The sequence below is a fragment of the Carettochelys insculpta genome, chromosome 6 (assembly GCF_033958435.1).
Source record: "Carettochelys insculpta isolate YL-2023 chromosome 6, ASM3395843v1, whole genome shotgun sequence".
NCBI lineage: Eukaryota > Metazoa > Chordata > Testudines > Carettochelyidae > Carettochelys > Carettochelys insculpta.
The window spans coordinates 31,535,331-31,679,509 of record NC_134142.1 but is presented as its reverse complement, the minus strand read 5'-3'; the positions used below and the strand labels follow the sequence as shown (position 1 = coordinate 31,679,509).

General features: G+C 43.6%; 2 protein-coding genes across 7 annotated transcripts; both read right to left on the bottom strand.

The window, feature by feature from the left end:
• Positions 1–11,084: 11,084 nt before the first annotated feature.
• On the bottom strand, positions 11,085–60,437 carry TC2N (tandem C2 domains, nuclear). Of its 2 annotated transcripts, none has more exons than XM_074996610.1 (12): positions 60,219–60,437; positions 40,979–41,092; positions 40,125–40,349; positions 36,132–36,299; positions 30,473–30,564; positions 29,803–29,878; positions 27,403–27,503; positions 25,764–25,880; positions 22,946–23,137; positions 21,236–21,350; positions 19,836–20,035; positions 11,085–14,220 (listed from the first exon to the last, which is right to left on the bottom strand). In XM_074996610.1, exons 2-12 carry the CDS (start codon positions 41,043–41,045, stop codon positions 14,110–14,112), a joined length of 1,464 nt encoding a protein of 487 aa, XP_074852711.1. In that variant the 5' UTR covers positions 41,046–41,092; positions 60,219–60,437; the 3' UTR covers positions 11,085–14,109. The 2 variants fall into 2 exon arrangements, with proteins under 2 accessions (XP_074852711.1, XP_074852710.1); XM_074996609.1 differs by lacking the exon at positions 60,219–60,437 and adding an exon at positions 59,578–59,751.
• Positions 60,438–82,796: 22,359 nt separating this feature from the next.
• Positions 82,797–143,951, bottom strand: FBLN5 (fibulin 5). 5 transcript variants are annotated; one of them, XM_074996614.1, is made up of 12 exons: positions 143,284–143,950; positions 142,685–142,853; positions 140,240–140,294; positions 136,753–136,804; positions 135,416–135,646; positions 102,562–102,684; positions 97,855–97,971; positions 96,359–96,478; positions 91,812–91,934; positions 87,568–87,694; positions 86,142–86,337; positions 82,797–83,077 (listed from the first exon to the last, which is right to left on the bottom strand). In XM_074996614.1, exons 5-12 carry the CDS (start codon positions 135,600–135,602, stop codon positions 82,916–82,918), a joined length of 1,155 nt encoding a protein of 384 aa, XP_074852715.1. In that variant the 5' UTR covers positions 135,603–135,646; positions 136,753–136,804; positions 140,240–140,294; positions 142,685–142,853; positions 143,284–143,950; the 3' UTR covers positions 82,797–82,915. The 5 variants fall into 5 exon arrangements, with proteins under 5 accessions (XP_074852715.1, XP_074852712.1, XP_074852713.1 ...); XM_074996611.1 differs by lacking the exon at positions 142,685–142,853; XM_074996612.1 differs by lacking the exon at positions 142,685–142,853 and having other exon boundaries at positions 136,753–136,801.
• Between the last annotated feature and the right edge of the window lie 228 nt (positions 143,952–144,179).

Below are 144,179 nucleotides of genomic sequence, written 5' to 3'. Positions count from 1 at the left end.
CACAAACTAGATCTATCCCTACAGCAGATCTACCTCGTGTGCAGAACGAAGTGGGGGACTATGGAAAAAGTTAATATGTGAGCACGTAACCAAATAAAATATAACAGACATGGGCAATCTCAATTCTTGTATTTGCTAATTTTTGAGTGCCTCACTTTTCAATCTTAATATTCCTTTAGCATAGTTTTCTGTGAAATATTCTCAATTTTTATAAAAGCCAACTGAAAAATACAAGAATTCCAGCATGTGACGTCTTATTGACACTTACATATGTCATCAGCAGGGTTTGAATCCTTCGATCCAAGGCCCAGCCCACTGCTTGAGATTTTGACCTAATGTAGACTTGAGCTAAGGGAGAAAATGACAGAAATAGTATGAACCAGCACTAGAGGGGGATGGGACACACACTTTGCCACAGAGGCAACTAGCGTAGGGCTTCCAGAGGGGAAGGGGAAGACCTTGCGCCCATGCTCTACCCCTTCCTCACCCACCCCCTGCCCTCTCCCAGCTCCGCCCTGACTTGCCTCTTCTTATGGAAGCACCATGACAGTTCCTCAAATTGTTGGGCAGGGGATGGTGTGGGCCAATGCTGGGGGTCCATGTGTCCTGCTGTGCACTCCCCACCCCTCACAGGTTGCCTATGGTTTGCCACTAGATTTCACAGATATTTGCATACAGCTGAGGAATAGAGTGTCTCAGGTGACTTGGGTTCCTCCTTAGACTCCACTGGGGAGTGTGCTCTAGTTAAACACAGATCTTTTTGCCCATTTCTTCCATTTCTGACCCTTCTTATTGGATCCTTTCCGATTTATCCCTGGCATAGGCCCGTCTTCTCCCTCCACCAGCTTCCTGTCCCAGTTGACCCAATTCTTCTCCTCCAGTCTCATCTTCCTTTTCAAATCCCAGTTTTTTGCCTAGTCAGTTCCATTTCTCAGCAGCTGCTTGTCAGAGCCATCCATTCTCCTCTTCTTTCCTGCACTAGTTCCTGATCCCTGACCAGCCAGGTCTAATTTCCTCCCTCCAAGTGTCAGTCAGTTTCACTCCCTAAGATTGCCAACCCTTCCAGATTGTCTTGGAGATGCCAAGAATTAAAGATGAATCTTTAATTGCAGATTAGGTCAAATTATGAACCTCCAGGAATGCATCCAACCCAATTCTTTACCCCATCTCTCCCTCTCCTTCTCCTTCCAGCCCCAGTCTAAGGCTACTTTTCCAAATCAAATTCTTTCCCTCTCTTTTGTTCTGGCTTTTGGCCTCTCTGTATTGGAATCTGATGTCTTCCCCCTCCATACAGTCTGGGAGCCAGCAGGGATGGCAGATCATCAAGAGTTCAAGGCCAACAGGCTCCTTATTCTCAGTTCCAGTTGCATAGCTTGAAGCACCAATTAGAGGGCAAGTCCTGCTTTGCCTTTGAGGCCCTGATCTGGAGCATACTGAGTTGCTAATGTGTTGTCTGGTCAGCAGAAGGGGTGGAGTATGGCCAGAGATGCTTGGCTTTGGAGGTGTTAAAAGGTAAGAAGCGGCCAGGCATGTTCAGTTTGTAATTTTGCAAAAGCTTATAGCTTGTCCAGATTGGGACAGATTTTTGTGAGGATGACAAAAGGCACATCCAGGATACAAGGGTCCCTCCTCCCCCCTACGGATTTTCAAGTTCTTGCTCTAAAGCAGAGAGCCCTGTAGCATTTTAAATAGTCTCTTTTTATTGTAACATGAATAAAACCAGTTCTTTTTTGGTGCCGGTACTTGCCAGTAATGAGTACTGGCACCTCAGCAGCCCAGCCATGGGATTGGCTGGGAGTTGGGGGCAGGGAGCTGGCTGAGTATTGGTACCTCCTCTTCTTCTCCACCCTCCCCCCAACCCCAGAAAAGGCTCTGAATAAAACAAATGTATTTTTTCTGGGAACTTAGTCTTCAAACCATCTTATCTGTTTGCCTGAATTCTTCCAAAATAAATTCAGCCTGAGGCAAACACCCAGCGAAAAAAATGATAGACCAGCTCATAAAAATTTATCAAAGTTATAAGCAGCTGAGAACAGACTCTAATAATGGGAAGTGTGAGGCAACCTTAATAACAGGGAATGCTGCCAGAGCCACCTATAACTTCAATTAAAATATATATAAAGCTTCATAACAGAGAATTCTAAAGTCTCTGACATGTGGAATATACCACAGATACACGTGTATGTGTGTGTAAAAACAGAAGCAATAGGCCAAATCAGTCGTCTTTGGTGCATGTTTAACCATTGTATGAGGGGACAATGGTTTCACTAATTCACACCTATATTTTCTCATCTTAAAATTTTCATTTTTGTGACAAATCTGTCTGTTTTTAAAAACAATTGCCATACAAACTTACATCTTTCAACCAGGACACTCTTCCTCGAATTCTGCAATGCTGAACATACTGACAATTCTCAATTCATAATCACTAAATAGTGAAGGGAGTACTTGTTCACTGAAGGATCCTACCAACTCCCAACAATACCCTAACTTCTAAACCAGCTATTTCCAAAAGCAGCTTTAGTTAAATTAATGTTTTGTTAAATCCCTTTCCTTTTTTGTCACCACCTAAACTTTATATAAAATAATTCCCAGCCCTTGACGAGATGGAGAATACATATAGAAGTAATCTTTTAAAATCTGTATTAAGTGCTTAGCTTTACATAGTGTTTTTCATCTTACAATTTTAAAAACATACTATGTACAAACATACAAAAACTGAAATTTGCTCATTATGGCAAAGTCAGTTATACTTCAATAAAGTTAGTTAAGAGACACCAATGTAACCAAGCGCAGATTTGATCCATTCATATTTTTAACCCAAATCAATACAAGAATGCAAAGTCAAAGGACTCTGAACTGTTAGAAATCTTTTTTTAACCAAAATCTCTTGTGACTACTCAGTATTCGTTTTTACCAAGTCTCAGCTGTTGCCACACCGCATAATCTTGCATTGGTAAATCACAACCAAAGCTCCTTACAACATTTTACTTCAAGACAGGGACATGTAGGAATAACTTTGAGAACTAACGAAGCACATCCACTCCTGGGAATCACAGTTGTTTAGCAGCTCTGGACAACGTTACATAGTAGTCTAAGATGGGAAATGAAAATTGCACTACCAAAAATGAAACAGCAGAAAAAATTTACAAGGGCAAAATATAATTTATTAGTTGGAATTTGTCCAGAGCAGAGTTTAAAGCAGTTTGATAAGTGCTGAATGTCTGCTAAGAGGACCTTTTCATTCACTGTTCATAAGAAAAAGATGAGTTCTTATTTAGCATAGTTACTGATGATAAAAAAGAGTCATGTGATATTTATGGCTGATTTCATATGTTTAAGATGATAAGAGTTCCAATTGCATAGTACATCTGTGACAGGTTCCGGGATTATTAAGGAGGCAGGGTTTGAATGATGTTGCAGTTAACATTTGGCGTCACCCTCTCATTGGTTAAATCCTTTCACACCCTTCTTAAACAAAGAGCTGGCACTAGACTATATTGCATAACTAGCTGAAACTATGTATTTATCAGAAAGCTTCATGTGCCAGCAGGAAGGACTGTAAAGGCTAAGGGTTTCCGTATGTCAGGAAGGTGCAAGCATCATCATTGAGTCAGCAGACAGACACTTTAGGCCTAGCCCTTCTGCCTTCAACTTGGGGTCGTGAAGGATGGCTCCGAGAGGAGTCAAGGAAGGTTTTGCCTGAATAAAGCCCACAATGGAAAGGTATATATAAAAACAGACTTTCAGGCTACACCAGCAATTTTAAAATTCAAGAACACCTTAAGGTGAGACTGAAAGAGGAAATAATTAATGCATAATAACTATTCGGCCTTAAAATCTAAAGTGGCTCAATACTGTGCCAAGGGACTGCCAGAGTTGTCCACTCCATGTTACCAAGTACATGTTTCAACACAAGCTATTGTTGTGAAATTCAGTTAAGTAAAATGTTACTATTGATATTAAGACTTGCATTTAAAAAAACAAACCCAAAACTTAAATTTCAGATCATATATCACCTAAGAATAACACTTTGAACTTCAATAAGGCAGTGCAGATACAGGTTTAAAGTTACTACCAATTCAGCATACTGGAACAAATCTACATTTTTCTCACTCCTGCTCTGAATACAGAGCAGTTGTTTTTATTGTCTGTATTGTTTCACATTATGAACATAGCCCATCTCCACGACTAAATACCAGATAGTTCAGATTCCTGCTGTTAAGTACAAGAAGAAAATTATAGTAGTATGGGTGGAGACATCCTCTCAAAGGGGGAAAAAAGACAGCATTCTCACTGATTACTATGGGGTCCTGGATGTGTCCAGAAAGCAGCCAGCAGACAAAATTCACACTGCTGGAACAAATCCCGCTTTAATTGCATACCACTGCAGCTTTACTGTAGACACAGTTATCCTCTTTTATTAAAGATCTTAATCATCAGATAAGCAGCTGAGGATGGACAGAGTCACTGTAAATAAACACAGAAGTCTTCAAAGGAAGTTCAGTTGAATAAATGCTTTCAAAAACTTTCACTAGCTCCTTGGAGTGAGGTAATGTAGAAGTGGCCCAAAAATGCATTCCTTGCACACCTCAAACTTCCTCTGAAATCAGGGAAGGACACCAAGAAGACAGGATAGGGATTTCTTTAATGATGAATAAAACTCAGATGTTTTAGATTCCAGTACCTTATCCACAAGGGCATCCTTCTTTGTTAGTTGAAGACAGATTTCAGCCTCAAGCTCATTGATATAAAAGTTCTGTCAGAAGAAATTTTATTGTCGAAGTATCTCATTAAGCGGTTGATAAATGTTACAATATACCTCTCCCCAGAAAATTCAAGAAATCTTGTTCATCAAGTTAAACCAAGTGAATGGGGTTTACTAAGTGACCATAAAACCTTATTCTAAGCTACCAGTATTTTAAATATGCTGATCAGATAGTTCATGTAGCTGCATGGTAAAGAGGAATAACCAGTATCAGACATTTTTGCCATTCATCTCCTTCCTCATTTCTACTTATAACTTGGAAGCTTCACTTTCATCTCATAGGCTGGGTCTACACGTGCCCCTTCCTTTTGAAAGGGGCATGTTAATGAGCAGGTTTGAAAGATGCTAATGAGGCACTGCAATGAATATGCAGCACCTCATTATCTGGTGATTGGAAGAAGGGCTTTTGAAAACTTGGGGGGAGGTCCTTTCGGAAGGTCCCGTCTCCAGCGTCGGCAAGTGATTCAAAAAGCTGCACTTTCGAATCACCGCGGTTGCCATTATGCTAATGAGGTGCTGCATATTCATTGCAGCGCCTCATTAGCATCTTTTGAACCTGCTCATTAACATGCCCCTTTCGAAAGGAAGCGGCACATGTAGACCCAGCCATAATATCTTCTGAGCTTCCTAAGTAGCCTGGCTGTGAGAGGAATGGTGACTTTTGCATCCATTGGTTTAACCACGGTTTTCACTTTATAACTGAAAACTTGTTTCTCTGATTGAGAGCTCATTCATCTCTATTGGCTCAGAGCCTCAACTAAATTGCCATAGCTCCACTGAAGAGAAATCCAGTTTATATCAACTGATGATCTTGGTCCGAGATTTCTGCGAAACAGCTTCTGTCAGAAGCTGAGCTGATGTGTTGATGAAGTTTGCAGAGTTACTACTCTGACTGCTTTTGTGGATTATTTTGGGCATTCATACAGCTGGTGATTGCAAACAGTTTTCAAACTTTTCCCACATTATAGAAGAAAGTTATTACTTCAATGGCTTACATCTTGGCAGGTTAGAGGTATGGGCCTAACCCCAGCCTGTTAAGTGGATAACACAGAGGTGCAATCTTGGGGAGGCTAAAGGAGATGCTTAGGAAATAAAGTAGCTGAGAGTCCAAAAGTGCCATGAGCGCTGTTTGGGTTGTTTTGAGCAGGATGAGAATGTTAGCATCTGCTACATTTCAGGAAGGGGCTTGGAGGTTTATGATTTGTGAATCATGAGCAAAATTAGTAAACGGACTACACAGAAGCCATGTCACATTTCCTCCATTATGTGAGTCTTGGCTTTGAAAACAGAGTTAATGTCATAAGTCCATAGTCCATAACCTATTGTTATAATTGTTCAAAAAAAGGATGTAAATTGTTCAATAATTTCTCCCTGTACAGAACAGACCCATAAATGCCTGGCATGGATATAGGGGGTTAGAATGTAAGACTGGGCCTCAAAAGCCCCAGTTTTATTCTCAACAGCAACCTGACTCAGGCACGCATGGATGTGCAACACCAATAGAAAAACATGCTGCTAGCTGTGGATGGCTGTGGGCAAGATGCTCATCAGCTGGGCAGCATCTGAATCTTTCCTGGGTGGCCACCCAGCATGCAGCTTACAGAGAATAGTGGCAGGGATTTGGGCAGAAGACATGGGGCTGAGTATACCACATCTACCTCTTTCCCCTTAGCCACAAGTCTTGTTATCCTATCACAGAAAGAAGATGGACAGTGAATTGGAGAGTGCCAAACAAAGACTGCTTCAGCTCTGAATTCTGTCTGTGCAGCCATCTTTTAATATAAATACACATTGGACCAAACAGGACGGAATTACCCCAACCCATTTTATCTTCAGTTCACTGGTTCACATGTAGCACTGGTCAGCAGCAAAGAAAAATTACCAACCTCGGCTAGCTGAGAACTTGAAAGGATTCTCATATCAGATGAGAGCGCACGTGGCCCCCTCTTGAGAATACTGCCATTGGCCATTACATAACAATCCTATCAAGCATTTCTTACAAGCCAGCACAAATAAACTCCTCACAACTTATTACGATTTGAGAACATCACAGAGGGGTTATTTTTATGACAAAAGTACATAACTTGTCACAAAGGAATTTGAAATTCATAGGTACTTCAGGCACCTCCTCACCTGTAATATGACACTAGATAATGACACTCTTCTCCTTTGGTAAAATGCTTTGAGATCAATGCATAAATATAATAAGAGTTACAGTGTTATTCAAGATTTCTGCCTTTATAAAATAGGTGAGACAATGAGCAGGACTGTGGAGGTATAGATACTAGTTTCCAACTCCTCTGAACATTCTCATTCAGCAATTCAGTCCAGTTTAAGAAAGGGTAGGAAGTGATGTCATCTGCCATGTTTTGTTTGTTTTATAAATGCCAAAGAAAGAATCAAGCTGAAGCATCAGGAAGTGTGTGGGATTTAACAAAGCTGAGAAATTACTAGAAGTTCCTAAACAAACAGTGAAAGTCATCAACTTCAAATTACTGCAATAAAAGACTTTTTTAGTAGTTACCAGTACATTGCACTATTTTCAAAAAAACAAACCCTTGTTTTTACTCCTGCACTAATTTCCTCCACTCTGCACCTCGTTTTTGCATGACAACAAAGTTGAGAAAGCAGCTATATTTGTCTTGTTCCCGTGTCATTGATTCCAGGTCTGATTTTGGGGATGATGTGAAGTGGCATTTCCCCAAGTGTAGTCTGTGGCCCAGTACTGGTCCTTGGAAAAAAAAAATACTGGTCCTTAGAAAACATATAAATTATCACTATGTACTATTATTATTGTGAATAAAGTGAATATTTATTCATTTTTTTAAAATATGCATTTATATTTTTGGGCCACAAAAAAGGTACTGAAAAAAGGTGATTTTCACTGCACAGAATCTCTGACCATGTGCTACTCCTAGGTGGACTTATGTAGATCCCTGGAAACACCATAAGAGCTTCTCCCTTATTTTCCCTTGGGAGTACAGGGTTATCCTCTCTAGTCCAGTACTCTCCTGTCTCACAACAGCCACAATCTGGCATGCTTTTAGTTAGCCAGGTGTCCACTTATCATGAGTGTGGCCAAATTTCCCAAGGTCCTATAAAGTTTGCTTACAGCCAGCAGTCTTAGCTCTCAGTGTTCTGTGCTGTTATTTAGCTCTAATTTACTATAAATGTCTTCTAAGAGCCCAATGGAGGAGTGGAAGTACGGGTAATGCTGCTAGACATGGTTCAGCAAATTCTCTCATTTGGCACTGGTCAGGTCCGAAGGGTACCAGACTAGAGAGGTTCAACCCATATACTTTAGAAGGTTCAAGCATGTGGATTTGGGACAGTGCAGTACATGGTACACAAGCAACTACCTAGAGATCTCGGCATAGTTCCTTTAGCTCCTCCTTCTAGTATGCCAACGTGGGTCTTGGAAATCAAGCTACCATATATTTCTATTGTCAGTGGCAGGAAAAAAAAAAAACAAACCCTGTGGCAGATACAGAGATTTTCAGATACACAGATAAGTTATTGCAGGTCACTGCAGCTGTGTGTTCAAGGTTTGACACTGGAGCTCATGATGGACTCTGAAGGATTGTGCCATACAGACTTGCTGCTCCTCAGACATGCAGAGATATTGACCAAATAGGGGAAATCCAGAGAAGAGCAAAATAATTAATCCAGGGGCTGGAGATATTGAACTATGGAGAAATGGTTGAGAGTTAAAATGCATAGTTTGATTACAAAATGATCAGCTGAGAATGGAGGTGGACAGGAAGCAGAGGAATGTGCACAAGTCTACAAATAATTTAAAGAAAGGAAAGCAGTAATGGGAATGTAGGTAGAAATGGACTTCATCCAAAGCCTCTCAAGTCCGTGGAAAGACTATCACTGAGTTCAGTAGGCTTTAGATCATTCTCCCAGGAAGACACAGAGACATTGATTGGGTTGTGTAATGTTTCCCAATGAAAGGGGTGGAAGCACTGATCTACAGGTATATAATTTGGTTGAAATAGAAATATGGTTGAAGACAGAGGCCTCCTACAGTCTTCTCTGGGTAAAAAATATGAGAGAAATGTTATTTTATGAGACAAACTATATTATAGTGATGTGATATTGACAACAGTCTTTCATTGGATGCAACAGAAGTTTTGTAAAGGATTTAGATCTATAGCCTGGGGTCTCACATCTCAGTGTAAGTTGGTAAAAGAATGTAAGCCATCTGAAGCAATGTTTGTAGAACATTGTGCTGCTCTTAGCAATGGCTTTTTCTTTTTCCACGTACCAAGCATTAGCGCACGTAGAAGACTGTATTTACACTGTGATGTAATTTTGCTGCAGAGGCTGGAAAAACAAGGAAGGTGACTCTCATTATAAATCAGACTGGACAGGCTGGACTTACCCGTGTAGCCCTGCACTGCAAATTTTGCCAGAAAAGCAAGCAACTAGGAAGACACCCTTGCTCTCAGGTTGTAGTCATCTGAATATTCTGATTGCAAAACAAACTCATAACTCAGAGCTAAAGCTGTGTGTCAGACAACATCAAGTTACATAGCATGTGTATTTATTTTAATTTTCAGAAATTACCTTGTTATATACATGCATCTTGCCAGCAAAGGAACTGGTATTATCAAATGGATTTTCCAGGTATAGTATTACAAACTATAAATGCCTTAAATGTAAAATACAGTAACTCGAGTTGAGGTTTTAAAAATATGGTGTGACTTACAAGATCAACACAAAGTTCACCCATCTTTATAACACAAATCTTGCAGTGTTTTCTCAAAAGAACACCATCAACTGGAGATCTAGGGAGTTAAATGCATTTTCATGGGCCTGGTCTAGAAGCAACTCTACATTTAGACCAACTAAAAGTTTATTTTACAATAATTTAGTTAAACCGGTGCTATGTTATGTAAGAATGTCCTTAAAAGTCTGCTTAAACCTGGTAAATAATCTCAGAGGGGTAGCCATGTAGGTCTGTAACTTCAAACAACAAGCAGTCCTGTAGCACCTTAAAGACTAACAAACTTATTAGGTCATGAGCTTTCCCGGGTGAGGCTGAAGAAGTGGGTCTTACCCATGGCAGTTCATGGCCTAATACATTCATTAATCTTTAAGGTACTACAGGATGCTTATTGTTTGTTTAAACCTGGTGGTAAACTGAGATAGTGTGCCCAGCAGGCATCTGTGCCTCTTCAACTAAGTCTGTTTTCAAGATGATTTAAATTGTAATGCCACAGCCTCTGTGCTAAGACAAAGCCATGCTCTTGTAGCCCACTGGCCAATGTATATATGATATGATATATAGATCTCTCTCTATTCCGGTCCACAGCTTGAATTAACCTATTTCTGAAAGCCAAGCTACTATGGATCCCAAACACTTTGGATGAACTTCCTTTGTCCAGAGAAAGTACACATTCCTCTCCTCAGTGCATGTAAGCACATCCCTGTCTGCACAACCCCTCAAATGGTATGGGTTTGTTATGGTTACGGCTCCCAGTCCTTGGCTCATCTCTGTGAAAAAGGGCAATTTCCTGGGAAAACCTGAGTGAGGTAAGTTAAACCTTATTAAACAGCATTTAAGTATTTTGGTAGCCTGCAGTTAAAAATGCAAATTTTTATGTACTGTTGTGGCGTATGTGGAGGAAGAGAGGATTCACACAATACCTGGGAAGTACTGTGAACTTCCAGAGAAGACTACATTGAACAATGTACGGGAGACAACTAGTCTTTTGAGGCAGTATGTGTGAAGTGGAATTCTTAGGAAATACTGTGATGTAGGGGGGATTGCAATCCCTCCACCCATGAATGCCTGTTGAAAGCGGAGACCTTTTGTCTGCTCGTGATCACTGAACTGTCCTTATGCAAAGACTCTGGAGAATTCAGTTTGAGACCAGAAAAGAAAGGACTTTTGAATAAACAAAATAAATTTAAGCTGACCCAGAGCATTGGCCTGATAACCCCAGGGTTGTGAGTCCAAGCCTCAAGAGGGACATTTAAGGATCTGGGGCAAATAGATTTAAAAAAAAAAATCTGTGAGGAATGGTCCTGCTATGAGTGCAGGGGAGTGGACGGATGACCTCTGAAGGCCCCTCCCAGTTCTATGAGATAGGAATATGTCCATATATTCCTATTTCTATAAATTCATATACCATACATAACCTCAGTTTTAATATAAATTCACCCTTTTTAAATTAAAGAACTCATCCTCATCACTAATTGCCAGTCGGAAAGGAGTTTGGTAGAGAAAAATGAAGGAATTTTGCTCGAGTGTGAGGACCAGGGTAAATCTTAGAAACAACAATAACAACAACAAAAAAAATCAGATGTAAAACATGCTTCTGTTTATTACTTATGGATTTAGAATAAACATTAACAACGTTATATCCTAAAATGTCAATATAGAAGGGAATGTGACCAGTTAAGTTTCAAACAAGGCTGAGCATCAATTTAGAGAAGGCTTCGCAATGAATTGCGGCTTCCAAAAATGTTGGGACTTTCCTTGCCCATCTCCCACCCCTTCCAACCTTCCTTCAGTAATGCTGACCAGGACTGCGGGAAGAACAGATGCAAACAGCCATTCTGCTTTACAGTACTTCAGTTACCACAGAAGGATATACTTCACACATGTTAAAATAGATTACCGCAAAAGCAGCTAAGGCCAAATCCTGTTCTCATTGAAGTCAGAAGGCCAAATTCAGGTATAAATCAGTATTATACCCAGGGATGAAGTGGAGAATTTTTCAATTGACACCAATGGGAGCAGGATGAAATCTTTGTTTCCTAACTGAGGATCAATGGCGAAAATATTAAAATCTTGTTTTAGTTTTCTAGAGCTGGTGAAAAATATTGAAAAACGTATACTCTATTGTATTCTTTCCTCCTCCCCACTGGGTTTTTTGATCAAACATCAATGAAAATTTGTTGAGCTTTAAAAATTTTCAGCCAACAGTAACACTGGTCAAAGAACTGGAAAGGTAGTTCATGAATCTTCCCTGCAAACTGTTAAACGTTATAGGGCTGTATTTATAACAGCATGTGTTTTTCCACTAGATTTTCTTTGCCCCTGAGCTGTTCCTTCACACACACTCTCTCTCTCTCTCTTTTAAAAGGAGAATATTCCAAAAACACTCATTCAAATGTGCAAACTCATCATATGTGAGTGGATTTGAATTTAGACAAAATTAATTTCTCTCTTCCTTACTGGTTATAAATCCCAAGTAAGCAGACTGCGTTTGTGCAATCTGTGTAGATAGCAAATAAGGAATTGGTAAGGGATGAGTGAAAGCATAAATGTTTTTTAAACAGATTTGTTTTAACATTCCAATAGTAATAGGAGAGCAAAAAGTTTTGTGGAATTTAGAGGTCTGTGTTATGCAGGCACCTTATCAAGTTAAAGCCCAGAGTAAAATTACTATTGTTCTTAATAAACACATATTTGAAAACATGGACTGGAAAGAAGCTAGGTTTACCTGTGGTGTGCCAAGCTGGCACCACAAAAAATAAATACGTATCGGTGCCATTTGCAACAATGACATACCCCAAATTGTTATTTGCTTCAGATTCTTATAGCTGTGTTAAAATGTACTCTAACGCTCTAAACTAAAAACTGTGTTCTGCAGTGTGCTGTGTTCTAATGAACATTTTATAAGCACTTATATATCAGTAAATATTTGTTTCTTCCACAGTACAGGTTAGTTTGGCTTTCAAAAAATGTAAGTAAACACAACAATATTATCGATTAGATAGGAAGTGATCTATGTTTAAAAAAATACAAACAAGGGAGCATCTGCAGAACTACTGGCACCAAATCCAGGCCTTGCTCTGGCCGCTCTTCCTCATTTTCCTGACATAAAGTAGCCCTAAAGCAAACAGATTCAGCCCCTACAGGGGCCTCACATGCATAGGGAGATCATTGGGTGGCACAGAGCATCCATAGCAACTCTTAAAGCACTATTCCACTCCTCTGTGTAAGAGCAGGAAATGCAGCTGGGAGAAAAGAGAGTCTGTGCCTCTCAGCTATCCCTCACTACTTTACTGGCCCTCTTTGGGTGCTACCAACTGGCATAAGGTAGAGCAATCTTTGGCCTCTGACTACTGCTTGGAGTGATCTCAGCATCTGGGTGTTGTCCCCACTACTTGGCTCTGCTAAGTGCTCCTTGGCTACAGCTGAGGCTCTAGCCCCTGAAGTTTGCTCATTCATAGAGATGTTCACTTCATTCTGTTTGAATGGAGTCAATGCTCATGTGAACACTCAATCTTAATGAAGGGACTGCAAAAGGGAAATACCTATGTGGGTAGACTCCCACTGATGTCAACATGAACCTGTCTTACGAAAGACTTCACATATAGGCCCATGACAGAACAAATGTTTTATTTTTTATGTTCTGCTGCTTTTGTTTTTTATTTGAAATATCAAGAATATTATGCCTGCATTTCCTTGGTTTTGGGAAGGTCTCAGGAGGATGGAAATACTCTCAACCCCTAATAGAAGTGTTGAGATATTGCAACTGTAACAAAGATATATTTTCCCTCATCTATGCAGGAGTCACCTGCAAAAAAATGTTAGTTCAGATGCCATAGCTAACATTTTCCCTTTCAGGACAGTTTCACTTCTTTGCTATCAAAGATATCATAATCTTGACAGTTCTCCAGTCATCCACAGACACTTCCAGAGAAGATGAGAACTGAGTTTCTACTAAATCTAAACAAGTTCACAACAAACAAACAAACCAAACACCACACACACACTTCTTGGGAAAAGCCCAGAACCAAAACACACATGTATAACCTGTTTTTAGTCTTCTATAAGGAGATTTAAATTGCAAGAGGGCATGAGCTCGGTTCCCTCCTCCCCTTTATAAAAATAAGCTTTAATTTACATAAAGACTATAGTAAACTCTTTCATATCTGGTATCCAATCATCTGGAACTCTCAAATAACCACCATTTTAACCTCTTGATTATCCAGAATATTTGAATATCCAGCAACCTCCAAGTCCTGGGGCTGCCAGATATGAAAGCATTTACTGTATATTAACTAATCCTGCTTGGAAAAGAAAGGAAATCAGGAACAACAGTTCACTTCTCAAGGTGGCTTTTTACTTCACAGTACAGTTTTACTATTTCCCACCTGTTGCCATACCAGTATTTTGCCAGGGTACTCTGTGAAAGCTCTGATACCTTTTTCTTTTGACTTTTTCCAGTTAAATGTGTGATGCAAGTCCAGACTCCCTGAAACAAGCATTCAAGTAGGCAGTATTTTCTCTCTTCTTATCTGTATTAGTTCATTTTAAGAGCACAGCAGTTTCTTGTACCAAGTCCATTTCAGTACTGAATTCATCTCTGACATCTTCAGGATGGATTTATGTGATGCCATTTAATGACAACCTTCTCAGGGTTTGTAATTGTATCTCTCCACTGATCTGCTGCTTCACTACTACTGCTATTAGAGCTTAGCCAGACCTGTAGTAAGAAACAGAAGCAATACCTGAGCTGTCATATAGATTACATTATTTGCAGCCTCAGCCAGTCCCCTCAGCATTATTATGACCAGTGACTGTGCATGCATATAATGAAAGTGAGCATGTATCTGCAGAGCTGAATAAAATTCTGTCAAAGTTAGTATGGTCTGGCCTGGGAGGACAGGGTGCAAAACACAGAGTTCAAGTTCTGCCTTTGACAGTAACTATATATGTGGTGGATACATTACTTTGCAACACACAGCATGTTAAGCACCATTTGCAATATCTGAATTTTATAAGGGCTTCAATTCAACTCTCAGGAGGAGTCTCAGAACTCTTCGATGATGCTACAGAACTTGCATTATGCATTCACAATTAAAAGTCAGATATGCCCTAATTGTACATTTCATTGAACCTAATGGATTTACTTACTGCCTGAATGAGAAGGTCAGGGAGGTAATCTCTTTTATTGGACTGATTTCTGTTGGTGAGAGAGATGAGCTTTTGTGCTACACAGAGCTCTTCTCCAGGTCTGGGAAAGGCGCTCAGCAAATCACAACTAAATACAAGGTGGGTCCAGGGCTGTCCCTAACAATGCTGATGCCCTACACTGACTGGTGTCAGAACTGTGAGGGGAAGGGAGATGTAGGGGCAGAAGCTAGGGGTGGCCAAATTTCCCAGACTGGATGCAATTTGATGCAATGACCTTTGGTCCACCCCATCCAGGAGAGTTAGCAACCTGGGAGCAGGGCAAGGAGGAAGGTTCACCTGCAGCCTCAGGAGAGTATTCAGGTACCCACCAGCGGATTAGCAGAGCTCTCATAGCTAACCAATGACCATCATGTATTTCTATTGGTGGTGCACGGCCATACGTGCCTCTACTCATGAATGAAAAAATTTAGAGGGAACCCTGGCAGAGAGATGCAAGAGTGGGCCAAAGGGGTCAGGAAGAACAGTGGGCAGTCAGCTGGAGAGAAGTGATGCCTTGAGGAGGAAACCACCACTTCCCTCCAGCCGCATGGTGACCCTTCTCTCCTTCTTCCGAGTCCTCTGGCCCATGCTCACGCCACTTGCTGCCATGTAGTGAGGGAGAACTTGGTACAGGCTGCAGAGGGGCTGGCTGTGGGGGGCAGGGAGTGGTTGTTGGCCGGGGATGGGATTGGAAACTGCCAAGCTGGTGCTGAGCTCACAGCTCGAGGTGAAGGCCACCAGAGACCATAAGCAGCACCCAGCTACATAGGGTACCACGAAATCTGGGGCAGTTTGATGCCCGAGATATCAGGGTGCCCCAAGCGGCTGCATGTTTTGCATATCAGTAGGGATGGCCCTGGATGGAACAGGTTGTTTAGTATAAGTGCTTAACACACATGGGTAGGGGACAATTCCAGGTGAATTCACCAGACCAATAAGTGGTGCAATGTGCCCATGCCATGTATAGAGATGTGAGAAAATCAGTTGCTCAGCAGTGTTCACATAAGAGACAGCTGATACAAGATGAGGAAATGGAGTGCAGAGCAAAGGAGGAAGTTTCTGTCTAATCATCTCCCTCCCATGCACACACACAGTCTCCATTGACAAAAATTATTGGGATAAACAGAACTATCCATGTTCATGAAGGTTTCATTCTTAATTCCAGGCTTCAGAGGGCTAATCCTACTAATGCAAATCCCAATGACTAAATGGGATCATTTTTTCGTTAAAACACACCACGTATGTGTAAGCAGGATCTGAAGGAATGCATCCATTACAGCTAGTTGGATGTTGTGAAAGTACCCGATTGTGTCTATGTAAAAATAGGACTGCACTACGTTATTCAAAAAGGGGTCACAGTTAGCCAAAAGAACCTTGCCACCTTGCTAAGCAGGGACTCAACTTTCAGTGCTCCATTAGAAAGAGGGGTGAAGGAAGGTTTTTCTGGTCAGGAGGTTCTATATCCTCCCCTTCCTGGCCTGGTTTCACCCTCCCCTCCCCACCCCAATTGTGCAAAGAACAGACCTATACAGGCATCAATAGGAGCCTCTCTCTTACGTTAATTGCATTAGAGTTGTGTTTCATCTACCCTGCTTGCTAAAGATTTGAAATCACTGGGAGCTGATATCACTGGAGACTGATGGGCAGAAGTCACAGCCAAGAAGTGGAAGGCAGCATCAGAGAGACACGACAGGTGACCAACAGACCAGCAGCAGAGAGCAGTGAGCCAGCGGAATGAGTAAGATGCCTCTTTACCTCCTCCTACTCAGCGTGGGAGGAGAACTCTGCAGATGTGCCTCTGAACTCTCGGTCTGCTCTGCCTAAGGGCAGCAGTTGTGAATGTCATGCAGAGAAAAGTTGGGCACATGATGGGGACATTTAGGATGCTAGAATTAAGAATCCGAAAGGAAAAGGACAGTGTCTAATCTACTTGGGTGGGACTTTTACTCCTGGCTTTTGTTTATGAACCTTTTGTGGTGTTTTCCACAACTAACGTCAAGTTACTTCCCTCCCTTTTATTAAAGTTTCTTTACTGTGCTCAGACTCTGTGCTCACAAGTGGGGAAGTACTGCCTCCTGGAGGTACCCAGAGATGGGGTGTGAATTTCCCAGGTTCCTGGGTGGGGGTTTTGAGCCAATTCTGTACTGGATGGATGGATGGAGAGGAACCCATAGATACTGAACCCAGCTCTGGCTGCTGCTGGGGCTAGCTGGCAAAAGGGTTACACATGCACCACATCGGCTCACAGGGTAGCAAGTGGGAATCTCACCAGCCAGAAGAGCACAGGATTCAGACCCTTGTATCAAATAAACTCTGTTTTGCATTAAAATAGTCATGCTTATGACCAAAGACATAAGAACAACAACACTGGGTCAGACCAACAGTCCATCTAGCCCAGTATCCTGTCTTCCAACAGTGGCAAATAGTAGAGACCCCAGAGGGAGTGAACAGAACAGATGGTCATTGAGTGATCCCTCTCCTGTCATCCATTTCCAGCCTCTGACAAACAAACAGAGGCTAGGGATGCCTTTCCTACTCAACATGGCTAATAGCCATTGATGGACCTAACCTCCATGAATTTATCTAGTTCTGTTTTGAACCCTGTTTAAGTTCCGGCGTTCACAACATCCTCTGGCAAGGAGTCCCACAGGCCCACCATGTACTGTGTGAAGTAAAGCTTCCTTTTGTTAGTTTTAAACTTGCTACCCATTAATTTCATGTGGTGACCCCTAGTTCAGCCCACAAACAGCACAGTCTGTTTATGCCCACAAACAGCACAGTCTAAGCTTTAAGTGGTCTTCTGAGTGTGCCATCCAATTAAATACCATGATCTCTAAAAATGAAGGTATTGGAGTTAGCTATACTCATCTTTTTTCAGCTGTACAGCCAATTGCTCACAGTACATTTTTCCTAGGGCCATGTTTCGTGTTCGCCCGTTTCAGCCTAAACCAGCCTTTCTAAACCAGCTCTAAAGAGCTGAGGTGGTGCAAGTTCTCTTTCAAGAACAAGATTATTAAAAGCAGCCCTGCAAATTGAGGTGAAGTGACAAAGTTTGAGAACTGCTGCATCGTGCCCAAGTTATTATTTACATCATATTAACATAACTAGACAGGACATGCCTATTTTCATTATAGTTTTATTAACTGGATGACAATGAGATCCAGCACAAGAGTGGAATTCTGCTGTGTCCAGCAGGTGAAGCTCACTTTACAATCACTCATGCGAGGATATGGCCTCCATAGGATTTACAGCTCTTTCTTAATGGTCTATATTTCAAATAAGAACATCAGAACAAGGTGTACTGATACAATGGTAAGTTACATATTTACTGTGATAAAGGGCATAGTACCTCAGTAGGATGTGGACATAAGAGAAAGGCTCTGAAAAAACCCAGACATTTTGGGATTCTAAAATTTAGACATATGCTGTTCCACAGCTCTCTGAGAGACTGTTACCACCACCAAACACTGAGGGCTCTGGAACAGATTAGATAGCAGTGACAGTTGGTTATCAGGACCACACTTTAGCCCACTAGAGAAAGAAAGAAAAGACAGAAGTTGAAGCTGGGAGAGGAGATTTGAAAAAGAAACTAAAAAAAAAAAATCAATGTTAATAAAACAAAACTGTGGCCACCCACTACTTTCCGGAAAGTGCAAGGGGAAAACACCAGCATAAAACAACAGTGTGTTCTCCTCAAGCCCTTTATCTAAACAGATTAACAACTGTCATTATGAGGTTCCAGATAACCACTGAACTGCGATTAGGTCTTGTGTACTTAAAACTGTGCTACGTTTGATATCCATTGCAATAGATTCCTGAGTTTCCTGCTTCCCCTTCAGGAATCTGAAAGGGAAGCAAAGGTAACATTTAATGTTCCAATAGTAGAGAAAGGGAGGGGAGGCAGTCATTGAAGCTTCTGACATTTCCTTCTATGCATACTCGTGTGAGCACTGCAAGCTGTTACACCCTCTTTTTATAGAGCCTATTCAGAGTCACTGCACTCCTGTGAATGCTGCGTTTGTTTTACTTTAGAAACTCGAAACTATTGTCTACACTGCAGACTTACAGTGGCACAGCTGTACTGCTGCACCTGTGCTGCTGTAATCTCTTCCACACAGACACTGTACCAGAAGAAGAGAACTCCCCTCTGCCTACTTAAGCCACCCCAATGTGCCATGGTAGCTATGTTAGCAGGAGAGTATTTCAAATGAACGTAGTGCTATCCACACCAGCACGTTTGTTGATGAAGCTTTTGTAGGTCAATAATGTGTTTTTTCACAGCTCAAACATTTTACCAACAACAGTGGTAGTGTAGACAAAGCCTTAGTTCAGGGGTGGGCAATATTTTTTGCTGAAGGGTCATCCCAAGAATTTGATAAGAGATCAAAGGCCATACTCTTCCATGATATTGATGAAAGAGACGCAGGGTCTGTGATGTAGGTTGGGTGCAGAAGGGAGCTTGGAGTAAGGGACTTGGGTGAAGGAAGAGATTGTTACCTGGGTCAGGAGACTGGGTTAACTGGAACCTGGTCAATGGGAGCTTCTAAATTTTGCTGGGGCAGGGAGAAAGGAGCATGCAAAGCCTCTTTCCCCCTCCCTCAGGGGCTCACAGTATTTAGAGAGCTGGTCTGAGCAGTGTGTGGGGACAGGGCAGGCAAGGAGCCTGACTGAGATTCCCACTGGATTAGGCAGATTGGTGGTCTGGATGCAGACTGCAAGCCATATTTTGCCTGGCCCTGCCTTAGCTGGTTAAGCACTCAGCAAGTGTGCAGGGGAGAGAGACTCGTATTTACCAGGCTGGGATTCTGGGGGAAAAATAATCAAGGAGGGCAATCCTGTGAGGTACGAAATGCCTTCTCTGAAGGGCAATGAACACCTTCAGTTACCATTGCATGCATTGTAGCAGCATGTTCCTTGTAGGACAGGGCCCAGAGCTGGTACTGGCTGTTTAAATGTCTGAATGTCAATCATTTCATTCAATACATTATTTTAAAAATCAGAAGAGCATTTACTTTAATGAAAGCCCTAATATGAGCCAAGTAGTGATCCTGTCGACTAGATTTTTAACCTCTGGATTTCATGATAGTTACCAGTGTGTGGCATGGGGAGCACACAGGCAGAGGAAAGAGAAGAATAAAAACCAACCTGTCCCAGGAAGTGTTTTCTTCTCACTGAACTCCTGCTGTAGAGTTTGATGAGAAAATTAATTCCTTGTTCAGTTGGGCTAACTGGAAAAATCATAGTTTCTCCCCACTTCACTCGGCCATTGGTGGGCTTCAGTAGGCGAGTCTTCTTCTTATAAATCAACCCTTCTGTACTAAACATTGAAACCTTCACAAAGAAATCTAGGATAAACATATGACACACAGATGGGTTTAGTCCACTAGAACCTGACAAAATCCATGGGGGTAGTTTATATTCTAATCATTACCTAAAAGCTGGGCCAAATTGGTGAACTCCATATGGGATAAAGAATCTTGAATGCAGCTGTTACCTTCCCTATCCTTGCACTGACACCCCTGTCTGCTCCTCTATCTCTGCCCATAATACTCCCCAAGCAGGCGAACTGTCCACATCTTCCAGGTCATCCCCTCCCAGTGAGATGGTGTTGTTGCTTTCATGTCAGTGTGAAAGGACAGTGACATCATCAGCAAAATCAATGTTCTCTAGCTGTTTGAAATGCTAGGATAGGAAAGCAACAGCTGAATTCAAGACACTGTCCCAAACAGAGTTCACAAATAACATCTGCAAAGACGAAACTGCAGATCTTCAACACAAATGTGCAGAGTGTGCTCTTGTATGGATGAGAGACCTGGCATACTAAAAACTCTCCAAATCACAAGCTGCAGACATTCATAAACAGATGCCTGAGGTACATCCTTCACATCAAATGGCAAGACTTTGTCACAAATCAAGAGCTTTGGAACAGAGCAGGACAAGAACCGTTTGATGATCAAATCAAGAGGAGAAAGTGGGGATGGCCAGGCCAGGCTCTCAGAAAACCATGATCCAAGAAAATGCGAAAAGGAAGACCTCGAACAACATGGAGATCTATTGAAGGACAACAACAACTGGGGTACTTCTGGTATCAGAAGTTTTGTCTCAAGACAGAGTGAAGTGGAGGAGACTTGTAGATGACCTATGCTTCACTCAGAGTACAAGGGTTTAAGTCAAGTGGGCCAACTTCGTCCATATTTTACTTAAACTTTGCAAGAAATACAAAATATCTTTAATTAAAAAAAAAAAAAAAATCACATGTGCCTAATCCATCCAATACTGTTGAACTGGATAACACAGTATCCAACTTGCAAGGGCAGACTAATGCTCTTCCATGTCAGAATTAATAAAATCTCAAACATAGCATCGGACTAAATAACAGATTTAATCTACCCTGACATCTATGGAAAACAATCTTGGCAATGTAAATCTACTGTGCTATGTAATATTAGCTTGAGGAATGCTATGAATTGCCAAGCCATTCAAGCAGTACTCTACCTGTTACAAATGCTTCTAGACAGGAGGTATGAGACAGCTGACGTACGTACTTAAAGAGAGTGGTGTGAATGAGCTTGGGAGGCTTTGGGCTTCAAGAATCTGTAGCTGAATCCTGCTGTTTATTGCTTGAAAACAGGTTCCTATTTGAAGCTCTGCATTGCACCCCTTTAAAAACAAGAATGGTGCTTTATTATCTGGCTTAAGTTGCATATAAACTCAGGAAACAAATTTACATCTCTCTCTCTCTCTCACACACACACACACACACACACACACACACACACACACACACACACACACACACACACACACACACACACACACACACACACACACCAGATTTGTGCCCAAAATGTGCTTTGACCTTTTCCTCATGCATTTCTGTGTACTGAGGTATAGACAGACAAGTATCACTTTATTCCATAAATAGCCCGACACTTACCCAATGTGTTTATGGGGCTTTTATGGCTTCTCTCTGTGTAAAACATATTTGTTCCTTAAACAAATATTATGTAATGTTATAAGACCTCAGACTTTACCCAAACACTACACACAAGTGAAATGCTCAGGACAAATTTTAGGATGCGTTGGATTGTCTTATGAAAGGTCTATAAAATAATACCTATGATTATATGTTATTTCCAGTATCTCTCCCTCTATTTTGAATTAGAATGGAACTTGGTGAATACTCTTGGAATGCAAAATTTGGACTTTTAACCAGACAAACTGCCACAGAATTCCTCCTGAAATACAAATCTCAGGAGCTGGCTGTTTGTTAAGAGTTCATCTGAATCTGAACACTAGTTATATAATGCTGTCTTGTGTCACACAGTGAGGATTATAGATTCAGGTGAATAATTAAGAGAATATGCCTATTCAATAACACCACCACCATCTAGATATGGCAAATTACAAGTGTTGCTTACAGTTAAACATTCCTGATCTATTCAAATGTAGTTTGCTTCAAAATTCATTAAAATTTGACTCAGAGAAAAACATTAACGGATGGGCACATTTTCACATCAGAAACATATTTGGGGAAAACCCCCAAAATGAAAATTAAGATGGCCCTGATATCGTGACACACACAGTTCTGTACCAACTGCCATATTTTTGAGTGCGTCATTGCATTGGGCTTGGGTACAGCAACAAATAAAACAAACCTCTTATTACATTTCTCAAAGGACAGCTTTACTGTATTATCTGATTTAATCAGGCCTATAAATTAACTCAGGTTTTATTATTCTTTCCTGTAGCACTTAGAAACCACCTGCTGTTTATTGCTCAGTTAACTGCCTGAATGAATTATTGCTCCAAGGCATGCAGCTTGAATACAAATGCATTGATATGGCCAAATCATCAAGAAAGAGAGCAAGGAATTACTAATACTATCCAGTATTTTAAATCCGTAACAGTTCAGGCCCTGTTTGTGCGAACAATAAAAATTCTAGGACTGAGCATTTGTCTTTAGCAAAAATTTAGTAAAAATTTCCAATTGTCACAGTATGCCGTACTCCTTGTAACAAGTGGTTGCAGTCCTGTACTCCACAAGCTGCTGAGTTTCAGGAGTTATACCAATGCACCATTGTAAAGATTGGAATGAAATACAAAGCACAGGAAGATATTAATTATAACACTCATATTTCCAGAATTTGCTTTACACTTTACTCCCTGCACTTACTTTTCAGCTCTCTTTCTAGTGTACGTGATAAGGTTAGCTACCATGGTGTACGGTATGTAACTGGCAATCTGTCACTTACTGAAACTTTGGAAGGAGGCATTATATCCAACCAATAATCTGATTCCTGAGAATTGAGCTCTCTCAGTGGCAGGGCACACTCTCCAATTGTTTTCTTCCGGGGAGTCTGAGTTTGGATTTTAAACACTAGCTTTACCATCTGCAGAATTTCCAATTTGATCATAAACACAAAGGTTTCCATGAATTCAATATCCTGGAAGAAAATACACATATTTAACAGTACAATTAAAACAATGAACAGTCCTATATGGCATGAAAACCAGGAAAAAAGTAGATGTTAAGCCCTAGAGAAGATGTAAGATAAAGATGGATATACTCTTAGGCTGTGGCCATGTCTAACCTACACTGTGCTGCAACTTTCTGGCCCATGGTGTGAAAACCCCCCACCTCCCCCTAGCACAGCAAATTACAGTGTTAGTGTACGCGGGTTCCAGCGCTGTTAGCTACTTCGCTCATTCAGGTGGTTTACCTCAACCTCTGGGAGAGCTCTTTTCCAGCGCTGGTGCCATGATTATACTTTCACTTTAAAGTGCTGCTGCGGTAGTGCTGTAATGGTTTAAGTGTAGACTTAGCCTGGGTCTTAACTGCCTTAAATAGGTGTGATTTTATAGCTAGATAACTAACATGGCCTAGCTGTCTCCTGTAAATCCTAGTTGAGACAATGCTCTAGACTCTCTTCTGTGGCGTAACTAGGCAAGGCCAACTGCACATGAGACACCAATCACCTGAAAATCATGGGAAGTAAAAGCCACGTGTACAAAGACTGAAATTCTAGGAGACAAAAACTCTTTGGTTATCCCATGGCAAACTCATACCTTTCTTGGCAGTGCAGAAAGAGCCTCACCAAGTTCTCAGTCAGGATATGCTCTGTGCTGATTGGTTCTTGGCTCCCACCATATATTGATAGGAATTTTTTTCAGTCCAAAACACAGACCAGCTCAACTCAAGCACCATAAGCCTGTGTAAGGTCACACAGCCCTTTATAATAAGGCTCCTGCACACCATTCTGCCAATGTAAAAGAAACTTAAAACTTTTAAACCTGCTTCGTACTCATGAGGAAAATTCACTAAGCAGGCAGGGTGCTACATTCTGTTCTGTCTGAAGGAATAGAGCTTGCCCCATGCCGACCTCTCCCATGCAAAATGCACCACAATAGCAAGAAATAGAAACAGAATACCTGTCTCTGTCACACATACGACTGCCCAGCCTCTCCTCCATGCCTCACGGTGATTTACATCTCTACTGACTGCTCTGGGCACCTGAACCAATATGGCTGCACTGCCAGGCAAGGATACATCATTACTACTGTAGTTTCCCTTTCCTTGCCCAGCAAGAGTCATTTTTCTATGAGTAAGCAAAGAAGTCTATGGAAGACATGTATTCTGTGCATGTACTGCAGTGCACAGTTCCCTCAGGAGTAAATAAAAGCTATTACTTCACCCACCTTCTCTGTCTAATAGTCTAGGACTGACACAGCTCTGACAAATCTGCTTACCAAGACAATTGTGTTTTGCCCGTCCACTTCCCTGCCCTACTAGTTTTAATTTTTTCAGGTGTATTGTTAATTGTAGAACTCGGAGCCAAATTCTTGTTTTTAGTGCCGAGGCAGAGTTAACAGATTTCTATGGGTTCAGTGCAGAGACAGGGATGGGCTGAAGCCTCCATAGCAATGACTGAGGAGGGACACAAGGGGAGCACCAGCCACATGACTCTTCTCCATGACATCCCTAGCCTGGAGGAGGGCCAGGGACAGTATTCCTTCCACCCCAAGCTCTGCCTCATCCTGCTTCCACCCCACCTCTACTCCCCCACTTCCACCAAGCCCCTGCTCCATCCCTCCCTGCCCCGCCTGCAGTCCACCCCTTCCACCAAGTCCTCTTCTGAGTGACATGGCCTGTGGGAGTAGCAGGGCACCAGGTACTTGGTGGTAGCAGGGTTTGGACCTCCTCCCTGTATTCTCTGGCAGTGATTGGAGGTGCAGCAACCCAGCCCCAGTCTGCTTTGCTCTCCCAGCTCCCAACCATGTCACTCTGCTTCCAGCTACTGAGGAGAGTGGGGGGGTGAGGGGTGGGCAGTTCCATCCCTTCCTGCAAGCTGCCTCCCCCAGGCAATGTGGTTGGGAGCTGGGGGAGCAGAACTGGCTGGGGCTGGATCACTCCATTTCCCACTGCTGGTAATTGCAGGTGTGGACCTGATGCCTACAGCCAGTGCCACCTCCTTGCAGGTGCCCTTTGCCACCCTGGCCTCCTTGCCCCTTCCTGCTGGCCCCTTGCCCCTACCCACAGAGCATTCAGGAGGCACATGACCCTTCACGAGCCCTCCTCCCCGCAATGCATCACACACGGCAACGTTCAATTTCCTCACTAAGCCAGAGCCAAAGTGAGGACAACAATGTCCACGCTCCAAGGCAGTTACCAGTGATCTCAGCCCGTGGATATATGTAACAACTGCACCACTGGCCATGCGTGTACACCTCCCCTGACTTCCCCTCTGAACTGTTGCAGAGAAAGGCACTCCAGATCAACATTCTACGGTTCAGTCCCTGTCAACTCATAGGCCCTCTCCAATGGAGCAGGACCACAACCATTCTGATCTTTTCCACTATTTTCTATACCTGCAAAAGGCAAAAGAGAGGAATGATGAGAAAAAACAAGATTTGTCCCCTTTTTAACTTCTTAGACTCCTATAACAATAATGTCCTGACACTAAGAATTCTTATGGAAAATATGATGCAATGAAAATGAATGAAGTGGAAACAGGATCAAAATAATTTAAATTTGCAGAAAAAAATTATTGACTTTCGTCTGCCACCACTTACACTGGAACCTTCTTTGGCTGAAGATTTGAACTGCACGGGTTTAGGCAATGTCAGAATTCCCTTGATGGAAATAGAAGGATTTTTTCCACAACTAGAAGGCCAGCTCAGATCTTTGCACTGTAACATTGAAAACAGAGAGTCACTTGAGACAGCATGAACCCTAGCGTTAGGCTAACACAAAAGGATGTGTTCTTGTTTTCCTTATGCCATACAACAAACACACATTATTTTTATTATATATAAAGGTAAATCAGGACAAGTGTAATGCCCTTGTCATTTTGGAGTGCAATTGTTGACGTATCAGAAAAATCAGTATTGTCAGCAAGGTGGACTAGTTAGGAAACTTTAGTGAATTAATTATATGGCATTACAATAGTAGTTAATCCAGAAAATGCCCCCAAAGCAAAGTGTATTGTTCCATGCAAAAGTTGCAGGGTCCCCGGCTTTTCAAAATTCTACCACCACAAAACCATTTGCAGTTCATGTAATTGTGTAAACGCATGCAAACAGAAAAGCCACAAGAAGTTACATCCTGAAATATTGTGCACATGGGTTCATATAACTGCCAACATTCTTTGGCTGGTGGTTTTGCCACTGAAGTACTGGCAGAGTTAAACATTGCTTCATTACATCTTATTTCAAAAGCAAAATCATCATGTGGGGCCTAATTCTGCCACTCTTGCAGAGGGTGAACAGTACCTTACTCCAACAACCAGCCATACTGCACAGCGTGATAATTGGAGCAGAAAGACGCAATGAGAGGTATGTCACATTTAGGCCAAACTGAGAGTATATATTTTAACACTACGGTGACCATCCATCCCGTTCTTCCCAGGACAGTCCCTAATTTAAACTCTCACAGGAGTCCTGACTTTAAGAAAATGGGCAAATTGTCACGTATTTTTCAGCACTCCTCTTCCTTGGTGACTTTGTGTCTCGCAGCTGCAGCCTCGACTGCCACAGAGCTCCTCCATGGGGCAGCTGCTTAGTTCCCTGGTGCCCTGTACCTTGGGGCAGTGGCTCTTGCTGCAGAGGAGCTTCTCTATGGGGCAGTTGCCCCGCTCCCTGGCACCTCATGGTGACAACCTCCACTGCCAGTGAGCTCTGCCATGGGGCAGCTGCCCCATTCCTTTGCATCCCATACCTAGGGGAGGCAGCTCCTGCTGCCAGGAATCCCCTCCATGAGGTGAATGCCTCTTTCCCCAGCTTCCCCACCTTGGAGAGGCAGATCCTGCTTGGTGAAAGCTCCACCACGTGACGGCTGCCACATTCTCTGTTCCTCCTGCCAGGAAGCTGCAAAGTCCCTATTCTCAGCTTCCCTGCCAGAAGGTTGAAGAGCCCCCAGCCTGCATTTCCCTCTCATCAGGAGGCTGCAGAGCCCTCCATCCCCAGGCCTCACCATGGGGCAGCAGCCCCCATCATCGAGAAGCCCTGACATGGGACAGCAGCCCCCCAACCCTGGAAGCCAGTGTCCCATATTTGCCATAGGGCAATGTGGTCACCCTATTTAACCCTTCAGTGTTGAAATAATAATCTGTGTCAGTTATCTCCATTAGATTGGACTTTTTGCTTCTGTAAAACTAAGCACAACAAAAATCTTCATTTGAGTCAGTTATATAGCCCAGCAATATTCTCTTACATGCAAAATTGTGATCCAGATCTGTTCTGAAGAAGAAACATAACACAGTTTCACATTCATACGTCCAAAATCTCGTTCATCACCTGATAATGTAATGGTATCTGGGGGAAAAAAAAAAGCCAACACATCTTTTAAAGCCTTGTAATATCTTAGTGCTCACTCTGAAAAGCCAGGAAGCTTTTCAGTTTTTGACTCTCATATTTCAAAGCTCTTTCAAACTGAGTCTGAAGTATTTCAGCTCTGATTTTAAGGGTAAGAGGGCTTAAGAGGGCTCAATAGATCTTCAAATCTGACCCTCTGTGCACCATTGAAATTTATTACATTTCACCCATTTACGCTGTATTAAGTATATATGTTTGATTAAAACATACCCCAGAAATTCATTCGGTAGTGATCTGAAGCCATCAAAAGATGGAGAAGTCACCAACAGTTACTTTCACTATTAAATCTGCACTTTGTTTCTAATTTGATTTTGTTTGGCTTCTTTCAGCCACTGGCTCTTGTTATGCCTCTCTCTGCTAGAGAGCTGAGCCACTTAGTTGCTGATATTTTCTCACCATGAACGTACTTATACACAGTACTTTTTTTTTTTTTGGTTAAAAACAAAAGAGGAACCAGTACACAGTCTGCTCCCTGCTACGGGGCTGCCAGGGACCCCTGCCCCTTGGTCGGGTTGCCAAGGCTGAAGCTGTTGCTAGAGCTCCATGTCCAGGCCAATGCCCAGCCCTGGGGCTGCAGGGGTTCCCCAGCTGGTCTCTGAGGCTGCCGGTGGAGCTCTGCACCCAAGCCAGCTTCTAGCCCTGGGGCTGCCGGGATTGCCCCCAGCAGGGTCACCGGGGCTGGAGCTGCTGGAAGAGCACCATGGACTGGCCAGCTTCCAGCCCCAAGGCTGCTGGAGTTCCCCAGCCCTGGCTGGGCCCCTGGGACTGGAGCTACCAGTAGGGCTCTACTCCCCAAACATGGGACTGGCGGGTCCCCCTGCCACCCAGTCAGGGATTGTGGCTGGGAGGTGCCAGTATCATCCCACCAAAAAAGCACTGCTTATACATCAGGCTAAGATTTTATTGGGGATATACTTGCTAAAAAGTCATGGACACATCTTGGACTGTGTTCCCTCTAATTTTTTCCATTCATGGGCAGAATAAATTTTATGTGCACCAAGGCATGTCTGGATGTGCACCACCAGTTACACATGCTCCCCACTGTGGATGGCTCAGGGCACTCTGCTGATCAGCTAGGGAAGGGGAGTGGGAGGTGGGACCTGAATCTCTCCTGAGAACTGCTTACGTCCTCAGCTTACAGGGGACACAGGCCATGGATAATAAAAACAAATTCACAGAAGCCTGTGAGTTTTAGTAAATGTATCCGAGACAAAACAGGAAGGAAGAAGGCTCCAACACCTGTTGCTGCTGGGATTGTGGAGTCCTCCACTGCAATCAGAGAGCTAAGGGGACCCACTGGCTGTCATCTTTACCCCCACTGCCCTAGGGCTGGTGTCATGGAGGTCTCTGGAAGCCACAGAATCTGTGACTTCTGCAGCCCCAGTGACAAAATTGTAGTCTTACTTGTATACTGTAATTGAGTCCCCTCTCAATCTTTTTGACAAACTCAACAAATTAGGCTCAAAGTATCTCACTATGAAGGCACTTTCTCCATCCCTCAAATAACTTTTCAGGCTCTTTTCTTCACCCTCTCCAGGTTTTCAGCACTCTTTTAAAAAAGGTTTTCACTAGAACAGTATGCACTAATCCACTATCTGCCCAACAGCAGCAATGTTCGTGGATTGCAAGCTTCTCCATTAGGAAAAGAGGAGAAAGGATCAGAACTATTACCAAGATATTTCCCTCTCCCCAGTCTCGAATTCACCAATATCTGAATGAACTGGCTAGTTAAATCCAGGGGATGCGAAGGGAATTTTCCAGGGTTTTGAACTTTGTCCTCCTATGGGTCTGTTGAAACTGTAATCACAGGGTGTGACTACAGCTTGAGTTGACATATCTGAGCTTAGCTAGCTCAGATCCTGGAGCAAGAAGCTGTGGTGGCACATGCTTCAGCAGCAACTGTGCAAGCAGAGCTGGAACTCTGGGTAACCACTCACGGGCCCTCACTGAAGCTAGCCTAAGCTTGAATCACACAAGCTGCAGTTGCAGCATGTGCATACGTTGGGTCGCTAAGGTGCTATAAAAACCCCGTGTTCAATCTCTTTCAATAGGAAAGCTGCAGATGGAGGACTGAATAAAGCAGACATCTTACATTTCAAATTACAAACTACCCACCAGTTGTTTTGCTCCTCAATACCACTCCACAAAAATCACTGTCTGCAGTAAAAGTCTAATATTTTAGACCTCCCGGTGTGAAGGAAGCTATTCTGTTGCTGGTTACCAAACAAACAATAATTACCCAGGCTCTTGTTACTGCCTTGTGAATCCTTCTTTGAGGACGTGCTACTGGGTACACTGGAGACTGAATCATATCTCTGCAAAGAAAACGCCTCTTTAGTCAGAGTGGTGAGTGTCACAAAGAGCCCTGCCAGTTTTGATCATAAAAGGTGGATACGCTGATAATGGGGAGGATGTAAGTTGAAGTTCTCACTCCTTACTAACCCTGTGGAGCTGATAGTACAGAAATCCTTGGGGTTGGGAATTAACATAAAACATTAACTGTTGGCATTGATGCCACACCCCCCCACTAGTTCATGAAGGTTCTTTCCTATTTGCATAAATAGGAGTTAGTAAGTTCTTTATTTCTGCTGCACTGATGGAAAAACTAACCCCCCATCCCCATTATTCCACTGTCCACCTTTATATTTGGCAAGGGAAGTGCAAGACAGGGAACCACCAGCACTTAGTTAATCTACCAACCAACTGATTCAAGTTTCCCAACTATATCATGAGAGGGAGAGAGATCAGGAAACAACCTAGTGAAATTATTTATGATTTTGAACTTTTCCCTCAGACTTTTCCCCTGCTCATTAGAATGGCCCTTAAGATGTTCACTCGAAGTGTGATAGGTACAGATAATAACAAAAGAAAATGAGTTCTGGGTGTATCTTAAGTTATTAAAAACTCACTTGGATGACCCGGTGGGGAGGATTCGTGAGATCAAATAACGAATGGCTTAACCCCAGTGATCCAGGAAGAGTGCTACTTCTTAAATCACACACTGAAACAGAATGAGACAAACATATTTACTTTGAGCAGCAGGAGTAACATTAACATTTTTACTGGCAGGAAAAAAGGGGAGAAAATAGTTCTTACTAAAGCCAGATTCAAAAGCCAAGCTAAACTGATGTTTGTCTATTCTGAAGCTTGCTTTTATCACCCTGTGTTCTCTCAAACAACTATGGGTTTAAAAACATTCCAAAAAATGTAGGTGCATGGGGGTGCTCTGCAGGGTAGAGTGCATGTGTACACACACGCACATACTCCAGAGCCCTGTCCAAATCACTGCATTTTAAAAAAGTACTTTAACTATGTTTGTCGCACTGTATCTGCGAAGAGCATGAAAAATAACTTCTGTTGTAATAGCTAGTGACAGTTTGGAACTGGAATGGGGAAAATATGTCTGTAGCTTTTGCTGAAGCAGGTTAAAATAACCCTTAAAAGATAAGTTCACTACTATGAGATTTAGAATGAAATACACCTGGAATGGAAGGAATCAAAGGATTGCAAAGTTGTTTCAATTTTGAAAAGGTCAAGACCCCTTTCTTTAAAGAACAAAACAAAACAAAAAACAAAAAAAAAACCCAGCATTTTCACCAAAAAGAAATAATGAAAATGGAGTTTTCATCAGTGATTTATAAGTTTTGGTTTGGGGTTTTTGAAAAGCTCATTGCTGGATGAGAAAGCAATTTGAAAAACCAGGACCAGCTCTATTTATAACTTAAGAATAAATCAGTAAGAAAAAGGAACAAACAAATTAGAATTTCCAAAAGTTTTTGCAGGCTTTGATTTTACTATGATGTTCAAGAAGCCCTAAGGTGCTCAACAAATTCATTCAGGCTGTGCATTACAAGGGGGCACAGTTCACACAGTAAGCAGTAAGGAAGTACAAGAGTTAAGGTTTCAGTAGCGAAGCTGACTCTGCTGCATTGCACACATCCTGCATATTTTATAAGACCAAACTGAAATATACTGAACTACACATGTAGCCAGGAAAAGGGAAATGATAGGTGCCTTAGAAAAACCTACGTGCCAAATACCAAACTGACTTCCCCTTCTACCTCCTTATTTCTTTAAGCACATCTCTAGTCTCCTGAATGGCAGGAAATGGAATTGCTTTGGGAATGCCTTAGCAAAGACATGGGTCTTCTCTTTAGATTTGCTTAGGTTTGGGGTGCAGACAAACCTCCTTATGTAAAGATTTCCACAAAAAGAGCTCCACCACAAGGAATAATTTATCCTGTGCACCCAGGGGGTCAGGTCTTTGTGCTTGCTGCAGTGTCCCTGTAGGTCATGATTGTGTTGAGTCTCAAGATGGGAAACTGGTCACAACTGTCCAGCTCCTAGTGAGTTTTGTTGATTAGAACTAGAACATCAGTCTGGAGGCCATTGGGGCATAGAGGACCAGTGGGGTAACTGATCCTCAACTTTTCTTGGTCAGTGGGCAGACTGTCGCCTAGTGCAGTTTTCATGTTTTATCTATACTTAGCTTCAGGCAGATCAAGTTAGAATAATGAGACAGTGATCAAATGTGTTACATCACAATTGCAAGGCCCTCATTTGAGAGGAAGGGCAAAGCCTCCTGGCTAGCTGGAGACAGTTGAAGATAGTACTCATCGCTATTGACAAAGGCGGGAACTGGCCAGATACCCCAACAAGATGATTAAAACACACACACACACACACACACACACACACAACCAAACCCTCACCTTAACACTGGGGAGCTACAGTCACTGTTTACAGAGGCTTTTCAACTCCAACACCAGTGTTCAAGAGATCTCTAACTCCACCATGTTGACTCATCTTTATTTTTAAACCTGCAAGAAGGCAACTTGTCACGTTTCACGTGTTTCCTTACTGCCTGATCTGTATTTCCAGTATTTCAAGAGATTTTCATTGTTCACAGTTCAAAAGGAAGGCATAATGAGAATTTAGATTTTTTTTCAGCTGCCTCCTTATTACCTCCAAAAGAAAATGATTTTGCTTGGTTAGAGCTGTTCTGGCAGCATAATGCTCTTCCTGAGAGGGGGTGGAGGGAAGGAAGAATTGTGACTTGGGTTGGAGGGGAAATCAGGAACAGTATTCACTGAAGATCTGCGGATCTGGGATCACTTTCAAATTCTCTTTGTGAAAGAGACAGGACTTCTGGTCTGTTTATTCCAACTTACAGGGAAATCCTGGATTTAGGGTGATCAGAAGTCCAATTCTGGATGGAAACACCTGGGCCAACAAGAATCCTGGAGGTTCCAGTCAGCACTGCTGACCAGACTGTCAATTGCCTGGTTGCAGTACTGCCATGCTGCACAGAAGAACTGGCAGGCTCCCTGCTAGTTACTATGCAGCTCCTCGATGAGGAAGCAGTCAGCACCTCCAACTACTAGGAGCAGATGGATGGGTGCGGAAGGGAAATCGCCTGCTGCCCCATTCCTTCCCTCAGCTGTGGTTCCCATTGTCTGGGCCACAGCAGGGAAGGAATTAGTGCAACTTACAAGCACACAGCAGACAACTGTGGAGGTGTTGAACAGCTCACATTGCAAGGTCCTCTTTTCCTTATGTTCCTCGTGTGGCTGGGCTTCAGCTGCAGTGTGTGCTGTGGTGAACCGCTGCGTGTATCACCCCATCACTGGCAGGGTTTAAGGTATGTGTGTACCTGTCTCCGAGTGCTGGGAGTGGGGCCACACCCCCATTGGTGCATCCCTTCCCAATGCCCACATTCCATTCCGTCCCCCACACCTACCTATCCCAGCCCTGTACACCTTACAGCGTTCTTCCACTCATGCCCTCCACCAAGCCACCCCCATATCCCTCACCCCATTCACCTCAATACACTGCCACACTCCTGTTGTCCCTATACACCCGTGCACCCCACATCCTCATGCATCTATGACCTCTTTCTTCTCCCTGCACCCTCACCCACTCCACATCCCCCCTCCTCTCACGCCCACCCTGCTTTCATCCTGGGCCTCTTTCCTTCCCCGTCCTCTCTCCCCACACCTATTCCCTCCAGCCCTTCTGCCTCCTTCCTAGTGAATGATTTAGGATGCCCTTGAAAGTGTATAAAAAAACATCCCTATACAGGCAAATATGTACCTGGATACATTGCGTATAAGAGACTGCATGTCTTTGTGTAAGGAGGTGTGTACACTGCCACACATGTGCATACCTGTCTGAATAAAATTTGCAGCCTAACTGACTTTTGTGTGCAAGCCTGCAAAAGAACAAAAATGTGTGTGTGTGTGTGTGTGTGTGTGTGTGTTTATTTCACGAACTTTAAAAAAAAAAGAGAATGCTAAAAGGAATGTATTATTTCTTTAACAAAGTGGATCTTGACTACTAGTTGTTAAAGAGCCATTTTATCAAACATTTCTCCTGACCTTTTCTCTATCTGAATTATAAAATCTTTGTTGTGGACTCTTTTTATGTCTATGTCCAGCACCTACCACCCTGGAGACTTGATCTTAGTAGGGGTCTCTAGGAACTAAACAATCACAATATTAAATGATGTGGAAGAATGCGTGTTAGTGAATGTTAGAGGTGTACACAGATGTACACACACAGGTTCGGGAAAGTTTCTACAGATTTGTGTAGGTATCTGGACAGGTGTGCATTTTGTAGTTGTGCTCTATGGATTTGGATTTCAGGGGTGGGCCTTTAGGGGAACGATTGCAGCTGGGATAATGTGGGGTCCTAATTCCACACATACACTTACAATAACTTCATTGTACAAAAACCATGGAGCTGGTTACGAAAGACAGGAAAAGGGGAGGGAAAGAATCATGAAAATCTATGTGAAATTTCGTTAAAAAATTACCCTATTTCGCTGCCAGCTCTCGTGTGCTATAATAAATGGAAGCAGAACTTAGGGGGGAAAAAATATCTGTAAAAAACAACAAATATGCCTCTTTGGGCCTTGCACTGAAAATGAACACAGGAGAACCAGGAAAACAGGTAACAGAGGGAGGTAGGATGGAGTGGTGGGGCAAAGGGTGTTCAGTTTTCTGGAATTAGATAGTTGGCAACCCTAAATGCATTACAGAGAGACATGGAAGCCATGAAAACAGATTTTGATGTCATGGATACAAAATGAGTTGGGGCAAGCCCGTAACTTGGATTTAATCAAATGTGAAATATTTACTGAAATAAAATCCATATGCAAAAACAGAGGAACTCTCAGACTTTTGGGAAAGTTATTCAGTTGTTTATTCCTTTACTTGAAGAAAAGGATTACAAATCAGCTGGATGTTTTGAAGACTGCATACTTGCAGTATGTTTCTAATACAGCTGCTTGACATTTTTCAAATGAATAGATTGAAAAAAAACCAGTAGCATTTTACAAAAACAAGAAAGGTTCAAAACATAGGTAATCACAATTATTTTACTTTTTGTGAAATTTCATATTAATTTTAAATCTCTCTCTCCATTTATCATTTATAAAAAGTGTCAGGCTTACATTTTTCAAAACTGTTCATGTTGCACCCTATAAAGTGAAAATTTTCAAAAATAATTTTTCCTTGCTACATTTTTAAAATCAGCTCTAGTTTTAAGTTCATATGCATGCAACCCAGTGGCACTTCTACATGCTGCAGTACAGGAAGCTTAGGAGATGACCAGCTCAATTTTGAAAGAGATGCCAGGGAAAAGTGTATATAAAATTCATAGATGCAGCATGAAAACTGCATCTACATTTAACTTCAAGAAGGTCAAGTTACAATAGCTTGAGTGGGAGGTGACAAAAGTGCAATGTCACAATAGCAAGGTCCTCCCATGAGAGGAAGGACAGGGCCTCCTGGCCAGCTGGAGAGGCCTGAAGAGAACACACATCGTTGGCATCTTTTATTGGTGAGAAAGACAAGGTTTCAGGACTATACTGAACTGACAAAGTGCTCCAGGTGGGCATGAAAATGTCTCTCTTTCACCAACAGGAGATGCTCCAATAAATTGCCTCAACTCTTGCATAACTGTCTAGGGAACAATAGTACTTCATCACAGATTTATTAAGAACAAGTGTCCAATAGCTTCTTCATGTGGAAAAGAGATCATATACGGATTTTTTTTCAAGCCATGAGGAGGCAAGATGTAAGTAGAGTAGTTGAGAACAAAGAAGGAGAAGCCACTACCACATAGACAAACAAGTACTGTGGTCAACAGACCATACTGTGAGAATTGTGGCATTCATACAGACCTTCCATGTTCCCAATGGCTATGTGTACATGAGAAATGACTGTCAGAAGGGATTTTCTGGCAAAACATTTGTTGACAGATTGTGTCTACACATAAAAGCATATTGAAAGAGCAATCCAGAAGCCCTGCATGTTAATAAATGGGCCCTGGAGCAGCTACACAACCTGAATGGGGAGAGGTATAACGCAGCCAGTGGATGTACTGGGTTTTGTTGACAAACAGTCAACAAAGGCATTGTGTGCGTGGATGCTCCGCAGTTTTTCCTCAACCAAAGCCCAGTTTTGCCAGAAAAGTCTCTTGTGTAGATGTAGCCAATGAGTGCTTTCTCCTGCATTTAAACCTTTCGGTCAGAAAGGAGAAAAATAGAAAAGGATGAGTTCTCACCTGAGCCATATAATCTGACATCCGATTTTTCTGGGCAGCGCCTAGTCAGATCTGGTGAAATATGCTGCTGTCTATAGAAGGGATTATATACCACATCACCATGGGGTCCTTGCCGGTATATATTGGAAAGTTCTGCTTTCCTGTCATCAAAAGAGGTTCTGGCAGATCCTGTGAAGCACAACACACCATGTGTAAGACTCTTAGCAGTATATGAACATCTTGCTATGGTTCACAAAGCAGGCAACATGCCTTTCAGGACAAGGACATTTTGCTACTGCTTAGGAAAAACTAACAGGTTCTGTCGGATTTCAGCACTCTGAGGGGCACAAAAAATGAAACTACATAGTGGAGTCATGCACACATACACAGTGTCTGGAGCTCCTTAATAACAACCTAAATCTGATTTATAGGCAGTTCACAAGACAGAGCAAGAAAAATATTCACAGGGAACTGGATCACTTGTGCAGAGCACCTGTGCTTCCACACTGGCTCTATCCCAGTGGCCACAGTAGCTCTAGAGCCTTCAAGAGGGTCTATGAAGAAGACAGGAGTCGTCTGTGGCTAGGTGTTCTTTTTACTTGATTTCCACAGGATACCTATCAGCACAGAGTGGTATAATGGACTTGGCCATGTCAGGATTAGAGCACAGAATGCCAGCCACTGAGCTGCAGGCTCAGTCCACTAGACCATAACTGCCCTACTTTCCTTTCCTTTCCATGAGTTCAGGCTCAAAATTAAAGGTTTTGGTAACGAGAACAGTAAAAACAGACTGACATTTCATTTAACTGAAGCCCCCTCCATTCCTGTGCAAGTGGTGTCAGAATGACTAAAAACAGAACAGCAAAAAGAATCTGTTTGACCATCCAGGAATTCAAGTGCTATTGAAGCACAGTTAAGTTAGTTCAGTTAAGAGCTTTCAGCCACTTAAACATATTATTGACATACGAAGTTAGAAAGAGATACTACTTTTCACTAGCTTAGTGCCTCATGTAAGACCACAAGACAAACTGTTGCAAGCCTTGCAAAGAAAATTTGCCAGAACACAGCTACTTTTCTTAAAGATGTAAGCAGCAATTACAAGAGCATGTCCTGTTTAAAGAAAATACACAATTGCACGCAGAAAATGGGGTTGCACTAAAAGCAAAATTTGGGCTGTTAACCAAAAGTCTGAAAATCATGCACTCTAATGGTTCTTTCTTGAATTTGGTGTAAACTTTATTAACTTTGGTTCTTTCATGAATTTAGTGTAAACTTTATTAACTTTCTGTGCTTCCATCATACTTGAATTCCTGCATGATCAAAGAGATGATTCTTTTCACTTGTGTTCTTAGTTGTTCTGACACCACCTGCTTGGGAATGGATGGGGGCTTCAGTTATATACAATGAAATGTCAATCTGTTTTACTGTTCTCTTTATCAAAACCTTCAATTTTGAGCCTAAACTCACTAGAAAGAAAGGAAAGAGAAGTAGGACAGTTATAGTCTAATGGACTGAGCCTGCAGCCAGGAAGGGTCTACTACTTTTTTTCAAAAGCACAATCCTTACAAAATAAGAAGTTTGGCTGTAGAACATACAAAATACACAGATTTCCTGCTTAGGCCCTGAGTGGCTACTCTAGCAAATATTGTCATCCTACTCCCCGTTTCCCAGTGTGCCATTATTTTGTGCCCCTCAAAAGGGAGGTTAGTCAGCCAGCACTGGTATACTCAGAGAATACGGTGGCGACTAGCTATGTATTGAGGGCATAGAAAATGGTATATTTTCAAAACAAACTGTTGTAACAGTGCAACTGTGAAAGATAAAACAGCCCCAAGCAGTATATTTGGGAACCACTGTGTTAAATGTATGAATTATTTAAGTAGGATTGCATTCTATTCTGGTGGTGAGGAAACTTTTCCAGTTACACCCCCTTACCATTAAAACAGGATCTGTCCACATCCCCCTCCATTACTGCTTCCTCAGCAGCCAGGTGGTACAGGTAGGGGATGACCCATATCTGCCTTTCCCTGCTTGGGTTTTCAGAGAAGGAAAAACAATGTACAAGCAACAGATAGTGTAGGAGCAGAGCCAGCACTGGGCATGAAGGCTACCAGGAGCAGAAACTGGCCCAGCACACTTACCCACAGTCAGAGTGACCTGCTGAGACAAGTTGGGGTGGAGGGGTTACTCTCTCCCTGCCTCCTGGTGGGGGCTAGTCCAGGTCCTGCCATGAGCTGCCAGGCATAGCTATTCTCACCCCAGATATACCTACAATTCCAACCCCACGCCCACCCCCACCCACTGGCAGGGCATGCCCCTCAGTTTAGGCACCATAGTACCACTTCATGGGGGGAGGTTACCACAACTCTTCCAGGAACCAAACACTGGCTGGAGGGAGGGTGGTGCAGTCATTATGGTGAATCATCAAGACTGAACCATTCCATAGGAACAGCCATATTGGTTAGACCAAAGGTCCATCTAGCCCACTATACTGTCTGCTGACAGTGGACAATACCAGGTGCCCCTGAGGGAGTGAACTGAACAGGTAATCGTCTTTCTCCTGCCATCCATCTCCAGCCTCTGACAGAGACTAGGGAAACCATTCTTTACCCATCCTGGCTAATAGGCATTAATTGACCTAACCTCCATGAATTTATCTAGTTCTTTTTTAAGCCCTGTTACAGTCCAGAGAGGTACTTCCCTCCCACTCCCCCACTGGTTTACCTATACACGCTCAAATTGGGTTTTCAAGAAACCAGGAGATAAAAAGCACTTTTGATATAAAAAGATGAATTTAAAACCAGACATTCAGCAAATGGATGGGAACGTTCTTTGAAGGGGAGCGCAATTCTGCTGAAAGGTTGGAAAGCCAATAGCTTACCAGACTCCCCACATGGAAGAGGGGTGATTCCTAGCATGTTTAGTGGGTATACAGGATATTTTATTGTTTTCAAATGTTTTCTCTGTGCACTTTTGTCATGAAAATAAATGTACTGCTTTGGAGAGCCACAAGGTAACTTGGAAATGCTGGCACACACTGGTCAGTGTTCTGGGAGAGAAAGTAAAGATTCACGAATTCCTGAAACTGTGACAGCCATATCAAAGAATAGCACCAGTGCAATAGCTGAAGCCTAGCGTGCTAATATACTACAGGTCATAAAGCTAAGTTGTGCAGTTTCTGTACATAGGTAGGCTTCATCTGCTGATCTTGCACACAAGTGAATACAGGAACTTAAAGGGATGATTGCAGGAAACCACTGAGTCACCAGTGTTGTCATTGGGCCTCAGCACTTGATTCCGTACATAGGGAGCTCAGCTGGGGTGGCTCTCTTAGGCCTTTTCTGGTCTTCTAGATCCTACAGCACTGTGTTTTCACATTGCTTTTTTTGCTAGGAACTTGCTTTTCTCCAGGTTTTTTTCTCTAGTCTGAGTCAGACTTAGAGGCTTGTTGACTGATGTTCACTTTCAGCATTCATCTTGCAGACCGAGTGGATTTCATACTGTGAAAGTGTTCCCTAGAGCTGCTCTTGTGGATGGCAAAAGAACAGTCATAGAAGTGAAGGCAGGAGTCTGGGCTTCTGGAGAAATTCTTAATCTCAGAATCTGCCAGGAATATTTACAGGAGGCACATTCAACATATTTGGCTTCCCCAAAACATAACAAGGGCTGAACAGCAGTTTCTAGGACCTCTATGTTAAGTGTTACTTAATTTCTATAGGCACAGATACTAATAATAGGTGAAAAGACCTGAAAACAAGACCCTTCAATTTACTGTAATGCCAGTGTAAAAATAGTTTAAAAACATTAAAAAACAGAGAGATTGTCCAAAGCCAAAATTTCTGAATCTACCTTCAAAAACTTTGGTTGGGCAGTGATACTGGGAAGTAATGGAATGCAAACTAACATCTGGAGAGTGGTCTGATTTACATCACTTAAGCACATATCTAACGAAATGCTGTCTTTCTTCAGCTGTGTTTTGTTGGCATTATTTCACCATTGTGATTTTGAATTTACCTTGTATTCCCCCAACATGTGACAAACTGCCAAGGTTCTGAGGTTGTATGTAAGCCAATTTAAACTGAGGGACCACAAATGGGACCTCTCTATCACCCGATGGCAGTTTGGCAAGGAGATAATCCTCAGAACAGCCAACTTGACGCTTCACTGACACGGAAGACAATGGAGGTTTCTCCACAATGCTTGGCCTGCTTTTAGCTTCAGATTCCTTCTCCATGGAAGCTGTTAAAATAAATTAGTAAGTGCATTCAGTCTTGGACAAGAGTCTGAAGAAATCTTGTCTGTTTAACGGATTCTAAGTATGACAGGGTTTCCGTACTGTCATTGACTATAGAAACAGCACTCTGAAAAATTACTAGTTCTGGAAGTATTTGTACTGCTCAAAATATGTTGCCACCAACCCTTTATTGTAATAATCACCTTGCTTTCACTTAAGCCCTTTTAAGAAGTCACCATACAACATATTATGATTCTGTAGGAAAAAAGTGATTAATGCAGTCCTATTGAAAGCTGGGATTACAAGCTTCCAGAGAGTAAAACACTCAATTCTAGACTTTATGCTTTCAAAAAATATAGGTTCCCTACATGATAGTTCATGTAACTGTGGGTTTTTGTTAGTATTCCAGAACCAAAAATATAGCAAGAAGCAGATTTTGGACAATTGTAATTTTCAGTTTCTGGTTGATTAATAAAGCTAGACAGCATACACTGCTTTTTAAAACAAGCTTATAATAAGAATATTGGCCATTAAATGATTTAAAAAAAAGTGGATGAGTCACCCTTTTATTCCCAGGAAGTGTTATCATTAAAACTATTAACCTGCATGTTTATTATTATGGTATGGAACTCACAGTCATTCTTTTCCTTCTCCACATAGAAACACCCTTTGCAGCAGTTCTTTATGCATTCTTTTGCCATAGCTTCTAATGTTTCAACACAAACAAGGCTTCAGTGCAGAAGTCAACCTTGAAAACACACACAATAATAGCAGAAATTAAAATATAACACCATTATTTTAAAATTACTGCCACATCATGCCCTGAAGCCATCACTGACTTCAATGGGAGAAGGATGAACACTATTAGGTTTATTTTATTTTAATTAGGTTTCCTTATAGATCAAGCATGTAGAGAGAGAAAAACGTCATTAAAAGATTTGGTGTTTTAAGGCTGGGGTGCTGATAGCAAACAAAATTCTTCCTTTTAAGGCAGCAAATGCTCTCCTCACATTTATATGAGCCAGTAGGCTCCATAGTTCTTAAGGCTTAGTCAAGTGAGTTAGATGTGTTTCTTTTTTTCCAACTTTTGTTCACCCAGCCCTATTGTCTAATATTGTCACAAACACAGTACTTTAATTCCATGTTTTACACTTTGACTCAGTATCATGCATGAATATCACAATTACTTCCTCCATGGAACTACTGCATTCTTACTTGTTATTTATAAACCAGTTTCATACACAACTGTATCCTACACTCATATAGAAAAACAGACGGCCGACAGATGATTGGAATGTTGGTATTGAAGGGTACAGCCTGCTTAGGAAGGACAGACAGGGAAGAAAGGGGGGAGGTGTTGCCTTATATATTAAAAATGTATACACTTGGACTGAGGTGGAGATGGACATAGGAGATGGATGTATTGAGAGTCTCTGGGTTACACTAAGAGGGGTAAAAAACAAGGGTGATGTCCTGCTAGGAGTCTGCTACAGGCCACCTACCTAGGTGCAAGAGGTGGATACAGCTTTTTTAAAAACAACTAACAAAGTCAAGCAGGGCCCAGGATTTGGTGGTGATGGGGGACTTCAACTATCCAGATATATGTTGGGAAACTAATACAGCAGGGCACAGACTATCCAGCAAGTTCTTGGATTGTATTGGAGACAATTTTTTATTCCAAAAGGCTGAAAAAGCTACCAGGGGGAAGCTGTTTTAGATTTGATTTTAACAAATAGGGAGGAATTGATAGAGAACTTGAAAGCGGAAGGCAGCTTGGGTGAAAGTGATCATGAAATCAGAGTTCACAATTCTAAGGAAGGGTAGAAGGGAAAACAGCAAAATAGAGATAATGGATTTCAGGAGGACAGATGTTGGTAAACTCAGAGAGCTGGTAGGTAAGGTCCCATGGGAAGCAAAACTGAGAGGAAAAAACAGCTGAGGAGAGCTGGCAGTTTTTCAAAGGGACATTATTAAGGGCCCAAAAGCAAGCTATCCCGCTGTGTAGGAAAGCTAGAAAATATGGCAAAAGACCACCTTGGCTTAACCAGGAGATCTTGCTTGATCTCAGAATAAAAAAGGAATCGTATAAAAAATGGACACAAGGATAAATTACCAAGGATGAATATAGGCAAACACCACAAGAATGCAGGAGCAAGATTAGAAGGGCTAAGGCACAAAATGAGCTCAAACTAGCTACCGACATAAAGGGAAACAAGAAGGCTTTTTATAAATATATTAGAAACAAGAGGAGGACCAGGGACAGGGTAGGGCCATTGCTCAGTGAGGAGGGAGAAACAGTAACAGGGAACTTGGAAATGGCAGAGATGCTTAATGACTTCTTTGTTTCGGTCTTCACTGAGAAGTCTGATGAAGGAATGCCCAACATAGTGAATGCTAGTGGGGAAAGGGGTAGGATTAGAAGTTGAAATAAAAAAAGAAGACGTTAAAAATCACTTAGGAAAATTAGATGTCTGCAAGTCACCAGGGCCTGATGAAATGCAACCCAGAATACTCAAGGAGCTGCTAGAGGAGATATCGGAGCCTTTATCTATCATCTTTGGAAAATCATGGGAGACAGGAGAGATTTCAGAAGACTGGAAAAGGGCAAATATAATGCCCATCTATAAAAAGGGAATAAGAATAAATCAGGAAACTAGAGGCCAGTCAGATTAGCTTCAGTGCCAGGAAAGATAACGGAGCAGGCAATTAAAGAAATCATCTGCAAGCATTTGGCTGTCCCCTATCACCTTACCACCTTTAGCATGGATTTGTAAAGAAAAAAAAATCACATCAAACTAATCCGATAGCTTTCTTTGATAGGATAATGAGCCTTGTGGATAGGGGAGAAGCCGTAGATGTGGTGTACCTAGACTTTAGTAAAGCATTTGATATGGTCTCGCATGATATTCTTATAAAAAAACTAGGCAAATACAATTTAGATAAGGCTGCTATAAGGTGGGTGCATAACTGGCTGGATAACCGTACTCAGAGAGTAGTTCTTAATGGTTCTCAATCCTGCTGGAAAAGTATACCAAGTGGGGTTCCGCAGGGGTCTGTGTTAGGACCGGTTCTGTTCAATATCTTCATCAACAATTTTGATATTGGCATAGAAAGTACGCTTATTAAGTTTGAAGATGATACCAAGCTGGGAGGGGTTGCAACTGCTTTGGAGGATAGGGTCATAATTCAAAATGATCTGGATAAATTGGAGAAATGGTCTGAGGTAAACGGGATGAAGTTTAATAAGGACAAATGCCAAGTGCTCCACTTAGGAAGGAACAATCAGTTTCACACATACAGAATGGGGAGAGACTGTCTAGGAACAACTACAGCAGAAAGGGATCTAGGGGTTATAGTGGACCACAAGCTAAATAAGTCAACAATGTGATGCTGTTGCAAAAAAAGCAAATATGATTCTGGGATGCATTAACAGGTGCATTGTGAACAAGACATGAGAAGTCATTCTTCCACTCTACTCTGTGCTGGATAGGCCTCAGCTGGAGTATTGTGTCCAGTTCTGGGCACTGCAGTTCAAGAAAGATGTGGAGAAATTAGCGAGGGTCCAGAAAAGAGTGACAAGAATGATTAAAGGTCTAGAGAACGTGACCTATGAAGAAAGGCTGAAAGAACTGGGCTTGTTAAGTTTGGAAAAGAGAAGATTGAGGGGAGATATGATAGCGGTTTTCAAGTATCTAAAAAGGGTGTCATAAGGAGGAGGGAGGAAACTTGTTCTTCTTGGCCTCTGAGGATAGAATAAGAGGCAATGGGCTTAAACTGCAGCAAGGGAGGTTTAGGCTGGACATTAGGAAAAAGTTCCTAACTGTCACGGTTATCAAACAGTTGAATAAATTGCCAAGGGAGGTTGTGGAATCTCCATCACTGGAGATATTTAAGAACAGGTTAGATACATGTCTGTCAGGGATGGTTTAGACAGTACTTGGTCCTGCCATTGGGGCAGGGGGCTGGACTCGACGGCCTCTCGAGGTCCCTTCCAGTCCTAGTATTCTATGATTCTATGACAGCTTCTAGCAAACTTAGTTGAGAGGAATAAATGGAAGCCTATAACAGCCAGTTAACATTACAAGTGCTTTATGAGAGCAATAACTGGCCTTTTCTTTAAGTGTCTCCTTTATTCATATGCTTATGATCTTTTTCAGAGCAAACAGCTGCACAGCCTCCTGTCCAACAAACTAATGGCCTTATTAATGTGTTTAATTAAATGTGAGGTTCTTTACACAACAATCCCCTCCCCTTGGAGCTAAAAGACAAGACTGAACAGAAAGCAGAGGAACAGAAGGGCTGGGAAAGCCAACAAAAAGGAAAGATGGGAGTAACTCAAAAAATAGATTTGTGGTTGCTTGGTTGTCTCAGTCACAGGAAATTATGCAGATTGTTTTCGTACTCCAGTATAGAGCCCTCTCCCACGTGTGCTTTGAACAGTGTGTATTTTTCAAAATGGGAAGCAAGACAGTGAAGGAGCCCCATACATTTTGATCAGGTGCCCCTATCGCTAATTGTTAATTCTATTAATAAATATTGTTTCTATTAGATGCTCCAGTTATTCCAACAAATGCTTTTCAGTCCCATTGCGAACTGTACACATTTCAATCTAAGTAAGAAAAACCACACAGGTCTTTCGCTACATGTGACTTTTCATTCAACTGTACCAATAAGGGGGAAAATAAGTGATCAATAGGTACATAATTATACCCAAGGAAAGTACTGCATATATTCCACATACACAACCCCTTCTCCCCGCTTTGGCATGGAAAAGTTATAATGCACTGTAGGTTGTGTTTTAATTTGGTAGCCATGACCTTGCATAACCCACATGAGTTTTTCACTTAGAAGCAATGTTTTTTGTGCTAGTACTGAATATTGGCACCTCTGCAGCGCCAGTCATAGGCTTGGCTGGTGGAAAGGGGCAGGGAGCTGGCTGAGTACTGACACCTTTTTAAAAAAAAAGGTGGGGGGGCCACTGCTTAGTAGGCTCTGAATAACCAGAGTTCAAGACATCAGTGCAAGTGACAATTAAATGGAGATTCCCTTTCCTCTAAATAAAGGAATGTCATTAATTACAACTGTTGCATAATAGATCCAGAATGGCTAACTACAAACTGATCTTGCTTCACCAGCTCTCTCAACTGGCAGGTATGATGGAGAGCCAAGTAAAGGGAAATACTTGTCCCACATAGCCCTGTTGCTTTTAGTTTCACTTCTGTGCCTTGATAGGGTTTCAAACACCTGACTGTTCCACTAGTGTGGTAAGAACCTGTGGAAATTTTGATTTACTTTCATTTCTCTGAAGGGCTGTTATCTTCTGGGATGAAGCTGGGGACCACAACTTCCTCTAACTTGTTTTTTTTAAATCTATTACCCATCACACCGAAGATCTTACTGTGGGCCAAAGAGTTAAACACCAGCAATAGCTCAGTAATTATATATTTAAATGTGGCGACCATTACTGGGTAAGAACCAGTCTGAATATGGACAGTGTTTTGCTGAAAGACAGATTGCTACCTAGGAAACTGAAAAATATTCTACTCCTTATGAAAAATTGTTATGGGACCTTTAACTGTCAAGTCAGAGAGGACTTTGGTTTAATATCCTATTCTAAAAAGGATGCTTCTCACTGAGTATTGAAAGTGGCCTCAGAAGCATTTATGAGCCCACTTTGCCATGTAGGATTTGAATCTTCCATCTTCAAAAGAGAGAACTCTACCAATCCATTATACCAATGCTTTTTCTGAACACTGATTAAAACAACTTAGATGGCTTATCTGGCTGAAGGGACGTGAGATGCAGCATAACATATCAGATGGATTGCCCCTATTCCTCAGGTGCATGCAGCCACTTGGCTGAGCATTGTAAAATTAGAGTTTGCTTTACTGATTTTCCTTCCCAGTTTTTATCAGTACACAGCTGGAATGAATACTTATTTTTTCCACATTATTTAAACTGGGCTTGTAAGAGCTGCTGAGTTTGCTCTAACCTCTGTAACTATGTTATCTAAAACTTGACAACCATTTGCTTAGGCATTACACTCTATCTCAGAACGACCAGTGTGAATTTAATCGCCAATACTGGCATAAAGATTTCTGGTGCCAAGGAATTTTCCCAGGCTTCCCATGGCTGGAAAACTAATTTTTCAAAAATGTATCAGAAACAGACCAATACAAGACTGAGAAGGTCTAGTAATTCATACTCCTAACATTACTGAACAGGACCCACTGTGGTACAGAAATAGTTATGTCCCAGTCACAAAAATACTTGTTTTTCATCCCTTGCTGGGGATGAGAAGGACACAAGCATTGTTACAGTGGATTTTACTCTATTATTAGTAACTCATTTTTGTAGCCTACATAGATTTTTTTTTTGTTTTAAATAATAAAAGCTGGTCATATTCTGTTAAAATTAAAACCAACTGTGATCTTATCATTTGATTCATGAAAACAGGAGGTCAAGGCCCCCCGTGTGACCAGCCACACATTTCTACACCATAAGTGCGTAAGAGTAATTAATCTACTGTACGGAAACAAACATGCCAAGATAATGCTGTTTACACATTAATGTTTTAGTGGCACAGAAATATCAGTGGCAAGCTGCGGAATAGACAGTCATGTTTTTGCAGTGTCTACAGATAAGCACTGGTTTAAATTAGGCTTTTTTAAAAAAAAAAGAAAGTTCCCAGAGCAAAGGGGTAACCGAACGCTATGTCTGTGCTAGCATTGTGTGTTTGGAACAACATAATGGCATCAAAGCAGGTGGCATATTTTGGGTGCAGTTTTTAAGCCTCTGCTTATGCCACAAGCATAGTACATAAGCATATTGAAGGCTTTCCGATGGCCTTTTCTAAACGTGCCTTGCTTATGCTGAAAAACAAAATACCCCGAGTAAAGTGAAAGGTTTCACACTCAAATCCAGATGTTACAGCCCCTTTTTTCCACTTTAGAAAGTAAGACTCAGTTAAAAATTATTCACCTGCCAGTCTACAACGCACTTACTTTCTCATTCCGACATTTTCAAAGAGCCATGTAGAGTTAGCCGCACAACTGTCACTGACTCTATGCATCTAGTGGTTATGAAGTTCCATGGGAGAGAGATTTCTTTAACAGCTTGCAGCATTGCCAAGTCTCACATTTTAGCAGGACTCTAGCAATATTGGCATGTTTTCAACTTCTCTCATGAAAACCTGCTCAAACACTGCCAACTCATGAATCTTCTCATTCCAAATTGCATACGTGTTCAGGCCAAAGGGGCTAAAGACAGCAAGATGTCTGCCACTTCACTATAGTCCACACCTGGAAGTGAGGCTGCCAGGGACAGAGTTGGCTGAGACCTCCCACTCTCTTCAAGGAGATAGAAACCATGCCTACAGGCAAAATGGCTGCCATTCCAAGGTTCACAGAGCTAGACAGGACATCAGGGCTGTGAGGATCAGCAGAGGCTCTCAAAGGAATATGCAGACAATGGAGGGGACTGATCATGGAATTCCAGGTGAATGGGCTGCAAGGAGATGTAGGGAACAGAGAATAGTGATGCAGATCTGATATGAAACTCTCCCAGCCTGGCGGTAGGAAATGTTGCCAACTCTTGTGAACTGATTGCAAGTTATAATATTTTCACACCATGGTAGGATGATGATGTGAGCAGCTCCTTTTATTCCACCATTTTCAGGACTGTGGCATGCAGGAAGAGCTGTGTGTGTGAATATCTTGGGGCTGAGGACACAAACCTATCCTGCCTATTTGTCCTGCCTTCATGTATGGCCCGAGAGCAGAGAGAGGGGCCAGTGCAAGTAGAAGAGTGGAGGGGTCTACTGGTTGATCCCGGATGGAGAAGTCCCAGACAATAACAGGAAATGGATGGCTCTTCCCCTCTCAAATAGGTGAGGATGGGAGATGCAATCTGAGCAGCTGCAGAGAGTGAGGTATATATTTGTGTAGGTACTGAAGTCCAACTTCGCAATCTGATATTCTCACACCATAGCAAAGGAAGAGAGAAGTCAAAAAAAAAAAAAGGGAGCTAAAAATACACATGGACTTGTTTAAAAGTATCTTGTGGGGGTTTTGTTTTTGAGAAGGGAGGAAAGTCTCAATGTTAAAAGGTTCTGACTCAGGATTTTTTTTTCCTTCAAACTGGCAGTACTGAAGTTCAGTCCTGTTGGACAGACGGATTATTTAAAAAGAAAAAAAAATCCTGGGGGAAGTAGGCTGGCAGTGTCCTTATTGGTTCTAATAATTATCAAGTACTGCATAATTTAGAGGTGTTGGCTATGAAGGAAGGATTCTGTAAACCAGAACCCTTTGCCAGGATCTATTTATAATTTTTCAGTACAGTGTCATTACTGTATTACCATACGAATGAGGTGCAATCTGTATTTAGCCCCAGTGAAAATAAACTAGCAGAAATACTTGTTAAACACACACAAGAGATTGATGTGTCCCACTGCACTGAAAAGAGACTTTGTCAGCCTCAGGAATCCTAACTTGCTTGACCTTCCTGTCACTAAGGTTAGGGCCCCCATTTTGTGCGGTTTATACATATAGAGATTCCCTGCTCTGATTTCACAACAGAAATAGACAAGAGAGACAAAAGATGGAGGAAAGCAAGTGTTATCTCCAATTTACAGAAGAAGAAAAAAAAATGATTTGACCAAAATCATACAGAAAGGTTGCAGCTGAGCAGAAACTGAATCCAACCCTCCCAAGCGCCTGTCCAATGCCTTATCCACAAATCTTAACCTGTCTTCACAGAACATCTTGATATGAATCTTCCCCGATCAGCCAACCTTTGGATCATCCAGTATAACTCAGAGATGATCTTCTAACAAACAGAAAATCCAATTATTTCTGTAACATTAAAGTGGATTGAAAGAATATTTTTAAAACCACACACAATCCAGAGACTAAAATTGCAGCAATTTTAAATTTAGACAAGAGAAGATAATTACCTTAATGTTTTCTAAGTTTCTCAGATAGAAATTTTAAATAAAGTTTAAAAAAAAAAAATCAGATAAACTGGATACCAAAAACTTTGTTACCAGATACTTTCTAATGGCAAGACATGAAATACAAGTGTCTGGACAGAGAAGCAGATATTTTCAACTCAGGTTTGGAAATAGTTGAATGTAGTATAAATATTCAAGGCTATAAATGGTCACAAAGAAATGTCAGATCTTTTATTGTCCCATGATGCGAACATATTGCTCTAAAAATTAGAATTGGATAGCTTGTTTATTTAGTAGTGACACTGCTTCTATGGAAGCATCCAGAGGTGCATCTATACTAGAGCACAATGTCAAAGTTGAAATTGACATTAGGTGTAGAGATGAATACAAAACAACACTGAGGCAAAGAGCATAACAGGGTTTTAAAAATTCCCATTTAAATGTGAGTGACAAAAAAAACCATGGTTACGCTTGCTCGGATAAAAGGTCATGCTGTAAACAGACTACTAAACTGCCTGGGACGAGGAAGCAGTGTCCCACTTGCTTAGGTTAGTGCATAATGTTGCTGGGGGTACTGTGCCTTCCCATAAACCATCTATTACAAGCAACTGTCAGAGGCAAGATGCAGGACTAGATGGACTATTAGTCTTCAGCAACGTGGCAGTTTGTGTTCATCAATGCTTCTCTTTTATTGAGGATACCCAATACTGGATATGGATGCCCTTGATTGTGTGATGTAGATCTGACCATCTAGACCAGATTCATTGCTGGGGCTCTACTGTCTTACGGAAGGAAAGAAGTAACACTCCCCCAAGTCAGCAAGAGTTACTAATATTGTGCAATGAGCAAACACGGGGCCTCTGGCTACCTCAGCCTTTAACCTACTGGAATTGTTGCTTTTGTGCTTGCTGAGCAGCTGCCAGGTCACTCCCAACTACATATTTCTATCAGATGCCTGGGTGCCAGACACTCTGTGGTGCATCAGCCAGAGCAAACTTTTGGGTCAGAAGAGGAAGGAGGGGGAACATCCTTGTTTAATTTAGTTTTCAAGGCTGGAGCGGGCAAGAAGAAAGTGATTCAGGATGTGAAGGTCCTTAGAGCTCCCAGAGGTTTTTGTTTAGGACAGGTTTAGGATTCTTTTGTGGACTCATTGCAAAGATATTTCTCCTGGGCATTCAAGCAATTGCATTTCCCAGTTTGTGCAGCAGGACGTAGCTTTGATCATCTTCAGCATGTCCACCATTCTGTTTCTCTTCCTAACCAGCATGGAGCCCACGTGCCACGTTTCTACTGTCAATTCCTCTCCTCAAAACTTAAAAACAAACAAAACTCCTCTCTGCCAGGTGCTAGATGTTCCTCTCCAGAATGCTTCTCTATCATAAAGGGGATAACCCTCACCTAAAATAGAATCCTGGCTTTTAAGGCCAAAGGATCCATCATGATCATCTAGTCTGACCATCTATTATAATACAGGTCAATTGTGTAACTCTGCCATGAAGCCTCTAGGGGCTCCATGCCAGTCCCAAGTCTGGATGAAGGAGGAGGGTTGATCAGATGAGTGATGATGTGCTGATCGTAAGACAATCTGATGCCAGTATGACTAACTGATAATGGCAATAGAAGAAACAATTGATTAGACAGTTCCAGAAGAAGAGACGATCAATAAGAAGTAGATTATGCAGGAGACACTGAAGCTGGCCCAAAAGAGGAGAGCATTGAAGACTGGAAGGGATGTTTCTGAGAGGGTGGAACAGCAATATAGAGCTAAATGCAATGAGGCAAGTATAGCAGCCAGAATGGATAAGATGAAATGGTTAGAGGAGGAGTGTGAAGTTCAATTCCCCCGCACCCACAGCCTGATGTGGAGAAGAGATTTAAACTTGAGTTTCCCTCTGTTAGCAAGCACACTAGCCATCAGATGAGGAGATATTCTGGCAGAGAACTCCTTCCAACTCTCCTGTTGGACTGTAACAGAGAGGAAGCTGTGCTAGTCTATACACTATCAAAACAAAAAGCAGTCAAGTAGCACTTAAAGACTAGCAAAATAGTTTATTAGGTGAGCTTTCGTGGGACAGACCCACTTCTTCAGACCATAGCCAGACCAGAACAGACTCAATATTTAAGGCACCACTGTCAGTCCCTTGGGTGCAACAGTCCCTGTTGGACTGTTCCACTATATGTAAATAAAAGCATCATTGGGGCATGGACTTGAACATGGGTTTCCTCACATCTTAACCGAATGTCCCAACTACCAGGACACAGTCATTTTCACTCTCATTCCTGGCCCAATGACTCCACTGACATTAAGGTTGATCTTTAATGTCCCCTATTCCTCCATTACCAGCTTCAGAAAGCCTTCAGATTCAGGTGGGACTAACTCCTATGTCCATCCAGGTAGACAGCCACAGCTAAAATTCAACTGAACTTGAAGATGTATTCATAACCAACGGGTTTGTCCTGCATTTTATTGCTGGCATTAAGGAAGTGTCTGCAGAGTACTGATTAGCATCATTGTTTGCAGGTTGCCAGCCAAGGTGGAGAAAGAGCAGAAGAGCACTTGTTCAGGAAGTAGTCTTTAGTAGTTGTATATTATACAAATAATCTCTCACTATGGAGAAAGAGCTAATAGGCAACTGAAAATTACAGGCTGGTTACACATACTACACTCCCTGTGCTAGCATTCCATTTCTTTAGCAAACCCAGAGGCCTCATTTAAAATATCCACATCATTCCAGATGGACAATGTCATGCAATACTTTGTCCAGCAACACAAAAGAAATAGAAATATTCTTAAAGAAGGTCTTGTGGAATCCTTCAATAAGAGACTTTCTATAACCCTACTCTGAGCAAATTTCTACGGCAGTGGCTTTCAACCTTTCCAGATGACTGAAATCCTTTCAGGAGTCTGAGGCATCTTACATACCTCTATGTTTCACCTCCCTTAAAAACAACATGGTTACAAAAATCAGACATAGAAGAAAAACATCATAGAACACTCCAAGAGTTGCTGGCTTTCTCCTTTTTACCATATTGTAAAATACATCAACTGGGCTATAAATATTGTGCTGATATTTCACTGTATAGTATACAAGGCACTATAAATAAGTCATTTATGAAGTTCTAGTTTGCACTAATGTCAGTGGTGCTTTTTATGTCGCCTCTTTTTGAACTAGGCAAATATGCTTTGTTATGTTGGTGTAAGGTGCCTCCCTTATAAATCATTCCATATTCAGTTCCATGTTTGTTCAGATTAACAGTGAAGCATTCTGGGCAGATATCCCATGGTACAGCATTCTGCCTCATCGCTGTGGACAGCAGTATTCTCACAGCGCATGGTGGATGCCTACTAGAATTAACAGGAATTCTGGCACTTGAGTTATGTCTATACTAAATCTAGAAAGTTGACCACAGATACGCAATTTATCTACGCCAATTGTGTAGCTAAAATCAATGTATCTGCTCTTGGCTAACTTGTCTGTTTATATAGAAGAATGATGGGAGAGCTTCTCCCTTTGACCTCCCTTACTCCTTGCTGCTTGTGAGGAGTATGGGGTTGACTGCTACCTGAGAGCTCACATTCATGCATCCAAGCTAGACATGTGAAATCACACCCCAGAAGATCGACCCTGAGCAGGATGATCTTCTGCAGTAGGGTAGATAAGCCTGTAGTGTTAAACCTCCATCGTGCCTCTTCTGGCATCTGTATTTTGCCAGTGCCATTTTGGAATGACTGTCAGGCAGCTTGGAAGACATACACTGCGATCAGGACGATGGACATGTATTGTCAGACAGCGATGGGAGACTAATGTGGGGAGCTGTTTGCTTTGAGACAATACAGTGCTTTTCAACTTGCCTCCACCTTGTTCAGTGCTGGAAAAAAAAAATGGGTGGGTAGAGACAGGCTAGTAATTATTTGTTCAATTTTACAGGCTGTCATATGTCCATCTGAGGCAAATTCCCTGGAGACATAGAAGGCTCTTATTCAAGAGGGCAATGAGCAAAGCAGGAAGCTATGCAGCCCTACTATTGGCTACGAGGGTGATACTCCAGCTGGTGCAGGAATGGAAAGCAGGAAATACTAGTTATAGACAGCAACGAAGGGTCCTGTGGCACCTTATAGACTAACAGAAAAGTTCTGAGCATGAGCTTTCGTGAGCACAGACTCACTTCATCAGATGCTGGTCCAGATGCTAGTTATAGACAGGTATCCCAAAAGATGTGCATTGTCTTCCATCCTAGGAATGTATATAGCCCCTATCACAGTGGTACTGAGTACCTCAACATCCTTGTGGAGGTAGAAGAGTATTCTTATTCTCATCTAATAGAGGGGCACAGAGAAGCTAAGTGACTTGGCCAACGTCACATGGGAAGTCTGTGGTAGGCCAGAGAGCTGAACTAGCATGCCTCAAATCCTAGACTTGGTAACAACCCAGCTTCTCTATCTTTCCATCTAACATCTGTGCACCAAGAGACCATGGTCAGTGCCTTAAATTCTCCTTATGGTACTCTCAACTCAGTGTGAAGTGCATTACAAAACATAAAATGGTCAGTAATTTTTCTGAACCCAAGACTTCCAGCTGGCCAGGAATGAATGCCTTATGCATTCTGAAATCTTTGAGGGCTCCTTGTGGGAATTTCCTGAAATCTCAAGTTAGCCCGAAGCTAAGGGGATTTAGTGGCCTGTGAAGGGAACTTTGCCTGCAGCAGAAAAGCCAACGTCACCTGACTTTCATGCTTGGCCATGAGGGACTTGTTCGGATGTTTCTGCCCGTACAAAGATCTATATACACATCTCTCTCCCTGGGGGCCTTTAACTGAACTCTGCAGGACAAGCACTTGTGTAATCTAGCTCCGGCCTCCATGGATTTAGCAGCTGCTTTATTGGGCAGAGAGCTCGTATGCTGGGAAAGACACCTCACGCACCCACTCCAAATCAACATAGCTGGGCATAGACTCCAGGAACAGACCACCAGCATAGTAATAAGGCACAAAGTAAAACTGCAATTGCTTCTGGCTACTTCCTTGAAGGAAAATAAAACAGAGCAGGCCTGCCTTTGAACTGTTGCAGCTGTAGGGACAATTGCCTTGGCTCTTAAGACACCACTTGGAGAAGGGGGAAAGAAACTTTTGGCAGTTGTTCTTGTGACATGGCCCAAAATGACAACTCTGCGCCGACCCCTACCCCCATTCTGCATCTCAATAGCCACAAGAAAGGAAGAACCCATCCCAGTGTGCTTTGAAGAGAGACAAAGTAACTGAAAAAAACTGAAAAGAGCATCTTAAACTCAGCCGTTTTAGAAAAAAAAAACAGTCCTGTAGCACCTTAAAGACTAACAATATAATTTATTAGGTGATGAGCTTTTGTGGGAGAGACCCACTTCTTCAGATCTAGAGAATAACTGATAATTGAGAGAAAAAGGAAAAAAAAAAGCTGATGCATCAGCTAGATGGGGGGGAATGACAGTGGGGGGTGGGGAGGAGAAAAAAAGCCTCTGCGAGTGTCTATTAAGTGGGATGCCTGCGGTCACTTTGAATATCAAAAGGTGGGGAAATTGTTATTGTAATGCATAAGATAATTGACATCTTTGCTGGTGTCCATGGGGATAGGTATCAAACTTGAAAATTAATTCTAATTCAGATGTCTCCCTTTGTAATCTGGTGTGAAAATCTGTTTTAAAATGTACGCCATTAAGTCTTCAACAGGGTGTCCTGCCAAACTGAAGAAAGCCCTTTTGGGGTGGGGAAGATTGCAGCAACAGGAACCTCCCGTGAGATGAATGAGCAGATGTTTGCTGGTTTCCAAATCACTCTCTTTTTTAAGTCACTATTGCACCTGCAGATCTTTCATGCAGCCATAATCCAACTCCTAGTAACTATCTGATGACTAAAGTTTTAAAAGGCCCAAAAACCATAATAGCCATAAATCTGAGTCAATTTTTAACATGCAATATTCGCTCCAAACACATTATAAAGGAAATATCCAGTATAAAGGAAGTGATGTTATATAGTGTGCCACCATAAGGCTTAAAACCTTTTTATGTTTTTAAAATGTACTGAAACCACTCTCCTTCCCCTGGGGTTATGGCCTTAATAATGTTGTTGGAGGTACATTATCCATGTGCCTAACACAACATTAGGAAAGTACCACTGGGGTTATTGTACTGATATCTTCAGCTCCCAGGGCCAATGTTATGCTCGCTGACTTGGGCAAGAATGTACAGTGAAATAAGTTGTGCAGCTGGCTAATACAAATGAATGAAGCCAGTGCATCAGATGGAATAATAATTTGGATTCAGCTCATGGGGGCTGGCATTTTTTTCCTGCACAGAGGAAACAGGGAGAGAGGAAAGAGGTGCTGGGTGGCCCCCAGTGGGGCACAGGGTGATGGGGAGAGGGACCAGGTCAGGATCTCACAGCTTCTGTGGCTACTGTCCAAAGTCCGGCAAGGATATTTCCTTTCAATTCCACCAAATGAGAAACACACACTCCCCTCCCCTGGCCAATTTCTCTGCACTTCCTTCTCAGACATTCTGGGGTTTCCACTACAACCTACCCTTGCACTGTGTTCTCCCCCACCCTCCTTTTTCAGACTCTTTGGGGTTTGTACTCCCCCCACTGCAGGGCAGCCACCATTGCCCCTCCCCTTGAGGCCTGCACTGCTCCCCATTACAGGGCACTCCCAATTGCACTGCCCTCTCAGGCCCCATGAGGCTTAGTGCTGTCCCCCCCAGCATGCACTAACCCCTGGGTCCTTGAGGCTTTCACTGCCCCTCAAAGTACAACCCTATGCCCTGTGAGGCTTGCATTGCACCCCTGATACCTTCTCCCCATATAGCTCTGCCTTGTGCTCCTCTGCCCTTTGCTCCGCCTCCTACCCCACAGCTCCCTACCTGCAGCTGCCCCAGCCAGATGCCCCTCTCTGCCTTGGCCAACATGGGTTTCACCATTCTTCTCCTCAGAGTGCTCACACACCCTCCTCTGACAAGCACAAGTGGCATGGGGCAGGACAAATGCCAATCCTGGCTCCTCGGGCTGTCTGGGTCCAGCGCATGCATGAAGGGCAGGGAGCCAATAGGGTTTTAATATGCATGTGCTGGACACGGATAGCTTGAGGAGCAAGGATTGGTTTTGTCCCACCTCCCGCCGCTCATGCATGCCAGAAAAATGGTATGTGACAGGTGGGCCACACTTAGAAGTTTTATTGACATCTAGTTCGAGGCCGCCAAAAAAAAAAAATCAGTCAGGCTGCATGCAGCCCCCTGGCCGCAACTCAGACATGGCTGATTTAGAGCAAAGGAGGTTTGAGCACTGATTTAAAGTAAAACCTAGCAGTGATGACAGGCAGACAAACACATCTTAAGCAGAAGAGATGTGTCCTACCTAGTTTTGTAAGTGCTGATGTGCTGGCATAGCTAGGAAATAATGCAGTACAGATAGGATAGGATCTAACCAAACTGGCATCCTACTCTCTTCCCAGTTTATGCATCAATCCTATACAAACTTACTCTCATATTCACTAGTAAATCTTGGAGTTGAATAGAACTACTCCTATTAGTAAAGTTACGCCTGTGCATGACTGTTTGCAGGCTCAGGACCTTTGGGAAATCCACAAATAGATGCTTATTCAGAATGTAATCTCTCTCTCTCAAGCCACAGCCTCTCATATTCACATAACATATCTAGAATTCATTAAATGGCCCCAACCCATGACTGGGATCTCTAAGGATCACAGTGCACACTTATAATTATGCATGCTATATATGTAAAAATCAACATCTATTATCATTAACAATTCTTTGACTAGCTAGATGACTGGCAGCAGAGATGGCATTGACGCAAACTGCAGGGAAACAGAGCACATTATTCACTGGCAGGATAACAGAATTTAACACAGTCAGATATGCTCTCTCAGAAGGCAGTGAGAGCTGCCTTTGACTTCAAAATAAGCAGGCCCCAAATTCTGTGCTGGGGGAGTTAAGGATGTGTGTCTGAGGAATAACAGAGGGCGGATATATACTCAAGTTAAGACATGTCAAGAGATGTAAATACTGTTTAGTAGGTTGCAAAACTAAATACAAATTAAAAAAAACACAAAACAAAGGAATGAGTGGTTTTGTTCATGGTGGGACAAAACCCATTAACAGGGACGGTAGTGTTTACATCAATCAAGTAAGCTAAGACAAAGTTAAAAAACAATACTAACAGGTTAAGCCAGAGTGCAGGAAATCTTTTAACACAAGAACTCTGCATTCTTGGTTACTAGATTTACAAGTGAGGAAAGTCCAGGACCTAGTTTTCCTCTCATTGTTACAACTTCATTGACTTCAGAGAAATTACTGCCAATTTATACTGGTGTAAGTTAAAGGTGATTCAGTGCCACAATATTTGCCCTTTCATTCTTGACTAGTGAACTTGTTGCTTTCTCTATGGCAGCAAGCCTAACGCTTAAATTAAGGTGTAAGAAGAGCTTGCCTTCAGTACAACCAACCTTTGTTCTCACAGTGCTATTTTAATGACTAGCATGCCTGCCCATATCCAGTAACCCAAGAGTACAGAAAGCATTAGCAAAAGTATAGCCTGGCCTCAGAAAGGCATGTTTTTAAGCCACTTTTAATTCACAAATGACACTGGGACTTTAATAGACCAGGGCTAAAAGACACTGCATACGTAAAATCAAAACAAAAATATGTACTATGTAAATACTGTGAATAAGTAAACGCTGAGGACTGTTCTGTAGCTCATAAGGGAGAGGTACCTCAGTTGACTAGACTCTACTTTTGTTTGTGGTTTGGCTAATGACCCACCAGTTCTGCACAGAGTTCCTCTGTAAGTGAGTTTGTCACTTACAGCACTCCTTATCTAAGCTCAAGAATGAACAATGCCCATTCACATTTTGATCACAACTAGCGTTGGTTTACTTGGTTTATTTTAAGACAAACCACAGCATGCAGCAATAATGATTTAGTAAGTGATTTGGTGTAAGAGTTCTGAATACAGGGACTAGGACTATAACATAATTTATGCAAAGTGATTCTGTAGCTGAATGTAGTTAACATGTATCATCCACCTCCATTCTTGGCAGTGTGCAGCCTGAGGGAAAGTTGTTGGGAGCAGATTCTTAATGGGACACTGCCAACTGAAAACTAATACTCTAATAAAAACTGAAGCCCCAATCTTGGAAGTTGCTGCACACAGATGACCCCTTGGAGAGTTCCATTGACTCAATTTGACTTCCAACTCAAATCACTGGAAGTTGTGGACACTCAGCACCTTGAATGAACAGACCATTCATTATTACTAACTTTTACACTCGCGTTTTGCCAGCAGAAGGTACACAGAATGATGACCTTTGTCCCATTAGCACAAGTGACAGAGATTCAGTTATTAAAATGAAGGCCCAGATCCTGCAGACACTTGTGCCCCTGTTACTTTAGGTGTGAGCCTTCTCGGGTATGTAAAGTTAAGCACACATAAAGGGGTGTTTGTGTTCCCTGCATGGACACCTTGTGTATATCAGGATGGAATGATAAAATTGCATTCTAGTTTTTTAAATCTGTATTAGGTTTATGCACCTGGATGTCAGGGCACACCCTAACCAGTTCTTAATATTTACCAACAAACCACATCCTTCCAGTCAGAGCTTGGCCAGAGCCAGGATTTCTCCTCACTCCCTTCCTAAACACTCTGGGGTAACATTTGTTGCAGTGGCCAGGCACAGCATGAGCACAGAGCAATCGCTGTGACTTTGGGGGTGTGCAGTACAGTACTACGGGTCTTGGCAAACTGCAGAGCCCCACTTTAGTCTGCGGGAGAATGACTGGATGAAAGGAAAGGGGGGGACTCTGCCTTGTTTCTGGAGCCCCCCCCAGGGACCGTGGGGTTTTCACACTGAGCGCCCTCTGCTAGGTATGTCCTGGCCACCTCCTTTCTGCGGTTTGCCGAAGAGCCCGTTGGCTGCACCTGGCAAGAGCAGGCAGGGTCCCCGCTTGCGCTAGGCTTTTCGAGGCTCTGTCTGAAGCACAGCACAGAGGCGGCTCAGGCACGAACGCTAACCGACCGGGGATGAGTTAAGGAGTTCCCCGCCCCGCGCGGACGGCTCCGGGCTGGGAAGATCCAGCTTTGCCCGCGGGCGTTAGAGCCCCACGACCGGCGAGACTTAAGAAGGGGCCCACAAGAGGACGGGGGGTGGGACGCTCCGCTGGCGGATCTGCCCTGCTGGGAAACCCGGCTCGGTCCTGGTTCCGATCCCCGCCCGACACCACTGCGCGGCCCGGGCTGGTTACCTCGGCAGTCCGCCCTGGGCAGCGCGGCTCCGCATCCCCTTGCCGGCTGGGGCCAGGCTGCTGCGGGACGCTCACCACCAACTTCTCCCCTCCTCACAGAGCCCGGGGCGTCGGCCGGGTGCGCAGGGACCCAGGCGGCAAGACGCGAGGCTGCCTCGCCATGCTGCAGGACAGGGGAACTCGAACCTGCCCGCCCAGCCTCTCTCCCACCCCGCCCCCCGGCCCACAGCTGGTCCTGGCCCCGCCCCCGGCCCCGCCCCTCGGCCCACAACTGGTCCTGGCCCCGCCCCTCGGCACACAGCTGACCTTCAGTGGCTTGTGTGCGTCCGTCACTCCACTGCTCTTAGCACCTTTCCCTCTAGCCCTCAATACCTACCCCAGGGTCTGCCCCCGTTCCCGGACGCAGCTGGCTGTAGCCTCACTGACTCCCAACCCCACCGCAAAGCTCCTGCCACCCACACTAGGCGCGCAGCTCCTGGACCTGCCCCGGCTACCGTCAGGCTGCGTGCGGTTCCCTGCCGGACCTCGCCAAGCCTTTACTGACCGGGCTGCCTTCGCCGGCCCTTGCTAGAACCGGTGCTGCGCTCTGCCGGCTGCACCGCCGCCTTCTCCGCTCTTCTCCCCGGCACCGGGCTGCTCACCTGCCTGGGCCCGGCGTGGCACGGGCGGCAGCCGCCTGGCCTCTGGGTCCTAACGCCGCACCTCGACTTGCGGCCGGGGCGGAACTTCCCGCGCTCGCAGCCCTGCCGGGCGGGCGGCAATTCCAGCGTCCGCTCTTGGGGCCGCTGCCGCCGGGCAGCGGGCGGCGTGAGCCGGTTCCCCGGGCATTTCGCGCCCGCGGCGGGATTTCTCACAGGGTCCAGTCTCAGGACACGGGTTTCCTCAGCTTCGCTTCCCTGCAGCGCGCAACGAACCGAACACAGGGAGCGCGTGGGGCCGGGCCCGGGGCCGGGACATTGGGCTCGGGCCCCGGACTGGGGGCGGGGGCAAGGCTAGGGTGGCCAGGTCTGAACGTTCACAAAGGGGGCAGCCCCGAGCGGGAGAGTGGCTGTGTGGGCAGCTGCGAGCTCCCGGCCCCACCCCTCGGGCATGGGACCCACTCTCCTCCCACCCTGACCGCGGGCTCCCTCCCACCGGCCCAGCTGGGGATCACTTGCAACAGGGGGTCGCTGCCTCGTTCCACTCATCCACAGAGCTCTGCTGAGCTCCCCTTCTCCACGGGGGGCTGGGAACGGAGCGGCTCAGCCCCCCCAGAGCCATGGCTCAGTGGGCCGGGAGGCAGCGCAGGAGCAGAGCGGGCGGCCGCTGGCGCTGCGTGGTGAGTGGGGGCAGGGCGGGGTAAAGGGGAGGCCAGGAGGAGGCTGCTTGCTGCGGGTGCTGTTGTAACCCTCACACCTGTGTGTGGGTCACTGGGCCGTGTGGCAGCAGCTAGACCACTTCCCAGAGAGAGAATGAGCGTCCCCTGCAGCCCTAGCTGAGAGGCAGCTGGCTTTCGGTGCCAACACCCAGTCTTTCTCCCTGAAGTGGTCTAGCTGCCACTACATGGGACAGTGAACCACACGCAGGAGTGTGGGTTAAACTGTCACCTCCTGTTGTCCCCAGTGGCCTGCTTCAGGTGGTCTCCTCACCCATCCATAGGACATCTGAGGCAGCAACCACAGGCACCCAAAAGCACAGGACCTGGGGCAGCTGCCCCACCTCATCTTATGGACAGGACAGCTCTGACCCTCTATAGCCATGGGTCTCTGCCTTATAGGTATGGAGCATTTTTGAAGATAGCACTTTGACCCAGGTCTGGCTGCCATGGTCCAGGGACAGGCTTGGAGCTGTAGCACAGCCATAGTAACAGCCAGGTGAGCCTCTGTGGGGAGCCATGGCAGATGCTCCATCTCCTCTGGGCAGGGGGCCGGAGCAGCCCATGGGCAGCTTCACAGGTCACTGCACAAGAATGACCAGTGGTGCTGGAACATGGGTGGAGGAGACCTCTCCCACCCACTTTTCACAGAGATGGGCCACTCCCCTTCCCCATGTCATCCCCCTCTCCCCTGACCTGGTCAGTGTGGAACTCAGCAGGGGAACCTGGGCAGACCCTCTGTCTGCCTACAGTGTGTGTGCATATGGGAGGGAGGGCTGAGAGTAGCCCCCGAGCATGGCTCCATCTCCCCGGGCTCCCTGCCCATCTGAGGTCAGTGATTCCATACCGCTCCCCATGGCTGCTCACACATATGTCCTCAAACCAGCTCTGGTGGGGGAAGGGGGCCATGGAACCTCAGCCCAGCTGCTGTAAGTAGAACCCAGCAAATCCACAGATACCTGGGCTACAGATATTCCTTGACAATTTTAGCTGAAGCACAGATGGGATGCAGATACACACTGTTGTAGTCACACAGGGCTCTGTGGATGGGATGTGCAGATATTGAGACAGTGATGTGATTTGTTTTTAAGGCTGGACACTGAGTGCTGTGTAAACTGGTGTTTCCAACTAGCTTCCATCTTCCATACTAGAGAATGACAAACCTATCAGTCCCAGTGGGGGGATATTCATCAGAGAGCAACAGGGGCAATACTCTCATTTTTATACTGATTGTTCTGTTTTCCCTGTGTTCTGTTTGAACACAGGCACTTGGTCCTGCTCCAAGGGCATGGCCTGGACTTGATGATATTTTGAGGTCCCTTCCAGTTCTAGTATTCTATGATTCTAGAGGCAGCTTCTGGGAAAGGAGGAGGTAAGGAGAAGACATTTCTTGCCATTGTTGCTACCTGGGTAGCTAGGAGTAGTGAGAAAAACAGGAAGATCATGAGACACCATAACAGCTGGATTAGTGGAGGGTAGGTTGAAAGAGAGGGCAGTGCTATGGTTCTGGTACTACACAGCAGTATAGTTTCAGTCTTCTCTGGATTCATGATGAGACAACTGCTCTTCATCTGGGCACTGATCTTGTGCAAGCTTTATGATGTCTTTGTCATATCTACTTACAAGGAGATGGAACTAGATGCCATCAGCATATTACATGGCATTGCAGGGCCTGTTCAAGGCATCTTAAGTCTATGAGAATGTGATAGGCAGCAGGCATCTGATTTTAACACCTAGTACACTACATCTAAGGATATGTCTATACTTACCTGGCTTTCAACATGTCGCAATTAATCCTTTGGAGTTTGATTTTGCTACATCTTCACAGACACTGCAAAATTGAACTCTCTGGGCTTGGCCATTGACTCTGGTACTCTACACTGTCACATGGAGTAAGGGACATCAGTACAAACCCAAAGGGCCCCCATTGCCCCTAGGGACAAAGGCAACCCTGATATGTCAATTCTAGCAATGCTAACGGCATAGCTGGAGTGTGTATCTGGGATCGACTTTGTTTCCTAATGTACACCAGGCTTGAGCATCATAGTGGAGTCATGGTCCACCTCTAGGGATCCTAGGAACACCAGCAATACAAACAATAAATAACAGGGAGCGAACCACCTTTGTCATTTCAATCACTGTAGCTAAGATTGTTTCTTATCCTGATGTTAGGTTGTAAACCAACCTATGCCCACATGAATGTACTACAATCTGCAACTCTATGCAAGGAGAAAGGTGAACTAAGTACACAGTTATAATCCACAGCTCATAGGAGGAGGAAAGCTTTTGAAACCTGGAAGGTTTTTGTCTTTATTTTAGTGCACATCATAGTACAGATGGACTCTGTTTAATCAAAAGGTTACAATTGTTCCCAATCTTCAATGCTTAGGGAAAAAACAGGAAAAACCTGTTCCAGGAAAGATTATGATATTGAAAACTTCCCGTAAGAACACCTGACCTTGGAATACTTTTTTTAAAAAAAATTTCCATGTTATCATATTAACAAACACTAAGAGTCATGAACTCTTGTATCTGAAGCAAATGTGTTGGACATCTCAGTTCTGGCATATATTCTTCCTGTGGGATGGATTGTTTGTGCAGAGCTTTATTGAAAAATAATAAGACTGAATTACAAAATATTAGTGTAACCCAGTAAAAGTTATTTTATTTTTTTAAGCCAGGGACATAACAGATCTCACAGAGCTACTTTACTTAGCCTGAATAAAAGTTATGTTAAGGAATAAGATTTATAAACAAAGCAATCTTTGTGCTTGTAAGTCATTCAGTCAGAATTAAGTTGATAGTAACAGCCCCAGTTCAGGAGAACATACAAGTAACATGCATAATCAAGGCTTAAAATGGACTGTACTTTCACTAACATATGGATCTTGCAAGAAATAGGAATGCTGGAGGTTATTACAGAAAGAGAAAAATAGAAGGAAAGCTAAAGAAATAAATGCACAATAATCTCAAAGAGGGAGCAGCCTCTATTAAAGGCTGATGCTTACCAAGATTTTTAGTACAGCCACACCACATCTAAGTGTGGGGCTGATGTAAATCAGGATCAGTGGTGCATTACCATATGCCCCCCTCCCCACAGCCAAACCCCCATCCCCACTCATCTCCCTCCCCATGGGGCTCTGCTACTCTACTCTTCCTCCCTGAGGCACAGCTCACTGATCAGGCTGGACCATGCTAGGTGCAAGAGGTGTGGTAGGATGAGCACTGAGCATATTGCTCCTGTGCAATGCTCCCCTCACCCAGCTCCTACCTCCTCTCCCTCGCCTTCCCCCATTTTACATGTGGGTATAGTGAAGTACACAGAGGTTAGTGAATTGCCTAGGATTAAGCACAAAGAGAATCAAGCATCACTGCTACTCAGGGAACTCAGGAAGGCTCCCAGTCTTCAACCTGTACCTATAGTCATTGTTTTAAAAACCCAAACCCTCATTCTCCATTATTTCAATATTTAGCACTAGACAGTGTTCTCTGGCATAATGCTGTATTATGTGTACTGCCAGCTGCAGCTGTCCACACTCACCTAAAACATACAGGCTTTAAAACTACTGCCAAAAATATCAGCAAGGTCATTAATTCCAACTCAAACAGTCTATTGACAGGGAAAAATTTTAAGGTAGCCACATTTTAAAGTTCATTAAACCATTTATTTCCTTCCTATTTGTTTCTATGTCACCCAGACAGCTAGTGGGGCAGGGGGCAGACCCTCCACCTGTTCTAAGCAAGGAGCAGGGGTGCCCGAGAGCAGTCCCCAGACTATGTCTCTGCCCTCTGGGCTTCCTGGGCAGCTCTTACTGTGGTCTAACTTCCAGCAAGGTCAGGAGGTAGGGGGAAGGGGTGGAGCGGCAGGGATTCCCAATGTTAATTGTGCCCAGGACCCCAGTAAATCTTAATCCATCTCTGATCAGGATAGTTCCCTTTCAATTCCATTGCCAGCTTCAACAGAGCTGCAGCAATTTGTCAGCTGACAATCTGATGCCATCACTGTGTCATCTCTTACAGGGTATGCAGGATTCAAGCTGGGTAGTATTTTGCTGAGAGACTCATCCAAGCACTCAAGGAAAATCCAGAGTGGTATAAGAAGGGTGGTAATGATGCAGTAGTGGGCAGCTCTCTTACCGTTTAGTCAACATTAAACAAAGAATTCATTCTTCATCAACTAATTAACATTTACAATACGGTAGCACCTAGAATCCTCAGTCAAGTCCGGGTCCATTGTACAAGGTGCTGTGTATGACAGGTATGGCAATTTCTTGCAAAAATCCTGGACAAATCATATGTAATTAAGAAAAAATCCTTTGCATTAAGTTTAAGTATTCTGGGAGTTTGGTTTATTAAAAATACAAATATTTATGCATAATTGTACAATTATATGTAGTGTCTCTGGGCCTTACTGGGGAATAACAGTGTGTGTAGCCTGGCAATACCCTGGTTAGGAGTGAAAAGCTAGGTGTCTCCACCCAAGAGAGGTGAGAAAAGCCTGAATGTGGGTGTCCTTGCTGTAAGGCAAATATGGCTTCAGTTTCTCTGAATTATAACACTGTAAGACATATAACAAAACCAATCCCTGCTTCAAAGTGCTTTCAATCAAGCATGCAAGAAATAGTACATAGATAGATCAAAATGGGGCGTGGGGGGGTTGTGGGGTGAGAGAACCTCACCAGGTATTTCCACACAGACTAGCTGGGTGTGCAGTTCTTCAGCAACCAGAAACAGCCTCACTAGAAATGTTAATTGTACAAAACTGCTGTTGATATCACCAGGAATTCAATTTCAGGAAAAAGGGTAGATAATAGCTCAGCATGGAATGTATTCTCACCTTCAAGTACAGAGTTTTACAACTCCCATTAAGCTGATCACATAGATGCATGCTCTTTGAGATGAATAGGTCTATGTCTACATGGACCACATCAGAGCCAGGTCACAAGTGGGTTCCATTCTTGTGCAACTTGATTTTAGAACTTCAGCTGCATTATCCAAACCTGTGTTAGAATACACATTAGAAGCTGCAAATTACAAAGCATTTATTCTTGAAAGTGTTTGATCGACAGAGTAGCCATCAGTGGTAACTGCGTAATATGTATTTGCATGGAAAGGTAGCTGTATTGGTATTTATTTAAGCTCAACAGGAAGCATTCATATTTACCATGAAGGCTGGTCCTTTGCTCACTTGGAAACGCCCACCCATTTAAAAGCATTCCTTTATTTTCAGCAGTCGCTACTACTTTAACTCCACAATACCATCAGCATCACATACGTGGTAGCTAGGCATTCTGACCTGAAGGGTTATTCATTTCAATTCACCTCAGGGCTTAACGTCACATTAAAAACACATGTATGTGTATTCAAGTGACATGATGAAAAATGACCAGTGGGGTACAAGGTACATTCACGGGAGCAAAGATATGTTCATTGCCTTTTAAAGGACTAAGTAAACCTTACATCACACTTTCAGTCCGTGCACTGATTACTCCCCAAGTGCTCTCAGTTAAACCAACACAGTGGCTGTTTGATCTTCAAATCTGTTGTTAACATGCGATGGTTCAAAAGACTTTCCCTTGAATCCTGCTTCAGTGCTGTGCTTTACATGAACTTGGTGATATGGTGACTGAATTGTGGAAGAGCTATTGCAAGGAGAGAGATTTACAGGTAGCATGGGAAACATGACAAGAAGATCCTCACTGCTCATTTTATTCTGGTAGAGCACCCTTCATCACAGAGAACCTCAAAATGCTCTGTAAACTTTGGGATAAATTGGGAGCCTCCTAGGTGAGCAGTTACTCATGTGGGTCCTTTCAATGAAGGCAATAGGATTAAAGGTGTGAAAACTGCTGCCTAGTCCAAGTATGGGATTCAAAAGCTCACTGTATAGAATTCACTTCACCTGCAACTGATGTAGGCTCCTGGAAACTGAAATGGAAGAAGGAGTTAGTAACACCAGACACATGAAGGGAGGAATGCCATTGGAAATGCAAGGGAAAATTTAGGTAGACAAGACTGCAATTCCCCAATTGGGGTTTAGTCAGGAAAGGTGGGTTAATAATATCCCTAACCTTAGGAAAATGCAACAGGAAATGTGATGACTACTGATTGTCAGGACCTCAGTTTTACACTCGAGCCAAAAGTTGACATGCCCAGCAGGACATGGGCTAAGTACTAATAGGAAAAAGCGTACAAACTCTTCATATAATAGCCAGACTTCCACAATCCTTGTTGGTTGTCCGTGGCGTGCCAAATTACTAACCTTCTGCTTTGCCTGTGATATCATATATGTCACTGGAACAGCCCCTAGCAGAAGACAAGTCTTGGCCATGGGAATAGTTTATCTTTGTGCTGTAAATAGGGCCAAGGCAGGAAGCAGTAGTGCAATATACAAACCCAGAACAGTGGTATAACAACTCCAGCGATTATAACAACAGTGAGCTTAAAAGCACACAGCGAACCAGCTTGAGAGGCCCTGCCATCCAAAGCTGCAAATCGGATTTCTAAACCCATATTCAGTCATGTAAGTGGGAGTAGCTCGCTTCCCACACAAGCCCCTCCTCTATGGCAGTGTGGTACATTGCAGGTGCTCCGCAGTTTTGATAATCAGGTTGTTGCTAAGACAATGCTCCAGTAGGGATGTCACAGCCTGATTTTTAGAGTCCCGATTTGAAGCTTTTGGCCATTGACCATAGCCTGACAGGATTTGGCCTGGGTAGGTTTATTGGGAGGTTCCCTTCTGCTCAGGTGTTTCTAACCAGTATTCCTGCCCTAAGGGTAAGTCTATACTAGGGAAATAAGTCGATTTCAGGTACAGAAGTCTAGCTAAGGCATTTTCATAGCTAAAACTGACATATTGGAATTGACTTATTTCCCTAGTGAAGACTTAGCATCTATTCTTTCACGTTGACCTCCCTTACTCTAGGCGATAGTGTGGAGTACAGGGGTTGACTGTGGAGCCCAGAGAAATTGATTTTGCTGCGTCTTCAACCAGAACCTGACTGGGTCAATCTTCTGCTAAGTATAGACAAGCCCTTAGGCTTCTTTCCCCCTCTTAGCGTGTCCGGTGCCATGCTCCTTCAATATATCTGATTCAGAGTGTGCTGCACAGCAGTGGTACTTCGGTGCACTGGCAACAGGGTTAAAGAGCAACATAGCTGTCAATTTGTATTTAAACAGCTAACGATCCTTATCAGCACCGTGAATAGCTTGTAAGTCACCATATTCCCAGTGAATGTCCAATTGACATGGCATTCAGTACTGCAGTCAGCCGTAGGAGTTATTTGGTGAGAGGCAGGACAAGCGATCCTATGACCCAGCGTCATTTAGTCCTAGACAAAAGGAAATACAGTCAATGACTCAAATGCCTCGGGAATTTACTGTAATAAACAATGGGAGAACATTCCACTTGAATGAAAGCAAAGTACAGATAATTAAGCCTGTCAGGCAGACAAGCTGGAAATACTTTCTTATGGTAGAGCCCAAAGCCGGGTAGTGCATGGGGGGATGCACGCTAACTGGTTAATGATTTAGCGTTCACCTAGCAGGAATGGCCCCCAGACAGTGTGGTCTGATTTAGAGCAAATTAAGTTAATTATTGCAAAGGCTAATTTACCCTGCAGCTCTCAGGGTGAAATTGTGACCTCATAGCTGCATATGCACTCTAGCCTTTCCTCAAAGGCCAGATTATGGGAACAGTGTGGAGTTAAACCACTCCAGTCAGGACCCAGGAAAATATAGCACATGTCCGTCAGGCTGCTGCAGTGTAACATGTGAGCAGGGGCAGCAGGTTTGCAAAGATTTTCATGGTGGTTCACAGAACATGCAGACCCTATACCCTTCCTCATCCCACACTCATGCCTAAGCCTCTGGGAGAGAGTTTGGGTGCCAGGTGCAGGCTTTGGGCTGGGGCAGAGGATTGGGATGCAGATTCTGGGAGGGTGTTTTGGGGTGCAGGTGAGGTGAGGGTCAGGCTCGGGGAGGGAGTGGGAGGAGATCTGGGAAACAGGCTCTGGAATGGAGATAAGTTCTGGGTGCAGGCTCTGGGAGGGGGTTTGGGGGCTGAAGCAGGTGTAGGGGAGATGGGGTGCAGGAGGCAGTTTGGGGGCAGGAGGTGGTGGGGGTATGGTGCTTACCAAGGACACCTTCCTCTGACAGCAGCTCCTAGGTAGAGGATGCTGGGGAGTCTCTGCTTGCTGCTGCCTGTGGGCATGGCCTCCACAGCAGGGCCGTAGGTCACTCAGGGTGAGGGCCATGCCTGCAGGCAGCAGCGTGTACAGACCTCCCCTGCCCAGTGCCTCCTGTCAAAGAGCTGCTGCCAGACATCCCCAACTCCCCAGAAGGCTACAGAGATGTGCCAGCAGTCATGCAGTAGGAGCTGCTGGAAGCTGCTCTAGCCCTGCTGCATTGCTGGTGGTGGGGATCCTGTGCCCTTTTAATTCAGCCGGGGGCAGTCTGTGGACCAGGAGACACACTGGGCGTGGGGGAGTCCATGGGGGCAGCAGGTGGTGCCAAGGGAGAGAATTGGCTCTAAACTTTGTTTGAGCCAGGCTCCAGACCAGGAAATTCCAGGTGTCCCAGCACCACGGGCCTGTATAACTCACCGTCCATGCATGCGAGTAACCTTGCCGACCGAGGGAGGTGGGGAGGCAAAGGGGGCAGTTGCCCTCAGGCCCAGACTTTCAAAGGGGCCAGGAGCTCCAGCAGCTGCTACTGCCAAAGTAGCTCCGGGCTCCTTTGAAGTGTCGCAGCAGCGCAGCTCCAGGTGTGTGCAGTTTGGAGGGAGCATGGGATGGGGACTCACAAAGCTGAGGGCCAAATGCCCTTGGGCCTGCCCCTTCCCATGTACCCATCTCTCTTCCCTGCGCTCCTGCTGAAGCATTTGCTTAGGTTACCAAGAGCCTTAACAGACACAAAAGTCAGTGGGAGAATAAGTGAAGAGCAACTGGGCCAACAGTCTTGGCGGGGCCTGGCTCTATGTCCCTGGAAGGGACGGGGCCAAGGGCAAAGGGGGTGGGGCCCAATGCAGTCAGTCCTTAGTGCTGTTCGAATTGCAGTGCTGGCCCTCCACCTCCTCACCCAAGCAGAGAGGCAGAGCAGCCCTGTAACAGCAGGTCAAAGCGGCCCAGAGCTCTGGCCACCTCTGGAGCCCTTTGAAATGCTGGGCCCCTGTGGAACTGCTCTCTTTGCCCCCTCCTCCTGCCGGTGGGCCTGGTGACAACACAGACCCACAAAAGCACTAGCTGCAGTCCAGAGGGCCATTCAAATGGTGACCCCAGCAATGAAATTCAGAAACTAGAAGTTGTTCATGAAATGTTAATTATCCATGAAATTCGTTAACCATGGCTCATTAGCTAGTTCACATGGAACACTGGTGTGTAGTTATGCTACTATATATTGTATAACAGCATTTGTGCCTGATTGAGTGAGTCTGAGTTCACATCTATTTCCTTTGTATAGAGATTCCCTCAGGCCGAATGCAGTACTGTTTAGAAATTCTAGGGCAACCATCTTGCCCTGTCCCAAATACACTCATCCCTCGCTATACAAGCACAACTGGTTTCCAACTTTCTGCTCATAGGCAGAAATTGGTAAGAGGGACACTAAAGTCCTATTAAATTACACGTTAAAGTCTCTGATCAGTTCCTAGGGCTTCTAACTCGGGGAAGGAGTGGTAGCAGGTGGTGCTGCTTTTGAAACATAAGTGAACCTTGGGTTGGGGAAGGTTAAAGGCTGGGTGTTGTTTGGGGCTATGAGCAGGAGGGAGGGTTAAAATCTGGTGGGGGGGGTTCAGGCAGCCTCCGTTTGAGGCTTTGGGAGAGGGGGTTCAGGTGGCAGGGAGTCTGGCTGTGGGCCGGTAAGGGGGTCTGGCTGCTGCAGTTTGGGGCAGTGGGTGGGGGTCAGGCTGCAAGGCTGAGGGAGTTACAGAAGGCAGGACAGGGTTATCAGGCTGTGGGGCCACGGGTGGGCCAGGCGGTGGGGGTTCTGGCTGCAGGGGGGTGGGTTGGGTCTGGTAACGGGGCCGCGGGAGTTACAGGTGGCAGTGGGGGTCTGGGTGTGGGGCCAGCAGGGGGGTCAGGTTGTGGGTTTGCAGGGTGTACAGGCAGCGGGGGTATTAGGCTGCGGGGCCAGTAGGGGTGTCAGGCTGCGGGGCTGGTAAGGGGGTCTTGCTGCTGCAGTTTGGGGCTGTGGGGCCGCAGAGGTTGTGTGTGTGTCAGACTACGGGGGTTGGAGCTGCCAGGATTGGGGTAAGGCTTATATTAGCGGGGGAGGGGGTCACTCGTCAAGTGAACTAAGGGGGGTATGTGTGTCCCTCATTTAAGCAAGTACTCATAAATAAAGTACTTGTTTAATGAGGGATAAGTGCATGAGACAGGGAGAGGTGGGGGAGGGGGTGGCTCCTCCAAGTCCTGGGGAGCCGGGTAGGAGGCGGCAGCTGCTGGTGTTCCCCGGGAGCCCTCGAGAAGCCAGCCAGTGCTCCCCGGGAGCCATGGAGAAGCGCAGCCACTGGAGATCCCTGGGAGCCCTGGGGAAGCTACAGCTGCCAGCCTCCCTGGGAGCCCAGGGCAGCAGCAGTTGCCCACTTTCCCCCAGCTTTCCCAAGGCTGGTGGTGGAGCAAATACGGGACAATGAGTCCCTTTAAAAAAAAAAGTCGGGACACTTTTTTGGCATCCCATATATGGAAGGGATGGTCACCCTATTTAGAAATCTTATCAGCGCAGAGCAGTTTCATTCAATTATAGTTTTATTGGAAATATATTTTTATTTAAGAAAAGTTTTAAGAACAGTCCCACACTGGTATATCCAATATAAACTCTTCACAAATTGCAAAACAGTACAAGAAATAAAGACTTGTTTTCTGATACAAATGGAGTAAGAAGTTGTATGCGACTGGGTCATGAGCAACATGGAAGTCATCTATTTTAAATTACAGTTTTCTGTTTTGCTACAAACAGGGTTACAAAACATAGCAATCTGGAAACCTGCAGGGAACTAAACTTCTGCTTCAGTTTAAACAAGCCAGATGCTGAGCTAAGCAGTGAATCTGTCCTTAAAGCTATCTCAAGAATCTGTTACACCTTTGCTATTTTGGAAGCTCTGCCCACCAGTTAGTATTTATTGTTAGGTAACAGGTTGAAGCAGGAGAAGCACAAGCAAGAGACTTTGAACATCTTAAACAAAAATAATTTCCAGCTTCTTTAAGGCCAGAACAGAGCTGCTTGCAGCCAGAATCCCTGAAAGAGACAGAGCAAAGGTTTTCAGGCTGAGGTGGCAAGAGGCCAATCCCTACTAATCTTTCAGGGTTTTGGCTTCTTCCTTCTTCTCTAGCCTCTTTTGAAAGCTTATGTACCCACCCATCAGGCAAACAGCTCCTCTGTCTTCTTGTGGTGAGCGCATGCATATAGTCCCATGTAGTGTAAGACCAGAGTGAAAGGATGTTTCATATGATGCTCCCTGCTTTCCAGAATTGATGTGGGATCCCTTCATCCTATAGCCATGTACAGCACAAACACATTTCTCTCTTGCTGATAGTTTATGGCAGTGGTAGTTATGTTATAGACATAGAGTTGAAAGTCAGTGAATGGCCGCCCCTTTTCTGTCCCTTCATGGTCTCCTATTCTAAGCTGATGGGTTGATTCTTCATTGTCCTGTACTTTGTGCAGTTGCTTACACTGGCATAAAAGTCTACCCAATCAGAGTGGTAAAGACTGATACCTTCTGTGGGCCAAAGTAACTGATTGCAGAAGGTGCAGGCCTGATCAGTCCTTCTGAAAGTGATGAAGTGGGAGATGTTTGGAAAATGCGAATCCTTCTTTTTTAATGTTGTCCCATCTCCTCCTTTCAAGGTCTGAGTGATATCAGATTGTCACTGCTTATGGAGGTGGTTTTAGAAAGTCAGTTAGAGCAGTGTGAAAACCTGACAATCCTCTTTTTTTGGCGGGGGGGCACAATATTTATGCTGTCGCCACATTGATTGTTTTGGCTGCAATCATACCTATTATGTGTGCAGTGTCCATAAACTTTCTATCCATTGAGCTTCCTGGCTGGAATGCTTCTATGAAAAAGACAATTTTAAGTGGACATTAGAGAATCTTGAACTTATTGGAGCTAGAAACTTGAATTGCACTTAGCCAGTCATGGAACACAAACAATACTAGATGACCTATCTGTCTAATCAAAATTAACCGATGCAACTATAATTACACACCCTGAATACTGGCTGCTCACAAGAGTGCTCAGGAATATTCCTTAGACCAAGGCTCCAAACTTATGCACAATGCTAGACTTTGCACACTGAGTGGTCACACTGTAATTCACTGAGACTACTTCCAGGGTGGAAAGTAATTCACTGGATGATTTCTCTGAATGACTCATGGGCCTGCATGTGTCCTTAATGTTACGCACTATGAGTGATCACACTGAGGACAAAGGGACTTCACAATGTGTGGAGTTAATCATGTGTTTGAGAGTTGGCACACAACAATCATTCATAGAAGTATTACTGCAAGTAATCTGAGATATGAGACAATTTCACAATGCCTGAGGACATTTCCCAAACAGAAAGAGAAGCTACAACTATACAAGTCTTTGTATTATTTGTATTATTTATTAGACATGAATCATTCAGGCCTAGTGTGAAAATATGATATAGCTGGATACATTTATAATTGGGACACAAACCTTAAAATAAAATGGACAAGATCCAGGCCTGATGTAAGGCAGGCGGCAACTCCACTGACTTCAAGGCTGTGTGAGCACATTGCACTGTGTATGAATTGATATAGTTGCTGTTTGCACAAACTGGGAGAATATTCAACATGTGAATTATCCAAATATGCTTGATATCACAGTCATGCTCAAGCTTTTTTAGGAAGCATTGAACCTCCCAGACCAGGATGTGACAGTCAAAATTTCAGGAGAGACACAACTTGCTAGAATCACTACTCGTTTGTTATTGTGAAAGCCAGTTTTCTTTATCCTCTTTGTAAAATCCTACTCTGTCAGCAGGTTGCTCATTGGGCAGTCAATTCAGAGTTACCGTGTTCCCCAAGAGAGACAGGATCTGCAGCTATTTTTAGCCTGACTGATAATTATTTTTATGCATTACTATTGACCTGTTTGCATCAAAGGGGATCTAAATGGGGCCAAGTCCATCCCTGATGTGACTCCAGTGATGTTAGTGGAGTTCATGCTAGAGATTAACTCAGCCCATGGATATCCCTGATGCAAATAGACATCCAAATTGTAATTGGTACATCCTAGGAACAGGTATAACTTCCCATCCTCTCCCAGTAACATATATGATATTGCTATATTATCATCATCATCATCAACCTTGAGCTCAGCACCTGTTGGTGTCGGATGTCTCCCTCACTATTTCCTTCCATCTTTCCCTATATTAATAGATGGAAATGTAGAATGATCAGTAATTAGCAGATTTACCTGGCATTGATCAGGTTCTTAACTCAATTCAGGGGCTGTTTTAGAAAATAAAAGGAAAATGTAAATGATTTATGTAAATGACCTGTGTTTTTCAAAACTACAGTATTGTTTTTATTAAGTTAATTTTTATTTTGGGTTTTTTTTAGAGAAAGAAATTTGTTAAAATTTGTCAGTTTAATTTTTTTAGTAACTTATTTTAAATAGGAATTCCACCAAGTGTATTTTTTTCTTCACGCCGTTAAGCTCTTACCTTTTGATAGGCTTTAACAAAAAAGAGCTATAATCAGTTTGTTTTCCAGTCACATTTTCTTCTAGTTCTCAAACCTGAAGCATTGATTTAGCTGTGCCAAAACAGAACTGTAATCCAAATCTATCCATTTTGTCTCTTTTCTGTACAGTTAATCGAGAAGCAATCCTACTCCTTATACCATTTTTCTGGCTCCTCTTGGCTCAGTCTCTTTCAGCATTCTCTCAGTTATGTCAGTTTTGGGGACTGTACTTAATTTGATGATTCTGTCTCTCTTCTGTTTGGTTTTCGGAAAAGCAATCCCTTTCTAGCCACATCCTATTTTCCTTGCAGAACCAAATCTTTCTGTTGCTTTAAGTTAAGATAAGAGGAAGTGGTATACCTAACTTGGTAGTCCTAGTTCTTACCATTGAGGAGTTCTTGATCAAAGAGACAAACTCTCTCAAATATACAGTAAATAGTGCAAAAAAGGCAGAAGTGGTTCATCTATAATTCTGCTCTGTGTTTAGAATTAAAAACAGATAGTGTGCTCAGATCAAATGATAACACATTTTCCGTTTTACCAGTATCTCTTGAGGATGTAAAACAGCAGAGCTAGACAGTAGATCCAGATAATTTGCGCTCATATGTTTTTAAAAAGAGCTGAGGCGCCCAATGGACCATTAAATGTTGATTTTCAATAAGTCTTCTGGAACTTTCCAAGTGTTCCAAGACTGGAAGAAATCTAACGTTGTGCCAATATTTACAAAGGGTAAGCAGAATGACCTAGCAATTATAGGACTGTCAGTCTGACATCGAAGCCAGGCAAGATAATGGAGCAGCTGATACAGAACTCCATTAATCATAAGGAATATAATTAATTCCAATCAACATGAGTTTATGAAAACTAACGATCTTTTTGTGATGAGATAACAAGTTTGGCTGATCAAGGTCAGTGTTTATGTAATTTGACTCAGTACCCCATGATATTTTGATTAAAAGACCAAATATAAAATTAACATGGCACATGTTAAATGGCTTAAAGGTTGGCTAAATGAAAGATCTCAAAATGTAATTGTATATAAGGAATCAAATAGAGTTTCTCTGGTGATCCTCAGAGATTGGCTCTTGGACCTACCTTGTTTGGTACATTAATTTTACTAATGACCTGGAAGAAAACAGCAAATAATTACTGATAAAATCTGCAAATGACAGAAGATTGGGGGTAGGGAGTGGTAAATAAGAAAGACAACAAGCCAATGATATAAATCATCCTGGACTTCTTAGTAAATTGGGCATAAGACAACTATGTATTTTAATATGACCAAATATAAACGTATACAAAGAATGCAGGTCACACAGGCTGAGGGATTTTCTCCTAGGAAGCAGTGGCTCTGAAGGAGATTTGGGGCTCATGGTAGACAGTCAAATGAACATGAGGTCCCAGTGAAATGCCCTAGCCAAAATACTAGTGCGATCTTCAGATACATGGATAGGGGAAATCTCGAGTAAGAAGGGAATTTATTTTACCTCAGCAGTTGGCATTAGGATTATTTCTTCTGAAATACCGTCTCCAGTTCTGGTGGTCCACAAATCAGGAAGGATCTTGACAAATTGGAGACGGTTCAGGGAAGAACCAAAAGTATGATTAAGGGATTAGAGAACATGTCTTAAACTGACTGACTAACTTGAATCTATTTAGCTTAAAGAGAATATAAAGATTGATCAAATCAAACAAAATACCTACATGGGAAACAAATATTGATAGTGGGCTCTTCTATTTAGCAGGGAACGGTATAAAACATTCTGACACTGGAAGCTGAAGCTAGACAAATTCAGAAGGAAATAAGGCATATATTTTTAACAGTGAAGGTAATTATCCAATGGAACAATTTATTATGAATTACGGTGGATTCTCCATCATGGGCAAGTCTTAAATGAAGATTGGATGATTTCTAAAAAATCTGCTGTAAGAAGTATCTGCAGGGAGTTTTCTGGCCTGTATTGTACCAGAGATCATGCTAGATGATCTCAGTGGTTCATTCTGGCCCTAAAATCTATGAATAGTCTGGTCAAGACACACTGTGCAGCCTATTCATGCAAAAAGTAGGAATAAGTCACACAGAAATGTGGTGTGAAGAGAAGCCTTTGCTGGGTTAGGGAAATCTAAGTATAAACACTGGGATGGGGTGCCCAGGGTAGGTTGTGGCTGGGAGTCAGTCACTCAGGCTGCAGAGCAAAGTCCGTTGGGAGAAGATTAGATAGCCAAGTCCCTGCCTCCAGTCTGCTGTCTCACGCAGCCCCAGCAGGAGGGCTGGGTAGCCACTCGTAAGCTCTGCAGCACCACTATTTTCAATAATGGCCTCTGATATTGCAAGGGGCCTCCGTTAAAGCTGGATAGCATCTGCCCCAAGCTCCTATAGCTGGCCAAGGGCTTGATGGCACGTGGTTCTGTGTAGAGGAAGCCACAGTTTGACTCACAATATACAACAGCAAAATGTGAAGCAACCAAACTATTTATGTGTACTCATTTGGGATTATCAAACACTGCCCAGTCATCTCTCGTTACCTTGCACTCAAATGTACATATATGCACACCACATCATATCCAATTTTAGTCACTGTAAATTCTCCCTGAATTCATGCAGAAATGTGCACAGACACACACTCACAGAAGCAAGGGGAAGATCCTCCATTATTGTAAATTGTCATAGCTCTGTTGAAGTCAATGGAGCTGTGCCAATTTATACTAGCTGAGAAACTGCCCATGCAGTAAACAGACATTCACCTTTTGTACAACATTCTGCACTTAACTATAGCAAGAATAAATCATCTGTCAGAACTAAACAACATATGAGCAAGATCCATTTCCTTTCTATGTGGCTGAGTGGTGAATTTTCCAGCAGGTTTATAATTCTGAGAGAGGCTACAAAGACAAGCGCAGCATTAAACCCAGAGACAAACTAGATTTGGAAACCACTGAACAGTGATATTGTTGTTCTGTCCATTTTGAGCTAGAGAAACTGTATTTTTTGTTTCCATGGGTGCCAATAATGTGCCCAAGATATAATGAAAAGATCAAGTGAAACCCAGCCTAAACCTGGGAGCAGGACCCATGGGGTTACTGCTGAACAATGGAGGAATTCTTTCAAGAGTCAGAGAAGGCTAAAAATAAAGGTGGATTTCCCATGCTGAGAACTAAGAATTCTGAAAGATGCTGTATTTTCAGCACTTAACAACCAGGGGTGCTCAGATTCTCTCGGGACAAGTTACTGTGCAGAAAACCAGGGTGTGAACCTACAGCCCACAAGCTTACACAGTAACATTCTACATGCACATCGCTACAGCACACTGACAGTCCTGGCCGATGGCTGGGTTTATTACACGTTAAAGCAGTAGCACATCAAGACATACTCCAGGATGTTCTGAGCAATGTCCACACCGGATGTTACTGTGCAGCAAGCTATTGAACTAAAGAGTCACCACTGGCTTACTGCACAGTAACTTGCCGTGTATACAAACCCTAATAATTTGGTTTCATCTGAGCTAGGGGACTGATAAATAGGTCAGTTTCAATTTTACTCAGTTAAAAATCCATAAATGGGAGCCTGGCTGTGATTTTGTATTAGGCCCTTTGTAGAGGGATGGCCTAGAAATACATGAGTTTAGAGACTAGATTAAATGACCTCTCAAGATCTCTTCCAGTCCTATGATTCCACAACAGTTGTACAGTAAGTAGAATATACACCTAGACAAACCCTCATATTAAACAAACGTTAAGGTGAAAGTGTGGTTCAGAGATCAGTTAACAGAAAATAACATTTCATTTGCTGCATAAAAAGTTTGCCCTAAGAAGATCCCCAAATTAAACATTCTGGAAATAAACCGTTAGAAGATCAGTCAGTTTGTAATTACCATATAATCCATTGCTCATCTTCATTTGTCACCTTACCTGCCTCACAAGATCCTCTATGCCCATTTGTGTAAATAAATTTCCAGATTGGTTTGTTCTGTATTGAAGATTACTAAGATTTATTTGCATCACAGCATTTTCAGGGTATGTCTACACTTCAGTTAGACACCTGTGGCTGGCTCATGCCACCTGACTCAGGCTCACAAGTCTCAGGCAAAGGGGCTGGTTAACTGCAGTGTAGACGTTCAGGCTCTGGCCTCAGCACAGTCCTTACCTCACAGAGTCCTAGAGCCAGAACATCTACAATATAGTTACACGGCCTCATAGCCCAAGCCTACATCAGCTGCGTAGGTTACCCATGGATTTTTAATTGCAGTGCACACATGCCCCAGAGACGCCAGCTGAGATTGTGCTAGGCACTACACATACATAGTGAGAGATACTCTGTGCCCTGAACAACTTACAGTCCAAAGAGAGAAGATAGTCAAAGGGTAGAAGGAGAAAAGTGAAGAAAAGGGACTTATTCAAGGTCACATAGTAGGTGAGTGGCAGAGCCGGAAACAGACCTCAGATCCCCTGACTTCCAGTCCAGTGCCATATTCACTAACTATGTGCGCTGCTATCTCTATACAATTGAGTAGATCTACTGTTTACTAAATGTTCTGTAAATAGAGCATGTCAGAGTTCATTATGCTTCCACCTAGCATGATGTGGTGAGGGACTAGATGCTAACTTGTCTGACTAAGAATTATACTACAGATGGTGCTATAGAAAGTTAGAGTTGTAGAGGGTGGCACAGCAGGGCTTCTCCCCAGTGTAACAAGCACACATAGTTACACTCACTCTCACTTTAGGCCAGTTTACTGCCCAGACTGATACAAACAAGAAGTTCTTCCTGCTGTCTTAAGGTTTCATAGTCTCCTCTCCCAGGTGTCTTTAGTAATTCTATTGTCTACCATTCCACTCAGCTCTGCTCAACCAGTCCTCCTTAAGCCCATGCTGGTGCTCTTCTAGAAAAGTAACTGTAAGACAATCTCCCTGAGTACATGGCTTCTTGCTCCCAAGGTCTACCAAAGACATTAGCATCACTCCACTACTGCTCCCTATTTCAGTCTCAGATGTCCTAGTCATGTGCCACCTCCCTGCTCTCTGACAGGCCTGTATAGCCCCAGGTATAGCTCTAGACCAGGTAATTAGTTCAGCTGAATGCACCTGCTCTGCTGACAAGGCCTAGTTACTTGGAAAACAAGGTTATGTTTTTTGCCTATTTGGGTTGATAGTATTTGCAGAAACTAATGTGTTATTCTTATTTGTGAGAACTGCTACAACTTGTGCTTGTGTACTAGTTTACTGGAAATGGATCTTTTGAACAGAAAATTATGCGGGGGGCAGGAGAGTTAGACAATGTAATTGTCTAGTAATTTATTTGTTATTTTCAGGTTGGTACATAGTTCGGACAGGGCGGTGCCAAGAGATGGAAGACTTCATGGCAGTGGGGAAATGACTGATTTGCATTGCTTACAGACATTTTCACATTTTTTAAGGCACAACCTGTTTGTATGGAAAGTGTAATATTGTTCTATGGGCATTCGAGAGCTCTGCCAAATCATGCTTTCAACCTTAAGTCTCTTTCAACAAATGTTTTAGTTATGGAATTCCTCTAGTGTTTTCATGGGCTTGAATGAACGCCAAGGACTTGATTAAGTTGGCAGAGGGTGACCCACAGAGAGACCTACTCCAAGAGATTATATAAGGACCAACAAAATGGGGTTCCTCTCTAGGAAGTGAAATGGGTGGAGCGTGGACAGAGCAGGATTTTTTGTTGTGCTAAGGGATTAGTGAAGGGAGGAGGAGGAGGAGAGCTTTCTAGCTACATAAAAAACTATAAGCCTTAACAGACACCCTTAAAGTCTTTAATGCAAAACTGTCTTCCCTGGTTGTGCTCCCAGATCTCTTTTCTCACTTTTTATCTTCCCGTTATCTGTCAGTGCTCCTCTATCCTGCTTTCCCAGCCAGCTCCAAAGGCTTCCAGTACCTGTTCTCCTATTTCCTTCAAGACTGAGGAGTGTGACTCATGGACCCTTTTGCACTTCAGTTTGCGTTGAAACGTCTCTCAGTATTTCCTCCCTAGCTCCTCCAGGACAGCAGCCTAACCACGTCTTCCTGTATTTATGGCTCAGCATAGGCTGTCATTGATAGCAGGTCAGTTTATGTTTGTGTATGTTGGTCTGTGGACACTTGCAAACAGCTCTGTTCCCATGTGTCCTACACTGCAGCTGAGGCAACAGAAAAAGACAAAATAATAAAGAAGCCAAAATCAGTGTTCTGCTACTTTAAGGCTTTCTGGCTTTCTTCAGGCTAAATGAAAATAAAGACCAACTGGGCACACACACAGTATTTCTGCTGCAACAAATGAAAACCAGTCCTGAATTTGCAAAGCCTATTACAAGTAAATAGTTTCTCCATTCCTTCACGCAATCTGTGCCTGAGAGCATCCTAAGCTTGTAGTCTTCCTCTTTACCTCCCTACACTAATGAAGCTTTCTACTACGTTTCTTCCCAGCCTACTGCAATATGGGAGTACAAATACCTCATTTCAAGCTCTGTCACAATATACATTGTTGTAAATCCTGTATTAGGCCTCTCTTCTAGTCATTTGTTCTCAGACAGGATTGCAACATTTTGTCTTCCTTGGCCAATCCAATTGGGAGGTAAGGGTGAGCCAACAGAGAGGAAAAAAACCTGGAAATGTTACAAATAGTTAACAAGAAATAAACTTAGAAAAAAATCACATTAGGGTGAAATCCTGGCCCATTGAAATCAATGGCAAAACTCTCCTGGATTTCAGCAGGGGTAGGATTTTATCTCACAAATTTAAAAATTATTTTTATTAACTTTTCCCAAAAAATGTTTCAGAAAAAATTGTATGCTGGGAAGAGTTCTGACATATGTGATTTCAGGGGGATTATTTTCTTCTGGAGGAAATTGAGTTTGGCAATGTTGAACGTTTGATTATTTCCCATTACAATGAGAAATTAGCTGTGGCCACAACTACAGAAGTAGCACTGGCACTTCATAATATTTGCTAATTATGCACAATCACTAAAGTATGAAAAGCAGTTGAATACTCAGCACCTGATTTCTGTAATGCTAAGGCCCCTTTGTATTGTTCTGGCAGCAAAAATTTGATGCTGTAAAGGGTAGGACCTTGGCGAAAATAAGGATCAGGCTCCAATTATTTTGAAATACACAACTGAGTGATAAATCTCTTTGAGCTCATTTATGTAGAAATATTTAATACGATGAGAAACCCACACAGGTGACAATTTGTAAAAAAGGAGGGCTAATAGATCTAGCAAGCATAGTATAACATATGTGTGATGGAGTGGGGGGAGTGCATGTGTGAGTCAGGCTGGATGTCTGAGGCAAGCAGCAGCTCCCAGTGGCTAAGGATGACCCTGGGGCTAAAACTGGCAGGTAACACCTCTGCCCTGAACAAAGAGGAGGGAGGAGCCGAGCTGGGTTTTGAATCGGGGGCGGCAGTTAGGAAGCTGGGGAAAGAGGAGCTGGAAGGCAGCCAGCCTGAGGAGGGGGAAAGCTACACCCCAGAAGGGCACCCCTTGGGGTCTTCTCCCCAGGACGGGTTGGAAAGACCGTCTCTGGCTGCTGTGCTGTCGCTTCTGTGAGAAACTGGGCATTTGTTGCCTAATAAACCTTCTATTGTACCTGCTGAGTGAGAGTCAATCCTGCCAGCAGACGGGGTGCAGTGCAGGGGGACCCCTGAACCCCACCACAATATGTATTTTAGAAGGAACTTAAAGTGATTCAATGAAAAAGTATGATCAAAAAAGGACAGATGGAACTAAAACAAATGTCGGGACAACTGAGACAAATAGTATAACTGACAATTCCAGAAACAACTGGCAATGGTGGTTAGCACTTCTCTGGCTCCACTTTTGGAAAGATGAATTTTTGTGTGTTTGCCTTCCTTTTAAAATTAAAAAAAAGCAAAATAGCAAAAGCCAGCTTTTTCCTCAGTTTCTCTGGTGCCTTTGCTAAGCAGTTACAGAATGGGGAGTTTCACAGTCTTTGGAGCATAAAATCACGCCCTTGAAAAGTTTTTGAAATCAACAACAACAAAATAAAAAGGTTCTTAAAACATATAATCACATATAAATGCTTAAGGGATCTGCTGACAACACATGTTCAGATATCTGCATCCTGGAAGGACTGTACATGAAGAGGCTCTTCTCATCAGGTGCTGTAGGCCTTTGTGTCTATGGTAACACTGGTTAGATTCTGACCTGCTATACATACTGACTTCTGAGGGAAAAGATCTGCAGAAAATGGATAATGTCTTTTTGTGGTTGCTTTTAATGTTTAAAGAGAATGTACTAAAGGTTTAGAATGGGTACTGTGACACGTATATCCTCAGCCGGATGACCGAGCTCCCTCTGAAGTTGATGACAGTGTTGACTGTGATCATTTCCAAGTCCAATTGAATGGTACGTGGCCCTTTCACAGGACGGGTCATTACCAGAGTAGCACTGATGGGTCCTGTTTGCTGTATGCAAAGAGAGAGAGAGAGGGAGAGGCAGGTGAGAGTTTGAAGATGATACATGAAGTTTAAGATCTTAGGGAATCCCACTAAACATTTGAGTCTCTAAGAACTCAGAACGATGCTTCCTTAGCCCTTCCATCCATTTTGTTGAGGTGGATGAGTGTCATTATTGCTCTTTAACACATGGAAAGATTTAGGCACAGAGTAATTAAGTAACTGCTTTGTTTCCCCTGTCATTGTTACCCATGTCAACTAGATTTACAGTAGCTTAATTTGCTGTGTAGACACAATCTTGTTACTGAACCAATAGGGCTAGAGGTCACTGTGCTGCTGTGGTTGCTGCATTTGGACTGATGTATAAAAAGAACCATGTCACTCATTGTAAAATTCTTAAACAATTACATTCTGCCTGTCTATATTTCTTCTGCAGTCCTCTTTCCATTGGGAAAGGTGCTTTGCATTTCCTGTGCTAGACTGCTGTGTATTTAAATACACTGTTGAAAGCTACTACATTTCACCCCAGCTCTGGCTGCATTGCAATAGCACAGGAAGTGTCAGTTTGGACAGTTTGAAAAGCAAATGGTGACCTTGGTAGAGGAAAGTCGTACATAGAAATCCATCATTATTATCTGGAGGAAAAAGCAGGAACATGGATTCAGGAGGTGTTGACATTTTGGGCCAGGCAGTTTTTTCCTATTTCGATTAGTTCTTAAGGATCATGAATTTTATTTTGGTTTAAGGCAGGGAAAATATAGCAATAAAGTGACACCATGGACTGGATTTTAACACCAAAATTTACACTGTATTTAAAAAGTGCATATTACAAAAATTTCATATGTCTAGAAATCTTGTTCCATGCTTTTTCAGTTTCAGGAGAAGCAGGGTTGACTTTTTATTTGCAGAAGTATGTGTTGCAACATCAGACTGTTTGGAGAGATTCCTTTAAGTGTATTATACACAAATAGAAAGGCAATCCTGAGATTGTGGGTCAGATTTTCAGTCTTCATAATAAGCACGTCCCTCAAGCACTTCTGAAAATCAGGTTCTCATTCCGGTACCTAAATGGGTGTGAGTGCATGATAATCTAGCCAGAATAGTGCACAATCAGCATTTGAAAATCTGGTCCTGTGGTATTAAGCTGGCAGCAATTCACTATCCAGCAGAACACACACAGCCTGGGGCCTGTTTTACTGAGAGCCATAACACCACTAGCCAAAGTGCTTGGGTTTGTTCCTGCTAGGTTCTGAAAAAGAAACACAAAAATCTGAGCTGACGGTTGGATAGTGGCTACCTCTTGACTAATGGCACCTCTAACAATACAGCAGTATCTGCCCACCCTACCCCTCTCCCCACATCTGCAGCATTTCCTTCTTTTTATTCTGTTTCAAAGCAAAGGAACAGGCACCACCTGCTGGTTATAATTCAAACACTCTGGATGTATTCTTTTACCAGTTAAAGGAAAAGTGCAGCATGTCCAATAAAAGAAAGACTTTGGGTATGTTTTGGCATAAACAAAAGACAGGAATCGTATTTGAACAATGGAATTTGTCCCTGAACCCCAGACAACTGACTGATCCACCCAGATAGGTGAAAAAATGTGGGACAATGATGATTTGCAACAGCAAAGTGCTGCCAACAGGATGGAAACGATTATCTCTGGAACTGCTTGGAACATTATAGCAAAGCGGATGCCATTTTAAATTCAGAATCTTACACTCCCATGACAAATGTGAACTGGGAAAGGCTAGCATCTGTTCTATTGTTATTTCCTATGATATGGTGAAAGTGTCATTACATGTGTTCCCATGAATGGCACTGGTGTAATTATCAGGATCAGATTCTGCCTCTGGTTATTACTCAAACTTCTGAGTTCCACCATCCATGATGCTCTTTGTCCCAAGAATGTTAGCTGTCCAATATCTATCTTATGGAAATGGGGTGTTTGTGGGGAGAGGGGGGTAATCTGTGGAAAATTTGGAGTGTTCTTTAAAATCCAAAACCCTGAAAAGTAAAACATTTTCAGTTTTTAGCTAAAAATGTAAGTTTTTCGACTGAACATTTTGGGGTTTGGGATTTTCACTTTCCTGATGGAAAATGAAGAGGTCTTGAAGAAAGCAGACACTTTCTGCAAACGCTTTCTTTTAATAGGAACTTAGCATTTCAGTTTCTAAAAAGCAAACAATTTTAAACCAACCTCCCTCAGGTTTTTCAAGGCGTGAGGTGACAGATCTCACTGAGCCCTATAGCCATGCATAGAATAGCCCAGCTGGAGCATGCTGAACCTGTCTGGTGAATTTCCTAGTCTGCCATTCTAGAGCATCCTTCCCTAGGGTCAGTGAGGACAATAGCCTCAGCCGATGTCTGAGCAAGGCCGGGGAGACGGATTGCCTTAAGGGGCGATGCCCTGGGTGGAAGGGGCAGGGCTGGAACCAGTGTTCCCTTTAAGCGGGGTGCTTAGGTGGCTGTCCAGGAGAGATTCAGATGCCACCCAGCTGATTAGCAGAGCTCCCAGAGCCACTAGCATGTGCATCTACTGGTGGTGCACATCCACACATGCCTCAGTGCACATAAATTTATTTCACACATGAATGGAAAAAATTAGAGGGAACATTGGCTGGCACTAGCCATCCCTCCATGCCAACCAGAGAGTGCTGTGCCCCCGCCCAGCCCTCAGTGCTGCCCAGAGCACTCTGCGCAATGCTCCCACAGATTTAAAGAGCCTGGGTTCCTGCTGCTGCCACTGTATCAGTGTTAGTGGCTGGAAGCCTTGGACCCTATTAGATCTCCAGGCCCCAGGGCAACTGCCCACTTTGCCGTCCACATCAGCCGGCCTGCCTAGGGTATAGCGCCTATCTGCAGAACCAGCATCCACAGCCTTCTGAGTTTTGAACCACCCAGTGTGATCATGGACCAATTCCTTACACTGCATGGCTATGGATGTAGCAGGGCAGACACATGAGAGAGCTTGCTCTGACATTTTAGTATGCATTAAAAGCATAATACAGTTGTCAGAGAAGGGTGAGGCAAACTATAGGACACAGGTAGGACTCAACACAGACGTACTCACCCGCATGTAGAATTCTCTGCCCTCATTCCCTGATTTGATCTGGAAAATGTAATAGATACCGGGGTGGCGAGTTGTTGCTTGCATTTGGAAGATATCAGAAGGCACAGAGCGTCCTGACACCACATCCATGTCTCTGTATAACATGGTGAATGGCTGATCTCTGCAACCGGGGTTTTCAGTTGGACACATGCAGCGACTAATGCAGACAGAATTATCATCAGTATTGAGCAAATTCTGCAACACCTAATTCACTATATGTTGCTAAAAAAGCAAAAAAAATAGAGGAATGCAAAACTTAACTGGCTTGAAGAATCCATATACATTTAGTTTCCTTTACTTGCATTCAGAGTTCTCCATTGCTCCACCCCCATCTTTACTCTCATCTTCCTTCTGCTCTCTGGTCTCCTCCAAACTGCAATTCATACCGCAACTTCTGTCCCTCCAATCATGCAAGAATTCAGACTTTCTTTTCTGGCAGCCTTAAAGCTATGGTCTCCCATTACACTATTGTACTGGTAGGAATTTAGCCATATGCTCTTTAGGGCAGAGACCTATTAATTATAGGTCCAGGCTCACTTACGGTGTAGCACTACAAACATCAATGATTCTATATAAATAATACAGCACCTTTTGGTTTTAAACAGATTGTGCCCCCAACACCTGTAGGCACAGGCCATTGATTAAATACAGCCAGAGAATAAATCTAAAGACTAGCCAGAACGACAGCATTTAATTCTTCGAAAGCCTATGTTTGGAGTTTGGGTTCAGGCACACCTCTAATTAAATCAGACAGTCCACCCTGATGATCTCAATAGTCCCTCCCTTTACTACACACACTAAACATAATCCTTAAACACTCCACAGAACAAACATTTGTCAAAAGAGATGTCTTGCACTGATGGTCAATAAAGATAAATATTGTTATGTTCTAATGGTCCCTGCTGGCAGTAAACTCTGTGAATATTAAAAGACCCAGTAATTTGCTTTCTTTTGATCACACTGGTCCCATTGTTCAAGCTAACAACATCACCCTAATTAGTTCCTAGAATCTTTCATCTTCCTGCTAGTTAGTTAACGCTAATTTCCTCGACAATCCTTCTAAAGGAAAATCTGAGTCTGCACATACATTTCAGAGCAGTTTAAAATACAGCTTTAAAAAAGAAATTCCGATCGTGGGGGGAAACTTCAAAAGCTGCCCCAGCAGAATGTGCTCTGATTCTCAGTGCATGTGTGTTGCTTAGGTTCACTGATGAGAGCATGTCATCCTGAGCCTCACAGTTACTGTAATTGGTGATCGTAGATTGTCTGGAAACCAATGGTATCTGCACCACACTTTAGATCTTTTTTGCTGTGAGGTCACAGAAGTGCAATTTATTTGTCTAAACCATACTTATTGTCCTTCCGTTTCTGGGGGTCTGTTACTCACTTGTCATTGATCTGGATATAGGGATCTTCACATTTTACTGGGTCTAGACATTTATATCCTCCTTGGATATTGAAACAGGTTTGCTGTGCAGTACAAGTGAAGTTTCTAGTCTCACATTCATTGATATCTGAAACACAAAAATGAGAGGGAGAATAATATAAGGAAGATGCCCCCCTGGAGCTCTTGAGACATGTTGTCACTATGAGTAGCGCTGTTTAGATTATGCACACCCCCCGACCAGAGATTTTTCACTAACAGTGTCTGAGCCACATGTACACCTGCTTCTGACGAAGTGGGTCTTTGCCCACGAAAGCTTATGCTCATACATTTCTGTTAGTCTATAAGGTGCCACAGGACCCCTCGTTGCATGTACATCCTTGTTTTCCTAAGTGCCCAGGATACAGTGCACTGCCAGACCATGGCCATCTTAGTTCCCATCCCTACCAATTGTGCCATGTACATGGAGACCAGGCATCAGAGGAGTGCAACTAGTAGCACTGCATGCTCAAAGAACACTGTGAGGTAACCAACCCATCCTCCTCCTTCAAGTGATCACCCTTGTGTGCAGCGTTCTTCATGTGATTCACAAGCAGTGTCTCTTACAAGGAGGCTGGTTTCCTGGAGTCTTAGGACACCGTGGATTGTAGATCTGCCCTGTTCAAAGAGTCAGCAGAAGCAGCTGCTTGCTCCAGAGCATACTGTCTTGCAAAGGTGTGGATGGAACTCCAAGTCGATTCTCTGTACATGTCAGCAATGGGAAGGTCTCTAAATTCTACCTGAGCTCCAGCTGAGTTCATATTCTAAACTTAAGGGACATATTGTTCAACTTGTTGCAGCGGACAGTACACCCCGAGATCTGCTTCAATAGATCTTCCTTTCACAATTGTGTGAATGAGACAGTCTGGTCTAGTTTCAAAATGATTTCATTCTTTTTAGGCCGGAGGCAAGAGCCCTACACACACCAATGGAGTAACACAACAGTTTTCCCCTGTTAGCATGAGGTTCAGGGTAAAGCACAGGTTGACAGATACTCTGGCTGATATGAAAGTCTCATACAACCTTAGGGATGATCTTTGGATGCATACTGGAGGGAGTTTACCATGAGGACCAGGTATGCATGTGGACCAGCCCAGAGCTCCTCTAGCTATCTTCACAGAAGGATGAGAGTAGGAAGCTGAGGCTTGACTGGAGATTTACCAAGGGTTGATGAAACAAGGTTTGAGTCCAAGCATGGCACTGGTTTGTCATCAGAAGGAGAACTCAGACCCTTCAGGTAATGGGCTGTGACCAAGTGGGAATAAACCAGCTAGGAGTCCCCCAGAGAATGAAATGTGCTGATGGCTGGCTGGGTGTTCTTGGGGGAAGCTAATAATCATTTTAAGAGATAATCCAGTATGTCTGGGATTTTAGAATGCAAAGGGGGGGATTCCTTACTGGCTATACTAAAACTTTAAAAATTTCCACTTTGCTTTATAACATTTCCTGGTACAGTCTTTTTTACTACTTCCCAGGATGGATTGCACAGCCATCAAACAGCCTTTTATCACTCCAACATCAATCCAAATACCATGCCATCTGGTGATGCATGATTAGGTTGGGATGGCAAGTCCATGCTTTGGTTCAGGTCAGTAGCTGACATATGAGAGGAAGGAAAAGAGGGGTGGATAGTTGTTTAAGCATTGGGTACTAGAATGACTAACCTAGCTCAGTACTATAAGGCTGACTTGTGCCTTGTCCTGTATGATTTTCCTCAACAGCCAAAGCATATGGGTGGACGGGAGGGACCACACAGCACAGAGCCCCCAACCACTGTATGAGAAATGCATCATCCCAGAGCCTGGCTGCCACACTCCTCTGGAGTGCTTTGAAGCAGAACTCCTTACACTTGTTGTTCATATGGGATGTGAAGAGTTCTGTGGATGGGAAACCCCACACTGGAAACCCCTCCTGAAGGGCTGAGTCATGCATCTCTCACTCATGTTCTATGGAGACATGTCTGCTCAGAGAATCTGTCAGGATGCTATAGATCCCTGGCAGGTGGATGGCAGTCAGGGTGATCTGCATGGGAATGTGCTAATTTGCAAAGAGCCATGACTTCTGCACATAGCTGTGAAGAACATGCTCCTCCCTGCTTACTGATTCAATAGACCACATCTGGACTGATTGGCCCAGATGCTTGGTAGGAAATGTTCACAAGCCAATCTGAGTGCTCTCAAATATAAAATATTGATGTGAAGTATGGAATCCTGAGGGGACTGCATCCTTGTGTGCTCCCCACCTTAAGAGGAATGCATCTATGGTCACCGTCTTTGGGAAACAGGAGTGGACTGGTAGTCCTCACCACACACTTTCATTTTGTATTCCCAGAAAGTAAATGAGGCAAAGACCCCTTGCGGGATTGTGAGAAGGAAATCAGGACAGTGTTTGCCCAGGGTGTAGACAATCCGTAACCAGACTGGCAATGTAGGCACCGGAGGTGAGTCATGCAATGGCATCACATAGTCATTGCCATATGACCCAACAGTGATAAGCAGGATTTGTATGGATGTTCCGGGGCTCAGACAGATCTGCTGGCTGAACCTGGTAATGGGGAAGAAATGGTCATCTGGTAAGTATGCCCTGGCCTGACCCCACCAGCACTCTGGAAGACTCTGTCAACTGGAGAGGGTCTCAGGGTGGACTTCTACAGGGTCATTCTAAGGCCCAGCCTCTCAAGCAGATGTAGAAACATGGCAGTTGCTTCTCATTGTTCATCCTGGTAAGATCATCTCTTCAAGAGCAAGTCATCTAAGTAAGGGTAAACTGTCATTCCTTGGCGATAAAGAGCACTGCCACCACTAAAGGTACCTTAGTGAAATCTGTAGGTTCCCTCGAGATCCCAAACAAACAAAGGGGAAGGGAGAGGTAAGCAGTATGTTCATCCACATACCAATAAAGAGAAAAATTCTAGAAAATTTACTGGTCATACATTGTCCCCATTTTCCCCTCACCCATGCCCTTATTTGCCTGGTAATAAACAAACCACTCACAGCACAAAGTACCAATCCCATGTTCAGGAAGGGCTTAGGGATGCTCTTCTATTGGAAGGGCCATTTGTTGGGGGAAACACGGTGCTTGGCCATAAAAATTCAAACCATACTTGACTCCATGAATTCTGTGACTGAGATGATAAAAATATTGGTGTATTATTGATCATCTCTGCATCACCCCTCGAGCCTGTAGGATTTTTCTTCAGTGAATTTGTTGTATAGATGGTACATATTAAAAAAGGAGCAGACGGCACCAGTGCTCACAACCAGCATAAAACTGATCTAGAAGCTGCAGACAGAAAGATGTACTGAAAGGGAAAAGCAAGTGCAGCAGCTATGGTACACCCACTGCTACAGCCTAAGCAGAATGTACAGAAAATGCTCCAGGCACACAGTCATGGAAGCAAGTTGACATCTCTTTCTGATCTTCTAGACTAAGGCATACCTACAGATTCAGGGGCCAGTGCTCTAGGTGTGAGATTAGCGCTACTCAGTTACATACTTCTGTGATGAGTGAACAGTGTTTCAAAAGCTCCAGAGTACAGCTGGGGCTGTCAGTGGACCCAATACCTACTTCTCTCATTGGCATCAGTAGGTGTTTTCCACTGAAGACAGCAGCAGGAAAAACTGGCCCATTAAGTACCCTGCTGTGCCACCCTTACTCACACTAATGAGCATTTCCTGTAAATTTAGTGCAATCATCCGTCCCATATTGGGTGGGATGGTCCTGTATTTAGGATGCCAAACAGGCATCCCTACTTATTTTTTAAAAGGGACTAACTGTCCTGTATTTGGGCCTCCCCCGCTGGCCTTTTCTGCCAGCAGCTGCGCGGGCGGGAGTCACTTCCCTGAGCCTATGGGAAGCGGGGACAGGAGGGGAGCGTGGGTGGCTGTGGTGTCCCTGCACTTTCCAAGGGCTCCCGGTGCAGACGGGCAGCTGCCGCCTCCTTCCCAGCTCCTTGGGGCTTGGTGGAGCTGGGAGGAGCAGCCCCTCCCCCACATATCTCCCTGTCCCTTATTTGGATCACTCATGGGAGTAAGCACTCACCAGCACAGCACAACACACCCCTAGGAATAATTTCTATGTTTTGCAATGCCAAGATCAAGCAAACATTTCAAGTCTTGATTCTCAGTCAGTCAACTTAATTTTCCTTCCAGAACTATGAGCTATCTACTGTTTGGTTGGGTTTAAATTCACAGTTGGAATGTTCTTACCTTGGCAGCTTCTGTTATCATCAAGCAGAATATAGCCAGGAGGACAGGAGCAGTAGTAAGAACCAGGCTCGTTCACACATTGGTGCTGGCAAAGGAACTCTGAGAAGCTGCACTCATCCATGTCTGCAGTGATAGAAAGATGTTTAGAATGCTTTGTGTTAAAGTAAAACACACGTCTCCCCCAACAGAAGTCCATCCTAACTACAGAGCTTGTCGCAACAGAAGTTCTTAGAGCTGTAAGATCACGGTGTTTGCTCTTCAGCTCAGGCCAGATTCAACTTGATGTAAATCAGCTGAATTAACAAGTTATACCATGGTGAATATGGCTCATAGTAGCTAGGATTGGAGTAAGTTATTATTTTACTTGTAAAAGGAAAACTATATAATTTACTATTGTTTACTAAACCTCACCCATGTCAAGCCAGGCCTACAACTACTAGCAAGCGATAATGAAACCCACTCTCAGCAGCTCTTCCAGGAGGCAACCCTACCTAGAAATGAGACTGTAGCTTGAGTGAAATGTAGACTGGCACCTTTTATTCACTACACTTGCTCAGGATGTATAATCAGTGAGGGTGGCTTACTTAACTGACTGAAATAATCTTCCAGTTTTTCTTACTGTTGTTAGCTCTGCAGAGCTCACATAGCTAAGAGGCAGTGAACTGGATTCCTTTGTATGCATCCTCAGGACAATTATTTAAGGTCCAGTTGGCTACTTGTCACTCAGTGTAAAGCTTCTCCTGCAAAAGCTTTATTTTTGGTGATGATGGAAGGAACTTGACTTTCAGGTCCACAGATAATTTTTTAAAAATTGTTGAATCTGACTATCTGTGATCTGGGTCACGAAAGACATGGAGGTCCAGGGGACCATTTTTACACAGCTCTTTTTCAGAATAAGGGACTATGGAAGAACATTCAACAACAAATAGCTTCAAGGTTCCTAAGTGCATTTTTATTGTGGGTCATCTTTACTATGCAACTGAACATTCCTGAACATGGGACTCAAGGGGATGGAGTGGCCCGCAACAGGTTTCTCTGTATTTTTTAAAATTACAGCCTATTATGATAGTTCTGCCCAAGGAGGAGGGTAAAACAGACCATTGTCTTCAGGATAGCAGAGCTGGACTCAGTGTGATTTTTTTCAAGCTCTTTGCTATGTGTGACTAATTCTGCTGTGTCACTGAAGTATACACACATCTTGGGGTCCACACATGCAATGCCTTGTGCACTCAAAGGTTCCTGTTGACTTCAGGGAGGATTTTGATGGGTTACAAAAACATGGTCAGGCCCACAATGTCATACTGACAGTTCTCTGTACAGCTGTACAGGGGACCTAGAACTCTTCCTGTGAAGAACTGAGGGCCTCACTTCCCATTGATGACAGCTGACAGTGAAGGCATTCAACATCTTCTCAGCTCAGGCACTAAGTATCAGAAACATGCCCACCACTGACCTGTGTGTACTGGGGAGTGTTTGGATGTAGAGCACGGGCCTTGCAAATAATGTAATCCCTCTATGCCATCTACCTGTACTCTGTTTGGTGCATCAGTGCATCCAACCAAAAGGTTACTTCACAACTTTTTGATTAAGCTTTCTCTCTGAGTGAGAAAGCATTGAGTGAAAAGCTGGAAAGTGAAAAGGTTCGTTGCTTTTATTTCTGTTACTTTCAGAAAAACATGTTTGGTCATTCACTAAACACCTCACTTTACAGGTAGCATTACCCCAGGAATGTAGGTGTGTTTCCATGACCTCGGTGTTACAGACTTGACATGGCTGTAATCTACAGCACAGAAGTAAAAGGGCTCTCCTCAAACAAATGGAAGTGAATAGTAACAGAGATAAAGCTGAGCTAGTCTATATACTATCAGAACAAAAAAGCAGTCCAGTAGCACTTTAAAGACTAACAAAATAATTTATTAGGTGATGAGCTTTCATGGGACAGACCCACTTCTTCATACCATAGCCATACCAGAACAGACTCAATATTTAAGGCACAGAGAACCAAAAATAGTGATCAAGTTTGACAGGAATTTTCACACTACTTTGGAAAGAGAGGCTGCTGAACTCTCTTTTATATTCAAATTCGACACATTCATATATGGTTTGAACCATGATGGGAATTTTTTAGGTCATTATAGGGGCTCTTTTGCATACTTGGCTTAATCTAATTCTTGACCTCCCTCACCCCCGCCCCTCTACTCTCTGATTTGCTCACCTTGATAATGTTTTTCTGATTTGTCCACCTTGATTCCTGTTTTTGGTCCTCTGTGCCTTAAATATTGAGTCTGTTCTGGTATGGCTATGGTATGAAGAAGTGAGTCTGTCCCATGAAAGCTCATCACCTAATAAATTATTCTGTTAGTCTTTAAAGTGCTACTGGACTGCTTTTTTGTTTTAAATGGAAGTGAGTGTAGGTGTGCAGTCTTCCCTCACAGCAGAGCTGCGATTAGTCTAGTTTGTAAAGGAAGGAACCTTTTCTGGAAAGCAAAGTCTTCCCCCCAAAAAGAGTGACCCCAGTCTTGGCAGAAACCCACTCTGGCAGCACCCAGCTCTGAGTTTTAGTCTTTATTCAGTTCTTTCCGAGGCATTCTAATATGGCCTAATAACATCCTCCTAGCTCACTGCAGGTCTACTGGAATGCCTAGAGATCTCCAAAACAGCAAGGAAGCTAAGCAGCCTTTCAGAGCTTTGATTAAAAACAGAAATGCTACGTTTTGTCCCTTTTACTTTTGATTTGCTACGTCAACACAATTAGCATAATTTTGAGTCCAAGGCAGAAAGCAGAACCCTGATGTTCCACATGGGATCACATCTAACTGAGGGGAAAGCAATGGGAGGAAGGTTGCTGTTAATCATTTCCTTGTTCCCCTGCTCAGATGATCAGAGAAACAAAAGCTTAAGTCTGAGCCACCAGTTCCTGAGTTATTTTTCCCAGCTCTGACACACGGACTCCCTAAGCAAACCGTTTGAGCTCTCCACTGGATTTTTCCTATCTTTGAAGTGGCAAGTAACCATGTTTATCTACCTCACCAGGGTGTTGTAGGGATGAATAAATATCCATAAAAATTACAAGTCCTGTAGCACATCATAGATTAACAGATATTTTGGAGCATAAACTTCTGTGGGCAAAGACCTGCTTCGTCTAATGAAGCAGGTCTTTGCCCACGAAAGTTTATGCTCCAAAATACCTGTTACTCTATAAGGAGCCACAGGACTGGTTGTTTTTGAAGATACAGACTAACTCGGCTATCTCTCTAACAAGTATCTATACGGTTCTTTAAAGAGGGGCTGTTGTTAACATGGCTTCATGGCGTTAGGTTATCAGCAGGGAGTGTGAAAAAACAGATGTCATTTTATATCTTGTGTAAATCTGCAAAAGCCAGAATTTGGGCCAGTCAGCTTCTTTGAGCAAGACAGCATCCCACTGCTGGACTAAGGACTTAAAAACAGAATTTTAAACATATTTACACATTGCCCCTCTCAACACTGTGAGGCCTAAGTCCCATTTTAAAAAGTGACTTAGACGTTTAGGAGACTAACTCCCTCTGACCTTCACTGAGGCTCAACTTACTTCTGAAATTGAAACTTAGGCTCCTAACTGAGTTCGGCATTGCAGTGCTGAGCAGAATGACCCCTAAATGCCTTTAAAATCTGGGCCTGCATCCCTTTCTTTACAATATGTCTTGCAAAGGACAAATTCTTAACATACACTGCACATCACATGTTATTCCTCTCAGACACAACCCTTTACATCTGTTTAGTGTAAATTAAAAAAAACAACCAAAAACAAATATTTTCTAGTGAGGTATTGTCTTTCCAAGAAATATTGGCTGGCTTCTCTTATTTGAGCAGACTTTGGGGACACTCATCAAAGAAGTAAGCCTAACTCTTCATTTTCAATTAAGCAAAAGAAAGCTACAAAATAAAAGTGAAAGAGGGGGAATGAAAAGTGCTGTAACAATTTTTCCATAATATTGCTATATGGTGGATGGATCACTCTTATCTGATTCATTTCAACAGTACTCATGAAGAGGTGTATCCTATCCCTTTAAATGTGCACTGGGAACCAGGCAGATAGATCTGGAAAATGTTCAGGCAAGTTCTGTAACACAGCAGGGTACGAGAGAACGCATGTACCTGCTGAATTAAGGTAAATTATTTGCCACATCAGGGCAAGGGTAGATTTGGAATAATACTATTTATTTGTGCCAATAAAATTCCTTGTTGCGTGTCAAAGGAGAGCAATTCTTTTCTATGGTTCTTTACCATTGTCACAGAACAGTGCTAATGTTTAGTCTATTTTTTTAAAACTTGCGTGAGAAAAAAAAATCGTCACCATGGATTTTAATGTGATTTCTTGATTTTTCTCGTGTTTAACCAAAAGTGGAAAGGGATGAATTGCTTTGCTGGATTGGATAGGTAGAGATATTCTACTTTTAACAGTGGATCATACTTGACACTTCAGAGGAAGGTAAATAAAAATAAAACATTACAAAGATTGTGTACAGTTAACCCCTTCCCCACCCTCAATCATCAAAGACAGTTACCGCTGCAGCTAATGCCATCTGCTTCCAGTTCATAGCCAGGATCACAGCGACAGAGAAAAGAACCATATATGTTGACGCAGTTTTGCACACAGGGATTCTGGGCTGTACATTCGTTCACATCTATGAAAAACCAATGCTCAGTTTATTAGTGACATCTGCCAAGGCACTGCTTCTAATTAATTACTAGTACAATCACACATCAGAAAGGACTTAAAAGTACTGACACAGCAGTTTGATTTGGTTCTCTTGCAAAGGCTGACCACGTTTGTTTTGATATTGGTATTTTAGGCTGATGGCTTGCAATGAAAAAAAAGTGGTTGAAAACACAGGTCATGCTGTATGTAAAGCAATTTGGAACATCTTCCCTAATGCTGTTGCTGATGAGGCACTCAAGAACATTGACTATGAGATCAGAGAGTCTCACATCTCGTCTCACATCTGCCAGCACTTGAAACCACTTCTTTAAAGGGAACAGGGTCACTTATAAATGAAACTTCTAGGGGGCTGGAGGGAAAGCTGCTTGATCTGTCTGTGATGAGACCATAACAAGAAAGACTGGGATAAACTGTTTATTGCAGATGCTTCCTTGTTTATCTAGTTATTCTCCAACTGATTTAATCTGAGGAAGACTAGGCCAAAAACAACGAGATAAATCTAGGGAACAGTGATGTAATGAGGAAATGATCCTTATAGAATCCTCTCACTACCTCAAACCAAAGATTTTCTTTTTAGGCCACTTGCAACGCCTGGAAGGCCTTTATCCCATTAACTCTGAGGCTTTCCCTTGAGAGGCTGCTTTGAAGTGTTATACGGTTCAAGAACAGAAATATAACATTGATCATGAGTCTCTGATCCAGTAAAGCACTTAAAAGACATTGAAGATGAAGAGTAACCAACAGGACTTGAACCTGGGACTTGGGAGACCTGGATTCAATTTCCTGTTCTGCCACAGGCTTCCTATGCAACCTTGGGCAAGTCATTTCATCTTTCTGTGTCTGTTCTCAATGTGAAAACTGGATCTAATTCTACCGACCCACCTCACAGGGACGTTGTCACCCAAATACAGCACTGATTAAGAGGGGCTCAGATACTACAGTGATGAGAGACATACAAGTACTTGCAGGAATGATTTCGCCGCCAGCTGAAATTCCAGCATGGGGAGCTATGCCTGCAGGATTGAGCAAGACTGCTAAAAACAGAGCAAAGTTGTGGCAGGGGAGCTAGCTGCCCTTAGGACATGCTGAACAGCTTGGAAAATGGTGTGTTTGGGACAGCTAGCTGCTCACATCATGGTGCTTAATCTCTATTACTAGTTCAGTTAGAGCTAGCACAGCTGTGTCTCCTCCATGTCAAAGCATAACCATATCCTAAAACAGACAGTCTAACACATATGAAGTCAGCAGGACATTCATATTCATGTTCTTAGAGTTACATGCATGCTTAAGTGCTTCGCTGGGCTGGGGCCAACAGTGCAATACTTATTGTTCAGACAGTACCTTGGCACGATCTTCCATCATCATTAAGGGTAAAACCGGGATTGCACGTGCAGGAGTAGGAACCAGGTACATTGGCACACAGCTGCTGACAGTAGCCATAGCGACATTCATCTATGTCTGAAAATTAAAAACAAATGCAAAGTACAGATAAGATTGTAGTTATACTTGCCATGCATAGTATTAGATAAGCTCTAAAATCTACTCCCTACAATGGAAGGAATTAATATACAATATTCTGACTCCAGATCTTGAAAAGCCTAAGTTTGAATTGTTCAAGGGGAAGGTTGTTCAAGTCTCCGTCTCGCCAGGACAGCACAGCAATACATTTTGTTACAAGTAGCTGAAATACAATTGTAGGGGCTGATAGATCCCCTTGTCAGTCATAAATGATTCTGCTCAATGCTACATTATCAAAAACCAAGGTCACAAGCCAGTAGTAGCTACTCTCAATATGTGTCTGTTACCTTATAGCAAAGAACACGAGATTTTATACAGGTTGAATCTCTGTAGCCTGGCACCCTTGGGACCTTACCAGTACCAAATGAGAGAATTTGCCATGCCAGGGAGGGTCAATATTGTCTAGCAGCAGTACCAATGCTTCTACTGCTTACTGGGTTCTTAGAAGACATTTACAGATGTAGGTAGTCCGTTAAGTCCGACAATGACATCTTGAGCTTGCACAGGCTCATCGGTTGTGGACTCGCATGTGGCTGAGGAGACCAAGCTTTGAACGGCATGGGAGTTCACGGTGGGGGCAAGGGAATTGTCCTGGCTCTGTCAGTGCGGCTGCTGCTGTTGCTTTCTTCCTCTCATGAGCATCAATGAAGTGTATGCATCGCTGCTCTTCAAAGTTGTCATTCGCGTGTCATACAAGAGCACGCCAGCCTGTTCGGTCTTTTGCATGCTGCTCTAGCTGATCTGGTTTTAAACCAGCAAGAGCAATGTTGGTCTTCACACAGTCTTTATATCTCTGGCAAGGCCTACCTTGATTCCTTTTGCCGTGGGAGAGTTGACCGTAGAAGAGTTGCTGAGGTATTCTTGACTCCTTCATTTGTATGACGTGCCCTGTCCAGCAAAGCTGGGCCTTCAGAATCATGGTTCCTGCTCTGTCCAGGACTTCCAGGTTTGTAACTCTGTCCTGCCATTGAATGTGCTGTATTGACCTCAGGCTGCTTGTGTAGAAGCGCTCCAGCAGTTTTATATGTTTTCTGTACAAGGTCTAGGTTTTACAGCCATACAGGAGACTGGTCAGGGTTATAGTCTTGTACACCTTCAGTTTAGTGGACTGTCGGATATTGTGCTGATTCAACACTCGCGCTCTCAGACGTCCTAGTGATTACAGCTAAATAACAGCACAGAACACTGATGTCCACAAACAAACTTTATGGGACCACAGGAAGCTTGGCCACATTCTTAAGTAGTCATATGGCTAACTAAAGTCATGCCAGGTTATGGATGATATCAGACGAGAGAGTGCTTTACTAGAGAGGTTCAAACTGTACCATATCTTGTAATGGCTAGATTACAGCTCTGGTAACTTACATCCACCCCAGTGCTCCTTATATAGTAATGTGAGTAGAATTTGGCCCCAAAGGCTGCTTTTAGTCTCAGACGTGGCAATTCTGATATGTTTTTGTTATTCTGGAAATGATTTTTATGGAACTGTTTTCATGAGGTTATGAGGAAGCTTTAAAATATAAAAATTCACAGTGTCACTAAAATAACATTTTTGGTAAAATGCAGCATTAACAATCATTGCAATTTACTGTCATGAGCATGAGACAAGATTGAATGAAACAAGCACAATGTAAATTTGCTCTCTGATGGCACTGGAACTTAATAAATGTGTTTATGAAAGTTCAGAAGACCTTTACTCCTTGGTTCAGAGCAGAAATAAAACACCTGATGAATTGTCTGTTTTGTAGCTATTCATTTGCTTTCAGCTCAGCTGCCTTCTGATATACGGGATTTGGTTTTTGGCTGCCCTCAATACTTCATTGCCTTCCAATAGTTATTCAGAGTTTATGACCTTGCTTAGATTTTTCTTCAGGGATGATTCAAAAAGATCTCGGAGCAATCACTGCATTGATATTCAGCTTCCTTCTCTAGTGACAGCCCAAGCCTTGTGGTGATAGTTGATGGGAAGACAGTATTGGAAAGCGTTCCCCATATGAGTGCTTCCTGTAAACAAGGTCATGGATGAATGTCTTACTGGAATAACAACTCATTCCTCTCTCTCTCTTTCTCTCTCTCTCTCTTGTTTGTTTGAGCTGGAAAGTACTGTGGTGTTTGGAAAAACTATAATTACATAAAAGTCCGTGGTGAGCAGGAAAAATAGCAACTCAGTTTCATGAAAGCTTAACAGACTTGCCCTTTGTGAACCAGACCTGAGCTTCCTCAAAACTGCCTCCCTCAGGCTCTCTATTGGAATATTAAATGGTAACATACACCCATTAAAACAGTAACCAGTAGACACAGAACATCAGTCAAACAAATGAGTCCTCAAGTGAGGGATGAGTCTTAGCTGAATGTACAATAGTGCTGAGAGCCTGTGGCTTTCACAGAATTCAGCTGAAATTGCGAGTGCTGAGCACCTCTGAAAATCTGGCCATATGTTTCCAGCAACTTTTGAAAGCCTCATTTCTGAATTTGATTTTCTGGGTTGACTGCTGTTCTTCTAACTCACAAGGGTCTGTCTACGGGGCCTGAGACTTCCTCTGCCATACCACTTTCATGCTGGTGCAAATCCATTGACGTGAATGGAGTTACACTGGCACAAACCAATCAGACCTTCTGTCTTCCATCTATTCAGTAAGGTAAGTAAGGAAAGCGGGAATTGCCCAGGTAAAGCAGAAGTATCTCTGGAAGCTGTGACACATTTCAAATTCAGAATACTGATAGCTTCCATTTTGTCTCCATTACTCACAAATGCACAAATGGCATTCTTTGTCATTTATCATGTATATTTTGCATAACATCAGCATTCGTTTTTGTCTTACTTTAAACTAGTTATGTTTCCAGTTTGGATTTTAATCAGAAATTAGGACTTAAAGATTTACTTACCCAAATGGATATTTGAACAGCTTGAATAGTGAGATGATTTTATGTAATTAAAAGGAACAGACAACACTGGGTAGCTGCTAGTTAGCTATATCCAGTTTGTCAGATTTAAGCTTATGGATTTGCCAGTGAAATGGCTCAGAAAGCTGGCTTAAAACAGGACAAAAGTAATGGAGATATAATGTTTGAAAGCATTAAGAGAACATTAATTTTCACCTTTAATAGATTTATTTTCTGTTTTAGTCCAGTACTAATATGGCCCAAATACCAGTGACAGGTGCGTCATATAAACATCTAGATAGATAGGTTAAACCCTAACCTTGCAAAGTTTATACACATTCTAAACTTAAAGCATGAGTAGTTTTGTTTTCCTCAATGGGATCACTTATAACACTAAAAAATTAGGCCCATGCTTAAGTCCTTGTCAGATTAGGACCTACAATTGTAAAACCTCCAAGACAGGGCTTGTTTTTGTAGGAAGCCTTTTCCTGACTGGCCCCTCTTGGCACCACTGTGTAACTACTGTGCTGGCACTTATAGGCTAAATGTTAAATAGCAACACAACAACAATTTGGTTAGATCAGGTGGTCTGCAATCTGCAGCTCCAGAGCTGCATGCAGCACTTTAAGGACTTCTTTGTGGCTCCCAATGCTACAATTGCAAAGTTTATTAAAAAACAAAACAAAACAAAAACACCCTTCCTGATTATCTGATGAACAGTGAATATCTAAAAGCCCAACAATGAACAACTCATATCTAAATAGCAAACAATATGTGATCTCATAATGTTGGATAACTACCCCCTTTAATATGTGCAGTGCATTGTGGGATATGATAGTGTATCTGTGTTTTGATGGTGTTGCCAATAAAGTCTTGATTTTGAAAAGGAAAAAGGAAGCTTGTGGAATTCCTGCAGTGAAGGGCAATGAACATTTTAAGAAAGAAAACTGAAATTAATTATGAAGTAAAATTGGCATAATTAAATAGGTTCGGGAGTGAAAGTCAGGAAGACAGTGGTACAAATGTTCATGTGAAGTGTGAGGCAATAGAATATGTAAAAAGTTTGTGAACGTCCTACAGTAAACATGTATCAGATTACAAATCACTGTGTATGTGCTGTTATTAAAAGATGGGTTACAAAAAGCATGGTTTGACGTTATTTATTAAGGACCATCTCGTATTCACATGCATTGAGGCTCTTGAATTATTTAGTTTTTTACTGAATTTGAAAAAAAATGGCCTTTCTTGCTATTTTGGTTGTCGACCCCTGAGTTTGACACATAGTATTCTGACTAAGAGTAAAGAAATGTAGTTACAGAGACTGCCCTTGTAAACTCAACCCAACCATCCAAATATTTTTAAATTATCTTTTTTGTCTTATGCCTAGTGGAAACAGATTCTCCAGGCCCCGTGGGAAAGTAGAGAAAATGCAGAAAAATCTTTTAACATGTTTCTAACAGAGAAGAAATATGAACATTATGGAATTTGTGAAAATTATGATGATAATCCAACTTTAATTACCATCAAAATATTGGGGAGGCAGAAAAACACTCCAGTTAAGAAGAAAATGAATTGGATTCATCAAATGAATGCTGGTTTTTCAAAATCACTCTAGAGACTGTATATTAACACTCCAAAAGAACATACCTAAACACTGGCCTTCTAAGAGCCAATAGCCCTCAGTGCAGGAGCAGGTGTATCCTCCTTCAGTATTTATGCAGATCTGTGTGGGATTACATTGGTGTGACTCGGAAGCACATTCATCAATATCTGAAACACAGAAAGGTAACAAAAAAGCCTTATATAATTACTAAAGCAAATGATGACTTTATTTTCATTGTATGGACATTTGTACTATATTGGGATGAAGCTGAGAAGAAATCAAAGGTAGTTGGATTAGAAGAAGTGATTTTGAATGTACTCAATGTTTGACACATTGCACAGAAATTCATAGAAAACGCAGAGTTGTGAGGTGCTGAAGTCAGTGGGGAAGGTACTCCACACCTTTCAGAAATTTCTCAGATCCCTACGGGATCAGCCTTACAGGTTGTTTCTTAGAGATGATCAAAAATGGAATTTCCATCCCATAGGAAATTTTTGGTGGCTCTCTTGCAAAGATTATCATTTCATTTTAATCTCCCTGATGTCTTGTTGAAAATTTCAGTGAATCTCTATTTTCCAAGAAGAGGAAAGGGTCTTTGTATGCTCAAAATCTTGTCTCTGTCACCTACAGAATTTGGTGTAATAAAAGGTTCTACCTCACCCGCCTTGTCTTTCTAACAGGAAAATGTGTCACTGAAAAAACATTAACTAGCTTTAGTCTTTTCAATGAGTTTGGCCTTGTATTATCACCCTCTTTGGGTTTTTTTTGTTTGTGTGCAAATAACACTTCAATATTCATATTGGCTGGGATACTGTAACCTAATTAATTAAAAATTGTATCACTGGAACCCACAAGTTGACCCCAACACATTGGCAGCTGACATTGCAGGTTGCCCCCCCACATTCCAGTCGCTGTGATGCCTCAGTCCATTGGGAATTCAAGCAGATCATAGAAAATGAACTTCTCCACATCTACCAGGACCTTAACAATGTCCCTCATTGCCATTTGAAGCCATATAAGCCCTTTTGGATCCATGTTTTTAATCTTCATCAATGCACCTTCAACTCTGAAGCTTGGAAAGACAAAGGGGGTTTACAAGAATTACATACACCAACACAAAACAGCACTGTGATGTTTTGGAGCAACCCTAAAATGCATCCACACAAACTATGGCAGATGCACAAATGGAAAATTAAGGACTCTCCAATGTGCAACTGTAATCTCCCAAATATACCATGGAGCACATAACTCAGTACCTGAATCACAAATACAAAGCAGGAACCACAGCAATACACTCTGTTATCTGGATGCAATTTATCTGGCCCAACCACCTGAATATAACATTGTAATTGTTTCTCTACATCTACATCAGTCATACAAAGAAGAAGGAGATTGATTAAAAATGCCTGTCAGAGCCATGAGTTCAATTGGTCCTTGTCTAAAATCTTCCCCAAGGTTTCAGGCATTGAGGTTGGCTTGAGAGATCAGATGATAAATGGTGACATGCTCTCAGCCTACTTAGATGTCTATGTTTTACTGATGATTTTTAAATTACGCTTAATTCTATCATACAGTGCTCTGGCCTTTGCTGAGTTACGTCATCGTATTTATGCTACTCCCTCAAATCCTTCCTGGCTGATTTGTTAACTGCGACTTTGTTGTATCATGACTGAAACCTGCTTGTAAGCCAGGGATTTTATCTTTGCATCTATCTTATGATGCATCTAGGGTACCCTAGAGGCCGTAAAAGAAAAATATCTATAGAAATACTGATCCAAGTGGACGCCGTGTATATAACATGTACTTATGGTACACTTTCCATAGCTGTCATTATTTTATTTGGTTTCTTATAGGCTATGTCTAGATTGCAGGCTTGAGTCGGGAGCCCGGAGGCCTCCCAACAGACGTCTGCCCCTTCTGCTTTCATCCTGGTCATCCTCGTTCCATGAGGAAGAAAGAATGTATCAGCCCAACATTTGGCTCCGTGTAGACAGGCCCAATGTCAGGAAAGCCTCTCCCAACAGGACTGTCGGCAGGAGATACACAAATGTGTCGTGCAATTTGCATATCTTTTGCTGACAGTTCTCTTCAGTCTGACTTAGCTATACTGAGAACCCCTGGAGATAGATTTGTATATTACTCTGCATGTAGACATCAGATTGTGGATCCCAGCCAAATACAGATAAAAGGTAAGAATTGTGTCAACGTGCTTTTCATCCACCTGCTTCCAGTTTTTTACTTACACTTCTATTTTAAGAGCAGGACCTTGGGACCCATCAGCCACAACTGTTGTTGCCCACAGCAGGTTCTTGGTGGGGCTTGGCCCTGTGGTGCAAAACAGGCCTGCATTCAGGCCATGCCCTCATTCCATGTTCACAACTCCCAGTGCCATTAATGGCAGAGGCACAATGTGCTCCAAAACGAGAAGGGGAGGCGCAGGGGCCCTAAAATAGTGGGCTGCTCTGAGGTCAGCTCTGCTCTACACTAGGGATTGGCCTTTTAAGCAAATTGCTAATAAGCTACACGGAATGTATTTACTTCTACATATTAAGGCACCACTACTGTTGTCTCTGCTCCCCATTGGGAAGTGTCCTTAGCTTTCTTTCAATCCATTGTCTTCTGCCCTGGCTGAGGAGACAGTTCAACCTCTATTTCCATTTGAAAGCAAAATTTGGACAGTGAGAGTTTTCAGTACTGCTTCTGCCGCCTTGGGAACTGGCCGATTTCCACTTTTACTGAGCGCCACCTAGAGGCACTGTGGCCCCAGGCCAAGGTGGGTGGGGGACCTGGGTCTGTGCACCAGAAGGGACAGGGGTCAATGGTGGAAGGGGTGGGGCCTCAGGCATTCAGCCCCCAGCACCCCCAGGATCATGGTGCTGGGCCCTCCCTGGATCCCACTCCTGCCAAGCTGCATGCATCCAGAGCTGCGCCGGGGTGGCAGTTCAAAGGGGCCTGGAGTTCCAGCTGCCACCATGCTACTTGGGCAGTGGTGGTGGTGGCTGGAGGTCTGGGCTTCTTTAAAAGGCTGGGTCTCAAGGCAACTGCCCTCTTCGACCCCCCCTCCCCCCCGCTCAGTGGGTCTGCCTCTGCTAGAATGCAGGCACCCACCCAAAACATGTTACGGTCCCTTGTATTTTGCTACTCATGGGGTTCACCTGGGTTACTTGCAGCATAAAGCTGTCCTTGCACACAGGAGGCAGGTATCAACTGCATGAGGAAGCAACATAAGGGGCAATGGATGGCTTCATATCCCCTGACTAAGCCTAAATGTAAACTTTAAACCTTTATGATCCATCTCGCTGGCTGACTTCCTTCAGAGTGAATCCCACTGATGAGGCACATTTAGAACTTTGAAAGCCCCAGTCAGCAGAATAAATATTATTCGGCAAGGTGCCCTCTCAGTTCAAATATATAGAGTAATTCCAGTATAATATGTAATGCTCCTGTCTGCCAGCATGTATTTTTCATTACAATGGACTGTTAAGTGACGGATGACAGGTTTACCCTGGGAAAAAGTATCTGCCCAGGAATTTGGTAACGTTTGCCTATACTCTTGAAAGAAGATGGGGCTGGCAGCACTGCAACAGCTTAAGCCTGTTTCCAGACTTCCTGTTTGAACAGCGGCATAGGCAGTAAAAAATCCGTATCATCTGTCTGACTGGTGCTCTGATAAAGATAAAATTAAACATTTAGCAGAGAAAAGGCAAACCAACTGGAGGAAAATCTGCCTATAAAACATAGGGATACATAGACAGGTTGTCCACACTGAATACATAGGACTTAAATACCTTCCAGAAAAATACATTCAGCCATGCCAAGGACATTCTTTGGCATCCTTTGGTACAGTGGAAAATTAAAAGTAGAAATAACCTGACTGTAGGGCATTCTGTGAAAATCACTTTGGTTTTTTGGATGAAGAGCCTATTAGTTCTACCACACTGTCTCAAAACAGTACAGTAGCTGATTTCCCAAGACAGGGTTAGTGACAATGAAAGAGATACATCTGTGTGCAGGATCTAATTATAAATGAGGCGCCACAACTACTATACAAAGCATCAGAGGGGTAGCTGTGTTAGTCTGGATCTGCAAAAGCAATGAGGGGTCCTGTGGCACCTTATAGACTAACAGAAATGTATGAGCATAAGCTTTCGTGGGCAAAGACCCACTTCATCAGATGAAGGACCTTGTGTGGATCTGACGGTATGTCTATACTTACTGGAAGATTGACCAGATCAGGGTCACTCTTCTGGGGTTCAATTTAGCACGCCTAGGCTACGTCTACACTAAGAGAAATCTTCACAATAGCCATGCTAATGGCCATTTTAAAGATTACTAACTAGGTGCTGAAATGCATATTCAGCACCTCATTAGCATGCCACCGTCTGCGGCTCTTTGAAATTGCCGCATTTCACTGCTGCATGGCTCGTCCAGACAGGGGCCCTTTTTGCAAGGACCCTGCCACCTTCGAAATCCCCTTATTCCTATCTGCTGATAGGAATAAGGGGATTTCGAAGTTCCCTTTTTGGTGTTGATACTTCAAAAAAGAAGTTGAAAAATTGAAAACAGTTGAGAAAAGAGGTACGTGAATCATTTGATGACTGGAAAACATGCATTACAGTGAAAGACTTCAGAACACCATCTATTTACTATATCCAAAATAAAAGAGGTGACTTGATTACAGTCTACAAGTACCTGTAGAGGGAAGAAGGTTCTGATAGGAGATGGCTCTTAAATGTCAGAAAAAGGCACAGAGAGGGCCAAGTGCTGGAAGCTGACACTAGACACATTCAGAATAGAAATCAGGTGCACATTTCTGACCACTGGAAAAACTTATATAGGTAGATACCCCATTATTTGAAATTTTAAAATTAAGAAAGATTTAGAATAGAGGGGCCATAGCTCAGTCACAAATCAAGGGCTTGATATAGAAATAATTGGTGAGATCACACTAGATCAGGGGTCTGCAACCTGCGGCTCTTTAAGGTTTTGAGTGCTGATCCCTGCACTAGATCATCATAATGGTCCCCTCTGATTTAAAATTCATGAATAAATGACCACCAGAGAAGCATATTATCCACCTAGGTACCCAAGAGCCCCATCACCCTAATTCTGAGCTTCTCTCATGTAGTCAGAAAAAAACATAACAATCACTCTCTCTTTCTTGACTAACAGATATTTTGGAGCATAAGCCTTCATGGGCAAAAGCTTATTGCCCATGAAAGCTTACGCTCCAAAATATCTCTTACTCTGTAAAGTGCCACAAGACTTCTTGTTGTTGTTGAAGCTACGGACTAACACAGCTACTGCCCTGATACTTCTCTCTTTCTTTTTTCTCAGCCTGGCAAATGTTTAAAAAAATCAGAAAATGCTAATAAAATAAAAAAAATAATAAATACTAATAGTATGGAAGGTGTGATGGCTGCCCTCAGTCAGAGGCCTGGTTAAAGCCAATGGATATGCTAAAACATCCTTGTTTTAGGCTAAAGGGAAGGAGCAAGTAAATCCCTTAATAGAGTGAGGTAACTGGAAACAGTAGAGGCTAGTGCCATAGGCAATTTGATAGCATAGCAAATCCTGCTTAGGGCCAAGTCATGCGGTATGAGGAGGTATCCCTGGAAGTAGTTACAAATGTAGGACCTAGAAAATTGTTTTAGTGAGTGCTGGATATGTGTGAGAAAGTTTGAGAAGAGAATAGGTCCTGGGACAGGAGTGGCACTGAAATGGAGCAGTGATATGGAGATCTTTGGAGACAATCCCCATTTCATATCATACAGCAAAGGAATAAGATAGACACCCTTTTGCTACAAGTATGCCCCAAGACACTGAAATAATTAACAGCGTGGTTGTCTGTGCAACTTTAGGTTCCAACGGCAACCTCTTTCAGCTACCATTGCTGATGCAATAGCAACTGTCAGCCACTAAGTAATGTCCTAGCAGTTGGGAGAGTTCTATCCAAATATTCATGGGACTCCTTTTTCTACAGTATGCAGTAAGAGCCAAGGAGTCCTGCAGAGATGTATTTACGTAAGGATCATACATTATAACACAAAATTGACAGTGTATTTATTCAGCTGAATAAATTTAATTTGCTACTGCTGAAGAGGCTGTCGTTTGTTCTACTGCATTCAGGGAGACAGGACTTTGTGCACATTCTTTGTAAATGAACAGAACCACACCTGAGATGCACCTGCTATAGGAAACAGCTTGGTTAAGCCTTGAATATGGCCTAACGTACTCAGGGCGAAGGTGGACAACAATATCAAAAATTCTAATGAAAAATTCTGGTTTTGAGCAAAAGCCAATTTTGGAAGAAAAATTTACTTTCATTACAAAAAGAAGTTTAGCTCCTCCACTAATCATCTTGTTTTAGAAAGTGAGAGGGAAAATAAGAGTATACAAATATGCGGGGTTGACACAGGATATGGCCTAGCAAATCCAAGTGGAAAAGCCCTGCATAGCAGTAGCTGTATGGTATAGAGAAGACAAGTGGAGACTGAGTTTTCTGTCCAGATGTTTTGAGTCAGGGATGTCTTATTTTTAGGGTTTTACTTTTCCTCTCTTTTTTCCCAGCTCCCTGTAGGAAACCACCATAGCCCGGGGATTCAAGGGAAGCCTCTTCCACTGGGCAGAAGGGTCCCAGCCTCATTTCCCGCCTCCCCAGCTAATGAAGCTGGGTTGGTAACTTAAAACACAGGGGACTCACTTGTAGAACAATACATAGAATGGATGTCTTCTTACTGTTTCTCAGAATATTCACAAGCCAGGACTGAGCAGAAGTGCGCTGGGACATGGGTATTCGTTCCAAGATTATTTGGAACCACGCCCTTTCCCTAAATGTCTGCACCATTCCTTTTTTGGACTCTGAGAAAATAATTTCCTCGGTAGTAGATTTTTACACAGTGAAATCACATGTTTTCTCAGAAGGTTTTTTTTCTCATGATAATTACACTTGATAAGAAAGGGGAGAATAACAATGCCACATTCCTAAAGTGCAGACTGGAGCCAACTTCAAACTGCTGCTGTGTGGGGGTCAGTGCTATTTTCCAAGAACAGCTGGCCCAGCTGAGAATGGAAGCTATCCAAGATCAACTCCCTATCCACCTGTTTAATTGCAAATTTCAGTGTCTGAGAACTGGCCTTTGCTTGTTGGATTCATTTTAGATCTGCATCGCATGTACACAACAGGAACAGTTGTTTGCTAGGGATAAGGCAGTTCTATATATAGCTGATTGGCCTGTGTTTGGACACTGATTATCAGTAATCATTAATGTGTAGAACTGCTCCTACCAGCTAATATAAGAAGTGCATGACTGTGTGTCATAGGCTTAAAATCTGTAACCAATAGTGGACAGTCTCCTTTGGCTAGTACTCTTTCTGCACTGCAGAAATAATGAAGAACCACAATCTGAGAACCTCTCTCTCCCCTTCGAAAAACTCATCCTGGGTATGCTACCTTAATTCCCAAGCTGGGGCCTGGCTTTTAGTGATAGGGAAACATAGTGAGAAGTGTGAGCCTTGTAGACCATACCTGTGGGACAGGGTGAGAGCCCATGGGGCAGCCATGGCAGTTTCCAAATCCAGTGGTGTTTGCAATACCTAACTTATCCTGCAGGAACCAAACTGACACCACTGGCTCACATCATGTGATGTGCTGTCCAACAGCCACTGGACAGTCTTAAAGCCCGTGGGGGCAAAAAAACTTAACTGGCTTCAAAGACTGAGTGTGATAAGCTCAAGGTGGGAAGGGGATGACGACGCTGCCTACAATTGCATGTGGCTGCACTGCAACTGCTAGCAGCAAGTATCCCAGCCGGACAGTGATGGGACACCCGATAGGGTGAGCTCTGACTTGCCACAGAGAATTCCTTCCTGAGTGGCCAGCTGGTGGCTCTTGCCGACACGCTCAGTGGCTGACTGATTGCCCTGTTTGGGGCTGGGAGGGAAGGTTCCCCAGGGTCCCATTGGCAGGCAGATTTCACCTTTCTCGGCAGCATGGGTTCACTTGCAAGTTGAAACTAGAGTAAATGGAGACATCGCTGTAACCTGACATCTTTAAATCACAACTTGATGACATCAGTAACTCAGCTAGAGGCGAGGGGCCTTTTACAGACATGGGCAGTTGGTCTGTGGCCTGCAACGCACAGAAGCTGGTCATACTGCTCCGGACTCACCTTAAAGTCTGTGAGTCTGTGACAGGGCAGGCAAAATATGGCCTATAGGCTGGATGCGGCCAAACCACTAGATCTGGCCCATGGCCCAGCGGGAGCCTCAGCCAGGCTTCCTGCTTGCCTCTTCAACGTACACCATGCAAAGAATCCAGCTGCTGGGCCATGTGCTTCTCTGAAGGCTGAGAGCCCAGAGATGGGGGCAAAAGGCTTTGTGTTCTGTCCCCGCCCCCAGCACAATCTCGCAGCCCCCACTGGCTGGTTTGTGGCTAATGGGAGCTGCCTGTTTGCAGGACAGGCAGTGCATGAAGTACCTCTCACCAACCTTCGCTCTAAGCTGAGCAATTGGGCAGCCACCAACAAGAGATTCAGTTGCCGCCCGGCTGCCTAGCAGAGCAACTACAGCCATCCACAATGGGCAACACGTGTGTCTATTGGTGGTGCACATCCACACATGCCTTGGTGAACATAAAATTTATTCTGCCCGTGGATGGAAAAAATTAGAGGCAACACTGCCCCTCACCCACCTCCCCTTGGGCTTGTAGCCTTCCAAAGAAACACATGGCAGCCAACTGCTCTGAGCAGCACAGGCAGGGACCCTGGCTGAGGAACACAGTGGGCTGCTGGCCAGCAGCTGCCCTGGTAAGCGCCTCCCAGCCACAGCCTGCCTCTGGCACCCCAAACCTTCCCTCCCTGCATCCTCTGCTCCCTTCTGTAACCCTGCCCCACATAGCCCAAACCGTCTGTACCCCCACTCCTCCACTCATGCCTCTCCCACACCCCACACCTCCTACTGCACCCCCAACTCCTGCATTCACACCCCCACCCAGACCTTGCACCCAATTCCCTACCCCACAGTCACAACCCAAATCTTGTACTGGCACCCTGCACCCCTCCTTCAGGTCCAAATCCTCTCCTAGGCCCTGCACCCCTCCTGCACTCCTGCCCCAGGTCACAACTCCCTCTCAGACCCTGAACTCCTCCTCCAAGTCAGAATCCTCTCCCACACCCCCTCCTGCACCTCAGTCAGTCACCCCAAGCTCCCTTCTGCACCCAACCTCCGTTAGTAGCACAGAAGACTGGTACCTTTGACCATTTACCAAATTCTTAGAGTGGTCCCCTACTAAAAATTATTGCCCACCCCTCAGCAACGAGAATAAGTAATAGCTCCGTGGGTAAGGGACTGCAGGGCTCTAGCCCAGCCGCTGGTGTGACTTATATTATAATGGGGCTTGAAGGTCCCAACTAGGGTAGGGCCCATCAAGTACAAATGCCTCATGAGAGACAATCCTTACCCCTGTCTCCCAAAAGCTCATACTTGGGCTGTTCTGCATCCCCACAGGTTTGCTTTAAGGAGGTCAGAAATGGTTTGAACCCCATGTTATCAAGGAAGATGTTTGCCTAAGTCAAAGACTGTAACAAGCTGGCAGGAGTGCCATAAGCTTGGAGTAGCTGGAGTCAGCATGGCTTCTGTTTTACAGAGATGGACTTTAGCTCAAGTGCTACTGCCCTGTGTTCTGGAGCACAAAGGTCTTCTTTATTTCCCTGCTCTCTCTGTGAAGGGCTGAGTTGTCGCAACATGACAGAAAAAGAGGGAGCAGGATACCCTCTGGGGGACAGGAGCATTTATCATAATATTCACTGGATCAATCCCAGTAACAAACAGGCACCATTCATTAGCAGAAAAATTGTATCCCTGTATTTTCATCTTCATCAGCAACAAATTGTATTTATTCAGCTGAACAAATACATCAATTTTGTGTCACAACGTACACCACTTACATAAGAATATCACTGCAGGACACAGGGCTCTGTACTGAATGCTCCAGTGATGGGAGCCAGATGAGAGCTTGGATCCAATATTTCCAGCTGCTGGGAAGTTATTTACCGAACGACAGTTGCTATTGCATCAGCAATGGTAGCTGACAGAGGTTGCAGCTGGAATTCAAAGTTGCACAGACAACCACACGATCAATTATTTCAGTGTCTTGGGACATATGTCTAGTAAAAGGGCATGTATATTATTCCTTTGCCATATGACATGAAATGCAAATCAGGACCTAAAGAATGGCCAGTCCATACAGAAAAGTCCTGTAGAGCTCAAAAGAAAAATGTTAAAACTTTTCTATAGCTGTTAATTAGAACTTTACCACTGAATTCTACAGTATGGTTTTTAAAGAACCTATGGAAACCTCCATTAAATATTTAGGCAGTTAGAGTGATATTTATAAAAACCCTTTTACACTTCCATAGAATCCTATTGGCTTAATCACCTACTGAGTTCTGTAAAACTTTTCCATGAGGGATTAAGACATAAGAAGACTGGGGTAGAGGTAATTTGGGCAGGGGGAGAGCACAGAATTGCTATTAATACTCTCCAGCCCCAGGGAGCCTGGAGAAATCTTTAGCACAAATAGTCCAGCCAACTGATTTAGCCAATTGGGGGTCAGTTTATATTTGCTCTAACAAGTGAACTTCTTGACTGTACACGTTAGCTGGATCATTAAGAGATCCTTTTCCAAGAGCTGCTTTTGGCAGACTAAAGGTGACAGAAGCTGTTCACAGACTAGAAGAGCTAGTGAAAAGCGGAGTACAAATATTTTTTAAGAACAACAGTTTATCAGAAGACACCAATCCAAAGGAAAGATTAACTAGAAATCAAGGTAGTTAAAAGAAAAAAAAAACATTGTGAGCAAATATCCAGTTACAATAATGTTAACGGTACCTTCCCTCCTGACAGCCCCTGCCACTGAAATGCAGCCATGTGCGGAGAGCAATGTGCTTGCTGCTTTAAACATGGTGGAGGAATACTTCCTAGCCATTCTGGCTGGATACTGACTCCATTAAAAATACAGGAGAAGTTTCAGGGTATGTGGGATGTAATTACCCATGCCAGGAATTCTGTCTGGATGTTGAGGCTACTTGCCCAGCAAGTGCCATGTGGTCATTGATATCCTCAAGGGATCAGGATCTCAATTTCAGATGGAAATAATAGGGACCATTGTAATGCAAGAAGTTACCACTGAAACGGTGATGTTCAAACTGCGGGGTGCACCCCGATGGGGGTGCGGAGGAATGTGTGAGGGGGTGTGGCAGGGCCTATGCTTGACGCTGCCAGGCACCTGGTTTGTGACTGGAACTCCCAGGTGAAGAGGGACCATGGCAGCTCCGATCAGCACTGCTGACTGGGTTGTTAGAAGTTCCGCTGGCAGAGCAGAGGGCCTAAGGCAGGCTTCTGCCTGCTCCGTCTCCTGAAAGCTCCCAGAAGCACTTGGTTCGTTCCGATGGTGCCTAGGTGCAGGGGCAGCTAGGGAGCCTCCATGTGCTGCCCTGATCCCACATAGTGGCTCTGTAGATCCCACTGGCTGGGAACTACAGCCAAGGGGAGCAGTGGGTGTGGTGCCTGCAGGCAAAGGAAGAGTGCAGAGCTCCTTGACCATCCCTGTGCCTAGAGGTAGCAGGGACATACCAGCCACTGCTGGAAGCTTCTGAGAAATGTCTCTCAAAAAGAACTCGTACTCCACATCCCCTCCTGCCCTCCAACCCCTTGAGCCCTGCACCCAAACTCCCTCTTACAGCCCACAATCCCTCCTGCTTCCAACCACCCATCACAGTCCCAAGCCGCTTCCCACACCAAACTCACTCCCAGAGCCCACACCCCCCGCTGCTCTCCAAGCTTCTTACCCCCAGCCCCACACCAGAGGCCACACACCCAGCCAGAGCCCCCATTCTCCTGCACGTTAACCTTCTGCCCCGATCCGGAGCCCCCTCCCACACACTGAACCTCTCACTCCCAGCCCCATCCTAGAGACAACAAACCCAACCAGACCCATCACCCCCTAATGTATCCCAACTCCTAGCCCCAGCCTGGTGAAAATTGAGTGAGGGAAGGGGAGGGAGAGTGAGTGACAGAAGGAGGGGGATATGGAGTGAATGGGGGTGGGGCAAGGGTGTTCAGTTTTCTGCAGTCAGAAAATTGGCCACCTTACCCAGATCTGCCCCCGACAAGGGTGGGAAGAGAATGCCACCCAGACCCACTGTGCTCCCAGCTCTTCTGTGGCCCCCATCTCCACACTCCCCAACTATGGCCTTGGCTTCCAGCCCCACTCTTGGCCAAGGTCACAGCCCCAACCCCAACCCCAACCATGGCCGTATGGTCAGCCACAGCTCTAGAGCCGGGGTCCACCTCCTCTCTCAGGAGGGCATGGACAGATTCCATTATAAGTAAAGTAGGAATGGGACAGAAAAAGTTTGTGGACTACTGCCCTAACACCATGCTGAGACTTGGCTATGCAGTACCTAACCATGGACTTACTTCTCTCAGTACTTTAGGGCAAAGCTAGATTTTCAGGCTACTAAGAAAGCAACAGCTTAGCTCCTCAGACACAGTTTTTTGTAATGCTCTAGGTTCTCAAACTTGATACAGTTCAGGGCCTCAGCATGTGGCTATGTTCATACTAGACCAAGAAAGTTGACCACAGATATACAATTCTGGCTACACCAGTTGCATACCTCAAATTGACATATTAGTGCTCAGCTAACTTGTCTGTCTATACAGGCCATGGCCAATAGGAAAGTTGCTCCCTTTGACCTCCCTTACTCTTTCTTACTCCAACAGACTAGAAGTGCGAAACTGAACTCTGAAAGATTAACCCAGCCCTGCTTTGGATATTCCATTCAAGGACTGATGAGATCCAAAGTCTTGTGAGCTGTAAAGTGTTCCCAGGCCAAGATGGTGTGGTGGTAATAGCTTCACTGCCTGCTCTGTGTAAGATACATTCATCTGAAGACTGCAAAGGTTTGTCTTCCTGTGGCAATCTGATACATCTTGCCCTGAACCCAGCTGGCAAGATGTCCCTCAGGCTATGTCTATGCTAGACATAGAAGTCAACTGCTGATATGCAATTTTAGCTATGCCAACTGCATAGCTAAAATTGACTTATTAGTGCTCAACTTCCATGACAGTCTACATGGAGGAGGGTCAACAGGAGCATTTCTCCCATTGATCTTCCTTATTTCTCACCACTTGTTGAGGAGTTCTGCAGTCAGCTTTGACCCTAGTATGCATCATTTCATGCACGTGTGAAATGAAACTCCAGAAAATCAACCCTGAGCAGGTGGATCTTCCGTAGTAGTGTGGCTGTAGCCTCACTCCATTAGCATTGCACAGTGGTCTGGTGAATTCTGCCAGGGACGAATAGCAGACAATTCTTTCAGGAAAGAACGAAAACAACATAACATAGCAGCACCTGTTGTGTTTGGAGGGACGGTGGTGAGATGTGCTCACTTCTGACAAGGAAGCAGCAATTCAAATAGTCTGTAGTGCAGGCTGGTTATAGGTGGGCCTACTGATCAGATTCTTTTGGATCAAAGTTTGAGCTCAGCCTTCACTACTAGTGCTCCAGGCCTGCAGGCACTGGGAGTTTTACAAGAGCCATGCACTCATTCTTGGAAAGAGTGAGCCTTCTCTCTCTCTGCAGCAGCACTTGCTGACAGCTATTTTCAGAGCAGTGTTGATGGGCTCCTAAGAGAGGGTTGTCTGCCCCTCCTTGGTTGGAAGACTGTGATGCTTGGGCTTGTGAAAGCTAAGGGGGATTATCAGGCGGAGAAAGTTATTTTTCAAAAGTCATTTGATTTTGACCCTGGCCATGCGCCAATCAGCTTTTACAAGACTAAAAGCCCCACAAAGCCAAGGTAATTCTTGTTTCAGCATCGTGGCCTTTTGGTGCTTTTATAAGCAAAGAACTGGTATTGGACAGAAGCCAATGGAGAAGGAAAAATCCTGTAGACTTATTCTTTGAAAATACTGCTTCAGGCTCAGACAGCTGTGTCCTTGTTACTGTTAATTGCAAAGAGCTCCGCCTGTTGAGCAACATTCTTCTCTCTAAGCACACAACAAGCCGCCCATTGATTTCTTTCTGCAGTGATGCTTATTGGAAAATGTCTACCATCACAACTGAAAGAGGAACTGGGTTAATATCCGATTTGCAACATACTGGTTTAAAGTCACTGTGCCACATTGGCTTGAAATTTCTGCTCCTAAGAGAGGACATATTACACCAAGTTCCTCCCCCAGCAGCCAGCCTGGTACAACACAACAGCATTGAGCAGGCTGCCAAGTTTTATATGGTGATGCAACTCCAGTCAGGGTGCTTGAATCATTTTTGTAGTGGGGGTGCTGAGAGCCACTGAACCAAACTGTCCATGATGGTATTCCTGTACATGATGGAAACCACTTCAAGCCAGAGGAGGCAGCTATACCCCCCACATCTCTAGTTCCATCACCTGTGGCTCCTGTCATTGCAGAGAGCTCAGGGACAAGGTTCAACATGTGGCAGATGTGCTAACTGCCTGAAGAAGCTTCACTTAGATCAGTTTGGACCAGTTCAATATCCCACAACATGGATGACTCAAAGAGTAAGGGTTAGATCCTCTTCCCCGTTGTAAAATCCAGCTGTTGAACATGAGGACCTCGGTGATCCTCCCACTCAGGCTAAATCAGAAATAACCCCCCTGAAGCTTTGCTGCTGTTGAACCAGCTTAAGCAACGGAAGACTCAAGCCCTTAGTTTCAGATTATTGCTAAAACTTCATTGTCCCTGTGGCACCACCTTTGTGGTGACAGTTTAGAAACAGAAAGTGACAATGAAATAGGAAAATGAATTTTCCATGTTACAGACCAAGAAGCTGAGGCACAGAGGAGTTAAGTTATTTGCACTCGGAAATCTGAGTCACATCTGGGAAAAAAGAACCTAGCTCTCTCGACTCCCCTTCTGTGCTTTAACCACTGCACCAATACAGTGACTTTTCACCTTCAGAAACCTGAGGCCAAAGCTGATCAATTGCAAAGCTCTATTCATAGCAAACTAAAAAAAGTAATTTGGATTCATCTAGCCATCTAAGCACAAGCAGGTCAATCTTCTCCCGCACCCATATCCCCTCCCAGACCCTGTGCCACCTCCTGCACTCAGGTCACAACCCCCTCCATCACCCAAACTCTATCACAGACCTCACATGCCCCTCTCCACCCCAGAAAGAGCTTCACTGAGCACCCAAGCTTCATCCCAGCCCTTGCACCACCTCCATTAATATCCAGGAAGAGTGCAGCCCTTGACCACTTACCAAACTCTTGGTGAGGTCCCCCATCACAAACTAGAACAGGGGTGAGCACTATGTGCTTTCCTGTAACTGTCCCTTTGAATCACAAATAAATGGCTGAAAAACTCTTCTTTTTGTGCGTGGGACTGATTAGTTGGATTAGTTTGTTGTACACAGAGAACTCCCTGTAGATGAAAATTATTATTCATTCAAATACTGTGATTATGCTATTAGGGAGATTAAACTGTGAAATTTCTGACACTGTATAAAAATCAGTTCTGATGGATTGTGCTACACTAACTAATTCATTCCACTGAGTACCACTACTCAGGGATGGGCTACACTACAGAGATAGTAACAGAGAGGAAGCCGTGCTAGTCTATACACTATCAAAACAAAAAGCCATCAAGTAGCACTTTAAAGACTAGCAAAATGGTTTATTAGGTGAGCTTTTGTGGGACAGACCCACTTCTTCAGAAGAAGCGGGTCTGTCCCACGAAAGCTCACCTAATAAACTTTTTTGCTAGTTTTTAAAGTGCTACTTGACTGCTTTTTGTTTTACTACAGAGATAGCTCAGCTTAGCTACATCACTCCAGTTTGTGAAAAATGTCACACCCTGTTTAACGTAATTAATCTTACCTAAGCCCCGGTGCAGACACTGCTAGGTCAGCCTAGTGGTTGTCAAATGACTGTGCCCACGTTCTGCGTGTCTGTCATGGTTTACAAACACACCCGTCCCATCACACAAGTACACGTATCGATTAAAACAAATCAGTATGCATCTCACTAAAAACAGCGAGGCATTGATTCAAACAGAGCCAAGGATCTATTACAGTAAAAGCACAAGCAAAACTGTGATTGTGGTTGAGGCTTACAATTAAATGTACACACCTTGTTGTAGCAAATGGGTTAATGAACAGATGGCAACAACTTTGTACACTGCCATGCAAGCTTAACAGAAATTTGTCAGAGTGCACCTCACTGTCTAGCGTTAAATGCACAGCATCATCCAAGGGCCTGACTTGCCTGGAGGAGTGAGCTTTGCTAGTTCTTCATTGATGTGGGTAAAATATGCACAGCACGTTTTTCCCTGTAGTGTGTTTCACACACACACCCCAGGTTGAAAACCTCTGGGTTAACAGAAATTCCTGCATGGATGTAACTATTGCCTCTCCAAAGACGGAAGAACCTCTCTCCTTGAATCAGGCTTTTATAAGGAAAACTTTTACTCACAAAACTAGAGCACAGGAACCTTCAGGCTCACTCCCTTTACAACTTATTTATTTCTCTAAGGTGTTGTTGTGTCAGTCTTGAACAGCAGAAGATCACGATACTACTATTCTAGACACTACTTCTCGCTTCGTCTCCATCCTGCAGTGCAATTCCTTTGGACTTTTTATGGATTTTGAGGAGAAACATAAGGTGTTCTGCTAAGCGTCTCCATTGGCAGTCCTGCCTATACCTCAATTCATCCCTCAACAGCCAAGAGAAAACACTTTCTTCTTCATCCACCAGGAAATGTGAGGCATATTTGGTAAATATTTATACAGCACTTTGAGATGAAAAGTGCGAAATAAGTGCTAAGAATTGTTATCATTGTATTTTACCTTTCAACCAAAGATCTTATAGGAGCACTTGGCATTAGCCCCTGTCTTAAGACAGGATACTGAGCTAGTTGAACCTTTGGTCTGACCCAGTAGGGCTGTTCTGATGTTCTTATTTACATTGACAAAGTTTTCTGCAATGCACTGATATGGTTGCATATAATTTAACCTGAGACTTTCAGAACTGATACAGGGATCTGGACAGCCAATCCCCATCCCCTTGAATGCAAACTGGATATCAAACTCTTTAGATATTCCCACCCTAACAAACTGTATTATGTTCTGAAATTACTCCTACCACCACTTTAACAACAACACCGCATACATAATACCTCCCTTCTCAGAATTTCACAGCCCTTTGAAACTATAAATGGGTCAATTTCTGAAGTCTTTACTCAGACAAAAAGTTCATCAACTTCAACAAGAGTTTTATTTGACAAGGGTGGAGCATGAATGGAATACCTGCTCATACTGAGCTTCACAGAACCACCCCACCAAATGCAAGGAGTGCTACTGGGTTAATATGCTGGGTTTATTGTTGGGCTCCTGCCTATGCAAAATTTGCACAACCTCAAAGCTGCTTTAAGATACGCCCTGAGGCAACAATTCCCGAGGAGATGCTGCAAGAGCTGGGCATTGCCACAGCCTTCAGTGCATCAAGAACATCACATTGCCTCTGACCCTCAGCTCCTACACCAGAGGCTGTGAGGAGTGGTCTCTACAGAACACTGGGATTCCTCTTACGCTAGAAGGCTCTTCAGTTAGCTGCTCTGGCCAGCTTTAAGACCGGTTTGCTCCACCGAGGCGGCAGAAATCTGATTTCGTGAGGAACATAATCTGACCCAATAAGTATAACAGAATGCTTGATTGTGCTTTAGGAACCTTTCCTCAGGAGTCTCAGATTTAAAAAAAAATACTTAAAAACGTCCCTGTGTTTTGCCATTTTTCTCAGTGCCTGAAAGCACTCCCTGTTCTGTGAAGTGAAACCACAGCACAGACAATGGAATTTTTTTTGACACTATGTGATATTGGAACTTGCCTTGCACCTCAAAACCTCTCTTGGCCTCACTGCCTTCTGGAGGTGGCAGAAGCTTGTTTGCAATGGGGAGGCTGGGGAAAAGGGCAGAGCTTATGTTTGCTGGGCAGACCCTGGAAGGGAGCTGAAGGGAGCATGGGAAGTAGTGGAGGTTCTGAGGATTCAGGGTAACTCCCCACAGATCCCCACGTCCCTATTACCTTGTCTAAGCATCAGCTCCCCACCAGGGGGTTCTGCTGCCTCTACTGCCTGCTACTCAGCTCCTGCTCCATCCTGGGTTCCTGGACACTCCAGACCTCAGGTTTCCCTCCCCAGTCTTGGCTGCAGCATTTCTGGCTTCATCCCCACTGAGTACCCTTTGCTTGGCCTGCTTAGAAGATGCTCTGCAGCAAGAAGGATAGAAAGGGGCTGCTTGGAGGACCATGATCAACTCCTGCAGCCAGCACTGGCACCAAGGTCCCACTCAGCCCACTTCCTAGTGCTCTATCCCCAGCGCATCACACAACAGTTCACCCCCAAAACATGTTCAAGTGGGGAAGCTAGCTCCCACCTCCAGCCCTGGTTCTGCCCTCCTGCCGCCTCCTACTATATCTTTCACTAAATAACCATGCTTCTTCCCTCCCCTGCATGTATTTGTTCAGAGTCAATTTCCTTTCATTAATTTTTAGGCCATAGGAAGAAAAGTCACTCACCTCTCTGTGGGTATATCTGCACTGCTCACAGCAGCCAGTCTCAGAGCCAGGCCTGGACTGCTGCTCTAAAACAGCTGTGTGGAAATTTGGGCTCATGATGGACCCAGGCCAAGGGAAGGGAGGCTTCAGAGCCCAATCTCCAGCCCAAGCCACAACATCTACACAGCTGGTTTTAGTACCACAGAACAAGTCCAAGCTCTTAGCCTCAGGCTCTCACAGGCAGAGCTGCTGATGAGGGAAGCCAAGGGGGCAGTTGCCTTGGGGATGGGTGATTTTAAAGGGCCCTGGGCTCCAAGCCACTGCTGCTGTGGCAGTAGGGGCAGCCAGAGTCCTGAGCTCTTTAAATCACTGCCAGAGCTCCAGGTGGCACTGAGGAAATAGCAGCATGGCCCAGGAGGCACTGTGGGTTGGCTGCCTCAAGCCTCCCTCCCCACCATCCATGAGACCCAGAAACCCCCCACCCACACTGCCCAGAGTCCAGTAAAGTCTGGCACCAGGCCTGCTAACATGCAATATAGATATATCATAAGTATCCGCAGGTTATTCCTCTGCCCATTGTGCTGTTCACAGAATCTTTCCATTTAGTATCAGCTGCAGATAAAGGACCTGAGACTCCCATTGACGCCAACAAGCACTGTATTGGACCCATAGCTAATACATTGTTTACCCTCTCAGTAGTTACTTGCATGGAACTAAGAGACAGGAACATGGGTTTCAGAAGGGAAGAATTTGGATGGGGCACCTGGATGCCAGTCCTTGTGCACATGGTAAGAATGCTAGTTGCCATTGCAGCATCTCTATAAATGGTTCTTAAGAGCCAATTCCAGTTTAAACACACGGACTCCTCTAAGGTTATTACCATGAACACAGCACACAAAACACGGTGGCAGTGTAAGATTCACCAGCCAGCAGTGTGAAGAACAGACAAAGTGTCATCTAGGCGCAGAATAAACAAGCAGTATGGAGGGACTGGACCCATGGGTGGCCAGACAGTAAAGCTTACACAAGCCTGGAAGCCATGGAAACAAGAACCTCATCTGTATAAATAGCTGTCTGGTGGGGAGAGGGGGGATAAAGGTGAGAAAATGAGGTAAAGTTTTTGTCAAGAATAATGCCCCAAACACTGGGACAATTAAGACAGGTGCTTGAGTACTGGGACCACAGATTTTTGAGAGAAAGAGATGTTATCCTGGAGCAATACCTCCATATAGCAAAGGCAGCTGAACTCTTCAGGAAAAGGATCAACATGAAAACAACGATTAGCACAGAACAAGTAAACAACCTCAAGCTAGAGCAACCTAGGAGGCAGAACAGAGGTAGACCAACTGCAAATGAGGACATTGTAGGCCAGTAAGTCTGTGTACATGCTGTGGAATACAACATGAAAGGCAGAGTGAAAAATACCCTGCCTATGGTCAGCGATTCAAGAGACTGGGGAAAAAACTATTTCATGTTCCCCCAATGTTGCAGTTACCCAGGAAGGAAAAAATACATATCACCCATACATGCAGTGCCTGAGGCCGTAGGAACGTTCACTGATGAGGAAACTATCTGCTGCGTGACTTTTGCAGATCCAAAGACTCTCAAAGGCACACGTTAGCAGGACTGGAAGGAATGCTTCCATTAATGCTAGCTGGGATGGGAGAGACGCCCTGTCTGTGTCTGTGTCTGTGTAAATACAGTTTGCTCCTGCCTTGCAAAATGTGTTAGATATTCAGCTGATGGAGTGTGATTAACCCATTTCAAAAGGAGAGGGACACTGTACATTTAAAGAACTTTGGATGGACAAGAGAATCACCTGCCAGACCTCTGTGAAGACTAATGGGGAGGGCAGGAGTCCGAACCAGCTGGCTATATGACATCCAGATGTGGATTGTAACAGTGGCCCAACCATTTTCTTCCCACTGCTTCAATGATAGAGTTAAAACAGCCTCCATCAGGAGTCTCCTTCATTCTTTTACATTTACTCCAGTGTATGCTGAAGCTTCTTGTGGCTGGACTGTGCTTTGAGCCAAGAGCTAAAATCACTGGGCTTTGCCCAGAGACAAATCCACCACAAGCTGATGGAAGCTGCGAGCAGCTGGCCAGTGGGAACAGCAGCAGCAGGGGACCAGCAGGGTGGCCAGTGAGAGCAGAGTGGTCTGCGGAAACAGCAGAGCAGCGGCAGTGTGAGGAGTGACCAGCAGAGTGGCAGTGGAGAGCAGTGACCAGTGGAGTGAGTAAGATGCCTCTTTACCTTAGGATGGAAGGTGAATTCTGCAGCTGCAGCCCTGATCTCTGAGTCTGCCTTGATCAATGGCACCAACTGTGAGTGGGGTACAGAGAAGGGTTGGGTATGTGAAGGAGACATTTTGGTTGCTGGACTTATGAACCTGATAGGAAAATGACATTGCCCAACCCACTTGGGGTGGGATTTTTACTCATGGTTTTGTTTATGAATTGTGCTTGTGGCATTTTCCCATATTAATGCTAATTTACTTCCCTCCCTTTTTATTCAAAAATTTTCTGTGCTCAGACTCTGTGATTGCAAATGGAGAAGCACTGCCTCTCAGAGGTGCCCAGAGACAGCCTGTGAGTTTCCCAGGTTAGTGGGTGGACCCTGAGCCAGTTCTGTATTGATGGATGGAGAGGAACTCCTAGGTACCGCATCTGGCCCTGGATGCTGCTGGTTCTACCTGACAGAAGGGTTTTGGTTTCTCTCTCTCTCACACACAGCAGATATGAGTAGAGAGATTTCTATATTGCTGTGTAATTCACTGTTGCTGGGATTATTTGCATCTCATTCCACTATCCAGAGGAAATCAAATTAGCCATTGATCTAATAGCACATAGCTGCAAATACGGAGTTTGAATGGCTGGCAGCCCTCTCTCTCTCTCTCTCTCTCTCTCTCTGTGTGTGTGTGTGTGTGTGTGTGTGTGTGTGAGAGAGAGAAGGCTGCCAGCCATTCAAACTCCGTATTTGCAGCTATGTGCTATTAGATCAATGGCTAATTTGATTTCCTCTGGATAGTGGAACCAGATGCAAATAGTCCCAGAAACAGTGAATTACACAGCAATATAGAAATCCCTCTACTCATGTCATGCCAGGGATCATTAATCCTTTGTTTATAGACCTTCAACCAGCTTTCAGCCTATGTGATAGTGCTTATAGTCAAGCTAATTTGAATTAATATTTCATAACACTGTTTCAAATTCTTTACCTAAGGCATATCAGGTGTAAGTCTCCTGGCTTCAGTGCAGTGACAGCAGAGCTCCCATTAAATTATCCATTCCTCTTCTGCAGTACCAGAGGCCCTATCTGAGGTACTGATATGACCCTCATTATAACAGGATCCACTGCCTTACAGTCTTCATTGTATTTAACCACACAATAGCAGTGTGAGGCAGGGAGCTCTTATTCTCATTATACAGATGGGAGAACTGACGACATGGGTCAAGATGGTCAGAAATAGCTAATGATTTGGGGGACGCGCTTTTTTTCCGAAGTTTTGAGCATCTGTCCTCTGAAAATCTGGCTCCTTTAAGTTGTTAATGTTGAACACTTTAAAGCTGAGGCACCCAAACCTGTGAGTGATGTTGGAACATTTTGGTCTAAGTGAGTTGTTCAAGGTAACACAGGAGGTCTGTGGCAGAGCAAGGATTTGATCCCATTTCTCCTAGGTCCTAGGCTAGTTTGCTAACCACTGGACAACCTTTTTCCATGTGTCACTGTGTTCCCTTGCAATGACAGGAAGCCTGAAAACACAGCTCATGGGTGGGGGTGGGAAGCAAAATGCAAAGTAAGAGGCTTTCTGGAGCAAGACTAAGTAGGGCCTTTGGAACTCGACCCAAATTTCCCAGTGGGCAACCTGTTAACTCAAAGCTGAAACACTAATTGGTACTCTATAGAACAGAGCTGGGACTGTACCAATCTCATACATGTGCTTGTAAATTCATTTTCTTTGCAACATTCTCACATCTCTTCAGTAATGAAGTTGGAAACCAGTCAACTGATGGATGGGGAGGTCAGAGCACAGTAACTACCACACAGTGCAAGGCAGTTCTTTTATTTCTGCACTGCAACTTCTTCATGGCCTCTTGAGTCCTAGGGACAACATGTAAGAGCACAGCCAGCATATTTATTCAGCCTATAGAGTCTGGCACAGCACATGGCTGAGTTGGCTGATTTACATTTGTGAAAGAGCCAATTCATATTTCTGTATATTTTGGCCAAACATCTCCATTGTGACATATATTTGGCCAATTTCAGTCATGAACCAAATGGAGAGATATGAAGCTGACCCAAGAAATATAAGGCAGGAGCCAAGAATAACGATGACTTTTATGTCACTGAGAATCCCACCAGCTCTAGGTGCTACAGACACACAGCCATATACAGGGCTGAGCACTGCCTTGACACTACATGGAAATGAATAAGGTTTTCACCATATTTCAGGCTGAAGTAACCCACATTACACTGCTGGAGGGTAGAGAGATAATTGTTCAGAAATCGTGGAAGCCCTCAGGTCTCAATGCAATGTTAGGTAGGAATGTTTGGCCAGAGCTGGAATATGTACTATTAGACAGTGAAGAGAGAAACAAGCCCCAGACTTGATGGACTGGAGAAGAGTGACTCAGGCAGCTCTTCCAAGATCAAGTAATGACTTCAAGAGAAATAAAAAGCTGTAATTCGTTGGCCAGAATGACCTGTTCCTTCTTTTACTTTAAAAGCTGGCCCATAACATGGTCCTCATGTCATCCACTCCCACAGCAGACAGAATTAATTGGCACATTCTTTCTTTAACTGATCTGGCACCATTGAAATCTCTGGATGTGCGAGAAAAGTTCAGACGTACTAAAGCCAAAGCAGCCTTGCAGTCCCGTATGTCAAATTAGCAATTCACAAAGTGCGTAAGGAATCCAGGAGAGATTAACAATGTGGGTCAAATCTTGCCCCGGCTGACGCAGCACTCAATGTTCTCTGCTGCAGGAAAGGACAGGGCAGGCTGGGGCACTAAAATGTGACTCTTAACTGCGCCTAGCATAACCTCCCCCTGGCCAGTTCTTGCTGCCAGTTGGCGCGTACATGCTGCTCTGCTGGGTCTAAAGATTGGTGACCCCTGACTGACAGACCACACTCACTTGAGGCCCTGGCATGCAACCGACCACACTGACCAGCAATGTGCAGAAGTTCTCTCTCACACACTGTCCAGCATTGTGGATAGGCTCTGCTCTGCAGCTTGCCTGGGGAAGTGGAGATATGCAGCTCCCTGAGCTATCTGGAGTTTGTATGCAAATGCAGCAGGGTGACGCTGGAGCTTGCAAAGTGAGACCTGGGGGTAGTGAAGAAGAGCAGATTCTAAGCAGACAGAGTTCCAAGTGGATGCGAACCTGGTAGTGACAGGATCCCTGTTCACCCAGGGAAATGCACATGCACAACTGTTCCATAAGTGCTCATAAAGCTGTGGCCGCCTAGTCTGGATGCAGGGTCCCTGGCTGCATGCTCTGGGGTGACAGCTTCCTTTTCAACCAGTGCTCTGTACTCCCCTTTGTTCCCCTGGGGTTTTGGGGATGACAGCCCCGGAAGGCTCAGTTTATGCCAACACACAGGGATGCTTGAACCATGGACTGAGTCAGAGAACTGGGAGGCAGCTCTCCTTCACCTCTCTCACCTGCAGGTTCCCCTAAGGTCAGCGAGGGGGGAGGAATTAGCTGACGGGCAGGACTCCATAGGCGCCCTGCTGGGGGGAGATACCCAAGAGACGCACTGAGTTATGCCCTCTCCCCCACAGCTGCGCTGCTGCAATGGCTGTCATCACTGCCAACACTGAGGGTTAAACTAGAGCCTCCCAGAGCTAAAACCAGAACTCTCTCTTGCTTCCACCTGCTTTCCTTGATCCTTTCTCCTCTTCCACGCCTGGTTCCTCCAATTCAACAGAGCGGATTGAAAAGAGTAAAACCAAAAGCCCACCACCATTCTTTCTACAGCGCTCATATGACTGGCTGCTGCAGGCCTGTTTTAAACATCATTGTAAATTAGGAACTGGCAGAGCGGAGTGAAGGGAAATTGGAAAGAACTCTCAGCTTATGAATGTATAATGCAAAAACCTGGGCTTCAGTTCTAATTCTGTCTTGCCAACGGTCCCTGGACTGAGTTCCTCTAACAAAAGAGGCATTATGGTAGGTAAGCAGCCTACCATTGGAAAGGAAGAGAGAGAGTCAGAAACTATGTGAGTTAAAAGGGACACTGTCAAGTTAGAGCTCCTGAGTGAGACTGCTGTTTACACCAGTGCAAATCATGTGCAGAGCTGCCGTCAGTTATCCCATTCCAGGTAGCAACTTACACACGCTTCTCGCTGGTGAAATGAATGCTCCACTTGTCAGTCCCCAGTCCTGGTCTACACCCAGGGCCACATCAGAGTTCCCTGTATTCTGAGTCCTTAGGTGGCTGCCCAGGAGAAATTTAAATGCTGACCCAGCTTTTCAGCAGAGCGCCCACAGCTGGCAGCATGTGTTTCTAGGGTGGTGCACATCTGCACATGTGTTAGTGCACATAGCAAAATTTATCCTGCACGTAAATGGAAAAAATTAGAGGGAACATTGGGCCAGATTAATGCAGAGGCCTCACGGGCTGCAGCCCCGGGCCTTGGCAAAAGAGGGACCCTGCAGGCCCCTGGGCCTGATGAGGTCCACTGCCCCTTTTCATCCACCCTGCTACAAGTCTCCACACTGTTCTCCAGCATTCCTCTGCTTTCCCTTAGGGGAGGGACATGTAGAACATCTCTGTGCACTATCCTCATGCCCTAAGTGCTGACTCCACAGTTCCCATTGGCCAGGAACCATGGGCAAAGGAGCTATGAGGGCAGTGCCCACAGATGTGGACATGCCATCCATCTCAGGGAACCGCGTGGAGCCAGGCAGGCAGGGATCCTGCCTTAGCTTTCAGGCCATGGAGCTGGAGAATGCAGTATTCGTTACTGACCAGGAGCTGCCCAAGGCAAGTGCCTCCTGGCTAAAGCTTGCACCTCCCTCTTGTGCCCTAAGCCTGGAGCTTCCTCCTGCATCCAAACTCCCCTCCAGGACCCGAAGTTCCTGACATACCCACAAAACCTAAGGCAGCCCTGTCTACACACAAAATTTAGGTTGATAAAACTACATGAAGCAGTTCCACCTCCACAACTCCTAAGCAACACAGCTGTGTAGACCTGACCCCCATGGAGATTCAGGGAGGTGGCCAGAGGAACGCCATCCCTTAGGGATGTATTGTTCCTACATCAAGGGCAAAACTGCTTGCATTGGTGTTGGCTGTGCATAGACACTACAGACCTATGCTGGTTTAGCTATGGTAAGCTACCTGTGCTGGTATAATCCCTATAATGTAGACGTGCCCTGACTACACAGAACCATGACTCAGTCCCCAAAGAATCAAGAGGTTTAAAAATTACCACCACCACTTTGCTATCTTTGCGCGCGCGCGTGTGTGTGTGATGGTTTATTCGAGCTTCAGCTTGGGTCCTAGTTTCCAGCTTTTTTACAGGTGCTAGAACCCTATTTTTAAAATAAAAGCTGAGTTTTTTGTGCAACATCAGCATTCCAGGAGCTGGCAGCACTGCGTAAATGACTATACAAGATGAGGGCAGATTTGCTGTTGCCGTACTTGTCTTTCTAAAAACAAATATCCTTTCCTGTGGTGCTAACAGCAGGTTAGGTTACTAACATCAACAGCGCTTGTTAGGTTTTCATTTATTTTTTAAGCTGTTTCCCTTTGGGACAGAGTGCAGATGCCCTGTGCCTGGACCAAGAGGGGAAGGGTTAAACCCTTCTGCTCCGTAAGTGGCCATAGCAGTGCCTTTCCAATGCTTGCGGGGCTCTTGTAGCTGGTTAGTCCCAGAATATTAGGAAGACAAGGCAGGTGAGGTCACAGACTCCTAGGGCTGGAGGAGACCTAAGGGGGTCAAGTAAACCTCTAGGGATGGAGATTCCACCACCTCTCTAGGTAACACATTCGAGTGCTTCACCACCTGCCTGGTGAAATAATAGGTATTATTTTTTTATTGGCCCAACATCTCTTGATATGAGAGAGAAACTTTCAAAAGACATTCGGGAAAGGAGTCAGGTGACAGCAGCTGGAAGAAGTCCATATGACACCAGTGGCTGCTTTTCTCCCAGAGCAAGAGCTCAACAAGGAGGTTCTCTGGCTGCAGGATAGTGAGTGAGGACTGTGTTGGGATTGAGGAGAGCCAAGTAGCAGCAGGACTGGGGAGGGAATATGTTCACCTTGCTCCTGTGACTCCAGCCAGAAAGGATGAGGCTGGGAGTGCTAGAAAAGAACAAGTCCTTGTGAACTCTTGCTGACCAGGGGAGGAACTACTTATGTTTCTCTCTAGCGATGCTGGAATAAATCAGCCCCTAGGAGGGGGACTATTATTGGAACCACCCAGTGTGTGCATTCCGCAGAGAGTCAAGGGAATCTGAGGACTGTCTGGCCAACTAGTTGTCAGGAGGGGACAAACAGACCCTCTCACAATGTTCTTACATTTCTCTCAGCTCAGGCAGGGAAAACAGGTTTGTCAGGGTATGGTTCACTCATTAAAAGAATGTTTCCACTGGAATTAAAAGGAAGTAAAGATTTCTATTGCATTACTTGGCAAAATGGGATCTTATTAATCCTAAATGTGATCTGTGTGTGCTTTTGTACGCTGTGCTCCATAGATCAGGCGGGTGCTAGACTACCCCTGATTCTATAAATTCAGTGGCCAGAAGTCCCATGGACCTCAGTAGAAGCCGTTAAGCTGGGCGTGTGAGCACTTTAGGAAAAACCTCACTGTAAAAGACTGCCCTAGCTTTCAAGGGCCCTGGGGGGAAGTGGGGAAGGACGGGGCAACTTGGAAAGTCATTGACACCAGCACAGGGTGGGCAAAATATGGCCTGTGAGTCAAATCCAGGCCACTAAATTTCCACAGCCCAGTGGGGTGCTCAGGCTACAGCCCCCACATTGCTCAGATCAGACGGGTGCTAAAGACAAGCGTGCCTCTGTGAGCACACCTCGTGGTGGGAGGGGGGCAGCAGGTCTTCACACAGTGCTCTCATCCACAGCATCACTCTTAACACTCCCGTAGGCTGACAGCTGCAGGGGTAGTACATGCAGGTGCAGGCAGCTCAAGAGAGATTCAGGTGCTGCCCAACTAATTAGCATAGTGCCCACAGCTGTCAGTATGTGTGTCTACTATGCCTGGGTGCACATAGCAAAATTTATTCTGCCCATGGCTGGAAACAATTCGAGGGAACCCTGCCCCGTACTGCCTTCATTAGTCCAGTAGAAAAGTGCAGCCTGTGACCACTTACCTAATTCTTGGAGTGACCCTTCCCCTGAGAAACTTACTGCCCACCTGTAAACTAGCAGTTGTTTTTACAGCTCAGGAATCTTCTGGCTCCGCATGTCTTGTGAACCCCGGGTAAATTCACCCCCCCACCAGCAGAGGGTCAGAATAAGGCCAATCCATTTCTTAAACACAGAGGGACTAAGTAATACATAATAACCTTTGTGTTGTCCCCTAGACAGAGTGACCAGTGTCCAGTTTTTGACTGGGACACCAAGTTGAAAAGGGATGCTGGTCTCTCTGGTCAGCGCCACTATCTATGCTGACGAGTGATTGCATTCATCACAGCCTCCCCTAGCAATTAACTGCTGTATTCACAACTCCAGGTGACTCTGCCAGAAATACCAGCTTTTGTATTTCCAAAAGAGCCCTACAGAATCTCCCTGATATGTTTTTACTGGGTGGAAAGTTTCCAATAATCTTACCCACTTCTTCAAGTATAGGTACAGACACAGCAGAAAGGACAACTCTAAACGTCAGAGTGGGAAATGAGATCTTTTTTGTGCCTTCCAATACCAGCGCTTACTTGCTGGTCCATCTACATTAAAATTAGAAAAATGTAAAACCTTTCCAGAAGTCACTAAAACAACATCCATTATGATTGATTTGAATTAATTCAGTAGGGTCAGTAGGATTCGTTAATATTATACTTAAGTCAGAACATCTGTCATCTGAGGATTTAAAAAGCACGGAAAAAGTTAACACCATCACAGCTGGTTGGAAAATGGATCTCCCCCACCCCCCATGAAAAAATAATTTTTTGGCAAAAATTCAAATAAAAAAATCTGCCAAAATCCAGACATATTTTTGCTGAAAACCAAAATATTTTGATTCAGAAATACTTCCTTCATGGAAATTGCAGTTTGGATGCCTTATGTTCCCATTCTTCTCTACTGCCTGCTCAGACTGTCTCTCCCATCATGCACCAGGATCTCCTCTTCTGGAAAGGGGAAGCAATGCACCATGGGTGTCCCTGACTGTGGTGAATCCTGGGAGATATAATTGATCCCCAAGAGGAAAACAGGGTCATCAGGCAACTGAACTATAAACTTTTATCAGGCATTGCAATGGAAACGTATCAGGATCTGGGCATTCAGCTTTTCAATGAAAAAAATATTTTTTTCTGCTGAGAGTCCAATTTTTCAAACAGCTTTGACTGATTTTTTCAATTTATCTTCATTTTACAGTTGGAATAACTGAGACAGTGAAGGATAGTGGTTGCACACTGAGGCTGTGTCTACACTAGCTCCCTACTTCGAAGGGAGGATGGTAAGTAGGGTGTCGGGAGATTATTAATTTTATTATTTATTTATTTATTTATTTATTATACATTTTATTAATTTTGAGGAGTAAAGGGACTTCGAAGTTGCCCAGGCATTTCGAAATACCGGTGGGCAAGCCACAGCTACACGTGAGCCGGCACTTTGAAGTTTAAAAGTTTGGAGTTGCCGTGGGGGAGAATTAGCTTAACGAAACTGCTGCATATGCAGTGCAGCATTTCATTAATAATCTCCCGACACCTTACTTACCATCCTCCCTTCGAAGTAGGGAGCTAGTGTACACAAGCCCTGAGAGAGTGATAGAGGCTGGACTCCTAACTCACTCTACAGACACTTGGTGCTTGAGAAGTAACCGAGAGAAAGCCGTGCTAGTCTATATACTATCAAAACAAAAAAAGCAGTCCAGTAGCACTTTAAAGACTAACAAAATAATTTATTAGGTGATGAGCTTTTGTGGGACAGACCCACTTCTTCAGACCATAGCCAGACCAGAACAGACTCAATATTTAAGACACAGAGAACCAAAAATAGTAATCAAGGTTGACAAATCAGAAAAACATTATCAAGGTGAACAAATCAGAGAGCAGAGGGGCAGAAGAAGGGGGAGAGTCAAGAATTAGATTAAGCCAAGTATGCAATAGAACCCCTATAATGACCTAAAAAATTCCCATCCCGGTTCAAACCATGCGTTAATGTGTCGAATTTGAATACAAAAGAGAGCTCAGCAGCCTCTCTTTCCAAAGAGTTGTGAAAATTCCTCTTCAGTAAGATGCAAACTTTCAGGTGACTAACGGAATGGCCCACTCCATTAAAGTGGTGGCTGACCAGTTTGTGCATCAGGAGTGTTTTTATGTCTGTTTTATGCCCATTAATTCTTTGTCTAAGAGAGTTTGAAGTCTGTCCAATATACAAAGCATCTGGGCATTATTGGCACATGATGGCATATATGATGCTAGTTGAGGAACATGAGAATGTGCCTGTGTTTTTGTGAATAACCTGGTTTTGTCCAGTGATGGTATCTCCAGAATAGATATGTGCACAAAGCTGGCAATGGGCTTTGTTGCAAGGAAAACTTCCAGGATTGGTGTTCCTGCCATATAGACTGTGATTGTTGGTGAGAATCCTCATAAGGTTGGGAGGCTGTCTGTAGGAGAGAATAGGTCTGTCAACTGGGGCCTTCTGGAGTGTGGCATCCTGATTAAGGATAGGTTGTAGGTCTTTCTTTAATGATGCACTGCAGTAGTTTGAGTTGGGGGCTGTAGGTAATAACCAGTGGTGTTCTGTTCTTGGCTTTTTTGGGCCTATCTTGGAGTAGCTGGTCTCTGGGTATTTGTCTGGCCCTGTCAATTTGTTTTTTTTATTTCTTCTGGTGGAAGTGGGCCATTCTGTTAATGACCTAAAAGTCTGCATCTTACTGAAGAGGAATTTTCACAACACTTTGGAAAGAGAGGCTGCTGAACTCTCTTTTATATTCAAATTCGACACATTAACAAGTGGTTTGAACCGGGATGGGAATTTTTTAGGTCATTATAGGGGCTCTTTTGCTTACTTGGCTTAATCTAATTCTTGACTCCCCCCACCCCCCTCTGCCCCCCTATTCTCTCATTTGCTCACCTTGATAATATTTTTCTGATTTGTCAACCTTGATTACTGTTTTTTGTTCTCTGTGCCTTAAATATTGAGTCTGTTCTGGTATGGTTATGGTCTGAAGAAGTGGGTGTGTCTCACAAAAGCTCATCACCTAATACATTATTTTGTTAGTCTTTAAAGTGCGACTGGACTGCTTTTTTGTTTTGGTGCCTGAGAGTGAGCTCTCTGACACCAGTTTAACACCAAAGTAACTACTGATTAGTGGCATTATGCCAATACAACAATCACTGTCACTTCAGAATTTGGTTTGTAAGCTATATATGTGAAGCTAGAAAAAACAAACAACAGAAATGTTTGTGACTCTTTCCACTTATTCTGATATAAAGCAGGAATAATTCCATAGATGGCAAGCATCAGCAATAGATAAAATTGGGGGGTGTGTGGCATCAGAATCAAGCTCAAAATGTCTACCTTTAGAAACATTTTTAAAAATGGAGGAAAGAATAAGAATAGTTATTTGTATTACAGTAGCCCTTGATTTAATGAACTAATGGGGGGAAGGGGTGTCCATTAATGGTCAAAGTGCATTAAATCCAAATCTGCAGGACTGGAGGCACCTTACAAGGTGCACTAAGGAGTGCTCTGTCCGAGACTTGGGAGGAACACAGTGGGCTCAGGAGAGAAAGCTTGGCCTCTGGGCTTGCTTGCTATGAGCTGCTCATCACCCACCCAAGGCTGGGCACTCCCGTGGAAATTAAGTTTCCCTGGAGCAGGCATGCCTCTGCCGAGGGCTCCAGCTGTCAGGACACCTGCCAGCTGTCTGGTACAGTCACCCACCCTGCTGGGAGGAGGCTGAGTGCTGGTTCCAGCAGCGGCAGCCCCTCCAGCCCCAGAAGCTCCAGCCACTCCTGTGGCCCCAGCTGCAGGGGCTCTAGTGAGTTGCCAGCATTTATGGGGGAGGTGGGTAGACAGCATCCATTATTTCCAAAGTCTGTTAAATCGGGGTCCATTAAATTGAGGGTTTATTGTATATAGTAAGGCTATGGCTACACTGTAGCCGTAACTTGAAAGAACTTACACAATTTGCACAACACATATTGTGTAAGGTATTTCAAGTTATCTTTTTTAGAACTCAGTGCCATCAAACTGCACCAAAGTTTGAAATAAGGGGCTATTTCAAGGTTTCTGCTAGCCCTCTCATGACAAGGGGTAACAGAAATTGAATACCATGCTTGAAATAGCATTGCGTTTAGCCCCAGAGTTGCTATTTTAGGATATCTTAGGATACAACAGTGTAGCTATAGACTAAGACACAATCCCTGTCCCAAAGACCTTGCAGTCTAAACAGACAAGGCAGACAAATCGTGGGAGAAAGGAAGTCCATTCTACATATGGGGCTCGGAGGCAGAGAGATCAGGAAATTTGCCCAAGGTCACATAGGAAGTCTGTGGCAGAGCTTGGAACTGAACCTAGAGCTTGGTATTCCCTGTAAGCTGTGTGCTTGCGTGACCACTCAGGAGAGATTCAAATGCTTCCCAGCTGATTAACAGAGTGCACACAACTAGGCTGGCTGTTTCTCCTGGTGGTGCATATTCACACATACCTCAGTGCACATAACAATTTTATTCTGTGCATAGAAGGAAAAAAATCTGCACACGGATGCATAAGATTGAAGATAACATTGCTAGATCTCTCAAGTCCTGCTTCAGTTCTTTAAACATGGACACTCCTCTCTCTCGAGGACAGACTCATAATGGTGGGTGGATGGCTGGATGCATTTAGTATGTGCCAATAAATCAGCTGACTGAGTCCATCTTTCAAATAATCAAGATGGATTTTCAGTGGTAAAGAAAACATGCAGACTGGAAAAAATACCTTTGTTTGCCCTGAACTAAGACCCTACAAGGAGCATAACATATGTCCTTCTATGAGAAATGACATTGTTTGACCACAAGTTATCAGGATTCAAGCAAGAATTACTGTGTGATGCATACTCCGTTACGCAGGAGGCTAGACTTAATAATCACAGTGATCTCTTCTAGCTTTAAAATATATAAAGTGTTCTACTACTTACCAACACATTGGTTGTTTTGATCCATTTGGTAGCCAAACCGACACATCAGAGGTCTTGTAGCAGTAGGGTAGTTTGAAGCTGGAGGTGGTGGATAAATATTTGAATAAGCATTCAGATATGGTGATCGATAAACTGGATTTGTTCGAGGAATGCACAAATAGCCACCATTCTGGTTAACACACACCATATCTCCCCTACAGGCCTCAGGAATAGTCCGACATTCATCAACATCTGGAAGGAAAGAGTAATAGAAGGTCAATTGGATCAGCAATTTCCACAACTGGTTCTTAATGTGACACATGAACAGAGCAGTACATATGAAAATACTTGGGATTTTGCTGAATGTGTGATGCACAGCTTGTTCTAGGAAAAGCTATGCCAATGCTTGCCTTTGTGGAGTCTCACTTTAAAGTCAGCTCACATCATAACAGGACACAGGGCATATTTTCAACCTAGCATGTGTTCTACTTTACAATCAAGGAAAAAGAAACACTTTTCTTTTACATAGCCACTCAGTTTAAACACCGGTTACGCATGGCTAGAGCATCCTACAGCCTGTTTCTCCTAAAAGATCTGTCCAAGCCACAACATTCAGATCCAGATTTCAAACCCTGGTGGTTTGGTTTGCCCAGCTGTGAAACTTGGATCCTGATCTGGGACTCTGTAGTGCCTCCCACACACAAAGTTTGAGACGTTCAAGACTGGGGATGTGGTTCAGGTCTCTTTTTTGTTCTGACTGGGATTTTTTGTGCTGAGCTTAAAGAGATGAGCAGGATCTGAGCGTTTGCTTGGCTGGGAGGGTGGAACTGCTAGGCTGCTCAGACAGGGCATCTCCATTTTTATGTTTTTATCTTACTGTCTGTTGGTGCCTGTGGAAAGTGCTGTGTTGACAGTCCTGGAGACAGAAGTCCTCTGTTCATACACAGAGAAGATGTTACACGGACAAAGTGCAAACTTCCCTATGCTGCCCCGAAGTGCACTTTAATTCTGGCCTAGAGAGTGAGAAGAACTTTCCATGTACGGCCTCTTGGCTAAAGCTGCCACAAGTAGCCAGGGGTATTTTCCTCTCTTCTTTGGCAACTAGACTGAGTACTTATACCCATGTCATATCAGCCCTGTGAAGAGCAGTGCCCCCACTCTGAATGATGACATTTTCATATTGAAGGAATGATGCAAGTGAACAATTTCCAAAGGCTTTGGTATAACTGATACATAGTTGCCAGACACTGAGCACGTCCCCTTCAGCTAAAATACATGGATAGTTGCACATTATTCATTTAACCAAGCCAGCATATCTGAACCCCAGTTTAAATGAATTGATTCAGTCAATATCCTACCTAAGCATTGCCCAGAGACACGGTCCAGGTCAAACCCGTTAGTGCATTGCTGCTAAAACAAGAAAAGAAAGGATACTCAGTGATTGTGTAACGGGATATGACAAAAACCAACATGAGCATCTGGATTATTATACTGAAGTATGTTCACATTGTACAACATGTAAAAAAAAGGAAGGCAGTCCCTTCTCCAGATTCCAAAGGATGTGTGAGTTGACTCTCCCATGGAGTGATCAGCAGGGTTTGAACTCAGACCCTTCAGCACTGTAGTACAGACCTCTTACTTTAGCTCATGCAGTACTATAAGCTGGTAGAAGTATCAGGCTGTCATTCTCTAATGGAACAACCAAAAGTTAGTCTGCCGATGGCTTATAGCTTAGTGAATTGGCCACTGGACAGGACTCAGGAAAGCTGGATTCAACTTCTGGCTCTGCCACTTATCTGAGTGACCTGAGGCAAGCCACCTCCCTATCAGTTTTTCTGTCAAATGGGAATAATGATACTGACCACCTGTTTTGCCAAGCACTTTAAAATCTATGGATAAAAAGGGCAACATACTGTCTAGGAATTACATCTCTTGTTAGCACTGGTTTTGAGGAGGAGAAATAGTGTTTTGTAAAAGGTGTTAGCCAGCTCTGGTGTTGACAAAGCAATGTTTACTTTCAAAGGCAATTTGGTGGAGTTGGAATCTAGGGTATAACTTGACCAGCTCAGCACACACAGAGACTACATTTACATCCAACTGCTGACAAATCCTTAGCTGAAGCTTTTTTCCAAGGGCGCAAAGTCTACAGGATTTCCCTCGCATCACTATACAAACCACTTGCAGGGCTAGCACTGTGGTCTCCAACATGATGGCAAGCCCTCTACCATGTCATCTAGAGAAATAACTCCAGTAGAGCATCCTCCAGAACCCAGGGAAGTCTGTTTGAAGATGGCCATCGACTTCAGTGGGTTTTGGATCTGGCTGTCGGCTAGTAATAGCTGATCAGCCAGTAGAAGGGAGCATGATAGCCCATCTGTCAGTAGATCACACTGACAGTGTGAAAACAGGGACATAGAAGACAGGATGTACTGGAAGAACTCAAGTGCAGCAGGATTTGGGGTGCTTTTCTTCTGGGCATCAAGGGAGAAGTAAGTTTTCTCAATGTATTTGAAACCAGTAGCAAGTGTTGCCTTGGTGAGCTGGGAAGGGAACGTGTGTCATGCATACGTGGAAGTAATGTAAACTGCAGGTGGGAGTGATAGAATGAGTGGAATGAACAAGGCACTGAGACAGGCGTTTCTGAAGGGGCAAAGGAGAATGGCAGGAGGCACATGAGTGATTATTCGAATGTATGAAGCAAGCCCCTCCATCTACCCACAGGAGCACTGTGGTAAGGAAATCAGCCTGCATTTACTTTAACATTATGAAATGTTTTAGCATCCTCTGGAGGAAGCCAAAAACATATTCTGATGGGAGAGTCTGTTTTCAATCTGCCATGTAAAGAACATACATACAGTTTATGCGTCTAACCCTTTTACCTAGCTTAGGGTTCAGCAACCAAAACAGCAAGCATTTTTTTCAAATCCAGTAAAAAAATCAGTAATTCAAGAGCCGCAATGCATGTGAATACAAGATGGTCCTTAATAACTAACATCAAACCACTCTTTTTGTAACTCGGTTTAAGAACAGTGCACACAACAATTTGTACAGTAAACCCTTGACGTACATGGCTTCAAGTTGCACATACCTCACTTTAAAGCGAGTTAAGCACAACTTGACACTGCGCTGCAGCCCCTTCTCCCTGCCTTCCCCCAGCGGCACAGCTGTCAGCTGCGGGCAGCTAGGTGAGCTAAAAGTTTTCTCCCAACTATGCCACTGGGAGAAGGCAGGGAGAAGTAGCCAGGAAACTGAACAGCCCTGAGTCTGCAAGCAGAGGGGAGTTGGGAACCAAGCAGCAGCCTGGTTCAAATCTCCCCTTCAACTTGCACAAATATTTGAGTTACACAGGTGTTGCAGGAACACAAGCCCTGCATAACTCAAGGGTTTACTGTAATGTGATACATGTTTACAGCAGGATGTTCACAAACATTTTATATATTCTATTTCCTCACACTTCACTTGTGTCTGTACCACTGTCTTCCTGACTTTCACTCCTACCTACTTTAATTGTGTCAATTTTACTTCATGTTTAATTTCAGTTTTCTTTCTTAAAATGCGTGTTGCCTTTCACAGCAGGAATGCTGCAGGCTTCCTTTTCCTTTTCAAAATCAAGAGCTTATTAGCAACATGGTCAAAACACAGATATGGTTTTGGACTGGAACTGGCTTTGCACTGCACAAACAAACAAACAAACCCTCCTGATTATTTTTGATGAATGGTGAACATCTAAAATCGCAACAATGAACAACTGATATCTAAATAGCAAACAACATGTGATCTCATAATGTTGGATAACTCCCCCTTTTGTGCAGTGCATAGCAAATAACATTTTAAAAAATTAAAATGTCAAAATCAGGATGAAACATTACAAAAGTATAAAAGAAATCATTTCAATCACCTCAGTCCTTTTTTTTTTTTTTTTTTTTACATTTTATTTTCAGTTTGTGAAAATGTTTGAAATTTCAATGTTTTGTCCCAATTCAGGACGGGAAAAAATTTCAAAATCTCTAACATTCTCAAAGGAGAGGGAATCCATTTTGTGCCCAGCTCTAATAGTGTCAGCAATATCAGGTAACAAGCCACACATAGTCAACTGTCAATCCAGCAGGGAAAAAAACCCCTAAATTTCAAACCCTTCTGTGAAAGGTATTTAGAAACACAACCATGAACAATGCAGGATTATCACCATCAAATCAGAATCTAAACTGATTTTGTCTCTCCCTTCCTGCCCCCGCTGCCCTTAATTTACAGTGAATGCAATGCCCAGGAACATGAAAGACTAATAAAATTTGACTGAGTCAAGCTTAACTCAGATAGGATCTTTGTAAGCTTCTTTATGCAGTTCTACTAACGTATTCACCCTCATTCCTGAGCTGCTATGCTCCTGATATTCCCAGAAATTAGAATGACAACTAGAATGGCATCACCAAGCTTCCGAGCTCACAGGTGACAGGACTAAGCCTAGAGGCCGTAAACTTTTCACACACACAACTCCCATTCAAATCAATAAGAGAGCCAAACATGGAGGGTCCTCTCTGGCAGAACTCAGGATTCAAAATTCCTTTGTGAGTGCTTGTGCTCATTCATTTTCAAGGATTGCTTAGCTCAGAGACAGTGTCTGGTTTCCTTTGAGGCTTGTCTTTCTCCAAAAATTTCCTGCTGAGTTGACAGTCCACATTAGACTCCAGGATCCTGCTGGCTCCTATCTAAAGCCTAGACCGCATAGCTTCCTGTTCATCCAAGTCCCAGACCACAGATTTCCTATTCACCTGCTTTCCAAGTAAGCCTCATGCCATGAAATGCTTTAGTGTAAGAAAGTGTATGTTTTCAGTGTGCTCATCTCACCTGTGCTTTCCCAGGGCATGTAACGCAGGTGGCCAGAATGAAAACAGTCAGTATCCTGTAATATGCATAGAAAGTAAGATGTCAGCATCATAATGGCCATGTTCATCTTACAGATTTAGAGATTAGGATATATAACATATATTGCTATAAATAGATACAAGATCTAGTCCAACTATACACATAAAACGAGGGGATCTATACTAGCTGTCACCACTCAAGACAGACTTTGGAGTCATTGTGGATAATTCACTGAAAATAGCCATTCAATGGACAATGGCAGTCAAAAAAACCAAACAATGCAATCATTAAGAAAGGAACACATAATCAGTCGGAGAATATCTTATTGTCTCTGTGTAAATCCATGGTATCTTGAATACTTGTGCATATGAGGTCACATCATCTCAAAAAAGATACATTCGAATAGGAAGAGGTTCAGAAAAGGACAACAAAATTATTAGGGGTTTGGAATGGCTGTCATATGAGGAGAGATTAATAAGACTGGGACTTCTCAGCTTGGAAGAGAGATGACTGAGGGGGGATATGACTGATGTCTGTAAAATAATGACTGATTTAGACTAAGTAGGTAAGGAAGTGCTATTTACGCCTTCTCATAACACAAGAACGTGTGGTCACCAAATGAAATTGGTAGGCAACAGGTTTAAAACAAACAAAAGGAAGTATTTCTTCACACAACACACTCAACTGGTAGAGCTTTTTGCTGGAGGATGTTATGAAGGCCAAGATCATAACAGGGTTGAAAAAACTAGCTAAATTAATGGAGCCTCGGTCCATCAATGGCTATTAGCCAGGATGGGCAGGGGTGGTGTCCCTAGCTTCTGTTTGCTAGAAGCTGGGAATAAGTGACAGGTGGATGCATCACTTAATGATTACCTGTTCTGTTCAGTGCCTCTGGGGCATCTGGCACTGTCCCCTGTCAGATGATACTGGACTAGATAGACCTTTGGTCTGCCCAATATGGCTGTTCTTATGAGGCCAAATTAATCTCTGGTGTTACTCCAGTGCACTCCTCAGAGACTCACTGTAGCGGAATTTAGCCAACGACTAACTCCATGGCCCAGATTCATACCTCTGTGAAGTCAGTGTTCTTACTCCGGACTTACATCAGTGAGATCAGAATCAGGCCCTAAATATGCCTAGGCTAATATGTCTCCTTTATTATAGACTATGCAAAAGCACATTAAAGGGCAACTTTTTACTAGTGAATAATAAAACTCCATGGCACCTTTCAACAGGGAATCTCAAAACCCTTCACAAGCATTAATTTAGTGCACAACCTCTTTAAGAGTTCAGTAAGTATTATACACAGTTGAGCGATAGATACAGTGTGTGTCATTTGCAGGGCTAGACCATGGTTCATCCCCCCCAAAAAGTGCCTTTAAAATCAACAGATGTGTTAGGGTCAGATTTTGCCTCTTTACAAATGAAGACTGAGTATTAGCTTGCTCTGTATGTAGCTGCATTGTGCCAGGTCATCAGCTGATATAAATCAAAGTCTTCAGTGAAGCCTGCTGATTTGCAGTAGCTGTCTGGCCTTTGTATTTTCACAGGACTTCTTATAAAGCAAAAAATCTGACCCGTGACTATTAATATTTGGCTGCAGTTTGAGCCCTGATCTAAAGTACAAGAGATTTGTTCTAACCATATAAATACCCTGACCATATCAAAATGTTGGATAATAACTAGTGCCAGATTGAAATTTGGAAGGAACAATACAGTTATTTTGTTTTCTGTGTACTTTAAGTGCAGTATTTTTTAGGGGGTTTTTTTGTAATAAAAGTCCTTTTTAATGAATTTTAGAGCCATGTCTTGCTTACACTGGAGATTATTGCTGACTGTCTATAGAACATACAGTATATTTCAAAAAAGCATGGGAAGCAGGAAAATTTTAGGTAGCTTCACTTCTCTTACCTAAAGGAGAAGCCAACTTTCCTTACATGCTCTTTTAACTCTGCCTGTGATTCCTACAGCAAGTCAAGGTACTGAACGTGACTTATTAGCTACATCAGACAAAACTACTCACAAACTGACAAGCACATTTTAAAACATGAGAATGTGTTAGTTGAGCACCAAAAAGTATACTCCACCCCGAACACATTTGTTCATGCTGCTGTGCAGGCAAATACTGCTTGTTTGGCAAGTTAGGGAGTGACACAAACTGGCAAATTCTGTAATGACTTTTTCCTAGAAATGGAGGTAATGCATTTAAGGCACTATGTCATCCATTTCAGACTGCATCTCTTTTATGTGTCCCTTAAATCCTTTTAAGGGACAGAGCATATTGTCTCAAGCATGCATTAGGTATATTGCACATTCATTTTGTATATAGGAAGAGGAATAATGAGAGAAATTGAAAGTTTTATTGCTCTATGTTAATGCCTAAAGAGCTAGACTTTGTTAGACAACAAAAAATTCATGTCCACTTACTGAGAGTATCCACAACTGTATACGTCCTTTTCAGTTTCAAGAATTAAGAGCCTCTAGGTTCTTCTGAGCTATGGGGAAGGTGATAGAATAATACAGAGAATCTCCTGGGATGTGTTTGAGCTGCAGTCTCTGCTTTATTTGATTTTACTCTATCAGATCCCTTGATCCCCTAAGAATTAACAGACATAACACAAGCCAAAACAGCTGGTCCTGTTGATTTGTTCAGCAGGCAAAATATTATAAAATAGCAATTAACTTCTGCAACAAACTAGTGAAGTTTAAAGGAATTACTGTGGCTCGTAACTCCAGAGAAAGCAGCTGTGATTTTAGCCAGAAGACCCTTCACTGCAGCAATTCAGCATTTCCTCAAGAGAGATCCCCAAATGCAGAATATAGCATAGATCAAGAGAGAAATTGCTAGAGACAGCACAGCTTTTATAACAAACAAAAAGAGCTTGAACCCCGTCTTTACCCACTAAGATCCTGTCCCTTTGCAAATGGATTTAGCCAGTGAACTGGCATAGTGACTCCGAGCCACAGACATTTTCATAACTAGGTTACCATTCAGTGAGTTAAGAAGTTTGGTGCACAGTACCTACCTCTTTACTTCTTGCATGTCCAACTTTGGTTAGGAAAGGTAGAAAAAAAGAATCTGCACTGCTGAATAACTAAAAAACGTGTCTGAACAGCAGTGTTTTGTTAGCACTTGAGTTCTTCAGTCATTTGTATTCCAAAGTCTGAAATATCATATAATAGACAGGGCAGGGAGAAGTCGGCTCCGCCTCAGTCACTGGAGAGAATACAGCAAAGGCACCTGGTTTTGCTTAGTTCTCTTCTGTAATTCAGCATTAAACCAATTGGAGGAGGAATGTTAAAAATGAACACTTCATTTTCTAAGTATGTTAAACAATGCAAATGGGGGCCTCAGTCGGGGGACAGCTGGTTTAGATTACAGAGCTCACCAACTGGCTAGACTCCTCACAACAACCTCGAGAAGCCTGCCAGGATAAAAGACTCACAGCTTTAAGGAAAGCCTCTCTTACTGCAAACGTTAGAAGTAAACGTGCCTCGGCGTAGAGGCAGCACTGTTATTGGATAGAGCCCCTTATCAAGGGGCTGGAAAACAGACTGCTTTCCTTTCATTCAGAGCAAAAACCTGGACTTTTTAGGGGCCTCGTAGCGGGCCATCAGCTTGGATGATAAATACACAGCACTGCAATACTTCATGCCAATAGTGTATTGATGAAAGCTCTGGCCCTGTGGGAGATGAATGACTTGCATTCATGGCAATTGCAATTACAGGGTCTATGTAATTTTGATTTATTTGAAAACAAGAGAAAACAAATTTGACATGCAAGGGGAAGTAACTGCACTGTCTGAAAGTTTGGCCATTTTCAAGCTGATGCCAAACTTAAGGCTTCAGTTAGTAAAATGGAAGATTTCGCAGGAAACCAGCAGCACTTTCCTTCTGCCTGCTTTTAGGCTGGAGCTGTGA

What these genes read in the sequence shown, in the direction of transcription:
- TC2N (XM_074996610.1), bottom strand. Translation starts at nt 41,045, where the DNA reads ATGGCAAAAGAATGCATAAAGAACTGCTGCAAAGGGTGTTTCTATGTG. An exon ending in ATTCACACCACTCTCTTTAA is followed by an intron (nt 20,036 to 21,235) that starts GTACGTACGTCA and finishes TGTTTATCCTAG; the next exon opens with ATTTCTTTGTGAAGGTTTCA. An exon ending in GAAAACACTTCCTGGGACAG is followed by an intron (nt 14,221 to 19,835) that starts GTTGGTTTTTAT and finishes TTCTTACTACAG; the next exon opens with GTCTGGCTAAGCTCTAATAG.
- FBLN5 (XM_074996611.1), bottom strand. An exon ending in TGTCTCTGGGCAATGCTTAG is followed by an intron (nt 135,647 to 136,752) that starts GTAGGATATTGA and finishes CTTTCCTTCCAG; the next exon opens with ATGTTGATGAATGTCGGACT. An exon ending in GCAGAGAATTCTACATGCGG is followed by an intron (nt 83,078 to 86,141) that starts GTGAGTACGTCT and finishes CTTTGCATACAG; the next exon opens with CAAACAGGACCCATCAGTGC.